The following is a 133070-nucleotide window of genomic DNA, read 5'->3' as shown; positions in this document are numbered from 1 at the left end:
ATACATATTGAAATTTTCACTGCGCTCCACCTCCTCCGTTCCATGCAGTTGGGTGAGCGTAAGTGTGTGTGTTTGAATATTGAGTGGCTACGTTAAATCATGCAGAGAATGCGAGCGCGTGTGTGACATGACTGTGCTTTTAAATTGCACACATAAACGAGTGCGGCCCTATGAGAACAGCAGCCTCGATTGCAGAAATGCCTGCCACGCATGGCTGCCGTTTGGAAAGGGTAATCCACTCATTGCCGTTTGCATTCAGTGCTGTGAACCGTGGGGCGCGCCCGCCCGGATGCCCGTGCATAAATTACTGCCATGGAACATAAAGTGCTCGGAGGATTTTCCTTAACGATCGCCCCGGACCGCTTTAAACGCTTCTGCTTGAGCAGTCGATACTGCGCAGCCCATTCAATTATGCAGACGGCAGTCCCTCATTAACAGAATCCCGACCTTGACATGTCTGCCCTATTTCTCTCCCCTGCCAGCCTGTGCTGTCTCCCCCGTTACACTCACACACGCACGCCCAACCGCTCTGTTTGCCTCTTCGCTGACCTGGAAATCCAGAATATCGATTAGTTGTTTGCAGTGTAATTGAAAATGTCAGTTATGAGGCCTGCACAGATAAAGATCAACACCAGCAGTGGGGGCTTGCTGTACTACTACCTGCTGCCTGTGTTTATGTGTGTGCTAGAGCGGGAGATGAGTTGTTACCTACTGAGGCGCCCTAAATAATGTGTTTCAATGACTTGGTGTAAGTGCACAAATGGAGATGTATGTCTTTGGTTTGTTTTCATTTTAATAGAGAGGTATGTATGGGAAATTATTCATTGAAATGCTGGAAACTTTTTAATTTTTTGCCCCCATTTCATAACCTTTGTATCATTTCATAACCTTTCTATCTTGCTGCTGGGTTTGATGAATTGACAGCATGTGACTTGATTTGAATTCAAAATCAGTTTCCGAAAGGTCAAAGGTTAGTTAGCATTCAGTTCACAGAGGGCTCACAAGTGGTTTAAGATTATGTTGGGCATGTAGATGCCTCGTGTTTTCATCTTCAGGCCACACAAGAGCAGGTACTTAATCTGATATTTACTTTTGTGTTGTAGTTCATGTTTGTTGGTTTTGAAGCTAATCTATATGCTAAAATTAGCATTAGCCATAAATGTGTACAAACTTCTATCTCTTCCATTAAACAGTGTTATTGTATTATCACTAAGATATATAGTTATGGTTATTGTCATTTTTAATAATTTTTATTTTTATATTTTCCAGTTTAATTTCAAAAGTTTGTAATTTTGTTGTTTTTGTCAGTTTTAGTAGTTTTTTATAGTTTTGCATTTTATAATTTCTTATATCAGTTTTAGTTATTTTAGTACATTAAACTGAATTAAAATGTAAAATGTTGTTTTGCCAAGTAGCAGAAAATAAAAGTTTCCCTCTTATATTTTATTTCATGAAATCATTATGAAAATGTTTTTATGTATTTAGTTTTAGTTTCAGTTTTAGCTGTTAAAAGGACAACAAAAACAAAATCTCTCTTAATAGAGATTACCCCACAATAAGTAACAAATAATGGTTCATCATAGTGATGTATTAAAGCCTTATATAAATTATATATTATTATATCATAAAAACCTGTTTTATATGTTTTGTATAATGAACATGTATTTTTTAAAGTAGTTCTAAGCTTCCTGTTTAGGGAATAAGTGAAAACAGGAAAGTTGTAATTTGAAATCTTGTTGTGTCAGCTAACTGTGCATCCTAATCTGCATTCCAGGAACACCACTCTTTGCTTAAAAGTGCTCGGCATTATTTTAGCATAAAGACTTTAACTTCAGTCCATCCCTTTTTTCAGACACACCCAGGCTTCCCAGGATGCCACTGCCTGCCTGCTGGTTCTCTAATCGATTGCTAATGGCTTCAGTTCCATCACTGCGGAGCAGCTTGGAATCTGGCCCTGGGACTGAATGGAGCGGAAAACACCATTTTCAGCTCTATGAGCCGTTATACTGCGTTGAGAAGCCCATTCTGCATGCTAAATAGCCCTGCTGATGACGAGTGCATGGCTGCTAGATGGCTTTTGACTCTGACTCGCTCTCTAATGCTCTCTTTTTCATTCTATCGATTTTTTTACAAGTCGTAATGCTGAGGGTGCGGAGCACTCCAACATACGGGAAAATAATCTCCGCTGATCTCCATCAATGCATCCGACGATTGCAAATGTCCTTGTTGTGTTTTCAATAATGTTGTCAATACTCATAACTGCATTACACAGGCTTTTTTAGATTGCCTTTTTTACTACATCCTCAATGTGTTCGGTCCTTTTGGATGACGTGGTTGTGTTGGGGCTGTCTTACAGATTGTCAGTGTTTACACACATCATTTGGCTCAGTGTAAGGTCATGCTGGCATTAGAGCTGCAGGCTCTATAGGATGTTATTCAGCAGAGTGTGTCAGTAACCCAGGCCTGTGTTAATCTGGGATTTCTGCAATCTGGGCTCGCCGTTAATGAGCACCTGTGGATTATGGCTGCAGGCGCCCCTGTGGACCATTAACTGGCCTCCAACCACAACACCACATGCTGCTGATCTTCTCTGCTCTGCATGCATTTTAAGTTGGTTTTGTGGTTTGACACGGCCTAAAGCAACTTGTGATTGTGTTCTCTTACTTTGACAATGTTTTTACCGGTCAAAAAATAAAAAAATAAATTACAAGTGCAAGGGCAATGCATGTTTGTTTATTATCTTCTTGTATATAATAATAATAATAATAATAAAAATAATTGTTGTTGTTTTTGTTGTGATTTCTTATTTTTGTATAAAAAATTTATTACATTTAATAGTTATTTCATTAATTGTAGTAATTCTGAAACAAGTAATATTAATAATGTTGTGTACTAATTTAGAGTCAATATGAAAATCAGTATTTAGCTATTTTACTTTCACGTTACTAGTGTTATTGTGAATAAATAAACTGTGTACTTTATTAAAAATAAAAAAATATTCTTTGAAATATTAAAATAAAAATTACTAGTCACTTAAAGGCTATTTCTTAATGTTTACCAATAGTCAAATCACTATTTAGACCTTGTTTTAGGATACTCAACATGTCCTGTCTCCTTTCGTTATGGAATTCCCACTTTTTACCATTGAATTTAATTTAGTCAATTCAGTTAACAAAGTCCCTCCCCACTTTTTTTCTCTCTGAATATCTTGTTCTGGTTGGAAATATATTAGATGTCTAATGCAAAGTAAAACGGGTTATGAACAGCAGTTGATGTTAATTTTAAAGTGTGTTAAGAGAAACTACAAACAAACAAGCTCATGCAAATTATGATAAACAGGCTTATCCCTTTATTGACAAATGATGCTAGCACCTGCTTTCAAGACATTTCCATCTGCTGTTAAACCATGCAGCATTTCCTGATCATGTTATACGTGCCTTTAGATTTTCCCTCCGAGCCGCAGGGTGGCCGCAGGCTTGCTTTTCCCTCTTAAAAAACCCGTTTGTACTTACAGTACCTTGTGGGGGAAAACACATTAACATCCCAGACTTCCTCTTGGGATGCAGCCAAGGAGTGCTGAGGGTTCAGAAAAGAGAGAGTCATGCTGGGAGAGAGAGCAGTGTGTGTGGCACCATGACGTTTCAGAAGACATTCAAACAAGATGGACTGCCTTGAAAAAATCAACTGTTTGTAGAGAGCATCTGACACAAAGGATTTGTGCTTATGCGTATTGTCTGTCAGGACATGGGATGGGATTGTAATCGAATGCATGTTTGTTGTGCTTATGGCTGTAGATATTGGAGCTTTCTGTTGTCTTGCATTTATTTGCTTTGATATCTGATGGGGTTCTTGTGTACCTTTTTATCCCATGATTTGAATTCATTTTTACGTGCATGTTTATATATCCTTTCCTTGCAGTGTATGAACCATGCAAAGTGCATTATAAATTCATGCTACATATTACTTCAAGTGGAAATCAATGTTGAGTCACAAGTAACATCAATATATAGTACCAACATCTAGTATGAGCTCAGTCTCTGCTTTAATTTATACTTTTTAAACCTATACCAATAAAAACCAGATTTATTATAGTTTTGAATTATTTTTAGTTTGTATTTTCAGATTGGTTTAGTTGTTGGTAGTTTTAATTTCTTTCATTTGTCTTTTATTAATGTAGCTTTAGTTTTTTTTCAGTTAAATTAAAAGTTTTCTTTTGTATTTTTTTTTTTTTTACATTTGATTATTTAATAACAAGTGAGTGGGTGACCACATGACACATGAAACAAATTTTATTTAAAATCCACATCGAGGTAGCATGATAGTTATGTTTGGAAAAACATCTTTTTTACAAATTCATCCTCATTCAAAGCACTGTGTACACAACTGCTCACCTACACCTGTGAAGCCATAAATCATAAGAAGCCTAGAGGAGGAGTCCTGGAGCACAGATAGAAAATAAGAGGCAAGAAAAGCAAAAAGAGCATCATGTTATATGAGCAATTCTGGAAATAGCCACATAAGAAAGCATACATTAATATATTGCACTGCAGCGTATGTGTGTGCCAGAGAGAAAGCAAGCTCATCCTCTTAGAGCACTGGTTACATGGGCCTGTATGCTCGACGAGAGATCTGCATGGGGCTCAGAACCAGGAGCTTTGTTGAAATGCAAAGCTAAGCAGTCAACACTGCTCTACATTTCTGAAGCATTCCCAACAGACTTTGCAGTCTTTGAAGCATTTCTGGGCCAGGGATACAGCCTTGTTTATTCAGTGCATCTGGAAAAAAAGGAAAACAGCATGAGAGAGAGAGAGAGCGAGAAGAAAAACGCAGGCTATTTTTTGTTCCCTCGATACAGTGAAGTGTAACTCTCTTTGACGTCTCAACAGAAGGCCTTGTACTACAGCACTTACTGCCAGATGCCTTGATAGAAACACCCTTGTCAAACAGGAAAATAAATAAATGCTTCATTGAACTAAAGCCTGGTTGGAGGGGGTGCCCGGGTGTTAGTTCCCACCTTGTGTGTTTTCTCCACCACGTCGTGTGTGTGTGTGAGAGAGAGAGAGAGAGAAAGTGTTGGACTGCATCTCTAAATTTTTCATTAACAGTTTGTAGTTTTTAAGACTGATGCTAAACATTTAATTCAGTTGGTCCTTTTCTACTTTATTTTTAACTTTTGTCACTATTTCGAAAGCAGATGTTTGTGTTTGTTCTTTCAGGCACATCCTCTGCAGCGCCAAGTCGAGTATGAGAGGATTTACATTCGGGCTTCTTAATCTGTGTAAGCGAACCTGTTTTCAGGATGTAATTCACATGGTATGTCTTTTGATTCGGATTAGTTTGGGGGCAATCCTCTTACCCGCTGGCTCAGTATAACTTATCACTGACAGGGCTGTCTCGTGGAACACAGCAAATCCACATATCCATCCCGCCCAGACTTCCAGCCCCTAATTCTAATCTGTCTAAATCTGATCGGAGACTTTAACTTCCAAATACCTCTTGAAAGCCACTGCTCGCTGAGTAGTTCATGTGAGGGCTTTATTTTGATGCGAAACTGTGGTCGAGGAACGCAGTGTTCTTTTTGAGCTTTTGTCATTTTAATGATATTAATCGTGACTGTAATCATTTAATGTTCTATGGGATTGTCAAACCCTCTAGTGAGTGTGTGTGTGTGTGTGTGTGTTATAATAATAAAACTGTTTTCGATGAATAATTACGACCGCCCTTCCATAAGTGCCGTCGCTCCTGACCGTAAAGCATCGGTTATGAGCATGAAGTCATGCATTAGTCTCTTTTACACTGACATGGTCGGCAATGACACCTAAATTGCAGTCTTAAGGCCAGCGGCCCACTCATATCCATGTTACTTCTGTGTGCTTCCTTTATCTTTGCTGGTCATACATTGCTGAGATAGATTTAAAATCAGGGCATGGCTTAAAAAGCTGGTAGGGAACATTCTCCGTCACTGGCCATTTCTCTATTTTCTTTTTTTTTTGCTCTTCACTTTTTTCCTTAGTGCTTTGACTTAGAAATACCATGAAATATTTAAATCCTTGAGTCATATTCTTTATCCTTTAAGGTTCTTTATAATTCAATAAACAGGATTAAAGGCAGAGCAGGCATGCTCCACTTTTCTGTGTCAGCCGCCAGGCCACAAAACAGGCTCTTATTAAACGTTGTAAGATTACGCCTTAATCTCGCTGAACACATGTTGGGAGGAATAAAACCAATTTTATTTCAGAAACGGGAGTCCACGGCTCTCTCTGTAATCTCATCGTCATGCCGTCAAAAGGAAAAGACGCTGTTATGTGTCAAAGGCAATGTGAGGGTGTCGAAGGAGGGTGGAAGACAAAAGATGTGACATGCAGGGTGATTCTCAATCTCTCTCTCTCACCTCCCACACACACACACACACACACAAACACACACACACCTGTTTTCCAGTCAGGCCTCCTCCCTTTCCCTTCGCATGAGCCTGCTTACTTTAATTTGCTTCCCAATCATGCAGGATTTGGTGCTGTGGTCCCTGCGCCCAGTGCGAGGCTGGTGTGAAGATGACGATAAGCTAAAGCCGTAAATCCCTGCCTCAGCTGTCTTATCAGGAGCTGCTGGGGCGAGTGGCATGCTTTAATGGAGGCGGCTCTCTGTCTGGGATTTAACTCCAATCGCATTAAGACTCGCCTTCACCACTGTGCCTGATTTCTTTTTTTTTCTCCCCCCACCTCCTTTTCGTCGTCGTCATCATCATCATCTCCTTTTTTTCTCTTCTCTCCTTTTTTTTTTTCAAGAAATTCAAGTTGCAGCGTGGATGTAGGGAAATTCAACTCATAAGCTCCCGCAGTTAATTCTCCGCGTAGTCATTTGTCTTCCTGGCGTTTTTCTGGCTGCTGTTCGGCAATGATCGTGAAGAGGCGATTTAATAGCAAATTACTTTGCTTGCTTTTGTGCTGATATTGTTCCTTAATGGACTGAAAGGGAATTTGGAACAGCCATTACAACGAGATTGTTAAAACTGACACTGTAAAAGATATTGGACTTGTCATAGTGCTTTTAAGACATTGTTAAATTGCATTTTAATGTCTATACTCCTTTGCCACTGCATCTATAGATTAAAATCCCTTTCATCTGAAAGTTTAGTACCATATGCTACATTTACACTGTCGTGATTGACAACCGTATTTAGTTAGAGTTGTGAGTCTGGAAATGTCCTGTTCACACAGCAGCTAACAATAAATCATTTCACAATACTCATTGTTTTAAAGCAGCTGATGTGAATATTTATAGTTCCAAATGACAAATAAAAACATAAATATTATGTACAGAAAAGTCAACAATTAAAGGGATAGTTCACCCAAAAATGAAAATTCAAAAATAATTCATTAATTACTCACCATCATGTCGTTCTAAACCTGATAGACCTTCACTCATGTTCAGAACACAAATTAAGATATTTTTGATGAAATCCATAGCTTTCTGTCCCCTTCATAGACAGCAACGCAACTACCATGTTCAAGGCCCAGAAGGGTAGTAAAGACATCATTAAAATAGTCCATGTGACATCAGTGGATCAACTTTAATTTTATGAAGCTACAAAGCTACTTTTTGTGTGCAAAGAGAGCAAAAATAATGACTTTATTTAACACTCTTCTCTTTCATGTCAGAATTCGATGTGCGTTCATGACAGTACCATGACGCATGTGCATGCATTCCTCTCTTTGGAAACAAGCCACAGTGCATCCGGGTTCTACGTCAGAACAGAAAGTTGGTAACATATCCAACTTTATATATACTGTAGATCTGTGCGATAAAACATATTACATTTTTGTGATGATATAAACAATCACAAAGCTACAATTTGCTATATAGTATATATTGCTTTCTGTAAGGCAATAACTAAAGTACTATCAAACTGTATATAAAACCTTCAGAAGACAACTTGTTGTCTAGTTGGACTCTGTTCACACTGCCAAAAATGCGGTTGTGAGTCCTGAAAATCTACAGGTGTGAGTTCAGTTCTAGAATGTGCTTGTCAACCCCCATAAATAACCGAACAGTGTGAACATAACTGTATGACGAGGATTGCCAGCTGTTTTCTACTGCAGTGTGAATGTGGCCTTAGATGTGCATGTCTGTGGCTATTTTTGACTGCTAGTTCTCTGTTAGCGAAGCATCTAGTGCAAAGCTCTGTTTAGTTCCAATTCTGAAACGCTGTGGTATCAGCCTTGTCTCATCAGGTAATTAGCTTGGAGGCCTAGCTTACGTTACCCTTGACCTGACATAGCAGGCTTACCTTGTGCTGAAGGCTTAGCACAGCTCTAGCATCCTTGGCCTGACACTAATAAGGTCCCGTAGCTCAGTCACACAACAACAACCTGGCCCATGTGGCGCTCCAATGCCCAAGGTTGCGTGTAGCTGATGGAAGCCTGGCCAAAATGACAGCGAGGGCTCTGGGGAGAGGGAGACTGCTTTCGGTGTTATCTCCCGTCACACACGCTGTGACTGTCTCTGTGTTGATTCAGGTGCACCGCACTCCGCAGCTCAGCTCTAAACTCCTGGGCCAACTCGAACTCTCCGCTGCCTCTCAGGCAAATGCCAAAACAAATCTTATCATAATTAGCAGTAATCCAGCTCATTACCGTCTGCCTAATTATCCTATTAATAGCACTTCCTGGGAGAGCTTGTTTGCCACGCAGGCAAATGTTTGTTCCCAAATTAGCAGACAAGAAGACAGCTCCATTGTTCAAACACAGGGCTTTGACAATGCAGAGCAGGCTAGATTAGTGACACGGGGAGGGAGGAGTTCTCCATATCACTCTCTCTGGTTCTGAGGTACAAGAGCTCTGTGCTGCTAAAAACCAGCTGCACTGGTGTGATGCTGAATCTGCGCTATCACAAGCATCATCTCGTAAACATGAAATCAAAACTTTGACTCATGTACTTTCTTAATGCATGTTTCTAGCCTTATTGTTATTCTAAATAGACAGTGTTCTTCATTGTAAACTTTTATAGTAATATTCTATTTCAAATATCTTTTAACTTCCCAGCTTTTACTCTTGAACTACCTGACTACGTTTTGGGATGTAACGCCCACTTTTCATCTCAATACATAAATCTTGGCCTACACTTTATCTTGTTAAATTTCCTGTTTGACTCTGAAAACAAATGGTGAACTATATCTTAACTTACTCAGAAAATATCTGGGCCTACATGTATATAACATTTCCATCTCTTTGTATTACACATTAGTTTTAACATTAAGTAATAAATTAATTTAATGCATACTTGTTAGTCGGTCGCTGTGATTTTGCCAAGTGAGACATGTTCCTGGATCAACACCTTTTGATGATCCTGGATCAACATTATTGTCCAAAATTATTGATTTAACCCAATCCCTACCCCTAAACCTAACCCTACCCATAATTTATTCCTAATATCAGTGGAAAATGATAGATGATTAACAAGGGTGTAGAAGCACCTATCCCTGACTGTAAGCCTAAAACAGATATTTCCTGAAAAGTTATATCTCAGTTCTGATTGGTTGATTGGAATGTTGTTCCAGGATCAACAAGGATGTTGATCCAGGAGCATGTTGTACTTGGTGAAATCACGCTCACTCTTGTCGGTCACACATAAATGTAAAAGGTAATATTTATGTAATATTACACTGAATGTGTATTAAACACAATAACCCGGTTTTCATATTTATCATAAATCCAATCTGTTGCAGTCTCTTACATTTTAACCAACTGAATATTGATTGTTTCATAGCCAGCCATATTTGAACCATTTTCATAATTTTTAACTGAATAAATTTAATTTCCACAACATACACATTTATGCTGATTCTAAGAAATCTGAATAAATGCATTTTGAATTTGCATTTTGAATGCTGCAGTTTTCAATATTAATTCAAAGTACGTAATCTTACCCATTTCATTTTTATTTGAATTTATTTATTAGTTAGTTAAAACTCTGTAATACAAATGGATGGGAATTTGATATGCAATGTAAATACATAACAATTGTGTATCAAATAAAGTATTTTGACATGCATATCTTCCTTTTATACTTATCCTTTTTTCCACAGAGGAAAATAATATAAACAGGTTTGGAACAACATGAGGGTGAATTAATCATGACTTCAAGAGTATATTTTTGGTAGAACCATCCCTTTACTAATATAGAAGGTGTATTTAGAAAGGCAGCATCATTATTTTACTCTAGCTGTACCACTTGTGGTGGTGAGTCAGACACATTTCACTGAGATAAGTCCATTTAGGTTAGTTAACTCAGCAGCCATCTTGGAAATCTTAATACTCCAATTATACTTTTATGTCCATCTACTGTGAGTGTTTTAGAACAAAATCTCTATCAAAAACACAGGATTTCTGTTACAAAAGCCATCATATTGAATATTATGATTTTCTATGAATGGTCTGTCTCCCATGATTTTTTTTGAGTGGAGCTAATTCATTCATCACATCACTTTCTATTTCTGTTTATCCATCGATTTAATTATGATTGTTATCATGTAATATTAGAATATATTTTCTATAGTTCAGTTATATTTTGAGTATTAGAGTATATTTACATTGGATATGCTGGCAAAAATACAGAGTGCTCATATGCTGAAATTTTCATGCACTGCACTGCAGCCCATAGGGTAAAGATTCTTGTGATTCTTTAATAAGAGAATGTTCCTTGTATATTAGCTGTGTAAAATTAGTGTTTTCCTTAGAATATAAAAAGTGAGTGAATTTTAGAGCCTGAAAGCAATTACTTGACCAACTCTTTCCGCTCTCCAGACCTTCGAGTTTTTTTATGAGTTTACTGAAAACCACTCTTTGTAAACTAACAATCACATTGCAGACCACAAACATGCTCCACCAGCTCTATATATAATAAATGACTCTCTTTCCTCACACACCCTACCCCCCAACCCACACACACACACTCAAACCCCGTCACGGTATGAATAAGCAGTTCTTGGCCCATGGAGCCAGCAGTGCTGTCAAGCCATTGATGTACAACACTCTGGCCTTTGTTCCCCTGTACACAAACACGGCTGCCACATTAATATTTCACAGGAAATGTACTCTCTGCTCCTGATTTAAAACCCTTTCTTGTTAACAGCGCTGTTTGCCTCATTCGGCCGCTCTGACGTATGCGGCTTACAGGCCCACATTTGTCCCTGCCTGCGAGTCTGTCGTTTAGGATCATACTATATTTATTTTTCATAGCAAAGTGTTTTGGGTAAGAGATTTAAGAATGAAGTCTCTTTATGGCCATGTCCCTTAAGTACCCTAATTTGATTGTAATTAGAAATCATTATGCTCATCTGCGGTTTGCTGGTAAGATTCATAATTTGCAATCACTCGTAAATGGCCTGTTTTTCTTTTTGGCCATGTGTCTGTGCTTGTGTTGTGATAAAGTCAGTGTAGTGTGATCATTTGTTATAAAGGGAACGGAAGCACTGTAGAGCCCAATAAAAAAAACAAGGGATCAATAGATTCTCCCCGCAAGAGTGAAACATAACAGAAGCAACTAAAGCCTTTTATGAGAGAAACAATACATTATTCATGGCAAACTCTCTTTTGTTCTGCTTTGTTGTGTCTTATACAGATGGGATTACAGAAGGCTAGATCTTGGAAACATATGAAAGATTAATACGTGAACGGGGACATGGTTTGCTTACGAACGGACTAAATAATTATTCTTTCACAGTGAGCGGTGGAAGAGCTCCAGAGATGGAGAACCGGGAGCGCACTTTGACTGCAGAATGAGTCGGTGAAGTCAGAGTCAGCCCCAGCCGAGAGTGACCTTGATCTGGCAGACACCGCTGAGTCTATATCTGGAACTTAAGACTTTTTTAGGTACGTGTAGATGTGGAAGGTAATCTCAGATTGATGGTCTTCTTAAAGAAACCACGTTAAGTGAATTTTTATTGCGTCTTTCAATGGTGTGTTTCTGTTTACTAGGTCTGGGCTGCAACCGGAGCTGACTGTAATGTAAGATGATCAGCGACAGGGTCACATGAGGACTGTTATCTCTTGAGTTCGTCCAAACAGGTCAACTGTTTCCACCCAGTCTAGCCTTTTATAATCACACTGCGATATTCTGTGCACCATAGGCCTGCTCTATGAATAAATAACAATGGGAGATGCGAAACATTCATTTTAAAAGCTTATTGCGGTTCGCTCTCGCTGGTCGCCGGGCATTTGTAAACAGATTGATATCCCATCGACTTCATTAAGGGGCTCTGCTGGAGCGTAATTGGCGTGTCCCGAGGAGCAAGGTTAACAAATCTTTCCGCTGTCCTTGTCCATCATCAGACTGGCACATTAATTGATATGAATGCGCAGGCACAGTCCCATATGCCGCAGAGATGGGCTGATGAGGCGTTGAGTGAACAAAAAAACACAGGCGAACTGGGATAAATACAGTCGTTAAGGAATCCCGGCGTAAATGAAAATGAATTGATTTATTTTAATTGATTGAATAAAACACAACACGTCCGTAATCTTTGCCGAGACGTTCGGAGGAGGACTAAACATTTGTCAGTCTTTATCTATTTTCAATTAGCTGGCTATAATGATTAATTGAGTGCTCAGAGTTATGGATGAGTTAATTAGTGTAGAGAGCTCATCTCATTAGAGCAGAGTGGCATACTCACCACATGCTGCAAATGCTGCTCAGGGTGGCACTCTTTCTATCTGCACGTGTCCACTTTCTTGAAACTTGCTCATTAATGACACACCGCTGTTTGCCTTCATCATCATCACTACCAAGGGCACTGGGTGCAACGGCTCAAGTTGAGTTCAATTCATAGAGAAAAATATAGATAATGATGATCATTGCTCGATGCTTATTTACATGTTTACATTATAGTACGTTCCAGCTCATGGCTACCTGCGTGACCTTGAAATGCATGTTGCTTCAAAGGGCTTTATATGTTTGTTCCAAGGTTATAAATTTAGCTTTTACTTCTATTAGATTTTAAATTTGTCAATTTGTTTTTGTTCATTTTTCACTTAGGCATCATTGATTTTATTTAGTTTTTTGCTTATTTTTTATTAGGTTTTATTTTTGAGGGGTGCCCAAGTTAATGTGCCAACTGCTATAATTTAACAGTCTAGTGTTCCAGGTTAAATATACATTATCAAATGTTTGGGGTCTGTAAGATTTTCTTCTTCTGAAGTCATTTATGTTCAACAAGGTACAAAATACAGTAAAAGCTGTAATTTTGTTAAATATTATTGCAATTTAAAATAACTTTTCTAATTTAATATATTGCAAAATGCAATTTATTTATTTATTTTTTTATGGCAAAACTGATGGCATCAGCCATCACTCCAGGCTTCAGTGTCATGTGATCCTTCAAAAATAAATCTAATATGCCAATTTGGTGCTGAAAACTGTGATACATTTAAAAAATTGGAATAGAACATTATAAATGTCTTTACTGTCACTTTTGATTAAATTTATGTGTCCTTGCTGAATAAAAGTATTAATTTTTATTTATTTTTTTTAAGTCTCAAGGACTCTTGAACAGTATTATAAGTGAGACAGGTCAAATTAATTTGCGGCCATTGTTAATTTATTTTAGCTCGTTTTTGAGTTTAATAGTGTTTTAATTTAGTTTCAGTTATATTAGTTTTTATTAAGGTTTTCATTAGTAATGACTGTTTTCCCCTCCCTTTCTAGGGTCCTATTATTCCCAGTGCTATGAATGCCTCTGTCCTGGCGACTGCAGTAGTTTTAGAAGCATATGCCCTTTAAATCTGAGACTGGTTTTGCAATTTCTCTTAAAATTATTAAACGGTACCCGCACAATGCTCTCAGCTACCCCAAACCATAAATAACAACACCTATGCGTTTCTGAGGGTTTCATATCTCTCAGGACTGAGTTGGCATTTAATGCACTCACTCCTTTATTAACAGCTGGCCGTGTGCCATTAGCTTTTCTTCTCATTCTGTACCTCATTCACCTCCTCGCTCGCATTCTAGCGACTTTTATGCTCGAGTGATTAGATATTTGTAAGCAAGCACGTTGCTTCACTTTAACTGTAATTAAGCTCAATGAGAATGATCCGACTGTGATGATAAGGAGTGTGAATCGCTGTTCTTTGTCTCCTTCTCCCTGCCCGTCTCGACTCACCTTTGCGTAATTCCTTCCAACTACATTGAGCGCGCCCACCACTTCTTAACCCTTTGCTAAGTGTTAATTAAGCACACAAGAGCTCAATAATTGAGATAACATGGCAATTGGATGGCAGATTCCTTTTTATTTTTTAATTATCTAGCCCTCAGGGTGTTACTCCATCTTAATGAAATATGGACAATTTGACAAATCAGTCTCTCCTAACGGCGTTAATGCCTGCTGCATATTCATGGCTTTTTAGAAGTCTAATCAAAGTCGTTGTTGGGCCTCCCATGTGAGCACGGCATGGATGTGTGAGCATGTGTGTGTGTTTACGTCTCTCGCCTATGAATGATTCATGCTGTTTAGCTCGCAGTTGCTTGGGTGCATCTGGCTCGGGGAGGTGTGAGTCTGGCCAAATGGAGGGGCCACATGGCAGCTCCAGATGTTCAGCTTTTGTATATGCACAGCTCATCAAAAACAACAACCCGTGCCACCTCTGGGTCTCTGCCATCTGGGGGAGAACCTAACTACAGCTTCCCACCAGCCTGCCGGTGCATTGTGGGGGAAGTTTGCAGCGGCGCCATTGGAGGAAAAGCGACGAATCTCCAAACTCTACTTTTTCATCTTCTCGAAATCGCGGGTCACGCTGCACAGCTGACTGGTATCCATAGATACGCATATCCATGTAAAATCCCAAAGCACTCAGGGAGGGTATTTCATGGCCTGCCTCTCTTATCTTCCCTTTGATACATTTTTTATCCACCTCGATTGAAGATTCAGCTCTTTCATTTCCTGTGATATGTGTCCTGGCTTTTCCCTCTCAGCAGTGAGGAACAGATAAAGCCCCCAATAACCAATTCAAAACTACAGAGCTCCTCAGATGCCCTTCTCCCCACCTTAACCCTGATAATGAATTCATTAGACTTTACAATAGCATCTGCTTGGGGACCAAATGGAGCAACCTCTAATAAATACTTTATGGATTGATGTTGCTTTTGTAGTGGAGTTTTGGTAATGTGAACGGCTGGCAATAACTTGGTGCATTAAATGCGTTATGACACGATGGGGTGCGCGTTCAAGAGGTGGATGGTGCAGACATAGTGAGCTGTGTGACTGGTGAGCATTCATCAGTCTGTTGCTACAGAAGTTTTGTGTCATAATCTGTCTAATTCTAATTTGATCTAATCTAATTTTGCAGCTTGGTGGTATACTCCTTTATTAATTTATTATCTAATTATAAATCAGACATTTAGCAGAAAGCAGAGAACGGTATGGTCACATCTCTAGAGAGTTAGCTAAGTAGCATCAGTTTACCTGAATAATTTTACCTTTGGAAACATTTATTGAACAGATTTTAAGGCTGATGAAGTAATTAATAAGTTATATATATATATATATATATATATATATATATATTATAATTTTTTTTTTTTTTTTAATTATGCATTTACATGCTTAGTTATTTTTTGGAACAAAATGTTATAAATATATGCATGCATCTCTTTAATATGATCCAGTCAGACTTCCCTGACCTCATTGCTGACTCTCTTTCGGTCCATTCTGATCTGTTGACAAATTGCAAAATCTCACACTTTAATGGTTGTGGTTACAATGTGAGATAGACTGGCAATAATACAATAAGCATTCATTATATTTAGATATCTAGGTATATATGTTGATAAATGGGAACAGTTGCAAAGTTTACATTTTTATGCTACCTGCATTCTGAAGGGAAGCCTCTTTAAATGTAACGTGTGTATATGAAACACCTGTTAAAGGGGTCCTATTATGCTCTTTTACAAAGTCTTGATTTTGTTTTGGGGGTGTACTAGAACAGGCTCTCATACTAAGTTGTTGAAAAACACATGCTCTTTCACATATTTTACAATATTACAACACCTCTCTCACTCGGCGCCTGGTCGGGAAATGTCATGCCCCTTACCATAGCCACCTGTGAGCTTCAGTGTAAATATTGCCTCAAAATCAAATCAATCTGAGCATGATATAAACCCAGATGATTGTAACCACTCTAAGTTCGTCTGCCTTGGGAAAGCTAGCATATCTCCGACATAGTGATAACACTCGTTGCCTTCTCTAGTGCAGCTCAACCAGATCTCGTCTCATTCGTGGATATTTGTGATATCACAAATCCCGGAAAATATGCATTGTAGTCCAAACGAGTCGTTCGTTGTAGTTTTTTAAAAATGATTTCTGTTAAATAAAATATCTCCTTTTGAATTGGACTTTGAGCTTTATAACTTTGCAGATCTTTTTTATGCTCTAACAACAACATTACAGACTAAGTAAAGTTGAAGAAGTGAAAAAGCATAATAGCACGCCTTTAAATTGAAAAGTAAACACCTATTAAATTGCTTAAGTAAATAGAAAATATGCTTAAATTTCCAAAAAAAAAAAAATTTGTTATATTTATACAGTAATAAAACATTTTAAAATGTACCCCTTGTAAGTAAGTACTTGGTACATTTCCACAGTAGCAATTCCCAAATTTAATAATTGAAGGCATGAAATGTCAGCATGGCAATGGCACGAAAATGAAAAAGTGAGCATATGACCTACAGTATATGTGAGAATCTTGTGAATGTGAAAATTATGTGAGTTTTAAATTATTTATATAATTTTCATGCAAATCCACCTGTAGAAGAATATGGTGCTGTAATATAATGCAGTAGAATACTACAAGTACAAATACTTGTAAGGCATTTGTTGTATATAAATACATTGTGTTATCCACCTAATAAGAATAGTACTAGACTGCTACCATCAGCTATAGCCTTTCTTTTATGTTGTTCAGTATATGTTTGTCACACTAACATATTCCATCGACAATAGGTTTCACACGGCCCTGCTGTTGCCCTGTTTTGCATCCAGGCTCAGAGCCACCCGACACAGAGAGAGGATTACAGGCAGTTCTATGAGTGATTCATCACTTTAAACTACAGATGGAATTTACAGTTCAAAAGAGATTATGAATATTAAAGAGGAATTTTTAATGATTGGGTTTTGTTCTAGCAGGCAGAACAGTAAAAGAGCACACACAAACTCAAAGGATTAGATAAACACAGAGCTTCAAGGTCTTTGCCTGGGAGAGAACTGTATTTATTAAATCGCCTCTTTGTAATTTCCTTTAAATAATGTATTATTGCAGAGACTAACAGCTCATCACTGAAACAGTGAAAGCTCTGAGGAATCAGACGGGAGAGATGTGTTCTGGGTTTTGATTGGCATGGGGCCGCACAGATTCTGCTGATCTTTGTTAGCAAGTGTGTATCAGTGTGTGCGTGTGTATTTGTGCATATATTTTCCCTCGCGTTTGCGTTGGAAGGACTGGAGCGTTGAATTTTACATTATCCAAATGCTTTTGATGATAATCCCCTACTTGTTTTGTGAATAATTCACTTTATATTAAAGAGAAGGGCTTTGAAATTCAAACACACACTTTTATAAAGCACTCTAGGGTGGAATAAATGGGTGTCAAAATGCAGCCTTACTTTGGTTTAAGTGCTGCCAGAATGAAGTACATATTTTAGGCAGTCAGAAATCAAGAAATTTAAGGTTTTGAGCCATCCAGATGAGATCACGTATGGCGTTAAACAGAAAACTGTTTAAAAGATCTTTTTTAATCATTACCGCCACTGTCACGAGAGAATCAGATGCACTTGTACCTTGTAGCAGTGATGAGAGGATCAGTATGAGCTCATATATCGTCTCTGCTGTAATCATGTTTCTCAGTGAGTCTCACTGGTGGTAATTAATGTGCATTGCCTGCTGAGTAAGACAGTAATAATAGTAGAGAGCCATTATTGTAGCACACTCCCATACTTCACATATGTTTGGAAGCAAATTACTGACCCGGTCGATACCCAGTGGGCACAGGCGTAGATCAATACCTGCTCTCCCAGGGAACAATCTTCAGCTTTAATGACAATACATTGATTTTTAAATAACTGCTCATGTTTCAGAAACGCTAATCACTCCACTTTCTCAGGGGACTGAGAGTCTGCCCTTTTCATTTCTCTTTTTCATCTCTGCTTCTTTCTCCCTCTCTCTCTTATATCTGAGGAAGAATTTGTAAGTGCCTTGAATTAAATTTTTTAGTAGTTTAGTTTTATAGATTTTTTTCATAACTTTTGCACAAAAAGTTTCCCCAAACTGCAAACTTTGTGTATTTTGACCATGGTAAACGTATTACTGTGATAAACTATTGCAAAAACATATTCTTTTACTACTCAATGTTGTATTTAGTCATTGGTGCATACTTAAATGAACTACAAAGCCTTGTGACACCCCAAACTTACAATGGCATGTAAAAAAAAAAAGTTATGACATTGAATCACTATATAATGCAACTAAATTAAATAACAGTAATCTTGAAAATAATGCACCATGAAAATTACAGTATGAATGCAAAGCAGTTGCTAATACAATTTTTTAAGCTTGTTTTAGAAAAAGGGTAATTATGACTTTTTATTTCACAGTTTTGACTTTTTTCCACTCATACAGTAGTTCTGATTTTATATCCTGCTTTTCTGACCATTTAAACTTCAGTTAACTTACAATTTGGAGAGATAAATTTGCAATTTTCAGAAGAAAAGTCAGAAGCTAACACTTCAGAGGTAAAATGTATAGTTTTTATTTAATTATTATTATTTTTTTAATATAAATGGAAATTGAAATTACAACATGTATGTGATAATGATAATGTGCAATATTTCTCACAATAGGTGTTATTTCACTTTCTGGGCTGTTTTGAATGTGCAGTAAAAAATGTGGATATTGGCAAAGACACATTCCAGAAAACAAGGATGTCTGGTCAACCGACTCAAAGTTCATGTGGACTGTATTTGTCGTGAGCATAAACTCTATGCTAACACATCACCCTGACCCAGGTCACAGCAGTAGCATTGAGGCCAGCTGGCACATCTTTACAGGTAAAGATGTTGTGTTACCGTCTTGACTGACTGAACTGAGTGACTGCACAACATGAATAAATGATTAGAGAGTAGAGGTGAGGCGGGCGACAGCAGGTTAGGCTGGATGGGGTATGACAGACACGATCTCACGTCTTTTTTTTTTCCCTCTCTAAGGGGACTGACTCACCAGCAAACAAGACCCGCTGTCGGAAAAAGCCAGACAGCAGTGTTAATTAGAGGAGCAGGGAGATAGAAGTGGCAGGCGCAGGTACAAAAGACATACACACAGATAGGATTTCTTGGAGGAATGTGATAGGCAGGTAGTCATGCCTTTTTTTCAGACAGGGGATAAATAATTCTGAACTATTACCAATTAGTAAAGTGGGTGTTTTGTTTTGTTTGTGGAGTAGTTTTTGCAGCATTTTTTGGACAGATGATTGAGAATGAAAATATTATGGCTAAATTTTACAACAAGTTTTTACATTAAACTCTTAAAGATAAAGGTTCCAAAAAAGGGTTTTTCACATTTATTTAGGGTTTCCCAAAGAACTTTTCAGTGAACAGTTCTTATCTGTAAACCTATAGATAGATAGATAGATAGATAGATAGACAGACAGACAGACAGACAGACAGACAGACAGACAGACAGAGATTCTTCATGGAACCAGTGATACAAATTAAGAACCTTTCATTTTTGTGTTGTAGCATTATATTAACAACTAAGTATAATTTTATAGCATTTATTTATATTTTTATGTTAATTTCAACATATATGAATGCATTGTAGCATTAAAAAATGGTATAAATTAAATAAATATTCCAGGTTCAGTATAAGTTCAGCTAAACTGACAGCATTTGTGGAACAATGATTATTAGCACAAAAAATGGACTCATCTTCTTAAAAAAAAATAAAAAATTACAGTAAGGCACTTCAATGAAAGTAAAAGGAACCACTTTCTAGTGAATTTTATAAGTTATAATTTTATATAAGCACCTACTTACAGTTCTGTTGTATATTGTTGGAGCTGGACAACATGTTCTGCTCAACACATTCTTTTATCACACTGAATGCATTAACCAATGTCATCGGATTGAACCTTTCTGGAAAGTGTCACTATGTAAGGCAGTTTAAAATGGCAGACAGGCATTTTGAGCCATGTGTCTGGGCCGCAGTCTAAACTTTCTCTGACAGGTATGACAATGCAGCCGAACACTGATGTGGGCAGATGGCACCAAAGCCCAGCAAAGCCTCTGCTATTTCTGATGCCACAGATTCACTGACAAATGCACCCACAGACTGAATAACAAATCCCCCTCTCACAGCCTGGTCTAGACAGAGAGAGAGAGAGGTGTGAGAGAATGAGGGGTGGTGTTAAGTGTCTTATTAAAGGAGGATGATTGCAGCAGCGGCTATGGAGCCGGACCTGCCACATGGCAGTCATCATTAGAATGATCACAAGAACCTCTTGTCGTGGATGGAATAGTATTTTAATCCACAACACATTATTACCGCAGCAAAGGGCAGGTCAGCTCTCAGACACATTTAAGTAGTTACTAAACTCTCCAGAGAGCTTATAATATTCCTCTACCCTACCTCATACCAACCTCTGGTGAAAAAATTGGTCATATTTTACATTAAAGCAGTTTTTCCGTATTATACAGCCACAGTAATGAAGAGTCTAATGTAATGCAGCTGCCGAACCCTCCGTGGGGATGATGAATAATGCAAACCTACTTGTTCTTCGGGTTCGGCTGATCTCTGGAGGTTTTTCTCTCTGTATTGTCCACTATGACAGCCTATTATCTGGCCTTCAGACTGCTATCTCTCATACGTTGTGCCTGGTCCATTTGTTACCCCCTTGCCCCTGTAACCTTCAGCCAACTGAGGAGAATGATTGAGACAGTATTGTTATATAAACATAAGAGCCACAAGCGAAGAGAAATGGGGAGGTGTCACATATAACCCTTCCATCCCACAATGCATTGGTGCACAGTACATTGCTCCCTTCTCTCACTCTCTCACTCAATGCACTTTTTCATTAAGAGCCATTTAGGTTTTACTGCTTTCTTTGTCATGCTAAAGCCGTGCATCAACTACTGCTCTCAGTGGTGATTAAAGATTCTTAAGAGGTAAAATCAAATTTAAAATTAGGGGATGGATGAACATGAGCAGATAAAATAAGTTGCTGTGTTGTTATATACTTACGGAGAATAAATACGTGATGGTGTGTTACTAAATGTTTATCTGACCCATCGAACCTCTGCCACACTGTGTTTGAACGCACTTGTATCATGTACACGGACTGATTAAGACTGTAGCTTGACTATGTAAAACCCCTATATATTTCAAAAATAACTCTGAATTTTAGTATATTTATTGCACAGTACTGAAAAAAAATATGCATTGGCAAAAAAAATATATATATATCAATTTAATTTCAAACCTGTATGTTTTATGGTACAGCAACCATTTTTTTATCAGTTCATCAACTGATATTCTTTCTTACGTTTAACTCAAAAGGAGATGTTCCAAAGAATGTTGATGCAGCTGTTTTTCCATACATTGACAGTAGATGAGGACCATAGGCTCTCTAGTAATAAAAAAAATCATAAAAGTAGCCAATGTAGCTCTCATGACACTATTCCAAGTCTCCTGAAGCCATATGGTTGCTTTGTGTGACACATATTTTATTATTTATTCCAAATCTACTTTTGTTGTATGGAAAAGAACAGCTTGGATGCTGTAAATATTGTCTTTTGTGTTCCACTGAAGAAATAAATTAATGTAGGTTTTGAAAGACATGAAGGTGAGTAAATTTATGACAGAATATTTATTTTATTTTTTTTTGGTAGAAAGGTCCCATTCAGATAAAATTAAGTCATCTTATATCAACACCTGCACTGACAATGTGTGTAAAAAGCTGTATATCCAAGGTGAAGTATCTGAGATGTACAAGTGATATGTGTACAGAGGGGCTTTGATAGGTCATTGCTCCCTGTGTGTGTGTGTGTATGAGTGTGTGTGTGTGTGTCATTTGGTGAGCAGAACGGTTCTCCCTTGGTGTGACACCTCAGCCATCTTGGATCAATGCCTGTGGCGGTTGTTAAATCAATGTAGCTTTAGCATTGCAAGGATTTATCTAGATTCAACCTGAGACCAGAGAGAGAGAGAGAGCCTTATCTACTGACCTCAGTAATTACCCTGTCCTGCAGCTCTAATTCAAATGTGTTCTGAGATAATTGCCTATTGGAAAGCCCAGTTGAATCTCACAATAATCACCAGCATCCCCCGCAGTTATGTGTGTATACATGTGTCTGTCCAGACGTGTTGAGTTAACACATGCATGTAGCACAACTGACACTACTATGCTTCCCAAGACTTTCTAGTCTGGTTAGTGCCCTACTGTTTTACATGACAAAAATAATCCAAAGTGCCGTTTGTGTTGTGCATGCTGCCTGGATGGTAACCCTGCCACGGTCCTGCAGGGCTGAGGCCGGCTAATCAAAGCACTGATAATATCAAGACCGAAACAGATAATGAGAATAAGAAGGGGAGGTGAAGGGATGGATATATTTATCTAGTTAATGAGAGGCCAAACATGGCCGTGCTCCACAGGGAGAGGGTAGGGCTGAGGAGCCATGATGGGATGATGGTCTGCACGCTGGACAGAGCCGCTTCTGCGCCGGCACGGTCCCTGCGCCGCTCATTATATCAGCATCATCCTGGCCACCCGGTACTCACAAACACACGCATCCGCTGATTAATTCATGACAACTGGGAAAGAGTGTGCCTGCAGAGACCAGCATCACACGAAACCTCCCCCCCTTCAAAAAAAAAGACGTCCCACCACCCCCCCGCTAAATCTATTTGGCAATGAGATGGGGCGAAAAAAATATCAGCGATACAGATGTGTTGTGAAACATTAATGGCTACTGCGGCATTTCCCCTACAGTAGAAAAGAAGCCCAGCCAATTCCACGTGTGTGTGTGTGTATGTGTTCACTTTTATTTAATGTGGCGCTTTTCATTGTTGTCTAGATGAAGCGACGTAAACACACTAGGCAGTCTCGCATGCTCGTTGGTGCGATGCCCACGCGTGTGCGCCTTTATCGAGATGCCGCAGACGGGCTCTCTGGCACAACCAAACAGGAAATGGGCGTGAATATGGATTGCTCCAATTGAATTATAAACATTAGCTCTAGAACGATGGGGGTTCCTCGGGAAAATGTGGGGAATTAATTTGATTGCAGGAGCATGGAGAACTGGCTCTAATGGAGCATTGGGAGGTAGAGACAGACGGGATGCAGGAAAGAGACAAAGGAAGAAGCAGCGAGCGAGAGACAGACAGACAGAGACAGACAGACAGACAGGCAGGAGAGGGGAAGCAGGGGGCATGCGGAGTAGCCAGATAGTTTCAAATTAACTGTCATCATGGGCAGCTCCATATATGATTACCCATGAGAGCTTGGAGTGTGGAGCTCATTTCCAGAGAGAGGTCAGATGAGAGCGACTGTGTGTGTTTGTGTGGTAGGCTGACTCTGCTTATCCCATGCCCCATCATGCACTTCATTCCCCAAGTCTCATTATCCCTGATCTCTGGGCACGGGGGGTTGGATGCACAATCCTAATGATCGCACACAAACAAGCAACCAATGATTTTTCAATTAAGACAAATCGTTTAATTGCAAACAATTAATCTATTAATTTACTTGAATGGCATGCTCGCTCTCTCTGTCTCATCTCATCTCCTGTCTGGTTTGTTTACACAGGCAGCGCCTCCTCCCTCTAACATGTGTGTGTTGTAGCTTAACAGGATGCTCGGGAGCGCAGGAGGTAAAAAAATCACACCCCCTCTCTTTTCACACACACACATTATATCTCTTTTCACAGCTCTGAGAGGGTGTGAAAAACACACCAAGAACGCCGATGAAAATAGATCAAGCTTGTGTCCCCTGCCTCTTTCTCTCGCTCGGTGAGTGAGTGTGTGTGTGTGTGTGTGTGTGTGTGTGTGTGTGTGTATACTGGGGGCCATCAGTGCCACATAGTTACAGTCCACCAGGCATGGCCAGCCATGCGTAAAGAGAGGGGGGGGGGGCCTGACAGCTTCCAACAAAAGCAGCATGACAACTGAATGCTATGTTTGCCAGTGATTGTAATGACTTCTTATAATTGGTCTGCTTATCTTATATAATACACAATTGTGCATGATTGGAATGATTCCAGATTTTTTTTCTTTCACATTCCTCCCCTCACCCTTTTTTTTTTTTTTTTTTTGTGGCGTGAATTAGGATGGCAGTGTGTAATTGATGTGACAAGCCAGAAACGCTTTCACCATCCTCTTTTTGAAAGCGGAGGGATGTGTTCGGCACTGTTTTGTAATATTATTCGTTCGGAATGCATTCTGCCTCATTATCGTAGAGGTGGAAAATTTAACTATAAATGAATCATTAAATTATTCTACTGTCATGAAGCAAGCGATTCTAATTGGCAAGGCTTTAAATGTTATCTGTCTTTCTTTTTTTCCCTCAAGAGCTGATGAATGCCTGCTTGGTTTGACTTTGGTGGGAAGTAAGGCAAGCTTTACAGTTAAAAGAGGCTAAACGGATGACAAGCGTTCGTTTGTGTGGTAAGCTCGCATTATGATGCTTAGGCATGAATGAGGATGTGAAGCTGCACCAGATCGACTCACTGCACAGGCACCATGTGATGATAAGATGCTCGGGCCTGGTTTCGCGACTGATGTCTGTGATAAAGAGGGGCTTTTGGAGGGGACATCACTAACAGCAGTCATCTGACACCTGTTAAAAATGATTTTTACATGTTTTTCATGCCTGAAAGACACCAGTTAAACACCTAGATTATATATATATATATATACACATATATATATATATATATATATATATATATATACATACATACATACAGACATATATATATATATATATATATATATATATATATATATATATATATATATATATATATATATATATATATATATATACCACATACATACATACATACATATATACATGTGCACATTGCATAATAGTATTTCCAGAAGCATCTTAAGCAGCACAACTGTTTTTGACATTGATAGATAATAATAAATGTTTCTTGAGCAGCAAATCAACATTAGAATGACTTCTGAAGGATCATGTGACACGGAAGACTGGAGTAATGGCTGCTGAATATTCAGCTTTGCCATCACAATAATAAATTACATTTTAATACATAATATACAGAAGTTATTTTAAATTGTAATAATATTAAACTATATTCCTGGTTTTACTGCCTTGGTGAGCATAAAATACATTATTATTGTTGTTATTATTGCTATTATTGCTCATCATTTCATCTCTTGTGCATCTAGGCCTTGTTACCCACTGACACAACTTACCCCACACACCCCCACATTTCGGTTTAAAAAACATTATCCTTTGAAATGATTAATAGAAATGTACAGTACATACAAGTCAGCCACAACTAGAACTAAATTTAAAATCTATTTGTGATTTTGTGCTTCATAAGGCATGTCCCAGCACAATCCCGCTTAATGCAAAACCACACAATGCAGGACAAAGGATCTGCAATCAACCACTATTATCCAACATCAGTGCACTGTAATGACTCTCAAACAATGATAGAAACAGTTAGGGGTCTGTTTCAAGTGTACACACACTCACACACGAGCACTCTCTAATGGACGCCAATTGCAGCAGATCTGGACCGCTCTGCACATCTAATGGTGGCTATGTGCTTTGATCAGCAGTGTGGCACAAACTGAAAATCCTGCACAGCGAATGACCAACAACAGACCCATTTAGGATGAAATATTGGTCTAGACTGTCCAAGACTTGGCTCACAGAGATGAATTGTGGTGGATAGATATTTTTATGTGTCTTCTGCTGATCAGAATTTGTTTCCTGTATTTATAGGGTATGAGCAGTACCATTCTCAGCGGTGGTTTGTGGATTTGGTGTGCGGTGGCTCTCTGTGTCATTTGAGTGATTTGCAGTGAGATTTGTAGTGATAGCCATCAGATCAGTTCAGCCTCCCCTGCAGATTATGGGCCGCTATAACTGACGATTATGATGGCAGGTTGCTGTTGGGGAGAGATAAGAGATTACACATGAGGCACAAAACTTGATAAAAGATTCTGTGTGTGTGTGTGTGTGTGTGTGAGAGAGAGAGAGAGAGAGAGAGAGAGAGAGAGAGAGAGAGAGAGAGAGAGAGAGAGAGAGTTAGTAGGTGGTTGAATGCCCTTGAAGTTTTATTGGATGGTGCCAGTGATTCACGTCTTATTCTCCATCAAACCTGCAGGGTCTGACTAAAGACCAACTACAAGATCGGTCGCCGAACAACCTCTTAGGACTTGTATTCTGTGGTTTAACTACTACACAATATGCATGTGAGTTCTAAGCAGTAGACTTTTTTATACCTGTGAATGGCTTAGCTATAGTGCTAACTGCTCTGAAATGCAAAAAGTGCTGCAAAAAAAAGATTTAAAAGCCTACAAATGAATTAGCAATTAACTTCATTTATAAAATATACGTGTAATACGCAAGATGCTGCAAAAGTTTTGAGACTTTAGTCTAATTTATGTTTACTTAGGAAAAACAATGGAAAAGCAGTGCAGTGGAATGCAAAAACGTGTTATGTGTGAATGGCCCCTAGAATGTTTAATAGCCAGCTACATTTGATGTGTTAGAATTTATAAATCAAATGTTACAGCCATGGATTCCATGAATCCACATATAAATTTAAAATTGACTAGTTGCAGTATATAGCAAATGAGTCCAAACAAAGGTTTTCTCAGTTAAAAAAATATTTCAACTTTTATTGTAATGTTTTACACAATTGTAAAGGTAAAATGGCCATTAGATCCTACAGTATTCTAAGGAATATGATATTGTTGCATATAGTGTCACTCTTTTCCTCTTGTATATAATATATTATGACCTTTTTATTGTTATTTTGTTGTACTCTGGCACTGGTTTATTATTTATTGTTTTTCTTTCCTCTGAATTAATATTTTTCATTGTTCTATTATACTTGTATATGGCAAGTTTATAGCATTAATTCCTCTTGCTGAAAATTGTATATTTGCCATACATTAACAGTCAATGTGGTTCCAGAGATGAAAGAATGTAATGCAGGTTTGGAATGAGATTTGAGGGTGATTGATAAAAATGATATTGGTGTGTGCCATCCTATAGTCAGTATAGTTATGTGGTCAGCAAAAAGCTATAGTTTGAATTGCATGAGATAATGGATTAGCTTTGTAGTCAGATATGTACATTTATCCATGTTGTATTTTTTTGGCACAGTAGCATAGGTTAAGACTTTAGGTTTGTAAACAATGACCTGGATCCATGTCTGATGATCAGTTGTCCCTTGAGCCCCACACAGAAAGTATCTCTCATACATACAGGGGCATCATTAGAGTAGAAACGATTGCAGAGCAGTGGAGGACAGTGTCACCTTTCCAGCAACCATATTATTTTACCTCAGGCGGAAAGTTGCCCAGCAGACAGACTACCTGCCAGGCCCCCTGGGGAGCCCACTCTCCTTGTTTCCACTCTCTCTTTCTTTGCTGTCTTCTCGTGTCTCCCCCGAGAGTGCTTTCTTGCCTAACCTCCTGAGTGAGACTCACATTAGCTGACATTTCCAGCAGCTCTGAGCCGAGGCTGCTCCCTGCCACAGAAGAGCAGATTTATCACACCCAAATGTGCGCCACCTGTCTGCCTCCCTCCCCCGTGCCACCTCGCCACTGCCACCAGTCACCATTATGGCACGTCGCTCAGTGGGAAGCGGTAATACCCTCTCCGTCTCTCTTATCATAAACAGCCAATGTGTCATTTTTATTAAGGCTGAGACATGAGACTGTGGCTTACAGATCATCCTGCCTTGGCAGATTTCATGGTTGACATATGCGCATACACCGCAAAGTCAGAATGAAACCTGACATATCAGAAGGTATCATTTTAAATCTATTACTTGAACAGATTCGGGACTAAAGAGCTTTGCCGCATGTAATATCATGCCATGAAGGTGGCCGTACATGTAATAAAAAGCAAAGCACGATATTAAACACTCACGTCTGCCTTGCATTAATAAAAGCAGGTTGGAATAAGTAATTGAATTTGCTTTGACGTCCCCAGCACCTCGACAGCGAATCCCTTAGGTGTGAAAACCTTCATACTTTCTTGTGGTTTTCTCCTATTGCACCTGCGTAAACCCCCGGCTCAAGGTTTCTACCGCCATTGATTCATATTTGAGATATAAGAGAGGGTGACGCCTTCGAAGCAGCGTCCGTTCGAGCGCAGGTTAGGAGCATGTGCAGAACGTGTGCACACAGGGAGACAGATGGCCTGGCACTCAAACAAAAAGGTCACGGAGGCAACAGTGTCCATGCTGGCTGTGCACATTCATTAGGAGGGCAAGAGAGCTGCGGGAACCTCCAGAGCACAAATTAATCAGCTCTGCATGGGATATATGGGGCCTTTAATCCATCACACTCTGCATTCCAATGATATATTAAGGTTATTAATAAAGACAAATTTGGATTGCGTTTCAAACCGTGATATATGCACCCGTGAGTAATGTGCCACAATTGGGAGCTATTTATAAGTTAATGAAAACTGAGATATGTGGGGAAAGATGTAATATTCACATTACTTCAAGAGTAAGTGCTAGCTATGTGAACATGTTCTGAAACATTGCTAAAGATTTGTGTTGGGGCTGACAAATGAATAAAAATTCAAATGTGCATGATATGCTGATTAATCAAATGAATTGCAATTACTGTCAATAAGTGAAAATATATATGTCAGTATTTATTTATTTATTATATGCATATATAAGTGTATATGTGTGTGTATATTTAATGTTACACATATCTTTGTTATTATACAAGTATTATTATAAAATATTAAAATTAGTATTTTTAGACATTAACTCTAAGCAAGACTAATAAATGTGTTAAAATTATTCTATTTCAAGTTATTTATTGCATTAACTAATGATAAAGTACATAAAGTGCCTATTGAAAAGTGATATTGATTTAAAAGGCAGTATATAATTTTTTATATTTCAATAATTACAGAACCTTTTTCTAAATTGTTGCAAATTGAGGCTCCTTTAATAGTATTTTTAAGCATAAGCCTATCACTGTCTTACAGTACAAAATACATTCCATTTTGCATCTTGACAGTCTGTCAGAGGATAAATTTATTGACAAGTTTTTATTAAATATTTGGTCTATGAAAATGTCACTGTCACGTCTTGCTGCTTTTTGGCTCTTCGCACCATAAACTATACATATTCAAGACATTCTGTCAATTTAAAATAATTTTTCAAGATTTTTCATTCCGTTGCACTCCATCCAGCTGTTTTTGAATGAGAAAACACATCCAACTGGCAAGTGACAGCCCTAATTTGTATATCATTTGCATATTACACATCACTACACATTATTAATTGTGTGGTTGTATATAATTTTTTTTTCCATATAAATGTGAAATTTCATAAAAAAAGACCTCAAAACAAGGTTGTAAGCCTGGAAGAGCAAAAAAAATAAATAAATAAATAAATAAAAATGGAAAAAAGGTCTTTCAAGAATTCATATTAAAAAATAGGAGGGAGGGTAATATCGTAGCTTATTCTCACTTTTTTCCTCATCTCTTTCTATATCCTTTGTGAGTGTGTCTGCAGGTTGTGGCTGGTGAGAATTGGGGGTGAGGGTTCTAAGAATTCATTATAGACAAATGATTACAAATCTCTCTCCAATGAGCTTTTTTAATCAGAGGTGGCAGTGGAGGGTGTTAATTCATTCTGTGGGAGGGAAGGAAGGAAGAGGAGGAAAAATGATTGGAAGGGTAGTCTCTGTTCTCATGGGCTCCTCTTCTATAATTTAACCACCGTGTGCAGGAAGAGAGAAATGGCGCTCATCTCTTTCCCGCAGCCCACCGCACTTAAGTCCATTGCGAAGAGGAGAGTGTTTTTAGGCTGATTATGTTTTTGGATCAGAGGGAGAAACTAATTAGATTTGCTATAGACTTTTCAAGGCCTGATTTGATCTCAGGTTGGAAGATCACCAGAGACTAAAGTGCATTTGTAAATCAGGATTTTGCTGATTTGTTGTGTAAGAAACTCAATCTCGTCACGCATCCTGTCGCAAAGCCCTTACACTAAGTCCACATCTTATTTGTTGTTGCAAATGTAAATGTAAGATGTTAATGACACTCAAGCTGTTTACTTAAGCCGAAAATAAGCCCAAAAGACTTGTTCTCCCCCTTTTTCGTCCCCCCATTCCCTTTATTTCTCGGCAAAATCTGGGCTTTGGAGCTCAGTGCTGGAATGAGCGGCTCCCAGATGCCATCCCTGCTTAATAGTGTCTCTGAGCTCCCCTCACCACCCAGGTTGGCACCCACTACAAAGATTGAGGTTGGCAGTAGCTGTGAGAGACTGGAGGAGATTACCACACATGCTGCTTCAATTCAGTCCATACTGCATTCATTGAGGATTAGTCCTCATCACAACCTACAGTCCTGGTTCATGGCCCGCAGCGGCGCTCTATAAAAGCCCGCTGCCTACCTGGTGCCATCCGTCTGCCTGGTCCATTTATCTGACTTTATCTGATACCCATAGCCCACTGTTTAAGCCCCAGGGGTGGAAGACACATTAGCAGATAAAAGACGAAGGGTATTGCTTTCATATACGGCTATGGGAGGAGCTGGCCTGTTTAGTGGAAATGGAATCCGAGTGGACGTATATTATTTTATTTTCTCTCATCTGCTTGGGCGCAAAGCATGACCGGGTTATAAATGAGAGCGACTTTATGGTCAATCTCTTGCATTAAGTTGTTATAACGTGTCCATCTGCAATGCAGATCACATTGGCATTATGATTCTGTGTTGTTATACACCACGGATTCAATGAAAAGCCATTTAGTTTGAAGGCCAAGAATGCTAACTATGATAGTAACTATTTTTGCGTTCACACTGCTGCATGATAATGTTCTGTTTATTATAAGCATGCACAGCAGTTATGGGATCTACTGATGGATTTTGATTGGCTGTCAATGTTTTTATCAATCATCAGATGGGAAAAAAATCATTTGGAATGTGATTCCAACATTATTGTTCCAATGTGCCATTTATCTTATAATTGTGGAGTGGACTCTGCGATTCTTTTATGGTTAGAAACTATTTGTTTGTCATAGTACTGTAGTTATTATTCTTGGTTTGAATGGGCCTTAAAGGAATAGTTCACCCAAAAATGAAAATTCTGTAATTAATTACTCACCCTCATGTCATTCCAAACCCGCAAGACCTTCTTTCATTTTCCGAACACAAATTAAGATATTTTAACAATACAAAAAAAATAATTAAAACATAAAAAAAGTCAACAAAACAAAATAATAAAAAAAACTTAGAAGGCAGTAAGCATACCAATAAAATAGTCATGAGATAAACATGAGATGATCTAATGACAGAATTAAATTTTTTGCATGAACTAGCCCTTTAAATGATAGTTTACACAAAATAGAAAATTCTGTTAATTATTTACATATGACTGTATCTTAAAACAAAATAAACTAACATTTCCTTCGACTCTAAAACACTACACAATGCAATACGTTATTCAAAATATATTTTATTAATATGAAAAATACCTTCATATTAACATTATAAAACGGGTCACATTTTCACAGATTTTTTACAGTGTACAGACAAAAACAGCTGAAACATCCATCAAAATGACTTACAGAGAAAAAAAATTTTTGACAGTGACATTAGTGTGAGTAAATGATGAAAGAAATTTAATTTTTTGTGTGAACAATTCATTTATTTGGTCGAACCTATCCCTTTAATACCACAGAAACAAGTGCGCCCTGATTCATTTTCTCTGTCATTTCGGGCTGAGTGTATTTTAAACCTCCATTTGAGAACAGAGTGCATTCTAGCAAAACTTTCCAGTGCATCATTGTAATGTACCCCTCCTCTCTGTAAATAGCTTGCTTTAGACAGATTATTACGAGTGTTTAATGCCACGTGAATGGAGAGTTAAAAAAAAAACAGAGAAAAGCGAGCCAGATGAAATGGTCCGGCGCGTGAATTGGCAGCCGTCCACGTTGTCAGTGTAAATATAAACAGCATTAAACTAGGGTTGCAAATATTGAGTCCCTTGATACTAATGAGAGTGCTTTGCAGAGAGTGGGCCAGGATTACTGAGAGGCCTTTCACTGGTCCGCTCACTAAATGCCGTGTATTGTAACGGGAATCTTGTTTTCATACTGGATGCTTACACAGTTCGCCGCCCCTCCAGCTGCCTTTCATTCTGACAGATGCAAGCAGATTTTTGCTGAAACTGGATCTCTGTGCAGGAGCATCTCAGTGTGTTATTTTTCCTGTCATTTAGGAGCAAGGCCAGCCTCCTGTGGAGAGGGGTCCTGCACTCACACACTCAGGTCTGTTATTTCGGTCTGTTGCGGTCTGTTTTAATGACCCCGCCCACTCAATCTCACGCTCGGGAGGGCAGCATGACCGTAAATGTGTTGATGTGAAATCATCATAGCGTGTCAGTATGTGGGCTGCGGTTCTGTCAGAGTACTCGGCTTCTAAAAGAACCGGAGTTCACTAATTAATGGACTATACTTTCCAATGATATTGCACAACTTTCCTGGCAATGGCTATATTTGCATCTGCTACGTGGGCTAAGGAGGGTATTTATGGGTAAAAATATTAACCGAGGTGTCATGCAACTGATCTTGATATCCAGTTACCTAAGTGTTAAGAGAAGGTCAGGGAACTCTGAACTCTATTAGTACAAATGCAGTGCATGCTGATTTTCTTAGGTTACCAGGGAGGGCAAATGCATAGAGAACTTTTCTGATTATGAATGATGTTTTCTTAGTTTCAGGTAAGAAATTATTAGCAGTTTAGGCCCATTCACACCAATAATGGTAACTAAGGTAAAATGGTAAGTAGTGTCCACACCAAGGCATGTAACCATTCTGTTTTTTATATAAGCATGAACTGCCGTTTTGTCATCTGCCGTTTTAAATGCTCCAGCATTTAAAGTTGGGTAGATTCTGATTGGCTATCAGTGTTTTATCTTTCATCAACTGGAAAAAATCATTCGGAAAATGACTTCTAACCAGGGTTTTTATAGTTAACCAAAAGCTAAAACCATAAAAACAACACTTACTTTGCTTGAACCTGAAATAATATATTACAGTAAGCTATACGCCACTATTTGTTGGCCTATCTGGAGACAGTTCTAAGTTCTATCTGCTCATCTCTGTCTGCCATGGCATGAGTAATGGAGTCCTGCTGAGCTGTAGAGGGTGGCATGAGGATGAAGGGGCACGGCTTGAGGGTGCTGAAAACCAAGCTCTCAGGATACATGGGAGCCCTTGTCTTTCACAGCAGGGCACTGTTGTCACCTCTTCTTCTCTCTCTCTCGTTCCCTCCTCTCCCTCGCGCTCTGTGTGTGATAGCAGAGGGCTCTGAGCAGCTGAGGTCAGTGCTGGTCGTCAGCGAGGAGATTGTGTGTCAGCTCTGCCTGCCTGTGTGAGCTGTAAGAGAAGCCTGCTTTGGCAGGAACAGCCTTCACACTTTATATGGGTAGCTGACGCAATGAGCCCACAGACCTTTTTTGTCAGTGTCAACAAGATTTTAGGTTCAATTCAAATAATGTACAAGGAAAAGTGTATTTTAGGTGCTGCTTTTAGAACATGTATTAATCTCCATTAATGTTCATTTATATATACGCTACCATTTAAAAGCTTCATCAAAAAAATCAATTATGTATTCTGGTTTTCACAAAAATATTAAGCAGCACAACTGTATTTGATTGATAATAAGAAATATTCTTGAGAACTAAATCAGTATATTAGAATGATTTAGGATCATATGACACTGAAGACTGGAGTACTGACTGCTTAGAATTCAGCTTGGCCATCACAGGAATAAAACATTTAAAACTGTAAAAAATATTAAACAATATTAAAATTGTAATAATATTTTGCAGACTTGGTGAGCATAAGAGCCTTAAAAATTCTTTACAAATGTAGTGACCTTCAATTTTGATGTGCAATGATACCATTTCAAAGTTTATAATTAAGTATATAAATTAAAACACTTAGTTAAGTATAAATTAATAAAAAAGTATAAATTAACATTAAAAATGAACAATCCTGAATTAACAATGAACAGTAGTGTATATATATATATATATATATATATATATATATATATATATATATATATATATATATATATATATGTAACATAAGCCTAGATATAAAAAAAAAAAAGCATTGGTTCACGAGACCTAATATGTTAACTAATGTTAACAACAAACCTTTATGTTAAGTGTTTTTAAATTTTTTTTAAAAGTATATACTTTTACATATAAATTTAAGCAGATTTTTAAAGTTTATTTAAAGTTTTTTTAATCCAGACACTCTACATTGTCTCTCACTTAAATAAGATAATGAAAACATCATAATAATTGTAAGAGAATTATCAAAAATTTGTTTTAAATACTTTTAGATGGAGCATGGCAGGTCACACTGGATATTTCAACACCATTTTTGGAATGCAGCTCTCCTTTGCCCTTACTCCAAATTCAGTTTCACAATGATTCCATTTCACTTTGACATGCAACCATACTTCAAAAAGACAACAATCAATATTACACACTGCTCGGAAAAGCCACCATGCGAATATGTGAGTAGCTTCAGAGCTAAACGTTTTTTTGCCCCACTCCCCTGTGGTCCAGAGCAATGTTTGTGTATTTTAAGTGCCTCTGAGGGTATAAAACTAGCAGCAGTTCTAGCAGGCAAGGGTAGACTGTGGGTGTCTGGTATCATGTTGAATTAAAGCACTGTCAACACATTGAGAATGGCAAGGGGTCACATTTTGTCTCGCTCCCAGCCTGCAGTTATGTGGGCAGATGAACATAGCTGCCTACTGCACATTAGACACACACAATTAGAATCCTGTGATCTGCAATGGGATTGCTCTAGTTTTTGTACTTGTCGTTCGCTTTTGTGCAGTTTTGTAAGGTTCGGTTCAATACACGACAACCGGTGATGATTTTCGATCCAAATTCCCCTCGTCACCGACTGTCAAGCTTTGTTTACTGAATATTCCCCGTAAAAACGCTAAGTGGGATTGAATGCCATTTCTTATTGATGACATCAGATGAGAAAGGATGACATCTTTTGTCCCACTGCATTACCGTCAGTAAATTATTAAGGATCTGGAGGGGTGGTTGGCGGTTGTTGCTCTGCCGTGCCGTGTTTGAGTACTGATGTGTTACGACACCGCGTCATGTGCTTCGAGGTTGAGAAGCACAGCCCTCCCCTTTCTCTCTCTCTTTGTCTTCCACTTTTTATATATCTCACTCTCGACCACTCCGGGTACCAATCCTTCTCTCTTCCTCTTTATCACTTTACTGCAGGGCCAAGCTTAGAGGAGCTACAGCTTGAGAGTTAGTGAAAATCACTTCCAAAGCCCATCCGCCCCCCTTCTCCTGTATGGATAAATAAAGTTCAGCCTTCATCTTATTAAGCCTGACAGCTCTACCACTGTCTCCGGTCACTCATACATTATAAACAGCAAACTCTCTCACAGGAGAGAAAACTGCTAGCCTTAAAGCATGCATGTGTGTTTATCAGAGCCTTACAGGCACAATCAAGCTGAATTATACGTGGGTTGATTTAGTTCTCACGTTCTGCTTTGTTTGTACGATCTGCAGTTCGCTGGTGAGCTGTGTATGTGCACACATTGTATTTTTCCCCTGGAGATTGTTGCTTGAAGGTGACATCTGTCTGCGGCTCTGTCAGTGCACTATAAATATGCCTGTGCAGTAGGTGTGTGTGCACACGTGTTTGTGTATGTGTTTGACAGAAAGCAGTTGATCAGATGCTTTGGGCCGAGTTCAACTGCATACCTGCTACCCATTCTGTCACCTCCATAGAACTCTTAATTATTCGGCTGTGGCGGCTCACTCCCGTATGCAGGTCCAGACATGGCTGAGCCCTAGGCAAAGCACAATCTACACATAAGAACACAGGCACACACAGGGGAACAAACAAACTTTGGCCTGTGTAGGCAAATAAAGTGACTGTCTATGGTAGGCTGGATGTGGAACAAATAGTACAGTAATAAATAGTAAGTGATTAAAAAGTGTACAGGTAAGGTAAATTACTCCACGTTGTACCTAAACAGCACACACTATTATAATGGCATAGAAATATTTTCTAGTATAGTTTTTATTTTTATTTATTTATTTATTTGTCACACTTCATTTAAAGCTGAAATTCTTGCCATTAACAAATCATCTACGACTTTTGCTTCAATAAACTCTTAATTTGTTGCTTATTAATAGGTAGTAAGGTAGTTGTTAAGTTTAGGTATTGGGTAGTATTAGGTATGTAGAATATGGACATGCAGAATATGTGCTTTATAAGTACTAATAAACAGCCAATATGTTAATAATAAGCATGCTAATAAGCAACTAGTTAATGGTGAGAATTGGTCCCTTATACTTAAGTGTAAAATCCCTACACCTTTTTTTTATATTATTTTAATTTTATTTTTTGGATCATGGGGTCACATAAGAACAGTGAACAAGTAACATTATCGCCAGCAGCCATATCACCCTGTAGCCCAAGACTTGTTGCCCACTGAAGCTAAGCAGGGTTGAGCCTGGTCATTACCTGGATGGGAGACCTCCTGGGAAAACCAGGAGCGGCTGGAAGAGGTGTTAGTGAGGCCAGCAGGGGTGCTCACCCTGTGGTCTGTGTGGGTCCTAGCGCCCAAGTATAGTGATGGGGATACTATACTGTCAAAAAGCACATTATATTTCGGATGAGATGTTAAACCGACGTCCTGACTCTCTGTGGTCATTAAAAATCCCAAGATGTCCTTCGAAAAAGAGTAGGGGTATAACTTCATCATCATGAATACATTCCTTACTGCATCATTTGGCTTCCCTTTCAAGCCTTCATCCCAGACGCCTTTACTGGCTCTGAGGTATGTAAGTACAACCACAATGGCTGTTTTGTCTGTCAGAAAGCCCCATTTGGGGTTAAGATGTGGTCTGTTAGGTCTTGTTGACTGGGTAATGTTTGTATTATCTGAAATGAGGCTGTTTTAGTATGTTCAGCATATGTATTTGCATGTGTGTGGTGGAGTGAAAAGACAGAGAGACAAATTGCATGTTTCCATTTAGTTCAAGAGTGTGAGTGGAGGTTCTCTGCTGAAGAGGGCCACATTTTCAGTCTACAGCATGTTTGTTAGCAGGTTGCTATACTTATGACCCTCACAATGTGTGTCAGTGTGGCTTTTGCCCCAGCTCAACTTTATACAGAAGAAAAAGAGGGCTTTCTTCATGTAAACATTTTCATTGGAAAGATTTCTCCAACCACCTAAGGCCTGCTGTGGTTTTTGGCATAAGAGCTGGGCTCTTGGCATTTTTAGGATATGAGAGGTTTGTCTTGGCTAACTCGACTGGGCTTATGTCTACAAATGTTCTTTCTGTCTCATTGAGAGAAAGATTAATGTTGATGTTTCGGTCCAGCATCGAGGGGAAAAGGTAAATTTACTATACGTCTCCAGGGAGTACACATGTTTATACTGCCATCTCTACATAAACAAAATAGGCACATGCGTCACAGGTGTCAAGCACTCATGGAGATCACAGCAGGCCTGGCTCTGTTTGATGGGCAGCACCGTGCAATTTCCATCCAGATTTCTTTTTTTATTTGCACTTCAACTGATTTTTATGTCATGTTTCTGGTGGATTTTTTAACACATAATAGCTTTAATTCAGAGGAACTGTGTAAAAGTTGTTTAAAGTATTGCTGTTTGTTTATGAATAACTGTTTATAGTGTCTACTTACTTCTGGGTTGGCCTTATGAAAATATTGCTTGTAAAAATATTGCACATGCATGGAAACATTGCTTAATCTTAAAGAAGAGGGGCATATAGTAAGATTTAATCGATTATATAACCCTGGGTCTGCCTTTTATCAGATAACCTTATTTATTTAAAAATAAAATCCTAGTAAGGGTTGGAGGAAATGAAAACATTCCGGTTTAAAAAGATAAAAAAAATAATGCATTTGAACATCTTGAGTTTCTAAAGGCCCTTCTAAAGAGAATAAATGTCCCATTTTAGATATTTTTGATTCCCTTGGTCATTGAAGAGAGAGCATGAGGTAATTTTGAGGGCAGGCATTGCATTTTTGCACTTGCAGGCAAATAAATCTGAAATTGTGTGGCCCTTCCTCCCTCTATCCCAGTTCCCCAGCTGCCACGTGGATGTGGGCATGAAATTTATCACCAGCATCAACGCAGAGTAGCTGAATACCAGTCAGTAAAATAGAGGAACAATTTCCTGTCTAATCCCTGTCTTCAAATTCTTCATCATTTTCAACCTTGACACATCATGCTCACAGAGAACCATTGAGCAGTCAAACATTTTTTTTTTCCACATTCACGGTTTTTCCCGCTCTCTAAGAGTCCTTTGATACTTCTGTGGCAGTGCAATATCTTTTATGTTTATAAATTAGATTCAGAAGGTCACCGTGCCTCATGTCTCTGTCAGTGAGACTGCGTGGAAAATGGCGAACCTTTCTTTAATCTCTTTTATCTGGAGTCATTTCATGTTGTATGTTGGCTTCTTTAAACTGATGCTTAGATATGGATGAAGGCCTTTGGCACTTTGGCATATACAAAGATGTCCCTAATGGCTCCCACTCCAGGGTGAAAGAGAACTGATGTCACACTGGATTTATATGCAAGCCTTTGTTTTAATGTTTCTACAGCAGTAAATACAACTTCCCCATTGAAAATCTGGAGTTTTTCAATGTTTTCTGGTTTGGTATTTCTATATTATGTTATATAAGCTGTAATGTTTCACACTGCAAAGATTTGAACCTCTGGAAGTCATGTGTGTCAGTGAAGTGTTGTAATGTTGGTCTGTACACAGGTGTAATATTTATGTTTGTGTTTTTCTCATTTGTGACATGCAGACCCAGCTCAAGACTCGCTGATTAGATGGCGTGCTCCAGACACTTGGAAGACCTATTTTGTTTACAGACGAAGATTTTGTTTACTTTTGTTTAGTTTTATTTGCATGCTATACTGTATGTTTAAGCAGTCTGACTAAAATATTGCACAGGGGAAAAAAATTTAAAAGTGAGCACAGAAAAGACATGTTAATAAATGTAAATAAAACATCATTAGTCATAGTGTTAACATCGTGCCCTTTCAAATTACCCTCAGTTTTTAAATTCAACTTCAGAATGCAAAATATAAAATGGTTGCACTTTACTTGTTACAATGTAATTATACAGGTACTGAGTAATATTAATTGACAACATGTACTTACTATAGGGTTGGGATTAGATTTAGGGTTAGTTGCATGTAATTATGCATAAGTACATCTAAATGTCACAGATAACCTATGAAAATTAAGTTATAATAGGTAAAAAAGGTGTGTCTGAAATGCTATGGCAAATGTCACACACAAACACACACAAAAAAAGCATGATGATCAACGTCAACGACACTTTCACTGTTTATGAGGGCAGATTGTTTTAACTAGCAGTTGCCAGCAGTTGTCTGACTGTGAGCCCAAAGGAGAATAACATGGCCATCATGCTCACTGTCAGCTCTGGCAGATGCCCAGCAAACCATAGCGATGACTGCATGTGTGTGTGTGTGTGTGCAAGAAAGAACGAGGGCACATGAAAAATAGAGTGAGTGACAGCGATGGCATTGGATAGATGGCCAAATATGGCTTGACCATGTGATTAGACCCCAGGGTCGCTGGCTAAGTCACTTCAAGTTCTGCGTCTGGGATTTTAATTATTCATCAAGGTATTGCTTGGGATGTAACCTCATTTAGAGCAGGCTCCAGGGCCAGGCCATGTGTTGTTAACACTGCACTGTGATCAGATTAACCACAGAGATGACTGCCAAGGGGAAGCGATACTGCGTGGCCTGGCGCAGGTCTGGAGACTTCAATTGGCTCGCATTAGCAGGGCTTCAAGTGTGCTTTGGATGTCTATTTGATGTTGAGGCTGCTGGGGCTTAGGGCCATTTTAACTGCGCTTCACTATTCGCTCCTGTCATCGGGCCGAGCTAAGCACAGGTATTTGGAAGAGAGAAAGCATTTTTATAGATTTTTAAGGGTCTGCAGTAGATGTGTGGGGAAAGAGAGTAACAGGCGAGCGCTTTAATGAGCTTAAAGAAAGAATGGAGCACAGTGTACTCGCCTGGTACGGATTGGCCGCACTCCCACTTACTCTGACCTCTGAGGTGGTGGCAGTAGATAACAGGTGAGCTGTCATTGAAACAGATCCAAGATCAGGAGGGCACTATAATTTCCTCCCTCATCAACCGAGTCAAAAACAGTAACAACAACAACAATGGAGATTTCAAAATGGCACAAGGCGGCACGAAACGGAATACAGCTACATGCTAATTTGTGACAAACGATTTTATGGTGGAAGGAAAAGGGGGAGATAAAAGCAGATAAATTCTCACAAGGTCATTATGCCGCTCTGCCTCGCTGCCAAAGTCACCTGCTGGGAGTACATTCACCGGTGGGCTAACATGAACTCAGACTAATTAAAGCTGACTGACACTAACGTGACACCAGCAGAAGGTGCTCTAGCAAGAAGCAGCGCCTCCCTGCTAGTATTTGTTCAACATGGACTGTTGAGCTGATGCCCCTGCGTGTGAACTCCTGCGAGGTGGTGGATGTTGCTATTTTTTGGTAATCTAGCGTCGCTCTCTTCTGCCCCCATCTGACACATTAATTATTGATTTGATAAGATCAACCTGCAAGGGATAGTTTAACCAAAAATGCAGTCATTATTTATTAATCCTCGTGGCGCGCCAAAAAAGTTTGTTTTGTTTATTTTATTTATTTATTTATTTATTTTGGAACACACAAATTTTGAGAATTTCTGAGTCTTTATGCAGCTGATTTGATGTTAAGCTAAAAAAATTACTGTTTAAAAAGTTTGGGGGTCATAAACTTTTTTATGTTTTGGAAAAAAGCCCCTTGCACTCATTAAGGCTGCATTTATTTGATCAAAAATACAGTAAAACAGTAATATGGGATATATAAAATTTAAAATAACAGTTTTCTATTAATATATTTTACATTTTTATTTATTTCTGTAATGGCAAAAATGAATTTTCAGCATCATTACTCCAGTCTTCAATGTCACATGATCCTTCAGAAATCATTTTAATGCTGATTTGGTGCTCAAGAAATATTTCTTATTATTATAAATGTTGAAAACAGTTGTACTGCTTCTTGTTTTTGTGGAAAGAGTTATTTTATGAATATAAAGTTACAAAAATCTTTTTAAAACAAAAAACCAAACTTTTTTAATGATACTGTATATGGGTATTAAGTTTTGAACATCCTGAGGGTAAATAATACCTTTGAATTATTAATGTTGTTTAGAATGATTTTTGAGCAAACTATCTCTGTTCAGTTTTCTGACAGACAGAAGGGTTTGGTGTTTGAGTGATTCTGTTAACAATAGTGTTGTAGTGGGATATTGTGGTCTGTGATCAGTGTGAGAAGAAAACACATTCAATCTCAAAGCACGTAGACAGGATGTTTACCTTTCACTTCTTTGTCCAGCTTATCTCAACACTTCTTGTTCTTTATCCTTATCTCAGTGTGTGTGTGTGTGTGTGTGTGTGTTAGTACATTCCTGCAAAATCTTGTTTTTACCACCTTCAGATGGATGATGTTTGTCATGGTTGGACTAACCAAAGCATAAGTAGAATTCTAAAAACTGAGTGCATCTTCTCATAATACTGGCCTTATAATATAAAATGACACAATATCCTCCCCCCGTCTATCACTTGGTATGTCCCGATGACGCATAAACGTCCCCTGTTCCCTGTTCACCCATCAACCCCTATCATGCATATCCAGGTAATGCTAATGAGCGGTGCTGCCATGGAAATGTGTGACGAATGGCGCTTTCACGCTGCCTTAGATCTGGCCATCGGCCGTGCCATTTCCTGTTCCCTGAGCTACTCTCCACTCAAAGCCTGACACTGATATCCACCATCTGCTCCACAACGACGGGACAAATCACACACAGAGCCCTTCAATTTCCCCCTGCTGCCATTAAAGACAACTGATTCAATAGAGACCGAGAGTGCACGCATGTGGGACTAATCTGCGAGGCAGTGCAGGAAAAACAACTCCTGCCCTGTAATTGACAAATGTCAGCTTCCAGCACTCCTGCGCATTCATTAAAGAAGAAAACATTGTGATCCAGAATTTCGTCGTGGCCATTGAATGAATTGTGTCTGCTGATGGAGCAGTTTATTTGCACACGCTGTCTGTGATGTGTTAGCACCCAATTTACTAAAAGAAAGAAGCACCATGTATCATCATATACATACTGGATTATAATGCTCTTCCGTCATTTAATCAATTACTACATAATCAATCTCTTTTTTTAACCTTCTGTGCATTTTTCCTGTTTTCTGCTTTTTCTGAAAAAATTGTAAATATGTAGTTATAATTGTTAGCAAACTGGCATTTAAAAGGTTAAAATCCTCAAGATGAATACATTTTTGGTAGTTAAGATCAGGACTGATGCTGGTAAAACAAATAAATTTAATAAATAAATAAAAATATCTGTGAAAAAAATAATATATAATATTTTATGACAATTTTTTGACACTGACTTTTTTGTTCTTTAAGGACCTCTGTGTAACTTTTATGTAAACTGACGGGAAAAAAAATACAGTTATGTAAAATGAAATTGTAAAATAAAATAAAAAAAATAATCATTTTAGTAACAGAAGTCAGACAGCATTTTACAAAACTGTATACTTTTATTTTTGCAATAATATTTTATATAATTTGTACTTTTTATGCATTTGCGAGATGCTTTTCTCATATTTTACTGGACCAAAACAGAACCTGAACTTTATTCTGACTATAGGAGTCTTTGATTACACACCTCACTAAGACAAAACAGCAGGGAGAGGCAAATGTAAACCTAAACAGACAATTACCGTGTTATGGAAAGCTATCACGTAGCGGGTGGTGGGGGGGGTGTGTGTGCGAAATGACCGTAAACAGACTCTCCAGCATGTACATATAATGGGAAAAGCAGAAGCCCCTTTGAGCACAGGGAGAGGTTCCGTATTACACCCAGAAGTGCCTTACAGATGTCCCAGAGAAGTGTAAGCAGATCCAGGGAGCACATCCTGAAAGAGCCCTCAGACAGGAAACACGGCCAGATGGAACATCCTGTGTCATAAATAGTGAGTGAACTGTGAGCACAATAAAGCTCCACATACACCAAGTCACATGACTTGCAAACAAACTGGTGTTTTTTTTTTAATTCATTAAAAACAATAATTAGAGCAATAACAAAAAAAATAGCAACATCCTGCTCATGACTTTTTTTTTGGAGATGAGCTGTGTAGACAGAAATGTCTTTCTGGGAAACTGCAGGATTTATTATATCGAACACATCAATTATGGAAGGCCAAGAAATAAAGGGGCATAGATATATATGGAAAATATAATAATAAGATATCTTAAGATTTACTCTCCTACAGTCAAACAGTGCATTTGAAGGGTCATAACTAGGCCCTGCATTCTGTACTGCTTTTTACCAAAGAATTGGAATGCCAGTCATTCATACAACTCCATACATACCTTGTCCCATGTTTCAACTAATTTTATAATGCTTATGTTATCGAATACTGGTTCATATTACCAATATCTAATTTATTGATTAGATGAGTGGATTTTATTGAAGATTCAATTATATTTTAAATTATATATGACCAAACTGTTGATATAAGTAATTACAAGTTATTGTTCTCTGTGTTGCATCATCACAGTATATAAATGCATTGTACGCTACTGTTTAAAGATTTGGCATAAAATGGATTGATTGATTGATTGATTGATTGATTGATTGATTTATAATGCTACAAATGGTTTCTATTTCAAACAAAAACTTTCTGTACATTAAAGAATCCTGAAAAATATGTCATAGTATCCACAAAACTGTTAAATAGCTGTTTTGAACAGATAATAATAAGAAAGGTTTCTTTTGAACCAAATCAGCATATTAGAAAGATTTCTGAATTATCTTGTGAAGACTGGAGTAATGGAGTAATCACACGAAAGCATTACATTTTTAAATGTACTAAAATAGCAAATGCTTTTTTGAATTACCCTTTTACTGTATTTATGTTCAAATAAATGCAGATTGGTAAACATAAGAGTCTTTATTCAAATAAGGTTTCCAGCCCCAAACTTTTGAATGTTGGTGTATAAAGCATATTGTGGCCTTTAGGTACATTTTAAATTGTGCAAGACATTTTAGACAGTAGTTTGACCCCATGAATGTAAAAAAATAAAAAGCTATCTATTTGTGCCTGGATATTTGAATGTGTGTTTAATTGCTTACAGAGAGTATTTGGTGTTCTACAGCAGTGGAGTTTGGCATGGATGTGCAGTGCTCGGTGGTTGGTTCAAACATTGGCCTCCTTTCCAAAGGAGAACTAATTTAGTGCAGGCAGGCTTCACAGCCAGCAGTGCTTCACTTCTAACAAGAGCAAGGTGCCTGCAGTGCTCTGATACAACCATGTGCTTAGCTAAAACAGGAATGGCCATGAAGGTCTTTCAGACTGCAGCAGACAGTCAGAGTTGCATTGAAAATGCATTACAGGAAATGAAGCCATTGTAACAGCACACTCAACTTTATATGTAGCAAAGTATTTCAGTACTGTGGAAGCAGATGCTATGTAGTGAATTACGCAAAACTGAATTATACTAAATATTATCCACTGATGTCATTAAAATGCAAGTATATCACTCACAAAAATGATATAGTGCATGTTCTAGACACATTAAACTGTGGTGCTTATGCAGAAGACTTGAATTTGCACCATGTCTTGGTTTCAAACCCATGCTTTATCATAGTTAATTAAGTAGCTTCGGGTTCAGTTATCTATCCACATCCCGGCACAGCGGCTGCTTGTCTTTGTATGGGCATATTTTATCTCCTCCACTGCCACGCTGTAATATTCCCTTTATTGAGTGCATATCGCCTTTGTTCAGAAATATGAAGGAAAGTCGTGCCTTTGTCTGCGAGAGCCGATGATGAATAACTCCCATGGCCCATTTGGGGCCTGGCTCGTGTTAACGGCTTGTACGCCTAGATTTTCAGGGCGGCGCTGCTCTTTTCAATTGACGCTCGCTGCAATAAAAGAGCGAACATTATAATAACCCAGCTGAAAGAGACGTCGGGTTAGCCGTGCGACAGCACTGGCAGCTATGCACGGGCAGAGTGCCGTGATCCGGCAGGATTATCTGCGGCGGTGGTGTGGCAGGCGCTAAGGGAGAGGGGCTTTTATTATGGAGTGTTTTATTGCTGACGGGGGTAAGACTGGCAGGGGAGGAGATGCAATAAAAGGGAGCTGTAAAATATTGCGCCCTGAGCTTCCAGTTGTCCTGTCGCTTGGTGGAAGAATTACAGTGCAGTTGTTGGGGGGGGTTGAAGGAGGGCATGTGTATCTTGTCTATGAGTTTAATGTGCATATACAAACAAGTGGGGCTATATATGTGTGTGTGCATGTGTGCTGGGTGTCAGGCAGAAAGCCGAAGTAGGTGTTAATATTGGAGTTAGGCCTCTGGAATATAATAACAATCCTGAAATAGCTTTACCTGTGGCGTTGCGAGATATGTTGCAATGACCTAAACCTCATTTCAGTTTCACCTTAGACACACACACACACAATATTCTGCATTGTATGTGTGTAAGAAACTGAGCCCTGCTGAAAAATAGCTACATGGTGTTTTAGTACATGGTGGCATGTTTGTAGCTGGTTGACCAGCTGAAGACCTGCTTAGACCACCTAGAAACCAGCTGCCATGTTCCAAAACACAGCTACCACCCTAAGCTGGGTTTTCCAGCAGGGCGAGCTGGCTGGCATTTTAACACCCTGTCACCTCTGTTTTAGGACTTAAAAAGGCCTGGCTAAAATTAAGTGACCCAAATATCTTGCATCAATCTGCAGTGTAGGGGCGTTAGTGGACCCATGCGTGAAATGTAAGAGAGCAATAAATCAGTTTAATGCTTGTTACATTGAGTATATATTGAAGCACTGTGACTGAGTAAATCAAAATAATAGTGACACATTTGCTTGCTGGTTAGTTCAGGCTCATCACTGCCCGTCACACTATTGTTTGTGTGTGTGTGTGTGTGTGTGTGTGTGAGCATGGAACTTGGAACTTCATGAATATTAATTAGGTAAGGTGATTGAGCAATCTAGAGCAATCTGGAAGGTTATCTAATAGAGTGCAACAGTGGGATTCTGGAAGTAAAAATTAGCAAATTTGTTTTGATTGTCATTGTTTCACTCATTAAAGCCGTTAAGTACAGAGTAACTTTTTTGTCTGATTTACAAATGTTTATTTGCTTTAAATCAATATTTTTAATGGTTAATCTCATAGCTGGTTGGTTTAGTTCATGGCTTATAATTTGTAAACAACAATTTTTTTTAAATAAATGGGAAAAATACCTCCAGAAGCAATGCCACTGTAAAAGTTGGTGGGCATTGTTGAACTCTATAACGTCACTGTAAGAAAATTAATATTAAGTCCATCTTTGCTGGCCTTGTTCTCACCTTACACTAACCAACAAATGTATAATACAGTATTCCTTCTGTCACGAGTGCATAGAAATTAATAGGTTGCCGCTATTCTGTCTGTGTGTGTGGCATGGTGTGTGATAGAGAGTTTGCGAGAGAGGGCATGTTTGCCGCTCTCTCTCTCTGCATCTCTTATTACTGCTGTTTTGGCAGCTCACTGCGGGTAATGGACGCCGAGCTGTCAGGGAAATTTGTAGCTGTCTGCTTTACAGGGGCTCTCCATTCCAATCAGCAGCTGTCAGCCCGGGCCCGGGTGGATATTAATGACGGCCACTAACTGCCTCGCAAATTCTCCACACTATTTGGGAGCTGGCATGAAATAGGGTTGTGCTTTCTCAGTGCGCTGCGGTAGACTAATGGAGAGGGCTCAGATATCTCACTGCACCATAGACACAAGCTCTAAAAACTCTAGCCAGCCACAGTCTCGCTCTTTCTGAAGGATTAGCACTGCCACTGAAGGCTAAGGTGCCTCTTTAGCGGGTATTTACAGGTGAGGCCTGTTGCCCCCATAATTCTGCCCTCATTAATTGTCATGTACGACACAGTATGTAATAGCTATAATTGGGTAATGATCATAAATAAAGCTCAGCTGACTGGGACGTAGGAGGATGAACTAATAGAAATGTTCAGCTGATGCAATAAACGTGTGCCAGATGAAGAGAGCATGTGTGGGCTGACTGGAAAACATGGAGTGCATTTGCTTTTAAAGAGACTTTCGGGAGCAGCTGACCAATAAATCCTTCAGGCCAGAAGGGCAAGGATGGGCAGAGGCCGCAGCTTTCACGTGGTTGGCCCCTGCGTGTGGGAAAAAATGGCTAGGAGATGGATTGCTCATGTGATAGGACACCTGAGAATCTACTGATGACGACCAGATATCCCCTGTCTGTCGCAGTCACTTCCTGTTTGGAACTGGCTTGTCACAATTACAAGGAACTACTGAGTTAAGCGATGTCATTTCAGTCATCGGTAATGTCAAGGTGAAACCCCACATTATCCCTTGGGGCCACAAAGGAATATTAAAGGTCACATCAAAATGCAAACCTGTATTATCATGCCGTAGAATCTCTGTTTTGATTTCACACAATCTCTTTTTAACTCTGTTTTCAAAAGAGATTTCAGTTCTGTTTTATCGACTGATCTGCTGCATGCCGTTCAGCTTTGTTCTGCTTTATCTTTCATCTCTAGTCTGTCAGTCGTCACTCATCCGAGGCCTTGCGGTGCAATTAAGACTAATGCCAGTGGCCATTACACATTCCTGACCTGTGACAGCCACTTATTATACACTTACGAGGTCTATCAAACCGTTGTCTTAAGATTTATTTCCCAGTCTCACTCTGGGGGAAATGCCAGATGATGTCTTTCACTTTCCTCAGACTGAAAGCAAGCCAAATTGTAAAATTTAAGCTGTACTTGTAGGTAATATTAGCTGTTAGTGTCTGTTTAAGCAATAGGACAAAAACAAGAGCTCTTGTACGGAACATGGCTGTGATTTGGCCAAAAGTAATTCAGCATTGCAGTGTGCGGTCACACTTTATTGTAATGTCCAATTCTCGCTAGTAACAAACCATTAACTATGACTTTTGCCTCCTAATTTGCTGCTTATTAATAGTTAGTAAGGTAGTTGTTAAGTTTAGGCATTGGGTAGGATTAGGGATGTAGAATATGGTCATGCAAAATATAAATACTAATAAACAGCGTATATGTTAATAATAAGCATGCTAATAAACAAGAAGTTTATAGTGGGAATTGGTCCCTATAATAAAGTGTTAACCTGCATGCTTGCTTTTATACATTTTTTTATACAGGAAAAAATCTGTGATTAATGTTTTTATAAAACTTTTTATATAACTGTTTTTAAGCAAGCATCCTGTAGAGTATTGACAAGCTGTCAGTTTAGTCACTTTCTGCAGTCAACAATAATACATTATAAGTGAGTCATTGAATCATTCAACTATTTTTTTTTTTTCAAAAACACTGATTTGTTCAGAAAATAAGCGGCTTCATGGCTACATCCAAAATAACATATTCTGTGAGTGGGTACTTTTTTTGAATAAGTAATTACTTTGTGACTGTTATGAAAATATGTTCTATATGGCATAAATGTGTGTAGTATGAATATAATCTGGAGGACATACTACATTCATCATGTCATTGTCATGTGATTTTCACTGGTTTCACTGCTATTCACAAAACCTTTCCCCTGGGCTAATGGGAGTGTCCATCAGATGAGCACTACAGAATTTCTCCAGAAGTAGTAGGTCATCTGGGTACTTACTGTTTTGTGAATACTGTGAATTTGGACATAAAACTATTTTCACATTCTGTTTTTGCTTACTATATGATAGATAAGTATGCATATTCAGATGCAGTCACCATCTTTTTGAGTGAGATATTGAAACATTAGCTTAACTGATTCATTCAAAAACACTGATGAAACAAGTGACAGTCTTTATGAGTGAGTCCCTGAATTCTTCGCTCAACCAGTTTGTTCAAAAACACAAATTAGTTCAGAATTGAAACAAGGGATGGTCTTTATGGATGAGTCATTGAATTATTCACTCAAACAATTTGTTCAAGAGATTAATTAAATAGTGCCCTGTTTTTTGTTGCCTGGTAAATTGTGAAACAAGTGTAAATTGTGCTGTACCTTAGTATGAAACTATTTTCGTTGGTGGAGTGAAAAAAACAAACAAAGTTTTAATATTGTTTCTAAAATGTAAGTTGCTCACTATTACCTTCTTGTCAATTGAACTTGCATTAAAATCAGTATCAATATCACATGTTACAATGGGAACAACAGCACTTTTGCTCATGTGATTTTGCTAAACAGATACACAGACATGAGTTATCCTGAGACAGTGAATAGTAAATCAGGTTAAACTTTTACCAGGAAAAACAACAGGTTAATAAGGCTTGTAATATGATAGACAAAACAGCCCCCAGCAAATATCTCCATAGATCTGCTTCCCAGTACGTCTAAGGGCTGATAAACACACATGACGCATGTCAGTATTTGCATGCCCAGTAATAGGAGATATAGAAGAAACTTTTTCTTGGCACAGATATAGAGATGGGGTGAAAGATATAAACAGGTGTTTACGAGAGCTACTGAAATGTTGTAAAGCAGGTGAAGTGAATTACTTGTGTTTTTACACCAGGTTTAAATGAAGGGTAGAGAGCCAGTCAGCCTGGAGGCTTCCTACGCCCTCTCGCTACAACACAAGAGTACACACACCCAACCCTGTCAGACAAGCACTTCATGTAACTGCACATTCACACGCACACACACACAAAGACACACAGAATGTTGGCCTGGACAGATCTCTCATCATAGACTTGTTGGTTGTTTTGGCAACAGCCAGATAAGAAACGCAAAGACAACACACTTGATAACAGACAACAGCTCACAAAGAGACTTGTCATAATGATAAATCTTAGCATAGTGATTTGGCATCTGCTTCCGACAGCCTCTTCTGTTTGTGTGTGTATCTGTCTGTCTGTCTGAAACGGTTCATTAAGAACTAGCCCACATATGAGATGGTGCTGAGATGCATTCCATCACACCTGGAGATGGGCAGCACTGAGTTATACTGTCTGAGTATTCAGGCGGTCAAAAAAGAGAGTGCTGACTGCCCTTGCCTCAGGTTGGCTTCCTTCAAGAGTTCACTGGAGCATGTCCGAACCCATCCCTGGCACTATATTTAGCAAACTTTGACTACTTATTGTGGAGCATGCATTCGTTTATAAAAGGTCTATGTGTAGCATTGATTGTGCAAGGGGAGCTATGAGCCATAGTGTTGTTGCGAAGGTATTTATTACTCACCTGAGGCAGCATCAGGGGTGTTAGAGCGCTTGTAGCCTCTGTACTGAGGTTGAGTCAAAGGTCTACTGTGGAATTGCATGCAGAATATTAAATTACTTTTTTAAATAAAGAATTTGTTACAATGGTATATACTTTTTTTGGTCCTGTCTGCTATTTTTTATTATATATATATATATATATATATATATATATATATATATATATATATATATATATCTATATATATATATAATATATATATATAGATATATATATATATATATATATATATAGTAAAGAGTGACTTTCATAGTTTTTTTTTTTTTTTAGGGAGATTTTTTTTATTTTTTAATGGAGAACCATTCTGGGTATAGGCATAGTTTTTTATTCTTGTTTCTTAAACATGATTTAAAATGTATATATCTTCATCATGGACAGTCGTATTTATCATTGTCTTGCTAGACAAAAGCAAATATCTTTGAAGCTAATGGATGCAGACATGTTAAAAAGACCTCAGTAGGTTTACTGGAAAAAGATGTGCACTATTTGGGTCAGAAGCCCTTGGGTGTATAACCATCCTGTAATACAGAGGAATAATAGGGCCGGAGGAACAGAGAACAGACCTAATGGGCGGGCGTTGATCTGTTGGCCCCAAGAAACCTGTATTTAGTGACGTGTGAGCTACGTGACTAAACAGAACACAGCAACCCAGCTGTGCCACCGCATCATTAGTGAGGTATGTAATCTTAGATTTCATCGGATCGCATTATCTATCTCTCCAAAACTTTATGCCTCTCACACCTGTTTTCCCAGTACACTTTGTGTGAGCAGGCCTGTAAATCACTTTCTAAAGGCTCTCATTTGTTGAGGACTTTAAATGTTGTTGTTTGCTTCTGGCTAAGCCAGTGGCTGTCATAATGAAGTTAGTATACACACATTTCAGCATGACTTGATGGTTATGTTGTCCTTCAGCTATGGAAGAGATATATGGCAATTGTTTGGATGGAAGTGTGGCAGTGATTGTCAGGTGAGAAGGTTGTTCCTCCACCAGATATGTTTTCACAGTGCTGTGGGATTTTTCATGCTTGAGTGGTGGAGCAGTGATTTAATCTAATCCCCATTCCAGAGCGCAGTCGTTTTATTGTTTGGAAACTATGCAGAACCATCCTGAGTTCCTGTTAGTTCAGTGAAATTAATGCTCTGTGTCATCCTGCTTTACGCTTTTAAGTTTGCAAGTTACAACCAAAGTGGTTTGGTTTATTCTAGGCCACAAGCACTAATTCTTATTTGGAAGAAATAAATGTGTCACTTCCTATTTTTTTATAGTCATTTATCATCCATCTGTGGTGAGGATGATGATGCACACATACACAAATCCAACCAGAATGCTGTTATTTCACACACACATTTCACAAGAATCATATTTCATTGGAGGAGACAGTTTTCACACTTGTTTATAGCCAACAGATTTAATTTCATAAACATTTTTGCCAAATCGTATATCGCTTTGCACAGGTAAAGTGTTTTTTTTTTTTTATCACAACGCCTCTTTATTTCACAATGGCTCTTTAAATAAACCACCTTTCACAATGATAACATAGTTTCGATTATTCACCAGGACAGATTAAATTACATGAACAAGGACGCAATGTGGCCTTCAAATTCTGTAGCATGCTGTTGATTACCACAGAAAATGATTAAACTCAAATAAACAACATCAAAAAGTTACACACTTACAGTGGAAGTCTATAGAGCAAGAAAAACTTGTTTTCCCATTGACTTCTATTGATAAGTTCAAGTTATTTAAAAAATATATATATATTTAACCTGGAATATTCTTTTAATTGGGTGTCCTAGTGAAATTTGAGAACAGAAATAATGATCTTGGCATCTTTCAAAAACATTTAATTCCAGAGCCAAAATCATTTGATATGTCCATTCAAAGATCAAAAGTATAACAGCTTGACTGATTTAAATTTTCAAATGAAACATGAACATTGGCTCTTTCATTTCTCACACCACGGCACTTAGGAATCAGGTGGCACTGTAATTATTGTATCTTGGTGAGATGTACAGGCTTTTCCAATTAAACACATCAAACTTTGAAACCAGCAGGCGTGAGAGAACAGGGTAGTAGGCGTTGAAGAATGTGTTGAAGATTAGATTAAAAAACACTTAAACTCTGTCATCAATAGTTTGACACTGGAGAATAAGTTGGCTTGTTGGCTTGTTGGCTCATGGTCAGCATAAATCCAACCCTGTTTTTCATTTTTAGTGAAGTTCCATGGCTTTGAAGAGGTAGAGAAGCATATTATTCATAGGTTTGTCAACCACTCCATCTGCGAGCCCACATCCTGAATATTATACCTCTCCATGGAGCAAATCAGTTTGCTTACCCCACTACAGTCTCCTCGCACTTAAATTAGTCCTTTGAACGTTATTGTACTGTCATAATTCATTGTAATAATTTGTTGAGTTGGCGCGTGCGAAAGCGTAGCTCAATTTGTTATTCAGATGCTTCACCACCTGTTTGCGAGCCTGTGATTCTTGGTGCGCTGCCATGCAAGAAAGGCATTTTAGAACACAAAGGGACCTTTCGTCTATCACAGAGAGCTAGTTATTAGCGTCTCAGGATGGGAACAGTCTGAGAGAGGTCTGAGAAGAGGCCAAAGCCAACCGGTTTACCAGGCTGGAAAATACTATAAACATCAGACACCCGCAGCCAAAAACTGTGGTGGCTATTACTGTACGTGGGTGAGTAATTGACTCAAAATAGCACCCATCCACTGACAAAACAAGGGGAGGTATAATATGAATCAAATTATTTAGGATGAATTTAAAAAACAAAAGGGCATTTCATTAAACACTTTCTCAATTAGTTGAATTATTGTATTTATACCCTTCTAAAAATTTGAGGTTAGTAAGAACTGTTGAAAGTAATTAATACTGTTTGAAAAAGTAATTAACACTTTTATTCAGCAAAGATGGATTAAATTGATTAGAAGTGACAGTAAAGACTATACATTGGTACAAAAAGATTGTTTCAGATAAATGCTGTTTTTCTTTTTACTTTTTTATTCATTAAAGAATTCTGAAAAAAAAAAAAAAAAATCAATAATTTCACAAAAATGTATAAATATTACCAGCCCCAAACTCTTGTTGGTTTTTAGTTAGTTAGTTAGTTGACTATAATGCTCTTTGATCATTCTCAAATTATTCTGTGTGATATGATCGCCAGGTTTGTGCATTTCGATTGCTGCTGTCATTAAAGCAAAAAAGAAATTGTAATGTTTATTATAATTTTTCAGTTGAACTTTCACCTTAAATTGTTATGGTGATAATAACAGTCCATTTTTAATGGGGGAAAAAATATATTAAAAGAATGCAAAACAGAAGATTGTATATGAATTAATACCTGTAATTTCTCAGGATCAGAAGTCATCCTGCCCGTACAAGCCTTTGGGGAGCCTCAAACATTCAGTCTCGTTTTGAGACGAGCCTGTACGTCTGAGGAAGTGGAGCTGATCTATCCGTCCCATCAAAACAAAACACTCAGTCGAAAAGCCCTTAGGCATCCGAGCCAGGTATGGCATGGAATTCAAGTTCAACCACAATGCCACCCACTCGCTTTACCAGCGCAATGCGCAGGAAATGCGCAGTTTTGTGGCTGAGCTATTAGTGGCTTTCGGAGCTGGCAGTTGTGGAAATAGATGGATTAGCTGACTTTAATAGCTGGCCCAGCAGCATTAGAGCCGAGCTGAAGCAGGAGAAGAGGAACAATACGGCACATTAGAGAGGCAGCCAGCAAACATGAAGCTAGTTCTAATTAGCATTCATTAACTGTAGGGGAAAGAGCGATTATGGTCTTTAAGAAGTGCATTAGCTAATGTTGCTTTTTCACATGACAGCAGATCTGAATTGGGACCGTGTTGCTACATCAAAAGGTATTTGCGTTACGCTCATAAGTGCACCTGGGGGTGGGGTGGTTCGCGGTTATCTCAAACAATGCCCGGACTTCGTTTGTTTGGTTTTAAAGCTTTGTATGCAACTCAAGCTTAACTGGAGGTCAACTTAAACGTTACACCTGCTTATCCGTATCAAATGACCCAAACCAAACACACAAGCAGTGAGACTGTGGAATACCTGTAATATTCCACACTTCGCACAGCCAGACCCATTATTTGCTCAAATTAACCCAGGTCTGACTTATGCATATCAGCGCAAATTGTTTGCAGTTTGCCCCACGGCAAGAAAAATTTATTCTTTTGCCGCCATGTTGACAGTTTCCTAGAGCCTTGAGGAAATTGCTTTGGGTGTATGTATTGCTGAGTGAGGACTATTCCCAGACGGTCAATATTTGTCTGTTTGTTTGCCAGCGAGGCCCATAGATTAAATGGGACAGGTAAGCAAGCCTCATCTAAATAGTGAGACACTGTCATTTGAGAAGTTAATCTTTTCTCCTTATTCGCATTCTCTAATGAGACGCAAGTCAAACATTAGTCAGCCGCTTGTTGTTATTAGCGCTTTCACCTGCACAATCACTTCTATGTTAGATTATGATTCATGCGGAAAGCTTTAGGGTCACATGACAGCCACTGTTGATTCTACCAAACCAACTGTTTGCACAGCTCTCAGGGCATAAAAGTGTCTGTGATTACCAAGCAGACGTGTTGATACGGCCGTAGGTGCGGTGGGCGTGGAGCCAATAATTCAGTTACCTTTGTAAAGACAGACAAAGAGCTGACCTTGGGCCTGTTGTTTGTGTCCTTTGACAAATTGACCTTCCGCTGCAACCCTGAGAAGACACAGCCCTCATTAATCCCACAGCGCGCTTATAATAGGCTGTAAATAAGTGTGATGTAGAAGGAACGACGGGAATCTTTGACCGATCTTTGTTGGATCACCGGCTCCTTCAGCAAGAGCCAGGAGCAAAAGAAGGAGAAGAATGCGTTGCTAAATTCCTGTCATCTCTTTATCCCATGCTTTGTTGCCTCTGTTGCGAACGGTCAAGGTTCACCAAGAGCGCACACTAGGCCCCCCTCATACACACTCACACACTGCAGACGGTGCGCTCCCCTCCCCCACCTTCCTCCCGCCCTGTGTGCTCAGCTAATATTGACTCTCCTGGCTAACACTGCCTCTATTGAGCTGAGCCATTCACAATAATGTTTGACCAGCATTAGAACATCATTGAGATAACAGGGGAGGCGAGGACCAGGCCTCACTAAGGTTACACAGCTAATGAAAACCAGAAGGGGAATAAATGACAGGGGAACTGGGAAAAACCACCTCAAGATGAATATGGCTTCGAAACCGTTCTGTATTTGCAGTGTTACGCACTGTTTTTTTTTCATTGAGCAATGATGATGACAAAGTTTTATATTGGCTTTTCCATCTTTTTTCTTGTCATTTGTAGTCTTATATTCACATTTCAGCATTAAAACTCTCTTTAAAACAGGTCTCAGTATGCTTCCATTGCTCTCTTGGACATATTTCAAAGCACTTGTTATCTACAATCTTGGATCATTGTGTTTTATGCTAAGAATTCCTAAATAGGACAACTGATTTGGTACTGTAAAGGCCAGTTGGTTCACGTGACAGATATCTTGGTAACGTATACAGGCAGTTGATTTTTTATATAGTAAATGATAGAATAAACCAATATCATTTTAGTATTATTTGTATATTAGTATGCATATATTAATATTTTTAATTAGCTTTTAATTTTATATTTTCAGTTTTCATTTTAATTTCAGTTTTAGTCATTTCACTGGACTTTTGTCATTTGTATTATTTTTAATACATTTATTTAGCTTTATTTTATTTCAGTTTTAGGAATTTTAGTACTTCATGGTATTTAAGGCAACATTGCTAATTTCATTTAATATTTCAATTAACATGATTTTAAATATTTTTAGTTTTAGCCTCACTTCCTCACATTTTTAACCTTTTAAATCGAATCCCCAATTATTAATATTATTATTGTTTTTTCAGGTGGGTCAAGTTGATGCTAAAACAAAGTCTTTGAAAAAAATGAAAAATTTTCTGTTGAAAAAGATTTCTGTTGGCTTTTTTATTTGTATTTTATTTCAATTAACGAACATTAAAAACAATTAGCATTATAATTTCCCTGGCTGGAATTCAGAATAGCATATGAGCATACTAGCTCTATAATAGCATACTCTTACTATTTCTGCAATATGGTAGTATGCTATTCTGAATGCCTCCCATTCATTTTTATACAAGTGGTCCATCTCCTCCCCCTTTCAATGTTTCTACCCAGCAGAGCGGAAATGAGGAGAGGAGCTGGAGGAGACACGGTGAGACCAGAGGAGAGTGTTGCCATCTCATGGCCGCATGCAGTCCTGATCCTGACTGCTGCTGGGCCCCGGTTCATGCCTTGTTTGAAAGGCTTCAGGTTATATTTCCACTCAGCCATGTAAGCTAAATGAAGCATATATAATGCAAATGAGTGACTGATTGAGGGAGAGAGAGAGAGAGGGAAAGAAGGGAGGTGTGGAGGAGAGTGATAGCAGAACAGCTGTGTGTAGTGTTGCTAGTTGAGGCAACAGAGGGAGATGTCAGCATCTTTTTGCGTGAAAATCTGTCATTGCTTAGGGGAAGAAAAGAGACCTTTTAGGATCATTTATTAAAAATAGATCAATTATATTTTTTAATAATATAGTCAGTTTAATATGGCATTAATAAGACCATAGAAAATGTATGTCTGTAACCTAGATGCTACATGGCATAGGGAGTTTTATATCTGAACAGAGAGCATGAAAACATGGGAGAAATCTGGAATGGCTGCGTGTCAGCTCAGGTGATTGTTATTTAACTTGACTTGGCAAGGCTGCCTCTGTGATATTTAGAATTAATTATTCTAAATGTCTGTCAGCAGCGTTGGCAGACCATATGCATGTATTGGACCGGTATCTTGCATAACAATGCAGATTTGGCCTTGTCAACAACCAAGTTTGTCAGTTTCTGAGATTAAAGAACTGACTGTAAGATTCTAACATGGTCCTGTGTGCACCAGGCAACAATACAAAATAAATACAGAAAATTATTTATATAATATATTTTATAATAAATAGCCTAAATAAAACCAAATGGAAAACAAAAATACACTAAGCAATAATTATGAACTTTGTGTATTATGAATTATGTATTTAAATTTTTTTATTGCTGGTATTTTTGGTTATATGCATAATATTATTTTGAATTTTTTTAATGTTTTTTAAGTTTTTAATTTGTTTATGCTCACTAAGTCTGCATTTATTTTCTTATTATTATTATCATTATTATTATTATTATTAAAAATATATTAAATTGTGAAATATTATTACAGGATAAAATACCTCTAAATATATTTTAAAATATTATTTATCCCTGTGATGGCAAAGATGAATTATTAACAGCCATTTCTCCAGTCTTCGGTGTGATACTTTAGAAAACATTCTAATATTCTGATATGGTGCTCAAGAAATATTATTTTCTTACTATTATCAGTGTTTTTCAAACAGTTTTTGCTGCTTAATATTTTATAAGTAAGATTAAAAAATAAGAAGAAATTTAAACTTTTATTCAGCAAGGATGCATTAACTTGTTTAAAACAGATCAATCACAATATTACTGTTTTTGTGATCAAAAAAATACAGCCTTAGTGAACGTAAGAGACTTTCAAAAAAAATGTAAAATTGTAATTATTCCAAACGTTTTGGCCAGTGAGTGTATACTGTATATATTTTTTTCAAGCCTACATTCAAGCCTACATACATACAACTGATTTTATATATATATATATATATATATATAGTATATATAGGAATACATGTTGAATAGCTTATACTAGCTGTTTGAAATGTGTCCAGTGGACAAAAAATATATAAATAAATAAATAAAAATCTGCCAGTGCCCCTGTATTGGCTCTGACAGAGACAAGAGATAACAGAGAGACATTGGCTGTTCTTCATTAGATTCTCCTCTGCCCCTCAGCAAACAGAAGTAGCTCCGGCCAAACAAGCTCAATCAAAAGGTGGCTTCACTGGACGATGTTAGCTCAGCAAATCCCAGCTCTACACACACGGCTTCAAAGAATAGGCCCATCTCCTCCTAACCTTTGATGTATTGTGTATTGATCACGAAGAGAGCCTGGGAGAGAGTGATGCGATGGATGCCCTAAGAGGGATTAGTGGAGGCCAGGCCAGGCTCAAATACAAATGTTCCTAAAGAGCAGCTTGGTCTCTGGGGCTTGGCCAGCTGCCCTGTCCTCTGACCAGCTCTATAGGAGCATGCTTTAAAAATGCCGGATTAAAAAAAAATTAAAATGTACATGTTGGTGGATAAGAACTAATTCTTTTTAAGTCGTTTGGTCTGAAGTAACTTCACTTGAGTGTGATTATTGTAAAGGTATTACTCCATATATCACACTATTTTGCGGGTCCACTCCAAAGGGCTTTATATTTTCGGAGACTATCATGAATAAAGAGCTCTTGAAATGTAAAGGCCCAGTGATGTAACTTTTCTGGTGCCATGCAGTCATGCTTGGACAGCGCAGCACTCGTCTCCCTGCCGCAGATGTCTTTATACCTCGTTTCCTGTCTCTCGTCAGCTAAGTTAAGGTAGAATGACATTGTGATTGCTGTTTCTTTGCCACCACAGACAATTGGAACGGCCCATCTTGGAACCGTCTGCTCGCACCTGTAGCCGACAGCCAGCGTGACAGGTCTCTTCAAAGTCTATGTTTACAGAATAGCTCCTCGTGACTACATGAAAGAAAAGAAAAGAAAAAAATCCTCTAAAAAAAAAACAAGCTTATCAAATAAGCAGCAGCTTACGACATTTCATGGAAATAATATTTTTATTGATAAATGCTCCCGGGGTGAATACACAGTGCATGCTGCAGCTCGTCAGCACAAAGATTTTTTTTTATTATTCTGTATAATTTCAGTGAAATCAAACCGATTTCAACAGGTATTAAAGCACAGCATGCAATAAAAAAGCATGCCAGATGCTAACAGCCTAATTTTGATTAATTAAATACCTCACATTACTACTTAGTGTACACAGTGCATACTAGAGGTAGTGCATATAAAATTTGCCGTACATTATCCACCTAATTTTGTTTTGCCCCAATTGTGTGGGACTTCCGATCCACTAAACGTACATATCTAGAGGAATAACAAAAATAACATTAAAACTATTTGTGATAGAAACCAGTGTGTCTATGATGACAATATATTAAAATAATGTGGATATCAAGCAGCAGTGTAGTGAGCTGTATTGTACAGCCTTGTACATTCAAATTACAAATATCTGCATCCGGTCTTATGTTAAAAATAAAGTGAGAAGAATCTTTATGATTTCTCAAGAAACTCAAGGGATTTTTAGACTAGTTCATTTGACTAGTTCGTTTCGATGAACCAGTTAAAACCAGGATTCATTTATTAGTCATCACTCAGAAGTAAAGTAAAGAAAGAAAAGAAACTTTGTATGGATAAATCATTCACAGCACAGTAAGATCAACATTATGCATTAACAAAAGAGATAAGATACATTTTTATTTCATGCTGATTTAAAAAAAAACAAAACAAAAAAAAACTTTTTTGTATTGATACATTCCATTTTGTTGCTATCACTTTACTTGAGATTCTGATTAAGATTTAGCCAGATAGAGATTTTAATCTAATAGTAGCTTTGTATATGCATTGTAGGTAGCGTGCATGCAGACAAGACTCTTGCTCAACTGCACAACAGTAACTGGATGAAACCAACAAGCCATGTAACCGTGCAGCTCTCTGAAGGACTCGCAGTGGTCACAGCAAAAGTGAGTCCATGGAAATCAGTTCTGGCAGACTGTCACCGTTGCGAGGTCACAGCCTGTTAAGAGTGTGGGAAGCACAAGCACTAGACTTCAAGAACGAAAACAACTGACAGCTGCAGAGAGTTAAAGCACAGTCAGAAACAAAGACCCTGAGGGGAAAATAATGAACAGTTCATTCATCCTCATATTGTGATACACATGAAAGGATATTTGTTCTGCGAAAACTTCTTGTTTCGTATGTTGCTTATGCTGGAAGACATCCATGTTTTTATTATGAGTTTTTGGCATTTGGACCAGATCTGTTGATTGTAACATTCCACTTTTTGGACAAATATCCTTCACAGTAAAAGAATCATTGTCTCATCTTCACAAATATAATTACATTCCAAAATATAATGAAAGGTTCCAAACAGATGTCTGGCAGGCATCCATTAACTCCAATAAATAATATTTATCAGTATCTGTTAAAGGGAGAGTTCACCCAAAAATGAAAATTCTGTTATCATTTATTTACCCTCATGTCATGAGTTATTTAAAGCAGAATATTCAAGCTGCTTTTTTTATACAGTGAAAGTGAATTGTGACCACAGCTATCAGGCGAGATTAATTTTATCCTGTTTCTCATACAAAACTATCATATGACTTCCAAATACTTGTAATATAATGCATATAGACCTGTTTTAGGGTGTTTTTATTGGAGCTTGACAGCCTCCTAGTTTCCACAATCGAAAAAAAAGAAATGTAGAAACAGTTTTCACTAAGAAATTTCTAGAAAATTTTACAAATAATTGAGTATAAGTACAAATACTGAAATAGTATTTAATTTATTTAAAAAAAAAAACACAAAAACTTAAAAAAAAAACAATAAAAAACAACAAAAAAATAATTGATATTAAAAACCACAAATAATTACAAAGAATCAACAAGTAACATTGAATTATAGTGAATTTTTGAAGTAAATACTGAAATAGTATATTTTTTGTAAAACGTAGGCCTACTTCAATTACTGGCAAAATATACAAGAATGAGCAATTTACTAGAAACTTAGTAAATTTCACAAATAATTACAAAGAATCAACAAGTAACACTGAATTATAGTGAGATTTTGAAGTAGAAATACTGAAATAGTATTTTTTTTTTTTTTGTAAAACTCCAGTTACTGGCACAATATACAATAAAAAGCAATTTACAAGAAATTGATAGTAATTTCACAAATAATTACAAATAATCAACAAGTAACACATTGAATTGTAGTGAATTTTGAAGTAAATACTGAAATAGTATATTTTTTTGTAAAACCTACTTCAATTACTGGCGCAATATAAAAGAATGAGCAATTTACAAGAAACTGAGTAAATTTAGCAAATAATTACAAAGAATCAACTAGTAACACTGAATTATAGTGAGATTAATACTAAAATAGTATTTTTTTGTAAAACATACTCCAACTATTGGTGTAATATACAAAAACGAGTAATTAACAAAAAATTTATAGTTAATTTTGCAAATAATTACAAAGAATCTGCAAGTAACACATTAAACTAAATGTAAAATTTTGAAGGAGAAAGACTGAAATAGTATTTTCTTGCAAAACATACTCCAATAATAGTTTTATTCACTGTAATGATGAAAACATTTAGAATGCCAACATTCGGCTAAACTTGTTCCACGGAAGAAAGCTAGCACTGTATTACGGGTTTGGAATGAAGAGTTTAATAAATAATAGCCACTTTTAATTCTGGACTAATCATCCATTTAATAATCAGTAAAAAGAGTGGTGAAACGTGTTGAACTTACACCCTTTTTGTTACATGAGAAACTAGAAATTAAAATAGAGCATTTTAGATGGCCACATGCAGCAGAGGCAGTTCAGGCAATACAACGCATTTTCAGTCAGCGCACTTAATGCGCCTCAGGACAAGGCAAAATAGACTGACCATATTAAAATGCAGCTCATATCTCCATTTACCCTGCGTATTGGTATGCGTGATGATGAGCAGGAGCCAAAGAGGAGTGAAGCACCACAGTAAAGCGAGATGAGACCCCGGGGAGGGCACGAGACGTGCTGAATGACAATTGCACCCGACTGTCAACACTCATCTGCATTTTAACCTCCCTTTGGACTGACACGCTGGCTCGCAGGCAGCCACGGTCCTGACATATCAAGATGTAAAGCGGGAACCCTGCTCTGGGCCTTCATTAGCAAAGCGTCGGGCTCATGCAGTATTTACAGAGTCGTCCACTAATTGAGTTTTAATGTCAGTGACTGCTCCCCAGGACACATCTAGATAGGTATATGGGCCTTTAAAGGGCAGACTCATCTGCGGTTCAACCGCCACCAACCACAACATGCCCTTCTAAACCTCATCGCCCCTGAGGGGAAGCTGCCATCATGATATGAGAGAGGAAAAACCGGCCCCCCTCATCTAATTCAGCTAAAAGGCTGCTAGAAAGCCTCCTCAGCTGACCACCATAACCAGCCTTTGTCCCGGTGGTTAAATGATTAATAGAGTCGACATGGCAGCCTTGTTTACAGCATGTGAAGAAAGGTTTCCACTGCATAATGCCAGACACTAAGTGTTGACAGTCCACTCCCTGAGTGTCTACATAATACATAACATCAGCCAAACATGGGAAAACAGCAACAGCCTGTGCGCCGGAGACGACTGCACTGACATGACCTGACAGGCCGTGAAGCTCAAGGACACCTGGTTTACAAGTCACATCAAACGCCAATCAAGACAACAGGCCATGAGGAAAATCTTCCATTTTACCTGCATCTGTGGTGTCGGTTGAAATGGGAGAGGAATAATTAAGGGCAAACTGAATATTTAAATCGCATTAATGAGAAAATGACCGTAGAGTACACAAGCCGATTACATACGCATGGAATAAACATGAAGAAATCTGCATCTGTAATGGTTCGGTGTGGTGGGGAAACGCAGTGAGAATCTCATTAGACAGTTTGCCTTACTCCAAATTATTTTGTGTCCGTTTCTCCTGCGGCAAGCGATAGACTCACAGAGGACAGAAAAAGACTCTTTGCAGGAATTAATCATCCAAATAGCAGATAAACCATGCAATCATTTATTTTGAAAAGCCAAGCTGACTAATTAGTGTGAATTCAAGCAGGCAGTTCTCCAGTATTTTCTCTCCAGCATGTTTTTAATTCTTTATTGTGTATTCTGCAGGTTAAGCACTTAAATATAGAATTACTTTCACTTTGCTAAAAAAAACTTCCTTCCTTAAAAATGAGCCAAATGACTACTGTTGTATTCTGGTTAGTTCTCCCCTGGCATGATCCAATTTGTTTTATCATAGAGAATGTATTTGCTCAAGGACTTTCATTTCTTTTTTCTTTTCTCTCTTTTTTTTAAGTCGACACAAAATCTTTTTACATTCTATTTTGATTCATTTGTGCACATTATTGCTAACAAACTGATTTGTCTTTGCAATCAATGCTGTTTACTATCTATTTTCTATTGTGATTCATTTGTGAACATTATTGCAAACAACTTTTAGCCCTTGTAATCTTTAATCAAAATATAATAACTTGCTCTTTTTTTAATACATTTTTCCAAAACATTAACAAAAAGTTTCAAACAATAACTTGCACTTCTGATGAAATGATTTTCCTTCTCCTGGCTAAAAAGTTATTTCTGCATTGTTTTAGGAACTGCAGGTTCATGCAGTTTTGGAGCATTTTTATTGTTTATTATACCTGTTTAAACAGTGGAACTCCATCCCATTCATTATTAAAATTCTTTTTACAGTGAGAAATCTGTCAGACAAATAAACTATCAACAAGGTTAAATTTGAAACATTTTGAGTATCAAAGAGACTCAGTACTTAATTTTATATTTTTTAATTTAATTTTTTTAATTTTTATTTTACTTCAATGACTGATATGAAAGTTGTCTTTATACTGGCAAAAGTTTTAACAGTATCATTGTAAATGCTCTTTATTTGCCAGCAACCATTAATTTATCCCACAAATGACAGTATGTAGTAACAGGGGGATACTAATATAAAGTGAGTAGTATTTGACTCATCATGTGATCTCAACACATTGTTTCCCAATGTATACATTTTAATGACTGAAACTAAAATTCCTAAAATTGCTTTTCTAATATCTTACAACATACATAAATAAGCTCAATAAGCTTTCTACAGTGCCAATTCACACCAGAGCATAAGTGAGCAATCTGCGCTTATGTTTGAAAACTGCTACATTTTCGAGCAAGGTGCTCTCTGAGTGGTAGTTTTCAAGTCTTGATCATGCGTCTCTCTTATTCTTTCTCTCACTACATTGGATCATAATCCTAATGCAGTAATCTAAAACTCTATCATAGCATAACGTTCACGCTAACTCCTGAGCCAATGCCAGCTGAGCCAAATGATTATATTGTAGTGTGGCTCATCAAACTGCGTATGGTCAAAAAGCAGAGCACTTGATGGCTTGCACAAGTGAGTTTAATGTCTGCTCGTTGCTTGGAGCCCTTGACCCTCTCTTGGAGGCGCTCCATGTTAGTCACTCTCTAGTGCCTCCAAATTGAAATTGAGTCAGAGGAGCAGATGAGATATCCACCATCAGGACTTGGCTGAGGAGCTAATAGAGAGAGAGCGAGGGAGAGAGGGAGGGTTGAGCTTTACAGAAGTGAGACTGAGATGTGTCACAAAGGACAATTATTGTACAATCCATGGTCAGATAGTTTAATCTTCTGAAATAAACAAGACTATGATTTTATTCTCAGCTGAAAAGAAATCCCAAACACTGCAGACAGCCATAGGAGTGGACTTTAGGAGTTACAAAAACATACCCTTGAGTCAGAGCAGAAAAACCTTGGCATAATCTCCACAAGCTTGCTGGGGGAATGAATGGTAGAAATCGAAATTCCTTCAAAATTAAATTTGCAATCCGGGCCTTGTAAGCAATCTTTTTTATCAAAAGGTAAATCCAGGAAGGAAGCTGAAATATTGGGGAAATATTTTGGAGGAAGTTTGCCTCATTTGAAATGGAATGTCTGCGCTTCGAACTCTTTAGACATGGTCCTCTTCAGGTACTCTAGGGGAATTGCTGCCGCTCCAAATTCCCTTGACCTTTTATCCTGATACAACATTGCTTCTGCTCAAAACAGCAAACACTCAATCACCCTCCAACATCTTAATCCTAACCAAACCCTAACCCACCAAAAAACACAATCACATACATGCAGGATGACTGAAGGCTCAAATTTTGGAAAGGAAAGCTTGATGGAAGGAAACCGTTGCCAGAACCAATGTCCATTTTTAATAACCGTCAACAACCTAAATAAATAGATGTTATGCTAAGCACAAAGTCAGCAGTCTAATTCAACAATCATTCTTATTGTGTGAAGTAATGTTGAACTCTGTTGAAAAAAAACCCCAAAGCTTATGTTTCCTCAGAACTTCTGTTTATTCTGCAACTGAATAACTTCATAAAGACGTTCATACATCTTTGTACTCATACCATATGTGGGAGATGTGTGAACATTTTCAGGTTATATGAAGTTAATTCTTATTTTGATCCAATATCTTTGAAACTGTATTGAATCTTTCATCAAAATCGGAAGACACCTTCCAAACAAAGAGCTCAATGACTTAAATTCCTACAAAGAAAACGGTTCCATTGTTTTTTCTTTTTTTAGTGCCAAAGGGACGAAAATGGCCAAATCAAGCATTTCAACACAGCTTGTGAGCAGAATTGCAAGCTAATAACACTGGTAACACTTTATTTTGGGGTCTCATAACTAGTTACTTAGCATGCATATTACTAGAATATTAGCCATTCATTATTACAAATTAAGCACAAATGAATGCTTTATTCTTCATCCCTAATCCTACCCAATACCTAAACTTAACTACCTTACTAACTATTAATAAGCAGCAAATTAGGAATTTATTGAGGGAAAAGTCGCAGTTAATAGTGAATGTGTTCCCTTTTCTAAAGTGTTACCATAACAACTAAACATGATGTTTGCACCACATCTCAGATTATGGATATTTTATGAAAATATTTTGTAATGGAAATAACATTTAAACAAAGAAAAGACTAACATTGCTACAGCTAATTTCTTGGCCAATATTTTTTTTGCATGAGTCACACTTTAAATTAGTGTACTCTCTCTTAAGAAATGAAGTCACATTTTACATACTCAATTACAGCTCAATGACAAAACACTCCATTCTGATATCTTCCTTTATTTTTCAGTTTACTTTACAAGTTTCATACTTCATCCTAAAGTATCCATTGTCAGCATGAAACAATATGACCCATGGCCATCTTGGTGTAAGAATAAAAACACCTGACTTCTATATCTTAAGCACTGCTGCCATCTACTGCTTCCTTTTAGAACCATATCAAGTGCTTGGAGAACTACATTACAAGTGAACCAAAGAAAAAAAATTGAGATGAGCAAAATAACTCACTATATGAACCAAACAAGTATATCAAATGCTGTTTATTAACAGTTTTGTCTGCAGCAAATGTCATACAAGTGAAACTACATGGAAAGAGTGCTGTTCCAAGGAGATGCATAATAAAGTCATGAAAATGACTTTTACTAAAGGATTTTTAAAGAAACATTAGCAAATGCTTCGACTGTCCCAACTGTCCAAATGCAAGAGAGCACACATCAATATATATATATAAACAAATACCTAATGTGCTTGAGACAGTTAGAAAACAACATTTGTAACACTTTTGTTTTGAAACCCACCCAGACCCACACTTACACCAAATGTGAATTTTACTTGGCAACACAGACAGAAAATGCAGTACAAAAACACCTTTGGTGAACTTGTGTAGTCTTCTATAAAAAGTGTTTTTCCATAAAAGCATTTAAAAAAAAAAAAGTTAAATATTATAAAGTGAATTTGCTATTGCACACAGTGATAAGAGGCTTCGAAAGGAAAGGACCCTGCTGTGATGGCAATACTAGAGCAGTCTCAAGGCTTTCTGCGTCTACAAAACAAAATTGAGGCAATTAAAAAAAAAAAAATAATAATAATAATAATGCTGTTTTCACCAGTGTGACTACAAACAAGTGAAATTATGCAAACAAAGAGCTTACTTTGGATATCCGTGATGCTGGTATCCAGGTCCCAGGTTTGAGCCAGCTCTCATCTCCACTGCCACAGAGCACTAGAGAATAAAGACGAGATGGGTTAGGAAACAAATATTTTCATTTAAAACGTACAAATATGCACACACCCCCATTTAAACATTTGGGGTCAGCAAGTTTATTTTTATAGAAATTCAGCAAGAATGCATTCAACTAGGGACGGACGATAGGATTTTTTGGGGCCGATACTGATGCCGATTTTAACAAACACTTATTGGCCGATTCCGATACCAATATTTGTCACTTCCTGTCTTATTTGAAATTCTGCCATCAAAATAGTATTCTGATCATGTTTTAAATCAGCAATGTCCAAAAACACCTGCATTAAATTATACTAGCAGTTTTATTGCTGCATCAAATAATTTCTAATGAACATGGATTGGATCCATTTAACATTCAGCAGGCCTACATAAATACAGAACAAAGATACATATTTAATAAATGGTGCTTTTTAGGTAGGTTTAACAGTTTTCAGGTACATAAAGTAAACAAATGTACAAACTTTACTGTGTAAATTAAATACATATTCCTATATTTATTCTAATTTGTTTTTTGTATACATTAATATTTTTTGTAAGTTTAAATATGTATGAGATCTCCTTTACTAAGGCAGAACTCTTATTTTGATGGGTTTTCTAGTCTACGGAGCTATATGGATAATGAAAGCATGCAGTTCTTTGGATTTAAAGTTTGTCAGTTTATTAAGTACCCGCTGAAAAGGCATGAGATCTGTATATTTGTTTACTGTTAGTTGTAATAAGTGTTTTGTGTAATTCGCTGTGTTTAGAGTTTAATGTGCACTTCTCGTGCGGTTTTGTCAAGCTCTTATGATTATTTTTTTTTTTTTGAGCGAAAAAGGACACAAACTTAAAACCTCAGTAAAGTTTTGGTCATCATTCAGATGAGGTCCGCTACACTTATGAAAGTTATAAAAGTTTAGTCAAGAAAAGTGTGCAATCTTCTGTCTTTTGTTATTTGATTTGCATTACAGTACAGACAGCAGCACTAGGATTATGCAACAGACATTATACAGCTCAGTGCATTCACGCAGTTAACTAATAAACCATCGGTTTGTTATATCAGCCTTTTTCCTTATATAGACGATATGCCGATGGTTGTAAATTGAAAAAAGTAGTCCGATTAATATCGGCGGCCAATACATCAGTGAATCCCTACATTAAACTGACCAAAAGTGACAGTAAAAAAAAAAAAATTCAAAATAACAAAATCAATTTCAAATACTGCATTTTGAACTTTGTTCCAAGAATTTAAGAGCACAACTGCTTTCAAAATTTGCGTTTTTTACACTACATGACTTCTAAAGGATCATGTGACACTGAAAACTGGAGTAATGGCTTCTGAAAATGGCATTGCAATCACAGGAATAAATTACATTAAAATATTAAAAAAAGAAAACTAATTTTAAATTGCAATACTGTTTTACAATATCACTTTCACTGAATTTGATGAGAGACAGTTTTTAAATATACCAAAAAAGTCAGTGTTGATATCAGTATTTTACCCTCGTCTCCACATCAGTCCAGTCTCCTTCCTTAGGCTCACCATCTGGGCCAGTCTCTGATGATCGTCTCTTACGGCTACAATCAAAAAGCACAACAATACAGAGCATTTACTATGAGACCTAGAAATTATACATGCTGCCAAGATGGAATTGCACTGGGAGGTCATTACCTGGCCGCAACGGGGTTTTCCTGCTTGAGCGTTTCGATATCTGTGAACTGAACAGCCTGTCCTCCACCTCTAGTTTTGAACACTTCACCCTGATAAAGAGCAAAAGATTTGAGTTTCAGCTGACAACCAAAACCCATCAGACTGAGCAAGACCACCAGAAAAAAAAGCTACCTTGATTAGCTTGGTCTGAATCTCTCCATCTGATGCAACTTCCTGGTGCGTCAGAACGTACTTGTCACATTTGGACAGAGCTTTCTCACTGGGAGCATTCACTTTGATGGCATTGGGGAGGTTTGGCTGCAGAACTGTGTCCAGGTCAACGTTAGTGTTGGGTTTATGATCAACCCACCTCTCCCCACCTGCGGAGTGCGAGCGTCTGTGTAGAGGCCGAACCGGCGGCCCAGTCTATTCAATTAAAACACAAACACAGTAAGACAAACAGAAGACGGTCCTTAAGCATGCTCAAGCGTTAGTGTGTTAGTCAATCTCTACAGAAGCACAAACTAAACGCACCAAGCAGGCGGGTAAGAGGAAAGAAAAAAAGCTTAAGATATGTTCCCATTCAAACAAGCTCAAAGATAAATATGCTTTATTAAAGCTGTAAATGCTGACATCATTCAATTGCTTTTCATACACTTTAGACAAGTTAAATTATGTGCAGGAGTAACAGATGACAATGAGAAGATGACAACTCAAATTTATTTGTCTAAAAGTGCAAAACAAAGTCATTACATGGTTAAAATAAGCAGCACATAATACCTTTTTACATATATATCTTCTGGGTAATGAAATGAGAGAAACCGATCAAAAGGTCTACATTAGTGTCTTGTTGAAGCTCTACCTACAACTACAGCAAGATACTCCACTGACCCAGTGACCCGTTTCCTCTAGGTCTACCTCTGCTGGCTGGACAGGCACCTCTCTGGCCCAACACCTGCCTCTTCTCCTGCTAAGACTGTCGGGAAGGCCCTGAGCTCTCTTCCTACGGTCTGGAGGAGACTGGCTACCCTGCCTGCGAGACTGCGGGACACCCTGCTCCCACTCGGAGATGCAGGAGGCCACAGACACACTGCCTGGTCTGAGGAAGTGAGGATCTGGCCTGACCGTCTGAGAGAAGTTATATATAGGCTCCAGGGAGGAGAGGGATGACTGAGAGGCATGGTAGGGAGACTGCAAGCGACATGAGATTAGTACACACATTGTTTGCATGCAGCACACACCAGTACATTAAAAACAGCATTAAAAACAGGTTGGAATCTATAAAAATAAAAAAAAAAAAAAAAAAAAAAAAAAGAAAAGAAAAAAAGTGCACAGGGTAATTATACACACACTGCATAGCAGACCATGCATGGACATATAGAGGAGGTTTGTGGATTAGGTTAGGCATAAATCTCAGGGGCAGGCGGTCTAGAAACGCATGTCAGTTAAACGTACAGGAACAGGTGACGGGGAAGCGGATCTCTTGGCAGGCACTTTGTCCTTTTCTCTGGAAGGCCGCTGTGGCTGCCGGTTCTCCGTCTTTCCCTCAGTCACGATGGCTTTGAGCTGTTTGAGTTTCTCATCCTTCACCCACAGCTTATTCTGCATTTCCAGCTGCTTGGCATTTACCCGCCTCTCCTGTAGAGAACAAACAAAAGCTGCATGTATCACACCACTATTAAATTCAATTCTACACACACAAAAAAAAAAATTCTAACTGTCTCTCATATATATATATATATATATATATATATATATATATATATATATATATATATATATATATATATATATATATATATATATATATATATATATATATATATATATATTAGTTTCGCATATGGTCTATGGGAAGACACTCACACACTCCTTCTCCCACTTAAGCTTGGAGTCAGTGACAATGCCTTGCATGCGTGCTTCCATGCGTCTCTTTTCAGACATTTCCCTTTGCAGCCTCTGTTCTCTGCTCTCCAGTTCGTGCTGTAGAGATCGCTTGTCCTCTTCATAGATGTTGGTAGTTTTCTGTAGAATGTCAATCTGTAACAGAAACATTTTGCAGATGTATGAGGAAATTCAGAACTTTTGTTAGTATGACACTTAAAATAGCTGTCATTCCAACCATAATTATTGTAGCTTAGTTTGTGTTGTAAATGCCAGATATAAAGCTATCAGGCAGACATACACTCATACACTACTGATCAAAAGTTTTAATCTTTAAAGAGACTAATGCTCATCAAGGCTACAACTGATCCAAAATACAAGTAAAATAACTTTACATTTTCTAATTTAATATTTTAAAATGTAATACACTCCCATGATGGCAAAGCGGAGTTCACAGCAGTCATTAAAAAAAATTGAGAAATTAAGCAGAAATAGATATACGGATCTGGTGCTTAAGAAACATTTTTACTATCAATGTTGAAAACAGTTGTGCCGTTTACTTAAAAGAATTTTAACATTACACATGTAATTCTAACACTTTTGCTCAATACAATATCCTTGCAAAATACAAATATTAATTTCTTTAACAAATAAATGAATAAAAAACACCTTTTGAAAATTATTGTACTTAATTCCATTTTTTTTTAATCCTGACTCAGTGGTTACATTTACATGCAACCAAATCTGTTTGTAATCAGATTGACGGCTCAATCAGACTGAAGAGCCTTAATGCAAACACCTTAATCTATCCTACTGAGCTCGAACGGAATGAAATTTCGATCGGATTGAAGGAGGTGGTTTATTCCTTTTCTAATAGGATTGAGAGTGCCTGTTAACTCTCAATCGGATTGAACCACGAAACTGAAAGGACTGTGCATGTGCAATGACACAGAAATCGCATAATGACATGACGCACAGAACAAACAGCTCTTCCTTTTGAATAAAGTGTTAAAAACTTTGTTAAAAACTACTTCCACTCTGCAACTGAAGTGGAGCAGGACAACCTCCCACCAGTCCTTGTTTTGGATACTCATCCACAGGGAACCCGTTTTGGGCATGGGGAGGGGTATTTTTTTGCATGATTTGAGCAGCACGGCACAACAGTTTATATGTATATTTGTCCATAAATGATAAATATTAATTCTGCTGTTAAAAACAAAAACAAAGAAACCATGTAGGAGAGTGGTTATGTGCAAACAGGGAGAAATTCTATATTTGTGCAGTGTGCACAAGTCAGATTTGAAGCTTGACATAAATGCGCTCATCAACCCGATAGCTTTTAGTGTTCACGTAAACACTACAACGAGATTCATCAATCAGAATGAATTCAGTCCGATTGAACCAAAAATTGTCCATGTAAACGTAGCCACTGATGGTACAAATACCTTGTATTCCAGCATCTTGGATTTCTTTTCCAGACGATCAATCTCATTCTTCTGGTTTTGGAGCATTTTGTCCTTTTCACCAAGCTTGCCACGTTGCTCTTGGATAAAGTTCTCCTTGGAGAGCAGGTTGCTGTCCTGCTCTTGAAGCACAGACTTCAGCATGTTGGCTGAAACAAAATCATGGGCAGAAATTTGGAAAAACATTGCGCTTGAAAGAGCATTTAAACAGCTCTGAATAAAGTGATGATTTTACCAGTTTTATTGTACTCCTCGATCATCATCTGTCGAATCTTGTGTCTCTTCTCCAGGGCCTCAATGAGTCTGGGCAGTGTAACATCATCGTTAGGCCCAGAGATCTCACAGGGAGGAAGAGGAGGGAAGGACTGAAGCAGCTGGTTCAATACTGTTGGAGACTCTGTAACAGAATACATCACATAATTGACATTAGCAAAAAAAAAACCTTTAGTATGGAACCAACTCTGCATGTTAAAGAAACTGCACATTTTGTGTGAATGTAACATGAAAGTTCTCTCACACACACACCTCCATCTAGAGGACCACCACGTTCCTCCAGCCTGCGGGTAAGCTCCTCTTTGAAGGCCTGGTTTCTCTGTCGGCGACCAGCAGCGAAACCACATATGGGCCTGTCAACGGGCCGGGCCACTTCAACCTCCTGAGTCATCTCAGCAAAGCGCATCACCAGCTATATTACAGATGAGAAACCCAAATGTCACAGTGGAACCAGAATAAATCTGAGGAAGACTCCATCTTTTGACTGGTTATCTTACCAAGGTCTCCTCATAATCATCAGCTTTTGGATTTACACACACAACCATCCTCACTTTGCCTTCTCCATCAAAGTAGTTCTTGAATAGATGGGTCACTTTGGAGTCTCTGTACGGAACCATCTGAAGACAGAAGTCAAGAGTGCCTTTGATGTTTCTAAACTGTTTAACCAATCACATGGTCAGTTAATGTATCATATACCTTGTTTGTGCCACACATCTGATTCTCCCTTAGCACTTCAATACATGTGCGCAGAGTCATTAAAGACTGATTGATGTTGCCTATGAGAGAAAGAAACCCATATGGTCTTCATAAAACATAACCCTGAAATCCTGAAGGTAATAAAAGTAGTTATTTGTGCTGCTGCCTGACCTGCTTCACGAAGACGGCTGCCCTCTGCTCGGGTTCTGCTAGTGCGTTCACTGCCAGCCAGATCCACCAAACACAACTGGCTCACATTCACCTGATTCTTATCCTGAAAAAGGGAACAAAACATTAAGTGTTTGGTCAGTGGTTCTACTGTCACAATTCAGTGCGCAACATCTCAGAATGTAGGGCCAAAGTGTCACATTTAAAGGTGTAGTTCTTACATAAATGAAAATTGCCATCAATTACTCACCATTACATTGTTCCAAACTCATAAGATTTCTATCCGTGTTTTAAACACAATGAAGATTTTTAAATGAAACTTTAGATTTCTGTCCCTCCATTCCAACAAAACTTTGTTTGACAAATTTAACAAAACTTTGAAAGAGTTTGTTAAAGATATTACAAAAGAAATCCATATGATTAAAGCGGTTTAATTCAAGTTTTCAAAGTCACACTTCATATGAAAGATTTTATTTAAGCATCTATTTACATATGAGCATTAATCAATGCACAAAGCACAAATATGGCAAATGGGAGCAAATCTTGTACATCGCACAAAAACAGGTTTGAGCTTCTGCAAGAACCAATGATGATGCTGCCGAAGCGTCAGTTTTGGTGAAATGGACTTTAAGTGGAGAGACAGAAACCACTCCGGTTTCATTAAAAATATCTTCTTTTAAGCTTCGAATCTTCTGGGTCTGGAACAAGGGTGCCTAGATCATTTGAATCTTTGTGTGAACTACTCCTTTAAAAAAAAATCTCATGATTAATTTAAAACACTTTAAAATGAATCAAACACATGATTCATCCAAACGCTTTATCTAACTTAGCATTTACAAACTGAAATTACCCATAAACTGTAGATTCATAAGGACAGACGCTCTTATTACAGTGTATAAATTTAAGGTGAAATTTTTGAATCATTTTATCACTAGGGGGTGCCAAATCCCTACAAACATCATAAAAAAACCCAGCAACAGACCAGAAGCAGGAACACTGCATGTTTTTCTTTTTTGCATTAGTACTATTATATTTTTAGTTAGCCATATATTCACAAAAAGATCTTGTAATATTTTCCCAAAGAACAGTCTTGAAGGCATTAGAATTAGCACTGACCTGAAGCACATTGTCTCCATCTGCATCCAGAGGTGCTTGTGCCAATTTAATAATGAACACACTGTGAGAGCGGCTGGACTCACGGTTCAGTTGCGTGTTTGCAATCCTGCGCTTCTTCTGACCTGATTTCAGAAAACAATAGATCTTATACAATAGCTCTGTGTGCTAATTACAAACAAACCCCCTATTTAAAAAAAATAAATAAATTTGAGTGAACATCTACATCAGCTTACCTCTCCAAAAGACTTCAAAAGCTTCCTCTGTTGACTTGACCTCAACCTCAGTGCACCCAGCCACATACATGTTGTGATTTTGATCTTCACGCAGTATTTTAGATTGGGGTGGTCTGAAATGTGAAACAGTATGATAACATTTCTGTATCTACAGAGTAGGGAAAACAAGTTGTTCAGTCACACTGCAACAAAGCTCAATCTCTGCATGGGCGCGTACCAGCAAGTAAAACAAAAGCACAAGACAGACAGCCAAAACAAAAGCGGACACAGACACCCTAGAAGCACTTGAAAGCATTAGACAGGATGCGTAGTACAGCTACACAAAGGAAGGAATCTTATTATCAAAATGCAACAAGTCCATCTCTGAATGGATTTCACTGGCCACGTACATGAACTCAGTGTTGTTTCTCAGAGGTGTGCCTGCAACATTCCACCTAATGAAAAAACAAAATACATTTATCTATAAACTAAGTTCATATATTACTTAATGGATTAAATATTAATGGAACTAAACCTAAATTAAAAACCAAAATTAAACTAGCTTTGTGTGAGCTGTGAAAGTAAAATTTCAATTGAGAAAAAAAAAAGAAAAAGAAAAAAAAAAAAGTATTAGTTACCCAAAAAATTGGTACTACTGATACACCCTATTAAAGTAGAAAAGATTTTTTACATAGACTTATGCTTTGGAGTTGATACGGTTTTTGAAAGAAGGCTCTTATGTATTTATTGGATCACAAAACACAGCAAAACAGCCAACTTACTTGGGTTTTATTGGGTCAATGGGAGTCTCTTCCAAAAGATCATAGATGTAGTTGTTGTAAATCTCAATGTAAGAGACAAAGACACTGTAGCTGCTGTCTTCATCCACTCCATCTGCCTTACAAGCCTCCTCTGGGCTGATCATGTCAGCAAACTCAGGGTCAATTCGCCTACAAAACAAGAACAGCATATAAAAAAAAAACTCACTACATTTAATTTAAAACAGATTAGGCACTTTGTAACCTTAATTACTTGAATTAACCTTGTTGTTGGGGTCTTTGGTACAGTTGTCTGGCTGTCTCGCTTCTGTCGGTCCAAGAGCGCATCCACCTGATTCTGCACCTCCATGCCATTTTTATCATCAGGCTTGAAAACCTGATGAGGGAAAGATCGAGCTCAAGGATGGAAAATTAAGTTTACATAACGGAATTAGTGTACTTGATGAATTTGCTTACATATCTCTTGGCCTGGTAGGGGCCGATGCTGTTGAAGATCATGTCGAGTGAACGCGGAAGCAGCCCACCTTGACCAGGTGAGCCAGTCATTGTATGAGTTTTACCACTGCCAGTGACACCATAGGTGAACAACAGACCTAGTTTAAAAAAAGAAAACTGTAGTCAGTCGGGTTGTTTTTAAATAATAATAATAATCAACAAGTGTACAGAAAAGTATATTTACCATTTTTACAGTGAATGATGTCTTCTACCAGAGGTTTGGCAACATCTTCAAATAATTCCCCCTGTGTCGTTTTAATTCCAAACACTTTTTTGAAGGAATATTGTGTCTAAAAGAAATTATTATAGTTAATTTCAGTACTCCAACAAAGCCTAACTGGTTTCATACTATTCTGCACATTTTTTGAATACCTCTGTTCCCTCACGTCGTCCCAAACCCTTAAGACTTGTGTTCGATTATGGAACAGAAATTAAGATTTTCGATGAAATCCGAGAGCTTTCTGACCCTGCATAGACAGCAAATCAACTAAAATGATCCCAGACCCAGAAATGTAGTAATGACATCGGAAAAACAATCCATGTGAGATGCAAAATAATGACGTTAGTAAACAATTCTTCTCCAAACCACATCTTCTGCCATTATAGAGAGTACCTCTGCATGTAAACAACGCAATGCATCATGGTACTCTCCATAATGGCACCCTAGAGTGACACGAAGGAGAACAAATGCTGAATGAAGTTGTTATTTTTGTTTTCTTAGTCTACAAAAAGTACTCTCGTAACTTCATAAAATTCTGGTTGAATCAATGATGTCACATGGACATTTTTACCAAAGTCCTTACTACATTTCCAAGTCCAAGGGAACATTTCAGTTGCATTGCGGTCTATGCAGGGTCAGAAAGCTCTCAGATTTCATCAAAAATATCTTTCATTTTTGGGTGAACTATCCCTTTAAATTCTCCTTATGTTCTATTTTTCTTTTAGAAAACAAAAAAAGTGAAGTGACATGACATACAGCCAAGTATGGTGACCCATACTCAGAATTCATGCTCTGCATTTAACCCATCCAAAGGCCACACCAGGAGCAGTAGGCAGCCATTTATACTTCGGCACCCGGAGAGCAGTTGGGGGTTCGGTGCCTTGCTCAGGGCCACTTCAGTTGTTGTATTGCCAGCCCGAGACTGAACCCACAACCTTAGGGTTAGGAGTCAAACTCTCTAACCACTAGGCCACGACTCTCCCAAGGCTTCATATATTTATTTTGCATCTCACATAAATGTAACCTGATTTAAGGTTATTTGGATGTTTATAGTGAATAACAAGACAAAAACACTGAGAAAGATACTTATTTTCTGCAGTGCATGCAAATTTTAATGCCACAAATTTATGAATTTAAAGTGCCCCAATTATGCCATTTTAACAGTTCCTAATATTGTTTTGGGAGTCTCCTACAATAGGATTACATGCATGCAAAAAACGCATTAGTTTTCTCAAAATGTGCATTTAATATCACCTCATTTTCCAGCGATTCTCAAACGATTCGTTCGAAGCAGTTCTAAGATTCAGTCTCTCTAAACCCCTCCTTTCCATGAGCCTACTCTGCTCTGATTGGTCAGATGGCCCAGTCTGTTGTGATTGGTTTACAGCATACAGCGGTGTCGGAAACGATACGCCTATTTTAATAGTTCTGTATTTTGAACTCTATAGAAAATATAAACCTCTATTATTTATCATACTTGTGATTCAGTGGAGCCAGCTGGTCCAAATAAACTGAGCTAGGGTACTGAGCTATCTTTCAACAGCAAGCGTTTTGTGAATCCCACGTTGAACTCCCCGAGATTAGAGAAGCAGTCGTCAGTAGAATGACGTGTTTGTGGGCGGGATCAGGTTGTTCACGGCCAGCCAATGTAGAACATAGGTGCGCATTATGCAAATGTGTTACCCCGTGACATGTATCAGTCATGGAAATGGGATTCGAATTACTAAGGACTCGTTTAGGCTGTACAGAGTCAATTCTTTATTTTGGGAGACAATACCTTTATTTATCGTGCACTTCCAGCTTTACAACTTTGCCAATCATTTACATTCACATACAGCTATATTACACACTGCATGTAAGACAATATTGGAAATGGCATAATGGGGGCACTTTAAGACTTTCTGTTCCAAGACCTATTTAAAGCCTTAATTTGTGAAAGGGCAAATTAACACCAAGGCCCACATAAACCCTGAATAAGCTTCAAAAGAACGGTTTTGTTTCCATGTTGTTCTAGAACTTGACCTTTCCCAGCAGCACAAAATGATACAACACAGTTTTGCAAATTGTATTAAGCAGTTAATTGTAAAGATAAGACTCAAAAGTGCGAACCCGTCATACTGACCACTGACAGTCCAACTAATACTCAAACTTTTATTACGTAGAAAAGTGCAACTAGTACAAAATTCACCTTTGTGTTGCACAGAAGAAAAATTTACAGGATTGTTGAGGCATGACAAAGAAGAAAATCTTGTTTTAAATTATCATAATTGGCAAAATGAGAGCAGAGAGGCACTCACCTCTTTGAATTCACCATTTCTGTTGGCTTTGAGCCCATCAGGGGCATGTAGCTGAATGGTGGTGTTGCTTATAACCTCAATACAGCATTCCTCATCTTCTGCACCCAGTGGCCGCACGCGACAGTACACCTGCCATACATCTCAAATTAATACACTGGTCAGGATTTTCATTTTCCTAATGTGAGCGAAAAAAAAATTACAACATACTCCAACAGGGTCCTTCTGACTGTTGGAAGCCTTTTTTGGAGGAAGGCGGCGGGGGGTCTTGCCCTTCCTGTTACAAAAGCAAAAAAATAGACATCGGGCAACAAATATATAACGTTATATAATTCAAGTAAAGCGAGTATGATTATGGTTGAAAGAGAATTCTAACTATGTTTCAGGAGTTACAACAGGAAAACGCGAACAGCTTATTACTTAACTAAGTTAATATTTGAATTAAAATGCTGACATTCAGGAAACCAAGCGCTTGGTGCACATCATTTTTAATAATAGTTGACAAACAAATAACTAAACTACCGATATAAACAGAGAACTTAAGACATAAAGCGGGATTAAAGTACAAACAATGGATCTGTGAGGTTAGGTAAACGCGACGGGCGGCGAGTAAGTTAAGAAATGTCTGCTACAACCACTCAAAAGACTTTCATATGAAAACAAACTCGCTTATGAGTTAATAAAAATACGTTTAATAACTCGTTATCGTTCTAATATATCAACAGTACAAAACAGGTATAAAATACTTACGCTTGCCTAATCATGTTGAGCTGTTTTAGTTTAATTCCGAGACACCGTCGCCTTCTTGTCCGTATACAAATTCCGAAGTACAAACGTTCCCTCCGCTGCGTCAGGAAACTGATTTTTCAAATGTGACCAATCAGCGCGTTCAGCCACGCTTTAGATGACCGGATGTCCCGCCCTAAGCTCCGCCTGATATGCTGTTGACAATTTCCGGTTATATTCCAGAATCGACATACTAAGATAAATAAGGAAAAATAGTATGCAAAGCTTTTCTGCCGACAAGCAACTAATGTCAAGTTTTGTCTAACGGTTAATATATAAAAGTATTAATATAAAAATAGCATATATTGTATTAACGGTTAATCTATATATATATATATATATATATATATATATATATATATATATATATATATATATATATATATATAGAGAGAGAGAGAGAGAGAGAGAGAGAGAGAGAGAGAGAGAGAGTATATTGTATAAAACAAAATAATCTACGTTATATTCTATAAAATATATAAAAGCTATCAAATAGCTTTCATTGCATTGTTTTTAGTAAAAATAACAAAACTTTACATATTAACAAGATTTATTTATAAGAAAGAAAGATTGTACACATAAAGTTTTACAGTTTTCAAAAAGGCACTTGTAAAAACGACGATAATATAGTTTGATTCATGTGCTTCAAAAACATGGAAATATGCTTTGAAATTGTGCAAATGTTAAGCATGTGATTAGAAGTAGAGAAAACAAATGACACACTCATTACAAAAACAAATCAAACATACAAAATAATCATAAATTATACAGTCTTATACTCTTCCAATTTACATAAAATCTTCAAGAAATTGTTGCCATTGAACACATGGCTACAATATATACAAAATACTCAGTTTTAAGGGAAACTAACTTAGCTGTCCTGAGTAACCTAATCAAATGTCACAATTCAAATTAATTTGTCCTTTACACCTCTAGTGGAGAAAAGTGCCAGACTGAAGCCATATACTATACAAAGGCCGCAGACCACACTAAAGAATGCAGCTCCCAGAGTGTCTGAAAGGGTGACTGCTGGAAAATGAGCATGAAGCCACTGCTTTCGTGCAGCCATGTCAAGTTCAATGGCAGTCATCTGGAAATACGTGCCAATAATAGCGAACACATGGAAGAGCTGATGACTGTGACCTGTGAAGGATGCATAAATGAACCACAGTTAAGAATTAATAGATTTTACTGAGCTTCAAAAGCATCCCACTAGCGAATTCATGATACTTAGTTTAAAGTTTAAAGAGAATGCAGGGATCTGCAGATGTACCTATGTAGTCAAAACTGCCAGGAGCCAAGCGTTCAGGCAGGTGTGTGGCAAAAAGAAAGCCAGTGAGGACAGCCAATGACGTGTGCTGATAGTGAACAGTATTGGCTTCATTAACAGTGCAACCCTCACCAGTGCACACAAAGATCTATAAATGAAGGCAGAAAGTACTTTAAATTAATTAACTTTGCTCAGTTTCACATTCAATACAAACACAGCCAAAACAAAGAGTTAATTTTTTTTGCAAAATAACCCAAAACACTCACTCTATAAAAGAGAGGGATGTTGTCAAAGAGATATGGATAGACAAAGGCGATTATCCGTAGACATTTACTGAGTTTCTGATCTAATTTTCCAGAACAACTAAAAGAGAATACAGTTAATTTACTGAAAATGTACCGTTTTTCAATGTCAAGATTAAAAATGCAAAAGAGACATTACCTTTTAATGCTGTGATGATTATACTGAAAAAATGGTAAACCAAGTCTAAAAACGAAGAAATACAAGTATTTCAATGTTAATACCATGCACTCAGGTCAAAATCCACAAAGCAGGTTAGAAATATTACTAACTTTTGATTTATTGATTACTTATCCTACCTTGAGTAGCAAACCAATTCAATATAAAAAACATAACAAAAAACATATAAAACAAAATATTATTTAAAAAATCTACTAATCGACCCATTTATCTGGAAATGAATAAGAAGAGTAGGTGATGGCAGAACCTGTGGTCGATCAAATACACAAATAAACAAAAAGTTAGGATAATTCAGTCACAAAAACATTACATAAGTATATAAATATAGTTTACTCATTAGATGAGTTATATTCTCTCCATACCAAGGCTGTAGAAGCTGAGTGCTCCATAATCAAAGAAGAAGCAGATGTGCCTAGCCCTCTCTGACATGGTACTGAAGGTATGAGCACAGCTGGAAGCGAGTGGGTACACGCAGCATGACAAAAGGAACACCACCAAGGGCCAGGTGAAAGGATCCTGCCAGTCATCCTGCACTAGTACTACTGTCAGTTTCCATAAGAAAAACCTTGCAAAAAACAACATTACTTTACATTCTAAAACTGCAAGCATGCATCAAAAGCTGCAGTGTAACAGAGGCATTAATGCTCTTGCAATAAAAAGCATTTTAGATTTTTTATATTTGTAAATATAAGTTTTCAGCACCCTATAAATAGTATAAGTTAATGTGGCAACAATTAAGTTGACCTTGAAAAAGGCTCTATGACATATTGACATTCTCAGCAATGTCTAATGTTTTACTGTACATGAGTAACCTGGAGTTCAGTCTTCAATGCAAAGAGTTAAAAAATAATTTAATGTGGTATTAAGTTAATCTTGTAGGAAGCTTAAATTAAATGCTCAAATTTGTCATAATTTTAACATTAGCTAATGTAACTGTATCAAAATAATTTACCATGTAGGCAGAAAATTAGTCCAAATATTGAGGGTTTCATTCGTTAGCTGGAAAAGACTAAGCACACAGTCTTTGGCAGAGCTGCATGGGTGGCGATACCCTGAAATGATGCCATCCTCATGGAAGACCTACAATGAAACAACTATTTATTAGAAAATCATATTTATTTATCAATTATGTATCTAATGTATAATGTATCTGCTTTAAAAATTCATGACTGACATGATAAGTATACAACCATTATACAACACATTCAACAGTGCAAAACAATGACATTTCTTGCAAATTAACATCAGCATTAAAAAAATACAAACAAAAAAACTTACTTTTGGAACTTGGTTGATGGTGAACACTTGAGGTAGCTTGATGAGATTGAGCATAGTAGAGGAGGGTCCAGCGATTACAAGGTGGAGAGACCATCAGCCATCTACAGAGTTTCTTGACTCCCTTTTTTTTCTTTAGTGTTCTTCTTTATTATAATGTCTCACAGTCCAGTCACCAACTCAGGAAGGGTGCCTATGGGAGTTAACAAATTATGTATTCAATTATGTAATTTACAATATGTTGTTTTAAATCAAAGAATCTTAAACATGAAGCTGTTCATGTGGAAAAACACATGAAAACTAATTAAAATGTAAGAATGTGTTGCTGTTTAGCAAACCACTGGAGATGGAGAAACTAAAATGTATACAACAGCCTTTCAAAAGCTGTTATGAGCAGCAGTGCAATAGACAGGGTTATCTAACCCTATAAACCTTGTGGCTGCAATTTTACCTGCCTGAACAAACACAAATTTAATCATTAAACCCTATTATTCTCATATTTATTCTGACTGAAGAACAGCTACCTGAAAATCACCATCTCTACCTCAAGTTCACAAGTGTTAGTGGAACATTAACTTAGACTGAGAAGGGGGGAAATCACATATATCTTTACCAGTTTGATATACAGTAACTTGACACTTTTTGTTGTTAGGTAGTAAAAGCTTCAATAGATTAATCATTGTCCAATAGACAATAGAGGGGTGTGTTAAATACTAAAGATAACATGACTGGTGTATCAGAGCTCATATTGTGGGAAAAAAATAAATAAATAAATAAAAAAAATAAAAAATAAATATATATATATATATATATATATATATATATATATATATATATATATATATATATATATATATATATATATATATATATATATATATATAATTATTATTATTCCATAGAATAGCTGACTATAAATACACCTCATATTGGGTTCTAATTGTTGTTATGTGCAAAAAAACACAAAAATACTTAAGATGACAAGTAAATTTAACGTATAACTGGGCAATATCTTTAAATAGTGAACAATAAGGTACAGTGAACTAGAACACACTGAACTTGACACAAAAAGTTAAAGCATACAGGTTTATGTGAGGAAGAAAATTAACTAGTGAATCCAACCAAATATACTTCAGTACATTACTCAAAGCAGTGATTGTTTTCAGCATACGCGTTTCAAATACTGATAGTGATTATTGGTTTAGTGTACAGCAAAAATGTGGGAACGCTTTAAGCCCATCACACGCACCAAAGCACAAAAACAGTTTCAAGTGAAGCTCATCACTCATGACGAACAACAAGTGGATCAAGTTTGCATTGAAAATACCAGGCAAAATTCTTGAATTAATTATTTGTCCTACACAACGGACTGCAAATCAATGATATACCTCATAAAATGCCTAAATACCTTCCTATTTCTCAAAAGACAGCCGCTTTTATTCATATAGCTATGTATCTCAAGTCTGTTCGCTGACACACTTACCTTCAGATGTATGTGCTTTCGACGTTTAGTGTGTGAACTGAATAAACAACATACAGTGAATGTTTGATTTTTCCCTAAATAGAGAGTGGGAGGGAAACCATGCCTTTCTTTGTTTTCGTTGTCAGCTGTAGGTCCCTGGGCTTCTGTGATTGGCCAGCATACTCTCATGAACGCGCCGTATCCAAGACGCTGAATTCTCCCACTACAAGCAGAACCCATCAGAGAAGTGGTATAGTTTTACAGATGTTGGTAGTAATTTTTGTTGTTGTTGTTGTATTAATATATATTTTATTGTAAACTATTATATCTAAAGATTTTGTTTGTTTTAATATTTTCATGACCCCAAACTCGTCTAAAATGAATGCAATTCTAAATATTATATCTCAATTATAATTACATAGTAATATATTATGCTCATATTATTAGTTTGAACTTAGGCTGTAATTAACATTTATGAAAGTAAGCAATGCAATTGAGTTTTCAGGCAATATTTTTGTACACTAAACAGGAATTTATGAATATTTCTAGTGCAGTTTATTTTCATGTCTTTAAAAAAAAATGAAAATACTTAAATCAGAAATAATATCACAGTCATAATTTATTTGAAATAAAAACCGTACCCGATTTGCTCAAAGTATGTGGATACTTGACAGCATTTAGTGGCATCTAGTGGACACATTCTGTATTGCGCGTAACGTTACAAAACATTCGGTTTCTTACGTCACTGATGTCGTCAAAATGCATGTCTGTGTAGCGGTGTTGTTGATCTGTGACCATCTGATGGTGAATGTAATGTAGATCGTTTTACGTCTGCAGGTAAGAAAGTAAGTGCACGATTCTAGTCGATCGGTTTGTATCTACAATTTCAACAGTGATATATTTGACATGCAATGTGTTTGTCAACCTCTTTCAAAGAGAAAGTAAAACTTTTAATGGCGCGAGGAACGGCTCAGACAGATTCCTCTGCATCGAAGCAGACGAAGAATGTCAATTCAAAGAAAAGACCGAATGAAGAACAAACTCAAACACTCTCCAAGAAGCAGAAAGCCAAAAATGAAGGCAAAACAGCGCAAAAAACTGGTAAGCAAAGCTGCGAATAATATGCAAAGAGTTTAATTTATGAATGAAAAACCAACTTGTTTACAGGACTAAACAGACATTAATTTATATTTTCTAATGAGCTGAACTGTATTTGTGTAATGTAACAGAAACCTACATACAAGCAAGTGTCAAATGGATTGGAGGTCAGAAAAAAGTGGGACAAACAAGTATCCTTCACTACATTTACAAAAGCTCCTTGGGACAGAGCATCCATGCTCAACTGCGCCAGGTGATGACAAGCACATAATGCATATATATATATATATATATATATATTCTTAAAGCATCTTAGATATGTTGCCACAGTTCTTCTGGGTTTAGTCTGTCTCAGTTTGTTCTCATTCTTCATGTCATTCCAGACAGACTGGATGATGATGATGATGAGATCAGATCTCTAGGTGGAGCACTGGCTGTTGTCAAACTCCTTGTTCAAACAAAAATCTCACTGGAATAATACAATTAATGGCAAAATGAATGTTAGGAACTGTAAACTGATATTTCCTACTGACACACCACAGCAAAAGATAGAAATAACTGAAATAAAACAATTTTTAGCTGGTGAAAATACTAGTGTTCTAAAAAAAATTTGGCCACCACTGTATATAATGTACTTGTGAACTTTATAGAAAACTGGTGTAAGTTTTCTACAAATATTACAGTATAATGTAACACTCCCCATTGCTTTATAGTGTCTGCAAGAGCCTTTTATACGCTCACTTAGAGCCTACAAACTTCACCGCACAGCCAGCCCCTTCGATCGGAGGGTCACTTGTCTGGAATGGCATCCCACCCATCCCACCACTGTTGCAGTGGGCTCCAAGGGAGGAGACATCATCCTGTGGGATTATGATATGCTGAATAAGAGAACCTTCATACAGGGGGTGAGATAAAGCCCGATTAAGTGAAGAATATAATGTTCAAAATGAAGATAAAAAATATTTGGACACTTTGTAGTTTCTAGAAATTTGGACACTTTCACTTTTAGAAATTGTAAACATGACTCAAGTGAAGTTACTTCTGAGAAATGTTAAGAATCTTTTGTTTGCAGATGCATCTTGGTTTGAAATGTATCTAATTATGCAATGACATACATTTTAAGTGTCCAAATACTTTTGGGGTTTCCTTAAAATCTAATTATTGTGAAATTTATACTGTGTTCCTCTGCAGGGTAGTTTACTGATATAAATGGTTAACTCACTTGAAATAAAAAATTCAATATAAATGCATAAATAGCTAATAAATAGTCTATTATATACCATTAAATGTAGTACTATATACACTCTCAGAAAAAAGTACAAGACTGTCACTGGGGACCTTTCAAACGGTACAAATATGTACACTTCGGGCACTAATATGTACTATTTAGGGGTAAGTAAGGTACATAGATGTACTGTCACTGTGACATATTTGTACCTTTTTTCTGAGAGTGTAAAAGTACATTTTAGCATTTGCTCAGATTACAATAGATCAAAGGTGCAGTTTTAGCAACTGCTGAGATTTTCTTCTCTGTTCTTGCAGATGGGTCCTGGAGATGCCATAACAGGCATGAAGTTTAACCAATTCAATACCAATCAGCTGTTTGTCTCATCTATTTGGGGTGCTACCACCCTTCGGGATTTCACTGGATCGGTTGTACAAGTCTTTGCCAAAACAGATTCATGGGAGTAAGCGAGTTCCTTTATTAGCAGTTATGGTAGTTCTCCCATTTGCTCTCAAAGAAGCATAGACCACACCGAGATTTAAAATACTTTTAAATTGAACTTGAAGTTGATCTGATACTTCTGTCCTGTTGTAGGGCATTTCTGTTCATTCAGCTGAATTATAGTATAATAAGTTTGCGAGTTCAACATAAGTTATCAGTGTTTGATTCCGTTGGCTCTTAAAAATGAAAAAACTTGCCTTTGTTTGAAGTTTAACATAGTTTCAGTGTTAACAAAGTTTAAAAATTCAGTTCCATGTCATAGATAAAGTGGCCATTGAATGGTAAATAAATTAGATATTATGTTAAGATATGTTTGTATATATCGTTTTAATGCCACAAATGTTACTCTCCCAGTTACTGGTACTGCTGTGTGGACGTGTCTGTTAGTCGTCAGATGCTTGTGACTGGAGACAGTACTGGACGACTACATCTGCTTGGCCTTGATGGACATGAGGTAAGGGAGGGAATATCTAAATCAATTCTCATTGCCAAAATCAAGAATAAAGCTGTCTGATAGTCGTATTTTCAAAAACATTTAGATTTTCAAAGAGAAGCTGCACAAAGCCAAAGTGACCCATGCAGAATTCAACCCTCGTTGTGATTGGCTGATGGCTACATCCTCTGTTGATGCTACAGTAAAGCTGTGGGACCTCAGAAATATTAAAGACAAAAGCAGTTATATCACTGAATTGCTTCATGAAAAACCAGTCAATTCTGGTAAGAGAGTGTATATGATTAGTAAAGTGAGGAGGGGAAGAAGGAATAAAAGTCTCTCAACTGTACAGTGCAAATTAATTGAAATGAATGTTCTTTTACTTTCAGCGTACTTTAATCCAACAGACAGCACCAAGCTCCTGACTACAGACCAGAGGAACCAGATCAGGGTATATTGTTCTTATGACTGGTCTAAACCTTATCAAATAATTGTTCATCCTCATCGACAGTTCCAGCACTTAACACCCATCAAGGTAAGAGGTCCTTTAGCCTAAACTGCAAGTTTCACTAGCTTGGCTTTTTTTTTTAACACATGTTGTTTATGTTGTAATCAAGTTTACAGGCATCTCAGAGATCCAGGATTATTGATGTCCTAGAGTTTAGTTTTGCTAATTTTTTTCCATCAGGCAACCTGGCATTCCATGTATGACCTCATCGTGGCTGGCCGTTACCCAGATGATCAAGTTTTAGTCAATGACAAGAGAACTATTGACATTTATGATGCCAACAGTGGTGGGATTGTGCATCAGCTGAGAGACCCCAATGCAGCTGGGATCATATCTGTAAGAATGTTTTTTTCTTTTAAATATATATTTTTTAATGTTAATGATTAGAATTCCTAAAATTGTATACACTACCACTCAAAAGTTTGAGTCAGTAAGATTTTTTTAAAAGAAATTAATACTTTGATTCAGTGAGGCTGCAGTAAGTTGACCAAAAATGAGAGTGAAGACAAAACATTAGAAAAGATTTCTATGTAAAATAAATGGTGTTCTTTTGAATTTTCTGTTCATCAAATAATGAAGAAAAATTTATTATGATTTCCACAAAAATATTAAGGCACATTTTTAAGTATTGATAAAATGGTTCTTGAGCTCCAAATCAGCTTATGTTTTCAGAAGGATCATGTGACACTTGACATTTTAAAATATATTAAAAAGATTTAGTCAAATTGTAAAAATATTTCACAATATTAGTTTTTTTATGTATTTTTAATAATATTATTATAGATTTGGCGACCATAAGAGACTTCTTTTAAAAATGTTTTTAACGGTAGTCTATATATATAATCGTAGATGGACTTCATATCTGATGGCAGGCACCACTATAATATTACATGTTTTTTTTATTTCAGCTCAACAAGTTTAGTCCAGCTGGAGATGTGCTGGCTTCTGGAATGGGTAAAATATAATTTACTGTTTATAATCATAGTAGTCACGAGTGATAGAAGATATAATTAATTTGAAAAGTTGTACACTTTAATTACAGGCTATAACATTTTGATCTGGAACCGAGAGGACAAACTGAACAGTGTTAATGGGAAACAGACAATGGAGACAGTGGAGGACAGTGGAGGCAGACCTGGAACCTCCAGATCCCAGCGTAGCACTCAGCAGCGCACAAATAGAGACAGAAGAGCGGCTGCTGATGATGCCAAGCTCAAGAAAAAGCTGTCATCATCAACAGAGGCCAAGTCCAAGACCAAGAGCAAGACAGAATGCAAGACATCAAAAGCAAAGAAAAAGTGAGAGAGAATACACTGAACTTTAAAACTACTCAGGCTCATGTCAATATATAAATCCTGGAACAACAAAAAAATTAAATACAGACTTGTTTTGTTACATTTTATAGGGCCTAAAATATGTATATTCTGTTCAAAATAAACTTTTGTACTTTTTTTTTTACATCAAAAACTTCGTCATGTGTCTTTATTAGTGTAATAAGAGGTTCATATTCTTTGAGTCATATAAACTAGGCACAAATAATCACGATGTTACTCTAAATGATGTTTATTTAAGAAAGTTTGGGAGGAACATGTTCAGATAATCTACCCAATCAGCACCTCTGTCCCTCAACAGTTTCCAGCATCCCTTCACCACCCCAACTCCTCCCTCTTAACTTTTCCTATCCCAGTCTAGGATATGGGTGAGTACTCTGAGTTCAGGCCAAATTCCGAACTCAGAGCCCTCCCCTCGGACAGCACACAAAATATGCACACTCTTTATCTGATTTTCTGTACGTGTGAACTTGTGAATCACTGGTATGTTTATTGTTAGTTAAGACTTGCGTAGCTGAACGAAAGTAACATTTGCAAAACGACCAAGAATATCCATCCAGGCCTGCTGCTCTGACTCTAGCCTCTGGTTTCGTGCCTGGTAGGCTGAATAGATAGTCCCAAGGAGGAGGGTCTCAAAACGGGCCTGAGTGAAAGAGTTGTCTTGCTCTTCCAGCATAGCCAGTAACTTCTCCACTGCAGAGACAGTCTTTGGGATACTGTCATTTATGAGAGATAAGAAAGCTCGCCCTTGTCGCATCGATGCAATTTCTTGATCCCGCATGACAACATTATTGTCAGCATCAATCTCCAGTCCAATCCATAAGAACTAGGATTAAACAAAAAAAAATTGTAAGCTGATATGTATTGTATGGAGCCCATTAGGGGATGGGGGAAAAATTAGCTTATGTTTGCTTGCAAAAAGATTGTTTAAATGTGCCTTTGCTAACAAAAGCACTGAAATGTAAAAATTTCTTGAGGGAATGTCTTGAATGGAAATGTTTTTTGGAAAACCACATTCTTGTGAGCGAATGCAAAGTTTCTTGAGGAACAAACATTTTGCTTGCAAATTCAGAAAATATAATCATATGATTATTATTAAAAATATATTTGTTTAATCTCATGTTTTCCATCACCATGTGCCCTTTGGGATTTAATAGTTGTTTAGGAGTTGTTTCTTCAGCAATTGTCTATATTTGTAGTTTAGTTAGATCATAAGATTATAATCATAGTATTTATTTTGCATTTTGCTTAAACAGTCCAAAAGTGTGAGAACTGATTAAATATTCCATGTAGTCTCTCAATACATAGTTATAAAAACTGCATGCATAGTACTTATGGAGCAATTAGAAATGTTTAAAATATTTTAGATGAAATGTAGAGTGAATTTCTGCGTAACATTTTATGTACAATAAAGGCTATTAAGCTTATATTGAAAATGGTCATAAAAAAGCACCTCAAAGTGTATTTAAGATAAATTTTATCATTCCAGTTACACACTGTTATAGTATTAGTTTTTAACTGATCTCTGAAATGAATGTGTTCACTACAATAATTAATTTAATTAATAATAATAATAATAATATAATTACTGTACATCAATATATGTGACCCTGGACCACAAAACCAGTCATAAGTAGCACGGTATATTTGTAGCATAGTATGGGTCGAAATTATTTATTTTTCTTTCATGCCAAAAATCATTCAAATATTAAGTAAAGATCATGTTCCATGAAGATATATTGTACATTTCCTACCGCAAATATATCAAAACGAAATTTTTTATTAGTAATATGCATTGCTAAGAACTTAATCAGGACAATTTAAAAGGCAATTTTCTCTATTTTTTTTTTTTTTTTTTTTGCACCCTCAAATTCCAGATTTTCAAATAGTTGTATCTCGGCCAAATATTGTCCAATCCTAACAAAGCTTATTTATTCAGCTTTCATGTGATGTATAAATCTCAATTTGTTTGTTTTGTGGTCCAGGGTCACATAGGGTAAAATAAATTGTGGCTTGTATTGCTTTGTGGAATGTATTTCAGTTATACCTTCTTACCTCAAACATCAGGTTAGCATCATTTACAGATCTGATAAAACCTTGATGTCCGAGTCCTCCGTGCAGAACCGCTGTAACATCTGCATGATAGCACAGACTCATGAGTTACATGAAAAACATTAAACTTGAGCTATTCAGAGCAATGTGAGCAATGCCATGATAAACTGAGTATGAGTAATACAAAACCAAAGTTTTAAGCATCAAATAGTGCTTGTAGAAAATAAAGGGGGAAAATATGCGACTCTGACGTCACGGTTGGCAGAACTCATGTCCAACATGCCACAGAAGTGCCAGTGCTAATAAAATCAAGCACTACTATTATGATTACAAGGAAACCAAGCCTGCAAATATATGATTAATCTACATAAAAGTGTATAACAACAAAGATTTAAGTGTTTAAACAGAAGAACTGCACACATCTTCTCTTGAAGTTGAAAAGTCTTTACCTGAGTTATTCCAGGGCTCCCTGAAGCCAATGAGGCACAGGACAACACATACCACTTTAATCTGAGTCAACAACATTGCCACAAAAATAAAACTGCACTTGATTCACGCAGCTTTCAGTCGTCAGCCGTTTTAGCCCCACAAAAACGGGATTCCTGAGTTAGGCAGTCTTTAGTGCGTTGCATTTTTTTACCTGCGGAAAAACACAATTTGAGCCAAACTGGGAGAAAAAAAATTCGACTACTAGAGATGGTGACTTATATCTATTTATTTTTTATTGTAAATAATTGTAAGACGATATTGTATAACAGAGATGAATAAAAAGCTAAGTTACTTGAAAATACGTTTAAAAATGTATATATTTTTCGATACGCAATGCAATGACAGGCCTCCAACACACGGGCGCAGCAGAGAGTCACGTAAACACGCGGTGACGTCAATACGAAGAATGTGCTGTTTACTTCCTGAAGCTCCCTTCTTTACTCTTTGGTATGGCATAGTTTTAACCCATGCGAACATTTATAAATGATAACGCGCGTGTGCTGTCTACAGTTTGACATCTGACACACCGTTTTCTCGATTGTGGACTCATTAGGATGGTGAAACTGTGAAACAGACCTTAATCTAAATGGCTTAAGTTAGCATTAGCTACATAGCTGGCCAGTTTACCATAGATGGACATAATTCGACTGAGCGAACTGCGCTGATTGAATACCAAAGCGAGCAGTTCTGATGGAACCGTATAAATGCAATACCATCTATAAATATCTTATTAAACTGTCTGGAATACTTTTTGTGTAGATAGCAAGCAGCATTTATTTTTTATTCATAAAGAATTCTACATATGGCTTTAAATCAATCTGAAACCAATTTTAAAGCCTACTGAGTGTTACATCCCAAAGGCAAATCCCAGCCTGCCAGTCAACAATTAAAACTACATGAATGAATCCTTCTGAGGGACAGCTGATCCAGTAAGTCATTCATCTAGTATCCAGGTGAAGCTGCTTTAGATTTTATAGGTGCCATGGAGTCCAGTGAAGACGGGGGTTGCAGTGTCGGAGGTCCATCAGGGGATGAAAACTACTTCCAGGGCTACACCTTCACAGATCGCTCGCATTCCAGCCGTGTTGTGAAGAGCATCATGGACTTGTGTCTGGAGGATGGTTTGTTTGCAGATGTCACCATCACCGTGGACAGCAAAGAGTTCCAGCTTCACCGCCTGGTACTCTCTGCACAAAGCTGCTTCTTCAGGTCCATGTTCACCTCTAACCTCAGAGAAGCTTATGATCGTAATATTGAGCTTAAGGATGTCAGTGCACCAGTCTTTCAGTCGCTGGTGGACTACATCTACCATGGGACAATCAAACTTAGGGTTGAAGACCTGCAGGACACTTATGAGATGGCTGATATGTATCAGCTCACTGCCCTGTTTGAGGAGTGCTCTCGCTTCCTGTCACGAACTGTGGACATCAAGAACTGCCTCCAGGTGAAACCTTTGTAATATACACACACACACACACACACACAAAAAAAAAGTTTTGATAAAGGTCAGCTGAATTTGTAGAAAACTGTCGTTTACTTTTTATTTCAGGTGATGTGGTTGGCAGATAGACACAGTGACCAGGAGTTGTACACGGCTGCCAAGCACTGTGCGAAGATTCACCTGGTTCAGCTGCACCAGACAGAGGAGTTCCTGAACTTGCCGTTGTGCCTTCTCATGGATATCATTAAAGGTGAATAAATGGCATTAACAGCAAATTGGTTTCACTTCAGATGAGAGACTTTAGTCAGAGATCGTGTTAACTTTAAGTTTGTAATTTGCATTTGCTTTTTCAGATGGTGTGCCAAGCTCACAAAATCCAACTGCAGCTATTAAATCTTGGATAAATCACAACAAAGTCGAACGAGAGGAGTATTCTGATATGCTTCTAGACAGCCTAAAGGTTATTGATGGATTAAATATATATTAAACAGTATCTTAAGCAGTAATTTACCTTTAATGCTGTACTGATATTCTGTATTCTTTAGATGAAAACATATTCTAGGCTCAACAGTTTTATTTATTTACAAATGTATTTTTGTAAATAATGTAATGTATTTATTTATTTATTTTCCCACTGGCCCAGTCAGGTCTGCAATTAAAGGAGTCATTCACCCAAAAATGTCACAAGTTACTCACCCTCATGTCATTACAAACCCATAAAATAATCCATGTGACATCTTTTGGGTGAACTATCCCTTTAATATTTCTACACACCTGCCCAAAATTTTCACTGGTCCTAACATAAAAAATTATAAATTTAATTGAATTTGAAATTAATTATTTATTTTATATTTACATATAATTGTAAATATATAATATTTGCATTTTTAATAAATATTTAATTTAAAATAATGTATAATATTTTGATTTATATTATTTTTTAATTGTTATTTTTTCTTTGCAAAGACAATTCACAATTATAGCTGCAAATTATGGAATTTATGGGGTTTCTTGTATAATTATAATACGTATATAGTATATATACTGTATGTATGTGTGTATATATATATATAGTATAGTTTTATAATTATACAAGAAACCCCATAAATTCCTAAACACTTTACGTGAAGATGTCTTACTACACTACACTATAAGAAATCATCATTCAAAAAACTTCCAGAATATCTCATCTATGTTAACCAGCTAGATCATTTTACGTTAGGGTGACCAAATGTGCCATTTTCCCAGGACATTTCCTGGCCAGGATTTCTATATTTTAGGCAATATAGAAATCCTGGCCAGGACATGTCCTGGGAAATTGGCACATTTGGTCACCCTATTTCACGTATACTGATCACTTCAAAAAAATTGACAAGCAGAATGCACAACCTTTGTTTATTGCTGTTATATTGTTCACATGCTCATTGTTGACTTTGTTCTGTTTTAGGAGATTGGTGAAAAAGTGCACATATACTTAATTGGGAAGGAAGACACACGCACACATTCATTGGCAGTGTCTCTTCATTGTGATGAGGATGACGCCATCAGTGTAAGTGGCCAGAACAGCTTGTGTCACCAGATCACAGCTGCCTGCAAGCATGGGGCTGATCTATATGTTGTAGGGGGCTCCATACCGCGACGCATGTGGAAATGCAACATGCACACTATGGACTGGGAGCGCTGTGCCCCTCTCCCCCGGGACCGTCTGCACCACACGTTAGTGTCTGTGTCCACAGAGGATGCCATATACTCACTGGGAGGCAAGACCCTCCAGGACACTCTCTCCAATGCTGTCATTTACTACACAGTACAGGACAATATATGGAAAGAGACCACTCAACTAGACACAGCCGTGTCAGGTGCAGCTGGAGTCAATTTGGGAGGCACCATTTACCTTTTGGGTGGGGAGGAAAATGATATGGACTTCTTTACCAAACCATCTCGCCTTATCCAGTGCTTTGACACGGCTACACAGAGGTGTCATACCAAGCCCTACATGCTGCCTTTTGCCGGATGCATGCATGCCACCGCCCATAAGGACCTCATCTTTGTGGTGGCAGAGGGTGACTCTCTGGTGTGCTATAACCCACTGCTGGACAGCTTCACTCGGCTGCGCTTCCCTGAAGTATGGAGCTGCGTGCCATCTCTATGGAAAGTGGCCAGTTGCAATGGATGCATCTATGTTTTTAGGGACAAATGCAAGAAAGGTGATGCAAACACTTTGAAATTGAATCCTGCCACGTCGGTTGTCTCGGTAATCAAGGGAATCAAAATCCTCCTCACAAACTGGCAGTTTGTTTTGGCCTGAGATGTTCAAATAATGCATGGGACCATGATAAATGTACTGTGGTGATATCAGTTATGGTCTGTCATATTGATTCATTAGACAGCAGTAATGTAAAAGTTGTTCCTGTGAAACAGTGGTACAAGCTTTATAATGTCATGTGAAGTGTTTCACACTAGGACACCATAAAGTGTTAATGAAGGCCAAATATAATGTGTGATTTTGTCATTTGCAGTTTACTTGACCATTGAAGTTTGTCAAGTTTTGGTGAAACCTTCCACAAGTGGTTTATTTGGATTTCAAAAGGGATTTAATATTTATTAATATTAAAATATTTTAGTACTATTGTCAAAGGCCATTTAAGTAACATTCATAATGAAAGTTTGCAAGAAATGTGTTCATATTGCAACTTGTCTATCTTGCTTTATGGCAAGATGGCGTTTACCTCCGATCTCTGTTTCTCAGTGGTTTTTGACTCGATAGGAACTATATGCCACCTCAAGCTGGTATAAAAACTGTTTACATTTTACTTCACCATCCGGTGTATGAAAAAGCTGTCCATTTTTATGTCCGCCAGAAACACAAGCTTAATTTTGTTGATTTTTGTGGCTGGTTCAGATTATTGTTAGTTACGGTGATTTGACTTTTTGAAGTTTTTTAAATAAATGTCTGTGTTGTTCTACTCTGTAATTTTGGTCAACATTCTCTTGAATTAAAAGCTAAAAATAAGTTAGGTATTTCATGTTTTCCCCTTTTCCTAACAGTTATGATGATGTCATCCTCTCCTTCTTGTCGTTCTGAACCTGAATGACTGTCTTTCTTCTGCAGACAGCAAAAGAAGATATGTTTTATTTTTGTCCATACAATGAAAGTAAGTGATGTCCAATGCTGCTTTTTTGTGTTTCGCAGAAGAAAGTCATACTGGTTTGGTACAACATGAGGGTGAGTAAATGATGGCATTTTCTTTTTTGTGGGAACAAAAACACAATAAAAGATTTGTAAGCGGTTTTTCTTTTTTCTTACTCTGTTTTAAAATAGACTTGAAAGCTAGAAGCTACACAAGTATTTATTTCAAGGAATATATTTCGGTTTCCCCAAAATGTGCTGAGGCAGTGTTTTAGCAGTTCAGGAATTGTGTTATAACAAAGACGTGACTTACAACCACCAGATGTTTATCTTTGGAAAGACGAGCCATCTTGTGAATGGCAAGGCGGTAAATACTCCCTATTTGTATCCATGAAGTTGGGTGTAAAGGGGGCAGGAAGGGCCGAAGAAAGCCAGGTTCAGTTGAGAACCCGACAATTCGATCCCATTGATGTGTTTCAAGAAGCAGCGGTACTGTAACTCAAGACAAATACCATGTCAGAGTTTGTGAACTATTCTAAGCATCAGTTGCTGACACCAAGGCTGGGGGGCTGGGAGGTGGCACACAGAGCAGCTTAACAAGGCCCACCCACAGGAACTGCCACCCTCTATGTGGACCATTGACTCGCTATGCTTCACCGTTGTGAAATATCTGGCTGTTTTTAGACTTGTTCACATGATGTCCAAACCTCGGGACTGAGTATTTCCTAAAGTTGTTCTTTCTTAAGGGTCTTTCACAGTTGTGGTGCTTGAGCCTCTTGACGGTGTGTGGATGTGGAAGTGAACAGCACTACTCTTGGTATGAAGATCAACAGATAAGCGTCTTTTGTGACCTTGGATCTTTTCAGAGGCTGAAGCTGGATTCCAGCAGAGACACATGGTCCAGAGTGACAAGGCCATCTGCTGTAGCGCCAGCACTGCAGTGGGAGGGAAGAGAAAGATGAAGGGGTGGTTTGTGGGGGGGATGAGTGTACAGAGAATTCCTCCCCCTCGGGTGTGGAGGAGTAGATATTCTGGGAGATCATTGCCAGCACCTTGGATTGAGGCTTATTACTTTAGTGTCACATTTTTTTTCCTTCAACTTTCTTTCCAGGCTTTCTGGAGTGACTGAAGTTGAGTCTTTAATGTCAAGATATCCTGATTTTGTGATTCTTCAAAGTGATGAGCAATGGAGATTTGGACTCTGAAGACTGTGCAACCTGTGGATCCAGTTTCTTCAACATCTCTTTGCACCCAAAGCTGAGAGTTGTGGATCAGTGACGCAATTGGGTACAGATCTCCGGGGTGGATTTTCACTAACACGTCTTTTGTTTTGGTGCGGTGACGGTGAAAGACAAAAAACTGTACACTTGCGCTTCTCCAGTGGGCCGAAGAGCCAAACGGATGGTTATTTTTATGAGGGACTTTGTAGCAGAAATGGGTCAGGACCAAACCAAACAGCAGATTGAGAAGGGACTGAAGCTTTATCAGTCAAATGACACAGAAAAGGCTTTATATGTCTGGATGAAAGTGTTAAGGAAGACATCTGATCCTGGGGGGAAGTTTCGAGTTTTAGGTTGTCTGATCACAGCACATTCGGAAATGGGGAAATACAAGGAGATGCTACAGGTAATAGCCACTTAAGCAGTCATCCTCCTGCTCCTTTACACTGATATTTTTTCACTGTTTGTCAAAAATGTTGATACATATGTATACCGTCAACTGACATGTGGAGTGAACTGTTAAAGGATCATTTTTATGTTGTTCCAAACTTGTATGACTTGATTTCCTCTTTGGAAAACAAAAATGGAGACAATTTTGAAAACTGAGAAACTTTTGTTTTATCCATATATAAACATTGGACCCCACTGACATTTTTGTGTTCCACAATCCACACAAGAAAGTCAGTCATACAGGTTTGAAACAAAATGAGGTTGAATAAATAAACTATCCCTTTTAAATTTGATATCTTTTATATATGATATGCATATGATTTGCACTAATTTGTCTGTAACCTCAGTGACGAAGGTTTCTGACTTACTGAAATATATACCAATTTGAATAATGCGGAACATGCATATAATATGTAACTTCCATAATTACATGGATGGTAAGGAGAGCCGCATGCAATTTGATCCTCAGCACCGAGCATCTTGTTGACACAAACCTCCTTGCAGAGGGACCTGCTTTCCGGAGTTCAGCTAAGACTTAATTTGCACTATGATGTGTTTAAACAACTGTAGTTCTCACATGATAATAATAAAGTATGCTTGATATCTATTGTGGTATGAAGACAATTTTAACAGTAGTCTTTTGCCTTGTATAGCATTATATCAGGTTGCAACAGGATGGGGAACACCACTTGAATGCTAACTATATGTAGTTTTAGATTTCTCTGAAATAGTTTTATCAATGAATTCATTTCTATTGTTCTCTGTCCCTATGTATATGCAACCATCCATTAGTACTCTCTAGCTCAGATAAACACAGCCAGAGAGATGGAGGATCCGGACTACCTGACAGAGGGCTACCTGAACCTGGCACGCAGCAATGAGAAGCTTTGTGAATTCCAGAAGACGGTCTCATATTGTGAGACCTGCTTAAACATGCAGGGCACCACTGTAAGCCTACAGCTCAATGGGCAAGTGTGTTTGAGCATGGGCAATGCCTATCTGGGCCTTAGCGTTTTCCAAAAGGCCTTAGTGAGTTATGAGAAGGCCCTGCGATATGCTCACAACAATGATGACAAGATGCTGGAGTGCCGGGTCTGTTGTAGTTTGGGCAACTTCTACATTCAGCTTAAGGTATGACTATTAAAACCTACTTAAGGTTTGAGAAACAATACATACACATGTAATTTGGGCTTGTTTTTTTTTTTGTTTTTTTGCATGCGGCACACTTACTCAAGTCATCACACCAAAGAAATAACATTAAAATTCTTATACTTAAGCTTCTTTAAAAGCTGTCACAACTCTGTCTGGATTACATCTCTGTACACATTCTCTTAACCAAATTCATTAGGTGTGTTTTAGGATGCTTTTTAAACAGTATTAAAGGAGATCACAAGTATGCTGGGCACTTGTTGGCTACTTTTCCTTCACTATCAACTCATCGATTAAAACTCAATTCATATTAAAAAAATCATAAATAGTTTAAAAGTTTTTTATATCTGTTTTTTAAGATCATGAGATCTAGCAGTATGCTGGTACTACCGTTCAAAAGTCTGGGGTCAGTAAGATTTTTTCATGTTTTAGAAAGAAGTCTTTTTCTAAAGTGTCATGACTGCATTTATTTGATCAAAAGGTTTCTCGTCAACTGCTTTCTGTTTCAATATATTTTAAAATGTTATTTATTCCTGTGATGGCAAAGCTGATTTTTCAGCAGCCATTACTCCAGTCTTCAGTGTCACGTGATCCTTCAGAAATCATTCTGATATTCTGATTTAGTGATCACTGTTAAAAATAGTTTTGCTGGTTAATATTTTTGTGGAATCCATGATTATTGTAGGATTATTTGGAGATTTTGATTAACAAAGTTAATAAGAACAGCATTTATTTGAAATAGAAATAATCTGAAACAATGTAAAAGCCTTACTGTGACTTTTGATCAATTTAATGCACCCTTGCTAAATAAAAGTATTTGTTTAAAAAAGGTTTCTGACCCCAAACTTTTGAACTGTAGTGTATATATTAACTGAAATAAAGTATGTGTCAGAGTCATTGTATACTGTATACAAAGTATTTGTTTAATGTCCCTTTGGCCTGCAGTCATTTTAAATTCTATTTAAGTGACAGAGTAACACAGTTTTTACATTACTAACAAACTGCCTACATGTTATGTACAATGTATTCAATGGCTAGATATAGGCATTTGTACTCACCTTGACACCAGAGATTTGAAGAGAGCAAATCCCCTGGATTCCCAGGAAGGCCTGCTGTAATAAGTATGTGATGGAGAGGCATGGGAAGAATGTTAGCACTACTAGGGGCAATAATAAGACAGCCTCTTTTAGCTGTAGCAGAGCTGTATCTCCCTGCCACAGGGGAAATGATCAGCTTTGAGTGGTTGGTTTCTTTGAGCATTCTCATTTACATACTCTTTCATATTCATATGTATAATTGTTTAAATGACGCATTTATGCTTTGACTTGAAATATCATACCAGTAAATGCATCAGTCAGACTTTGTCGAGTAATTTGTGGAAATATTTGCTTGCTGTTTTGTATAAACATTCTTTAAAGACCATATCCTATGCTTTATGTGCAGCTTGTTTTATGCTTCTAATAAGTGTCCATATCTGCATATTTTGCTCTGTTGCAGGATTATGAGAAAGCACTCTTCTTTCCTTGCAAAGCAGCTGAACTGGTGAATGACTATGGTAAGGGTTGGAGTCTCAAGTACCGTGCCATGAGCCAGTACCATATGTCGGTGGCCTACAGGAAGCTGATGCGCTTAGCAGATGCAATGGAATGCTGTGAGGTACAAACATCTAATTATGATACATCAACCATTTTTAAATGACTAATGTAGATGCACCAAAAACAAATAAGGCAATCTTTATGTGGAAACAGCTTGTGTCAATGGTCACCTGGATAAATTTAAGGCAGCATCACCTTAATCCCCCAGGATGCCGCATGTTGATCATATTTATCAGTCCCCTTGGTGTAACCCTGGCCTCTGTCTGCTGCTCGGGCCGTGGCACAACTGACAGGTGCAGTTATTTGTAGGACTATTTGTGCCAGCCCCCTCAACCAGCCCCCTTTACTATGGCTGATAAAAATACGCCAGTCCGGAGTCCATCCTGCTGAGGTGCCGTCTGAGAGGAGTGTTAATGAAGAGCAGAGCTTACCCTTAGCTCCTCGCTAATGACAAGGAGAGAAATATCACAGCCAGTCATTGCTTTGGATTGTGTGCGTCACAATGTACTGTCTGCAAGCGGGGATTAATGCAGGCCATGTTCCAGCTGTTGCGCAACTTCTCAGTTTTGTATATTGGATGAATGGGGGTTGTTGGTTCATACACTACCAGTCAAAAGTTTGGAATAATTTTGATTTCTTTTTTTAAGAACCCTCTTATTCTCATCAAGGCTGCATTTATTTGATCAAAAATACAGTAATATTGTAAAATATTATTACAATTTAAAAGAAATGTTTGCTGTGGAGGACAGGACAACACGTATATAATATTGATCTTATGTCTCTCAGGAATCAATGAAGATTGCACTGCAGCATGGAGATCGGCCCCTTCAGGCATTGTGTCTGCTTAACTTTGCCGATATTCATCGCTGTCAGAAAGATGTTGATGTAAGTTCTAGTGCTTTTTTCCAGTTTATTGCTATTACTAGTGCATTTAGCACATAACTGTTGTACAGTTTCACTTACACAGTATTGCAGAATAGTGCTTCACATGTTATGACCGAACTCATAATTGTCAATTATTTTTTATTACACATTTGAAATAAGCTGTCTGTAATTAGCTACAATATTCAATGGTGCAAAAACAAAATATGCATTTTATTTTAAATATGCATTATTACACTTCAAAATTAATTGCAACAGCCATAACCAAGATTCTTTTTATGATTTATTAGAGTTCTATTGCAAAATAGTCAGCCAAGCATGTCATATGTGTTGCTTATATCAATAATGCTTGTCTTTGTGTGCTCACCTTTAATACAGAAAGCCTTCCCTCGCTACGAGTCCTCCATGTGCATAATGTCAGAAATCGGCAACCGCCTTGGACAAGCATCCATCTACGTAGGTGTGGGGAAGTGCTGGATTCTGCAGAAGGAATACGATAAGGTCAGGAAACTGATTTGATTGTGTAGTTTCCCTAAAAATAAAGATTATTTATTGGCATCTATCATTCAATGAATAAGCTTTAACACCCACTGAACGTTTCTATTAAACAATAAAAATATTCTTCACACTAAGAAAAGGAAAATGGCTGTTTTAAGAACTATTCACAGAAATGTTCTTTGGGGAACCCACAATGGTTCTTCTATTGCATCGCAATGAAAGCCCCTTTTGGAAACTTTATTTCCTTTATTGTCTAGATGTACATTTGTGATCGACACATTTTATATATATTAAATGGCATTGGTTTATTTATTATTTCTTTTTAATTTGAATACTGTCACAGGCTTTGGACTCATTGCAAAGAGCGCATGATCTGGCCAAGGCGATTGGAAACAAGGTGATGGATCTGTTTTAGAATAAGAGACAAACATCTCCTTTTCAACACTGCTTCTGAAGTAGTGGAGCTTTAATGACATCAGAAGATGTTCTCTAATAGTATTAGCATTAGCGTTGTATTTGAATATCTTCTGGACTTCTCTTCCAGCTGTGTATCCTGAAGGTGCACAGTCTGTGTGAAGGCATCTACCGCTGTAAGGAGCAGCAGGAGGAGTTGAGAGAGCAGGTGGTGAAGTTCCTGCAGTGTGTGGAAGAGCTAGAGCTCTACTGTGGCATGTGTGGGGAGTCTATCGGAGAGAGGAACCAGCAGCTGCAGGCTTTGCCCTGCTCTCACATTTTCCACCTCAAGTATGTATTTGTGTGTTTATTACTCTCTGTAGCCACCAACTATCTATGTTGCTCACTATGTTCTTTTCACGCATGCAGGTGTCTGCAGACAAACGGCACAAAGGGTTGCCCAAAATGCCATCGTTCTTCAATGAAGCTGGGTTTTGTATGAGATTGCACTCCTGCCTTGGACAAAATGGTTGAATCCCATCACAGTGACCCGTCTGGGAGCAGAAGTTCCAGGGCCTTCTTTCAGGAAGCTTTCTAACTGGACAAAAGGAGGGCTTCCGGTATTTCCATCCTGTCTTTATGGCAACTGGGAATAATGTGGAAATGACAGGACATGGAGTAATAGTTCAACACAGAGACGTCATGAAAGACAACAGATATTACACTGAACTGACCTTATAATACTGCATTGGTTTAAGACAGAAAAACAGCCTTTGATTGGACCATGCAGCATTGCTATCCTGTCAGTGAGGATATTCATCAACAAGGTGAGAGCTTTACATAGCACATGGTTTCCTAATGGACATTATTGTTCTATTATCACAGCTGAACAGAACAAAGCATGTATATTTAAATCATTTATAACTTTCTAAGTGATTTTCAATCAAGTTTCAAGCTCTAATCAATTTCTTTAGATTGTGTAAATAATTCATGAATGCTACAATCAATGTAATTTTAAAAAGATAAAGTAGTTCTCTGTCAGCTGTATAAGATATGCTGGGAGATGCTGTTCTGTTTGAATTTGTTTGAGGTTTGTTTTGAGCTTGTAGTAAACTCAAATGTCTCTAACTGCCTCCTGTTAGTGAACTGTAATATTCTGAAGTAACAGGGGCATGTGTTCAACTTATTAACTTGACCAATTATGCATTTTGTTAATTATATATGACAATTATTTATGTATTTTAATAAGAACCTTATACAGTACACACAACATTACTACGTTTCTGATAACAGCTAATTTCATTTATTTTTATGTTGAATCTACAAAATGTGAAAAATCATTTATTTTTTCATTTATAGTATGTGCAGTTTGAAGTATAGTTTGCTGATATCAGCTTTAAAACCTTATGATTAATCTCCTTAATCATAAGGTTTATTTTTTATTTATTTATTTTTTTAAATATTCAGAGATTTACAAATGAGCATTTGCAACAAAAATAACTTTTTCCAGCATGTATAGCACTAAAGTATTTGAGTATGTTCAATCAGAATAGCCCAAATGTTTTATCCTTATTTCTTTGTGGGCACTTTCATTTCATTTTTCAGTCAAAAATACATATAATCAAATTGCCATATGTATGATCAATTGATGATTGATTTTCATATATTTTTTTAATCATCATCTTTGATTATTTGATGAATATTCATATTTTGTTAATGACTAACTAGCAATTCTCTAAACTTTTAAAAACTGCTAAATTGATTTCTCATTTTACTTTGTAAGGACTTCAGATATAATCTGATGTCTTGTGCATGTTCCTTCTGACTCCTACTTTTATAAGTGGATCTTCTTTTTGCCACTTTAACTATTCCATAACTAAATAATAAAATACAAATTAAACACATCCAAAGACATTTTATAAAATATAATACATTTTGTTAGCTCTCGCCACAAGCATAATAAGCATTTGCAATTTAAAAGAGTTTGCAACGTTTAATGCTGGATGTGATCAGGCTTATTCTTAGAAATAAATAAAACAACATGACATGGAGATCTCTAATTGTTGAACTTATTAATATATGGGAGCAATATGTAAAAATGCTGCTTATTTATTTCTCTTTTACCTCACTTTCATTTTTATAGTAACTTTGTCCTTCTATTCTAAGCTGATCTCCCTGTTTACTAACTGCATGCTGTATAAAGCTGCTTCACATCCTGGTTGACAGCAGGTCATAACTACCTCTCCACATTTGTCCCTCTCAATACTTACATGTTTATGCAGCAGAATCTCCTGGAAATGAGACTGAACACATTGTTTAATTAAGAGAAGTCCTGTATATAAATATATATTCAATCGACTTTTTCTTGTAAATATTCAATAAAAGCCATTTTTGCAGCTTGTTTTCTGATGAAGAATGTCTTTTTAATTAAACCACGGCATGACTCATCATGAACAAAAGTCCCAAGCTATAATTATGAAAATACATGTCCTCCTCAGAGTAACACAGTGACATTTCTGTCAAGTTTTCTGTAAAGTTTCGAAATCAGGTCAAACCGGTCTATCCCAGTCACACTGCATTTTAGTTTTAGCTTGCAAGTATTCCAAACACCTGTGAAAGACTTTTGGATCTGCGAATTCAGCACCGATGGCTCAAGAATCTTCTTTCTCGATGGAGGATCTACAGTGTTCTGTGTGCTGTGAGGTTTTTGACACCCCCATCATACTGAGTTGCAAGCATAGCTTCTGCAAAACCTGCATTCAGACACACTGGGACCATATGGGAACACGGCAATGTCCTCTGTGCCGCCGTACAGAGCACTCAACCAGGCCTCCAATCAATATGGCTCTAAAGTTAGCCTCGGATGTCTTCAAAAAGAACCCGGAGCAGTTCATGGCAAAATCGGTGGAACGTTGCTCAATACACAATGAGCAATTGAAGCTTTTTTGTCGGAAAGATGCAGAACTTATCTGCATTGCTTGCACTTCATCAAGGAGTCACAAAAATCATGAGTACTGCCCGATAGCTGATGCGGCATCAGACATAATGGTAAGGAAACATGTTAACCTGTATAAAAATGAGTCTTATGTGATTTGTAGTTAGATATGAACAGATATAAACTAGAGTGTGAATCTGTACAACTTGTCAAAGTTCTCTGGGATTTGTATATAAATGCCTTTTACATACACATACCCCACAGAAAGAGCTCACAAATAGGTACAATCCTTTGAAAAAACAACTAACCACCTTTGAAAAGTTACAGGAGAGCTTGGTGGAACTGGAAACATATATACAGGTGAACTACATGCCCATACAGTTCCTCAACTTAAACTTGAATCCTTTTAGGATTATCAAATCCAATTCATTTTTATTCTAATTTACAGAAACAAGCTGCCGAAATTGCTGCAGAAGTAAAACAAGAGTATGAAAAGTTACATATAATCCTGAGGGAGGAGGAGGCAGCTCGACTCTTTGTACTTAAAAATGAGAGAGAGAAGAAGACCGCGATGGTGAGAGAGAAACTGCAGGAGGTCAATAAGAGCATTGAAGAGCTCTCTGACATCATCAGATACATAGAGCCCATCAAAATAGCGGATAGTCTCACATTTTTAAAGGTCAATGTGCATTTAAAACATTATTTTTACGTAAAGGTATGCCATGTTAGCCGTTGGTAACTTTTTACCTCAGCTCACTGCGTTGATGAAAACTCATTGTTCTTCTTATTTTCCTCTCTTCGTATTTCTTTATCATGTTTGGCTGTGTAACAGCTGGTTTACACATAAAGCGTTTTAATTGTGCTGGTTTTAAACTGTTTTTCGATGTAAACCATACGTCGCGTCTTGCTGTTTTTTATGTCTCGCGCACGAGCGCCTGCAGTCTCGAGGTAAACGGAGATGTTCATTTTCATTAGCGCTGTCTCTCACTTTTTTTAAAAAAAGCCGTTGTTGATGTAAGAAATCCCGAATAGCCTATATTGCATCCTACAATATCATAAATGCAATGTGTACGCACAAAATAATTGACAGGTAAAGCATTAAATTAATTTTTCTTTGTGACTAAACATACAGTTCAGTGATTAGGATAAATAGAATAATTTTGTGCATAGTATTTCATTAAAAAAAACTTTTACAAAACCTTTAAGGTTTCCTATTTGGCCTTATCCGAAATAAATAAATAAAGAGTGTTTCAAATGATTACAATTAAGCCTTTACCTTTACATTTTCTCTACCTACAGGAATGTAAGGAGGCAATAAAACGGTACTGTACACAGTGGTTTTTAATTTAAAGTTTTAATTTACGCAGTCTGTCAGTTTTTTCTTTTCACACAAAAATAATTAAACAAATCATGATTTTATTGCAGGACTAGCTACACTGCTCCTGAAACAGAATTTCCAAAAAAGGCACTTATAGATGCGCTTCAGTACCTTGGTTCATTAAAGCATGGGGCCTGGAAAAGAATGGAAAATGATGTACACCACTGTAAGTACACAACTGTACATCAAGTCCTTTATAACACTTTTTAAGTCTGTCATCATTTTCTCATGATGTACTCAGTATGACTTTTTATTTATCACATGTAGCATAAAATGAGGTAATTTGCGTAATTGTCCCCAAACTACCCCTTCCTTTACAAAAGTAAGCTATAGGGACCAGGGGCTAGTCCATGCGACTTTTGCACTATATTTCAAGTATTTTGAATATAATATCTTTGTGTCATAGCTCTCAAATCTCATTAGCATTTCCCTGTATTCAAACTTGAGATCTTAATATGTGTTTTAGTGTTAAAATGTGTAAATATCATTTATAATTTACAACAGATTCTTTACAGTTCCTTCTGTAAAATAATTACAGTTCCATCTAAAATAATTAGTAATCAATACCTTGCTAGGTCTATGCAAAATCATGAGTTAGGTTTTGCTTTCTGTTATCATTCCAGCCTCTGTCAATTTCAATCCAAACACGGCACACCCAAACTTGATCATCAGTGATGAACTCACCAGCATCAGTTATGGGAAAAAACAGCAGCTTCCTGATAACCCTGAACGCTGCACAAGCCGCATGGCAGTACTCGCTGCTAACAGCTTCGATTCAGGAAAGCAGCGCTGGTTTGTAGAGGTGGCATACAGCAAAGAATGGTACATTGGGGTGGCACGAGAATCAATAAAGAGGAAGACTGCAGTTTTTCTCAACCCCAAAGAGGGTTTCTGGGTAATTTCAAACAATGAGGAATCCTACTGGGCTCAAACCTCTCCCCGCACACGACTAACCCTGAAAAAAACCCCACAGATAATCACAGTTGAACTGGACTATGATAAAGGAAAGGTTTCCTTTTCTGATTCTGCAGATGGTGGCAGTATTTACACATTTAAAGATAAGTTTACTGAGAGAATCTTTCCTTATTTTGCAACTGGGATAAAGGAGGGGAACACACTTAGAATCTGTGCATTTTAATACACAGATAATGGGGCACAAAAACACTACATTAATTTGAACATGCAACAACTACAAAACATTAATTGATCTGCGAATTTCTAAAAAAACAACAACAAAAAAGTCACATTTCACCCAAAATAAAAACAAAATTAATTTATTAATTAATACAAAGTAAGTTTGCATCTAGAATTTTAATTTACAATTATTTTTTAAAGGTGATCATCATAAATTTCCTATTGCTGTAATACAGTATTTTTGTACTATCTGCTTAAATCAGCATAAACTATGTTAGTATGTATATTATTATGTTTGAGTTTTGGAAGCTTACCTGTTTTTGCTAGTATTTAAAATTGTGATTACATCTTTTGAAACAGATTTGTTGTCTCACTCACTTTTTTTTTACTATACTCATATTTGTTATTTTCACTCAGACCATAAAATGATTTATGCTGTGTTCATGCATCACTGCACACACAAAAAAGTTTACACTTTAGTTGAAATTTAGCTGAGCCCTTCTTGTGAAATGAGAAAACCAATGCAAACCCACAGCATGTTTCATATTCCTTTAAGGATATTTCCATTTTGTAACTATTTACTTCAGCTAAACGTTTATTCCTGATTCAGAACATTGCAGAGCTATTTTTAGGGCTAAGCATTTCAAGCACAGAGTATCATCTACCTGAGTCATCTGGAAGTCACACAGGACAGCCAAAGAGAACTACTACTGTACTTACAGTATTACAAATACTGCAATTCTGTTAACTCAAATGTTTCAATCAGACCATGCTCTTAAACTAATAAATGAATTCTTCCATTATAAGCAGATAACATTTTAAAAGTCTTTTTCTGACACAACCTTAAAATGTGCATTGTACAAGGAAAGCTGATCAAACCGGACCACAACCAACCAACACAAAAATAACATTTATGTTTTTAATTTAATATTCAGTGACACATTCTGCAAGAAATTCTGAAACATTTTAATAGCTCAAAGTGCCTTGAAGGTAAAATTTAAAAGCATTTCATAAAGACCAAACTGTCAAAATTTGTTACACATAATTTTTTTGTCTTATGACTTGTGGCTATTAGAAACATTGTCACCTGAAGTACTCCTGATGTGTTCACTGTGCAAATCCTCCACTAACTGCATCCATGGAGCTCACAATGCCACCTTAGTCTCTTATGTGCCTTTGTGGACAGATATATCAAGCTACATGAGCATATGCTGTATGTAGACTAAATATATTAAATCCAGCATTAAATGGACCCAAGCCAAAACTCTGCTCTGCCTGTGCTCTTCAGAGCTTTATGAGATAACAGGGAGATTACATATGACAAAATAATCAATGCACAAATCACTAAGAGACACAGTGGAGGAACTACTTAAGCTCCCAACAACAATTCTGCAAGACATAAATCGTGTACAGGGATTTCAGACTAGCATTAGGGTGGGTATTTTAAGCACAACCAGAGTCATTCAGAAACCCACTTTTCAGTCACAGTGCCAGTATGGCTGGTATTTGTGATTTGCTTGCCATTTAACCATGCCAGTGTGGATCTATAATAAACAGCAGCTGTTCCCAGCCTTGTTCAGGATCTCATAATAACCAAAATGTTGGTGAAGCCCACATTTAAAGCATAGAAATCTTTCTATACATATTTTTCAAGTAAATAACCATCAGATTTAAATTAAACAACATCAGATTGATCTAGTGTCTCCTAGAATGTCAGTTCTCTTCGTCTTTGGCTTTAGTTTTTGTTTGAGATGCCATATCTTTGAGTTTAGAGTCTAGTTTTCTCTGCAGATATGCTTTTTTATTTGGATCTATTGATTTGTCCTTCTGTCCACTTCCTGCATAAAGCACACCTTCTTTACTTATCCTCCAGAGCTTTTGCCTTGTCTCCACATCTGTGCACCTAAAAAAAAAAATACAATACTTTATTTCATCATCAATACTTTATGTCATATCATACATTTTTTATTTTATTTTATAATATATTTTAATGACTATTTAATGACTTAAATATATTTTAATTTTTTGTTAGCATGCCTTTAAAAAGCCGATGTCAACACCCTTTTCACTCGTGAAATGAGAACTTGAAATGGTCAGGAACATTGTTAAGAAGAACTTGAGCCACTTAATTCTAACACTGAGTGTTTTTATGAATAATAGCATCTAACCAGCTTGCTCTGTATTACATCACGACTGTAAAAGTCATTGAAAACTACAGTCTACTTTCATATTAAAATGAACACTTATTTAAAAAATATAAAGCAAAATTTTGGTCTTCATGATATGACCCCTGTAATATAAAATAAAAAGCAAGTTACCTCAGGTATATGGTGACTCGGACAGTATTGTCTGTTAAAGTAAAGGCATAGCTGCCCTAGTGTCAGGATACTGGCTTTGCACTTCACAAAACCACAAAAGCTGTCAGCTTTAACCACAGCATCAATAAGAACATCAAAATCGTCATCTGGCATAGCACCTGCAGCTATATCTGTGGCTTCTGCTTTTATCTTAATGTTTCCTATGAAAGAAACACGTATCGACTATGCAGTGTAACAGAATGAAAGAAATTGGGATATAAAACACAAACCTTTAGAAGTTCCTTTTGGTTTCTTAACAGACTGGCTTTTACTTGCATTGGGATCCGGTTCCTGTCGTTTCTCCTGCTCCCGGTGCATTCGCACCAAATGCAGGCTTTTGTTGTTTGCACTTTTCTTCTGTTCTTGTTCTGTTATCTTGTCATGGTTCTTGGGCTTCTGTTTTGTAGATGCAGCGTCTTTGCTGTTGATCTGTTTGTTCTTTTCGTCACAGATGTAATTCTGCACCACACAGTCTTCCAGGTACTCAAAGGCAATACGAACCTCTCCATGTTAAGACACTAGGGATTTGAGGAAGTCATGGTTTCGAACAGTCTGAGAATCACACAAGCTGGTGTCTGGCACGAGTCACAGCCACATCGATCCTTCTGTCTTCAGCAAGAAATCCAACCTCACCTTTGGAGTATATGTGAGATAATTCCTTATGTTCACATACAGGTTTGGAATAACAAGAGGGTGTATAAATGATGAAAAAAATTATATTTAAGTCAGCCAAGCTGAATTTACTAAAAGCACAAACTCTGGCATACCCTTCCTGTTGGACCTGACTAATGACAACACCACTGCTTCCTTCTTTCTGCCCTGGAAGCCATCAACAGACTTGATTTACAGCTCTGTATGTTTATGAGAAAGTTTCTGTCTCAAAAGATCCACCTTAAACAGACAAAATCACATTATTTTTAATGCATGACTAATATTTATACTGAAACAGCAGGGAAGTCATTGCTTTGCAGGCATGTATATAAAAACGTGCTCTTTTACATTTTTAGATTAAAGGGTGCAATAATCACAATGTCCTTGACTTGAACTCCAGCCTCAGTAAGAGGTTTTATATGAAGAGCCACAATGTTTTCCTCTCCTGTGGAGCATTAGAGAATAAAAATCATTCAGAAGACATCTCATAGCTTAATTAAGCACTAATATTGTGTTTGGAGCTGATATCAACCTTGATTTCCTTTGGACTGCTCATCTGTGTCCTCCATTTCATTCAGGCCACAGCTTGCAGTTTCAATGAGCAGAAGAGGAATTCTGATTTCCTCAACATCAGCAACACCTGCCAGGTTTTCTGTTAAAGATGCAATCAGTTATCTTCAAATTGATCTTTCTCTCTATATAGAGGTTGCTAGCAGACTTAAAATGTACGCTACCATTCAAAAGTTTGGGGAAGGTTTGAAAGAAGTCTCTTATGCTAACCTAGGATGCATCTTGCTGCTCAAGAAACTTTTCTTATTATTATCATAGCAACTCACCCCAAAACTTTGGACTGGTACTGTAAAATAAAATAAAAAATATCAGTTGAAAAAACTTTATAGAATCCCCCTCAAACAATGTACTTGGCCAACATTGCAAAATTAAAATGTTTTTCACATATTTTATATTACATACCTAAGCAAGCATTTCTCCACTGTAGTGTGTGTGATTAGTTTGCCCTCATACATCTGCTCTGAAGCCTAGCCCACTGCATGATGGCACTATTCATACGGTACTGAGTGGTCAACATTCAAACAACTGAGTCTCCATATTTCTTTATCAGCCTCTCCATTAAGCTGACAGACAGGCCTTTAGATGCAGCACTGTGAAAGATATAAATAACATTTATTACATTAGATAACATATTATTATTATTATTATTATTATTATTATTATTATTATTATTATGAGAGTACATTTCAACTAAACATTCATGCAATTCATGTAAGTGAAAAACGTTAATAATCTGAAATACTGACCAAACATATCATGTATATTGATAGTTATATCATGAAAAGAAAACTTTAAGAGGTCATCAAGTATAGATACCATAAACCAAATATTTCACAACCGTAGGATATATTCCTTTTCCTTCATACCTCTGTGATTTGATGGTTGGTGGCAGCTGTTTGTAATCCCCAGCCAGTATGCACTTGCGTGCTTTGAGCAGAGCGATCCAACAGCTGCTCTCTAGAGCCTGAGCACACTCATCTATCACCACCAGCTCAAAATGATCATTAGGAACATTTTTGAGAGGACCATCATCAGAGGCTCCTATATTACGCAAATCAATCATATCTGAGTTTAAATCAGGCATAAACAAACAAACATATCGCATAATAAAACTGATGACTGCTAAGAAAGGTTTACTTACCAGTGTAAGTTGCTAGAATAACATGGGCTCTCTTCAGGATCTGAGTGATAGCTGTTTCCTCCCTGTTCTTTAGCTCTCGCCGCAGTTCCCCAATTTCCCGTCTCAGATTGCTCCGTTGGCCTTTGTCTCGAACCCTTCTTCATTTCATTCTGTTATTGCATTTATTTATTTTTTACATTTTGACTATTACAACAAGGCCCCAACACATATGTAAATACTATAGAATTCCGTGTCATATTGGATATGAAAGTTTATATGGTCTCTAAATTATCAACATGTCAAAAACTTTCCTCAAAAACCTGTTGAACACAGTTTTCCACACGTGCCTTCTCTCGAACTGATAGTTCATACTTTTTAGCAAGTAAAAGGTCCATTTCTGGTTGTGGTACACATGTATTTTTGCTGTGAAATTACTGATTTCATATTATATTAATATTTAAGATGAACACTTACTGAACTGAAGCAACTTAACTTGATTATCCATATATCACTTTTAGAAAAATCATTTTAAATGTGAGTATCAAATCTCTCAATCATTTCTGTATTGCATGTTTTGCTCCCTACAATTAAACCAACTACAGAGCTTTGATCTTAAAACGTTAAAAAGCAACGTTTCATTACAGAAAATTTCGGACTCAGTGTGCAAGGACCTTAAGACATTATTGGCAGCTATAGAGTGGCAACTGATATGTAAACACATCTTAAGTAAATAAGTCATATATATAATACATTTAATATTATATACTGTATATTATATTTATTTTGTTATAACAATATATTTATTAATATTAATTTAAATAGACATTTTTGTGAAACGTTTTATTTTAAAAAAAGTGCTTCTGATATTGTTCTTTGAAATAAATAGCGTAGCTGAAACACTTTTTGTTCCACCTAAATGTACTACTTGAACGAGCAGCTCAAAACAATTATGATAAAACAAAATCTTACAGAAGCTTTGTCCATGTCCTTGCGAAATATCAGAAATGATGTTGGTGTTGTCACTGTGTGCAAGGACTGCATCCAGCGAGTGCTTCTGAATCGACTCGAGAAGACAGGCTGGGTGACCCAATCTTAAGATCTTGACCTTGCTCTTTGCCAGGCGCTCCACCAAGTTATCAACAGCCACATTGGAAGGAGCACAGCAAAGGACCTGTTAACATTTACTTAGATGTTCACTACAATACTGCATCTATACTACATCAAATAATTTATACCTTAATTAACCAAATTAAGAGTTTGATATCTTGCTTACCTTTTGTTCCTGTTTTATTGCCTGCAGGATTACTTCAACAACTGTAGTGGTTTTGCCAGTTCCTGGTCGTTCATGTATGATTGCAACATCTTTTTGAGATATCGCAAAGGACACAGCCTCTTTCTGAGAATTATCTAACCCAGTGTTGCTAAATTCCAGTGCATCTGCAGTAAAAGAAATACAAACAGACTTAAGACCCCATTGTACGAGGGTTTTGTACAATGCTGTATTTTAGATTTCTTTCACATGCCACTCCGTGTATATGCTTACGCTGATGTGATAATATCCCTGGTTCTGAGTAACCAAAGAGGACACCGATCAGGTGAGATGCAGGACCATTGCCATACCCATTTAAAGACTTCAAGGCACTGCAAGTAAGAAATACGTCATGAATGCAACAACAATTTCATTCACATAATTACATGTATAAAACAATAACTGAATGAATAAACCTGTGCATGTAGAGCATATTTCATCAAGCTAATTTTTTAAAATCCTAAAAAGTAGAGACAAAATTTTTTAGAGAAAAAAACTAATATTTAATGATACTAGCTGTATGGACTGATAAACGCACATACCTTGAGAGTCTCCTGTAGGTCACATCATTTGCCAGCTTCATTAGATTATAAAGTCCATCTCTGTCCAAGTTCATACAATCTTGCATGTCATCAAAAGCCACCGTCAGTGATGCTTGAATAACACGCGTCACCACACCTGAACCTGAGATGGCTGACCCTGATCCTCTGCAAAAGATAGTAAATAATATTTGAGTTCAAATGTGTGAAGTGGCTCCATTGGTCAGTATTGTATGAAATCAAGTACTTCAGTAGATAAGAATGTCTCACCGGGTACAAAGGTGTTGCTGGGCAGAACTGAGCTTCCTATACTTTTCCTGGGTTCAGAAACTACCAGGAGTCTGCCATAGATGCCAGTATGCTGGCTTGCGATCTGAAGTTTCAGCAGGTACACTCCACTGTGCTGTAGATTCTTGGGAGATAAATTCTCCTACCATTTTCTGACAATACAAAGAATATTTAAACAAGACGTTCCTCATAGCTGAATACATTTGGGTAGTGGAAATAAATAGCTATCTAGATACAAGTGTAGGACAGAGATATATATGTATCATTCACCGTGTTTTTTCTAATTCAGCTTCTCTCTCTTCTTGCAGGAGCTCAAGAGTCTTGAAAACCTTTCAACCTCCATAGCTGTCAAATCAGCTCGATGGATAACTAAAATGATATGCTTGACTCTTCCTCTGGTTATTTTCAACTTAATAATAAACATTCAAATGTTTATAATGTAAAAAATAATAATTGTGCTTACTGACAAAAGTGTATGGCGGATTGGTTGTCATGTCTGTTTATATATTACAGAGCATGCACTGGAATCGGTCCGTCTCTAAATTCAGTCCCACTCTGTACAGAAGAGCCAGTCACTTTGAATTCGTAACGAACAGAAATAGTATTGAACTATTAAAATATAGAACGACTACATAATTATTTGAGATATATATAATAACTTTTATTGCAAAGGTAAAGTACAAAATATTCACATTTTACGACAAAATTGATTCGGAACGTATAGTGCCCTTGAGGAGGATTATAGTTGTTGCACCGGTCATGCTTTGAGAGAACGGTGGAATGTCAACGGTGAAGAGCTACACTCAATTTTTGTTGCGTTTCGACATGCAATAGTGTACCTTCACTGGGATATCTAAAAAGACAGTTGATATACAGTAATTCAGAATAATGGCTCGAGTAGTGAAAGTGTTTCGGACATTAAGAAATCACTGGAAAAAATCCACATTTGCTGTGTGTGTGCTGTCATATGGAGGACACTGGCTGTATGGAAAGCACTGGTTTGTGTTATTGTTACATATTTGACTGATTTCTATCTATCTGTCTTGTCTGTCTGTCTGCCAACTCCTTTGCTGTACTTATTAATTCTCGTACTTTTTTCACAGTGACAATGTCCTGCGACGAGAAGCGTGTATAGAGGCCAGGGTAAGGAATATGTAGTTTGAAAACAACGTGCTCATGAATGTTATTTTAATATTTGTTTTAGTTTTTTTTTTTTTTTTTTTTTTTTTTTATTTCAGTTTAGTTATTTTAGTACATCAGGTTAAACTAAATGAAAATGAGAACTGTTGCTTTGGCAGCTAGTTGAAATGAAGTAAGTTAAATAAATAAATAAAAATCCAGTTTATATATATATATATATATATATATATATATATATATTAGTTATAGTTTTAGTTAACTGTAATGACCCTGATACTCAATACTCGAAGGTTCATTACAGGTAAATATATTGTATGTGATTTCCAGGCATTTGGTCATGAGTTAATTGGACCTCAGGAGCATCTGAAGAAAGCCATAGTCATTCTAAATCCTGCTGCCTGTAATGGGTATGATTATACACATGGTCCTCACTGTGCCATAAATTTTGTTTGTTTTAGCTGTGTGAGTTTGTTTGTGTTATAGTTATATTTTCTCTGCAGAAAAGCTAATAGGTTGTTTGAGAAGAATGCAGCTCCCATTTTACACTTAGCTGGTGTGGAGGTCAAAATTGTGAAGGTAACATTCTTTATTTATTTAAGTGCTAGGGTCCTTTTTTACAGGTTCTTTTTGTATGTATTTTAGTGTATTAATAATTTGTGATTTGTTGCTCAATTGCCTGTAACAGACTGATTATGAAGGCCAGGCAAAAAAGCTCATGGAATTGATGGATCAAACAGATATGCTGATCATTGCTGGAGGTGATGGGACATTACAGGAGGTACAATAGTATCTTTATAAAGTGGGATTCTTTAAGAAAATATATATTTCTGACAATTTTACCATATTTAAATGTTTGCATGTGTTAATATTTTTACACAGGTGATAACTGGCCTACTGCGCAGAGCTGATGAGGTATTTACTAGTAATAAAACTGTTTGGTTTAAGTTATGAAGCTATATTAAGTTATTGCACATTCCAGAGTTTTCTGAATTTGAACTACTGTAACCACAGGAGACCTTCAGTAAAATTCCAATCGGTTTCATTCCTCTGGGTTCCAGTAACTCTTTGAGTCAGAGTCTACATCTGGTTTCTGACAACAAAGTACAGTAAGTTTGAGGACTTCACTTTTCAAATTTTTTTTTGCCAAAATGTAGAAAAGTGTATTATGATCCGATGTCATCTATTTCTGGTTTTTCAGGCACATTACCTCTGCAACCCTGTCAATACTGAAAGGAGAAACGGTTCCACTAGATGTTCTGCAGATAAAAGTAAATTTGATAGGCATTTTGAAAAAGAACTCATTAAGGATTGTCAGCTTTTTTTCACACAGAGTTGATTGTGTAATTTCTGTTTTTAGAGTGAGAAGGAGCAGCCAGTGTTTGCTCTGTTTGGCTTACGTTGGGGTGCATTCAGAGACGTCGCTTCTTCTATCAGCAAGTATGCTTATCATTTTTTTTTTATTATTCACAGCATAAATACAAAATGCAAATGTGTATTTCTAATGTGAATTTTTCCTTTAAGATATTGGTACCTTGGCCCCTTGAAAACAAGAGCAGCACATTGGTTTAGTAGCCTTAAGGTGAGTGCTTTACATTGTTTTTAAAGGAGTACTTCAATGTCATTGATAGCTCAGTTTCATCAACTATTAAGGCCTTCATGTGAGTTAGTATTGGATTGATCACAATATCTTCTCTCTTACAGCAGTGGCCCCAGACTCACCAGGCCTCCCTCTCCTATCTGGCTCCTGTACCTCGTCCACCTGACCTTCCCACTGAAATACCACCCCGGCCGAACCTCCTCTACCGCATCTACCGCAGACTCAACAACTACTGGAACCCTCCTATAGAAGGTGTTTTATCACTTTTATAGACATTTCATCATATAGAATATAGTTTATGGATATTAGCATTCTAATATTGTCTCAAAGCACGTTCAAAACATAAATCATTTATAAAACATAAAGAGCAATGTCTTTAGTCCTCAATAGTCTATGCTTTGAACTTCAATCCAGCATTTAGCTGATCCTGATAAGTGCTTGTTGTTACAATTGTAAACACGGTGACTTTTCCATTTTGTGTGTTTTATGAATCATACGTTCAGCCAGCAGTCCACTGGGTGTGACTAAAGGATGTCTAATATTTAATTCATGTTTAATACCTTTTCTGTTGGTAGAGCTAGCAAAAGAGCCTGAGCCAGAGCGATGGGAGAGTAAAGACATTTCCACATTGGAGCTCACAGTTAGCACACACAATAAGAACCCTGTCAAGAGAGTGAGTGCTGACATAATAGATGCTCTTCATGAGAATGCATGTAATATAAATTCAATAGAATTTGTCCTGACTTGTATCGTTTACTGTCTTCAGCGTGAGGACGATTCTATGGTGATAACGCTGGACTCAGACTCCCTCACAGTTGGTCAGTTCATCACTGAAGGGTGAGTGTCATTCACAAAACTGCTTGTGAAAGGAGAAATGGAAAATTTACCTCATGCTGATTAATCAGTTGCACTTTTTTGTCTGCTGAACTTCAGTGAACTTAAATAAATTTGCCATTAGAACCTTTCTAGATTTTTGGGTATGAATGAATATTACTTTATATCATTCAGAACTAAGAAAGTATTGAACCCGATGGAGAACATAGAAGATGCTTCGCAGATAGAGGCCAGTGCTGCTAGTCTCAATCTCCCAGAGGTCAGTATATTATTTGAAAAAGTTATTTGTAATCATCCATTAATCTAAACTGTGATGCAGCCATTATGATCTATTACTTTTCTTCTCCTGTCCACAGGAGGGTGCCGGCTTTTATGACATTGACAATGAGGAATATGAGGCAATGTCTGTGGAAGTGAGACTGTTGCCACGGAAACTGAGGTTCTTTTGCAGTGCAGAGCGCAGAGAGCAGCTTGCACAGGCTCAGTGATGATGGTTGTGTTAAAATGTGTAGAGGAGCCTGAGTGACTGCTGATGAAACTGGAAAAAATACACCAAAAAGAGGAGTCAAATGAACTTCTGAGTTCTCTTAAAGGTCACCATACTCCAACTGAACAATCTGTAGTCTATGGATTTCAAGAAACAGCAGTTAAATTTTCATTTTGTTGGTTTTTAACAGCATGGATGATGTTATTAACTTAATACAGGCAGGTTTACTTTGAATGGCTCAAGAACTTGCTTAAGAAACTCAAAGCAATACATGATACTGTAAGTGTCTGACCAGATGAGGACCAAGAATAAAAATCATTATTAATCTCTTATTTTGCTTATTTTAAGACTTCCCCATGCATTTGTGATAATCTTGTAGCTTCCTTCAGATAAACCAGTATTTTGTTTTTCTCAAAACAACCCCCAAATACTGCACAAACAAAGAATGTGATAGAAAAGAAGGAACCGTTTATTTAAAAATGGCAGTGAATAAGAATCACTGGCTTTAAAACAACAGACACATGCTGTTAGTTTGTATCACTGTATAGGTATAGTGTGTAAGAAAGAGGCATTACACTAGTGCTTTGTGATACCAGGAGAGTAAAACCCAACATTATTTTAGCTTGTTATTGTGACAAAGACTTGTGTAATACTTAGATAACTCACAAAAACTATCACACATACACAATACCAGACAACCTGTACAATAATATACATTTCCATTAATTTACAGTAGCACACTAAATAACCAACCAACATCCTACAAGAGGATGGTTTCAAAGATTTATAATACAGAAAGTTCTCCTAAGTTCTCTGATAGATAAGAAATGTAAAAACAATATTCACATTTAATCAAATCTAGGTTATAAGCAACAGTAGTATTTATTGTTAATTTAAATATTTTATTTAATTTTATGTAATTTAAAGAACTTTATCCATCAAACTGTGACAAACCTGAGTGCCTGCACTCATTCTCAAGAAATCAATTATCATTATTTTATAAGAAAGTTGAAAATTAGAATGGAAACTGCAAACTCATAAGGTCAAGTAAATACTTTTCCATTTAAATTTTCTTTTAAACTTCACCAGCTTTATGAATAATTTGAATAATTAAGCGTCCAGTTAGGGTTTTCACAGGATGAAAATATAAACACACAAAACCACAATCAATCAGCCTTGTGAGGCCAGTTTGCTGGTGTTATCCAGAAATGATCGATCCAAATACATTTAAATAATAATACATATTCAAAGTCTTTAACACGTAATAATCAGGAGCATTCACTGATGACAGACAGGAATAGAATCACATTCATTTCTTTAGAGCAGATTAAGGGACTCAAAAAGCTGTATGTCACATTTCTGTGTCTGTTTCAATCATATGTGCATCAGACTGTGCATTAAATGTACAATTTACATTCAATACCAAGAGTGACAGTGATTAAAGCCCTGTCCAGAATGAACAAATACACATTTTATGCTTCAATTCATTAGTTTTCAGTCCGTTTAGTAAGTGTGAGAGAATGGTGTAGACAGCATTGAAATGACAGCCACATTCATCAGATAACATTTACGTAGTGAACCTTCTACACTGTTGTTCACTCCCATTCATATACGTCAATAAGTGCTGTGCCAAACTACAGTAGCAAACAGATTGTGTCTATTTGTCCATGCACAATAAAAATCCACAAGTAAAACAACAAACACAGTGACTGATGTCTGTTTTTTCCCAAAATGAAATGACCGTTTACATGTACATAATTAAGTTCAAAAAATGTGGCAAAGACTGTGAAAATCTTCACCATCACAGAATTGTGTGTAATATGCAATATCCATAAAAGTTTTAGAAATACAGATATGACATTCAAAGCAGACTTTACCAAACCGCTGTTACCAGCATAAATACGTAGATCTGGGAAGTGAGAGTTGCCCCGTTGATGGACCGTTTTTCCAATTCTCTTGTGTGCAAGTGAAGCAGATTTATATTCACTTCAGTTCCCCCAGACAGCACTGGCTAGAAGAACAAAGTCACAAGTGAAGACCACACAATAAAAAGCAGTAGACAGAGGCACAGAGATCATCATGTTTTGGAAACAAGTCGAGTAGAAATCCAAGATGGCTGGTAGGATACTAAGCACATAAGATAGACAGACAAGCAGAAAGACGTCACTGGATTGACTGGCTGCAGACGGCACAAAAAGCCTGCAGACAGATTACACCTTTTGGTGTTGGCAGTATCAGTGCAGTCCAGAGGAGTCAGGAATGGCTCCTGAGATAGCCAAGCCAGAGAAAGAAAGAAAAGAAAGCAGGTAATCAGTAGGCAGTGTGTTGTAGCCCTAAAAGAAAATGGGCTTCAGAGAGAGTGGCAGAGACTGAGAGCCTTACGGGCAGCAGGGGTTGTCGATAACCAGCATGACGTCAATGCCGTAGATTTCCAGCAGGTCGACGAGAAAACCGCGGTCACCCTGAGGATCCAGCCCCATGGCTCTCATGTGTTCAGCAGTCAGGGTAGGATCGGCACTCCCTGCCACCTCAGACAGGGTCTGGAAGATTCTGTTGTTTTGCTCCATGAAGAACCTGGAACACAAACAGAAGGAAATTCCATACAGATTAATCACAGCAACATAAACAGTCATTTTCCAATGGTTTGCACAACAAAACCCAAAAATAAATAAATGAAATGAAAAACAGAGGGCTTCCATAGATATATTTATATTAGAAAATAAAAAAAAAATTGGATTTTTAAGTGTCAAATAACATACTGTATGCAATCATATAAATGTACAACAAATACACTACCACTGAAACGTCTTGGGCCTGTAAAAAACATTTTAAAGGTCTTTTTTCCAGCAAGGGTGCATTACATTAACCAGAATTGACAGTAAAGACATTTTCAATAAATTGTTACAAAATGCTTCTATTTAAATAAATGATGTTCTTTTGTACTTTCTATTCATTGAAAAAAAATCAAATTAATCAGGAGAACTCTTTTTTTAACATTGATAATAAATGAGCAGCAAATCAGAATATTAGAATGATTTCTGAAGGATCACAGTATTACTGTTTTTATTGTATTTTTATCAAATAAATGCACTTTTGGTACGCATGAGAGCTTTAAAAAAAAAAAATCTTACTAACCCCAAACTTTTGAACTGTAATAATGACAATTATTATCTATTATTACTATACTATTCACAATTTAAAGTATGAAAATATAGTATTGCATTTCCATTGCGTTTCCCAATATTATCGCTTAATCAAGGTTCAAGAAAGCTAAACTATTTTCACAAAAAGTGTATTATGCTCTTTCAAATACTGCTTCTGTCTCATTAAAATCTGCTGATGTGATAAACTTCCATCATTGTGCCATCACGTACAAAATGAAGAGGTCTTCCTCGTTAGATGCGCAGTCTCCATCCACCTCCTGAGAGTACAGCAGCAACTGCCTACAAAGATATCAACATCATCATATGCCTGTGGAACAATATGTTTTCTGATTTTTTCCTCAAAAGCTTTTGAGGTTTTAAAAGGCTGACATACCTTTGCTCACAGAGCTTGCGATACTTCTCTCGGTCCGCACTGTTGAGTCTAAGCAGAGGCTGGAGGCTCTCTCTGTGTGTCTTTACATTCTGATTGTCAATGTAGACATCATACAGCTCCTTCTTTTCCTCAAAGATCTTCTCTGTTGTACCTGAGAACCCATATAAAAATTACTCTACTGATTTATTCTTACAGAGTAACATTCTTACTAATTTACCAACTACTACTTATGTTGGATGTAAAGGTTCTTATTTCCTAAACTTGCAACTAAGAGCTAAACTCATTCTGAACGAATGTTTACAACCGTTAAACCTTTTTGTGCCTGTGGAATTATGAATTTTGCCTCCAGCTTTAGTCCTTTTCTTGACTGAGACACTTACAGGCCACGTAAGACATCTCAGTCTCAAGAGCGGAGATGTCAGCGACATTGATGTAGAAGAAAGGGCGGAACTCCGGAACAGAAATGCCCATCCCAGGAATGGATACATTAGCAAGGCAGCAGCAACAGTATACTAAGAGATGCAAGTCAAAAAACATAAAGCTTCAAAATATAACTATAAAAATACACAAATCAGTGACAATGACAATGTGCAAGAGCATGTACATGATCTTTATCAATGGATTCTCAAGTTATCTTTAATTTGTTATGGAAAATATGCATAGACATGTGCGTGTAAATGGGTTTCCACTCTCACCCCGATAGCAGACCACACCGACAGGGGGAGGAGAGAAAATGAGGATGCGTTTCCTGAGCAAAGCAAACTTCCACAGCACCATGATCTGCTCTCCAAAGAAGCGGATGAACTGGGACATGCAGCCAGCTGGGTGTGTGATCTGAACAGAAAAGAGACATGATTTGGTCTTCTGATCTCTTATTAAATGATAGACACATCACATGTATTAAACAGGCTCTCAAAGTTTATAAGAAAACATGGCAGCTTTAACATCATAAAAAAATTAAATAATTATTATAATAATAGTTAGAGATCATTCAGTGAGAGACCATTCAGCCAATAATCACAGACGTTTGGCTGATTAATAGAAGTGGTCATTCAATCTAGTCTTATTTTTTTAAATCCTCTGACAGGCTAGTAAATTCATAATGCAATTATTCAAAGTTCAAAGAGCAATTTAATTTTCAAAAATATATTTTTTTAAATGTTTGTGTACTTAATATCACTAATAAAATCATTAATTTTGTAATTATATTTACCACCAATTTTATGTCACTGTTACTATAAAAACCTGGATATATAAACATGGATTTAGAAAGTGCATTTTCAAGACTAAACAAGGCTTTATTTAACAAACAGCATAACCAAATCTAGTTCTGAGTGAAAGTATACCTCAGCATATTTTTCAACAAGAGTATGGAATTCTTCTTTAACAATAGAGGATCTTGTGGTTTGTGGACAGAGAAATTTGTCTCACAATAGTTTTTTTCACGAAATTGAACTCTCGCATGCGTATAATGCTGCTAGGAGGTGCAGAAGAATTGCACCCTGGTTAATCAGTAACATGAAATTCCCTGAGGGGCCTGGCCTAGATTTCATCAGAAACTAGAAAAACACACATCGGGAAAAAAAAAATCTAATTATCTAATACTACTGTCATTAAAATACATTTAACTGAACTGGAATTTAATGGAAGCTGATGCTTTGATTGCTGACAGATAATGTTGGGTTTATATCTTCAAACCTTCATCTCTGGATGCATGCAGCGGTTGACTTTGGGCCCAAGAGCACTGGTCGGGCAGGCTGTGACCAAACCGTTTCCTCCCAGAGGCAACACAGCCTTTTTATCCTCATAGAAAGCTTCCAGTGGAGAGTATTGACCTGGACACTGCAATTGGTGCTTCAAGAAAGCATGTGCAGACTTTTGGTGTAGTCATAAAATGCATTGCACTTAACAGGAAGTTGCTTTATTTAGATGCAGACATTGAGCAACACACCTATTTAACGCAGTTGATCAACTTTATATTACAATTTTACATACTGCATATTACAACCTTAACTGACTGAAGAAGAGATGTAGTGAAGTGAGTCCAAATTAAATAAATTCCATGTCACATCGCATGCAACTCAGAGCTTATGTTTAAAACATAACATCTTAAAATAGAAATGATGCGTGCAGAAGAGTAAGAGAAAGAGACATAACAAGGTACAATGTGAAGCAAGCATACACTTACCGGACTTGATTTTCCAGGAAGTGCATGTAACGGTATAGCAGTGTGTAAGAAGGAGACAAAATCCCTACAGATTTCATCCGAGCTCCTCGTTCCAGCTCACTCTCCACGGGCATGTTGGCAAAGCACGCTAGTCCAAAGTAACAGCCTTTACGAAAATATCTACAAAATAAGACAAGCATTTCATCTTGATTAATCCATATACATACACACAAAATTAACTTGTTTGGATGAAGACTTGCAACTAATAACCAAACAGTTTCCCTCATGATTACAAAACATCTTGAATGAATTACTCATTAGAAAACAAAACTATATATATATAGTAGGCCTGTGACATAGATATGCATTATTAAGCAAAATGTTACAAATGTCCTCTGTCTCTTATATTATGCAGTGGCATTTATGAAAGAGATTCTCACATGAAGTCACTTGAGATCCGATGAGAGCCACTTGCCATAGACTTGAACTCTACCCCCTCCAGATTCACATCTTGAGGTAGGCACCATTCTATCATGTTCCCTGTAAAAGACAATGTGGGCCTATGTAAATAATTGTGAAGCTGTTGGACCAGGTTTTAATCAAACAGTGTTTGGAGAGGAACACAAAACTCTCTAAATGACTTTTTCCGCTGAACTCCCTATGAAAAAAAAGAGGAAGTCTTAAAAACAGTACAGTAGTCAGCTGTATGACTTATACAACTCTCACTTCATAGTATATTCATTCCCTTACATGTGTTATGACAGCTACTATACACTTCTATGACGAACATGCTTTAAGTTTCAGAATTAAGAGTTATTATTGATGTTTTGTGTAACAAAAGTTTAACTGTTTAAATATTGTCTCATAAAAAGTGAAAAATGAGCAGACGGCATAATCTTTAATTATTATTTCATAAAAAGAATAAACAGCAAAGAGACATTATAACTACTAACAACATTATTAATAAGATTTACAATTTTTTAAATATATAAACAATTTTTATAGTGCTAATGTTTTATGTCATTTAAATATTTACAGTATTTTACAACTCTCAGTGTAACTTATATACAGGAAGACATTTTATAGCCATATGACAATAAATCATAAAACAGAGGACCCCTTCGGACCCTTATGGATGATTTTCAAGATCACTAGGATGTTAGAAATATAGTACCTTTTACTAATTTAAACATTTGTAGATAATCGCTTTCAACACTGTGTGAAAGCATCATGATTATAATTATATTTCTGAGAACTCAGCATGTTTTTTAACTAGATTTTTCAAATCTCTTCACAATCATCATCTCGGACATTGTTTTACAATTTTAGAGTATTTCAAAGTTAACCTCACCAGATCTCGTGTCGAAAGTCACAACAAACACTGCAACAATTTGGTCTTTTTCTTCCCATCCAGTGATCCTCCGATCCCTGACTGTCAGTCCATGAAAGGCGCAGTCTCCCTCTTCATCAGTGGCGGAAGCATCTCCTCCCGGGCCGCTGTGTTTCTGGGGAGAGTGTGCACTTTCCCCTGAAACAGCTGTTACACTATTCGGTCTCGCCGGGCTTGCGTTCAGAGCGATATCTGCCCGTACACCGCCCTCGGTCGGGTAGCTAGACAGACCGGAATGTCCTGAACCCTCAATCTCCGGTGATGGAGCCGCTGGGGCAAGTTCGGCCGGGGGAACCTCCTCCCAGTCCAGCAGCGGAGCGCGATCCGACTGCTCCACCATAGTGCTTTCGATATGTCTATCGAGAGGAAATAAACAAAGCTGTCGCACTCGAAACCGAGCGGTCAGTCAAAGCGACAAACGGTACGAATGAAATGAAACATAGCGTTTGCAATTCAAACGATCCCTAAATGTAGTAATCCAGACAGGGTAACAGACGCTACCCAGGCGTAACGTTACACTGTTTTGATGATGTCACTTACTTCCGCTCACGTGGTGCAAAAGGGTTCTTGTTATCAATCAACTCCCACCCGAAAAATAAATACACAGTATGATGTTGTCTGTGTGCGCAGTACACTAAAATAAACATGCTGACGACCATAATTAGCTTTCCTTGACAGTCACAATTCATGCACAAATGTAGCTATTTTGATGTTTAATAATACATTGAAATGAAATTTTAAACAAATAAATAAATAATATATCTAAAAACTATTTATTTGTCGTTTATACAGGTTTGATGATCAGTGGTGTTTCAAGCTGGATCTTTTCTGAACCGCGCGACCACTTTACTGCATTCAAAGACTGACTATACTACGAACCAATAGTGTTTGACTGTGAGCCGTGAACTAGCATTTCATTGGTTGAAACTAGTAAACGTATACGCCCCCTTAACTAAAAGAGTCGTCTTCTGAACTAAAGTGACGTCTAGTTCATTAACGTCAGGCTCACTTCAAAACAGGGAGAGAAAAGGGAATAAAAACACCATGATTTTGTAAAGGTGACTGATGACCACAAAATGGTGTAAAGGCGATATTAAAACTCATAATTTATTTGGGCTATTATTATATTTTATGTACTTAGTCCAGTTATACTCAGAATTTTAAATATGGAGAGAAAAGTGATAACGATTGATCACAAATAAACCGTCACGCCTTCATACTGACTGGTATGCAGAAAAAGGGTTAATGAACTAAAGTTGTTAACGGATGTTTTACGTGGATGTTTTTTAGTGAACAGATTCAATACGAGTCATGAATTAAAATATTTGAAGCTAGTTAGCGGAGTTAATTAACGGTCGAGCCACTCCTCCCATCGTTAAAGGACCTCATTAACGTTGTCGCGCCAAGTTCAAACGTGGTGCCCATGAGCTCATCTCAGGGTAAGTTGAAATTGCTTTTATGCGGTTCAAAACAGAATAGTAAGACCATGTGAGTGACCTAAGATATATTTTGAGAGAATCTGTAAATGTTTTGATCTTTTCACAACAAACATATGTGATCCTTGAAATATTGAGGCTTAACTTTACCTAAGGAGACTACTCTCATAACTTGTGATTATGTTTACCTTACATTGTGTGTGTGTGTGTGTGTGTGTGTAAATTTTAAGTACATATAATGTCAAATAAATAAATAAATACAATTAAACAGCAGCTCACAATTGCTAAGATCGAATTTATTGAACATCGTAAATAATTGTATAGGCCATCTATCATCCCACTCTCCAGTTATCCATCTTGATTGATCGTTTGTTTATCAAGTTGGTTTAATTTACATGTTAGTTGCCATACTAACCCCCTTTTTTTCTTAAATCTTTTACGTTTTTCTGACTGCAGTGGTCTGAAATGGCCTCTGTGAATGCAGCACAGCAGCATCTTAACTTCTCCAGCAGTGGGGAGGAGGACAGCAGTGACAATAGCTTTGATGAATGGGCGCACAGGAGTGTTCCAGTCAGAAGCCCCTGTCGGACACCTCGGGTACAGCGCCACCGCACCAGGAGTATCACGGTTTCCCCCTCCATCCCTACCTCTCCCATTCCGTATGCTGCTTGGAAAAAACTCCGGCTTTGTGACTCACCCAGTACACCAAAGGTGACCTTGCAGTGCCTCAGTTTCATGTAAACTTTAATGTGTGGACCATCTGCTGTATGCTTATGCAGTAGCAATAAATTTGACCCTGTAAAGAATTGCTTACTGTTTATATCATCAATTTTCCTCTTCCCACAGAGTTTGCTGTCTAAATCAACTCTCCCTTGCTCTAGCAGCAAGCCATGTCGCAGTCAAAGATTTCTTCGTTTGTCTACTGCTTTTGATCGTGTGCCCTCCGTAAACGTTAACCCTTTCACACCAGAGACGGTGCGCAGGAGCAGTGAACACCACAAGAGGAAGAGCCAAAGGAGTGATGATGATGAGGACGATGCACATAGGTAACAGCTCTTTCCTTCAAGCAACACCTGTTGAGGAACTAGATTCACACTGAAATGCCATTACCTTACAGATCTAAGGAAACTCAGAACTCGTCAGAGGATGAAAATTTCTTCCTCCCCTCAAAGGTATGGTTTCAAAGACCATTGCTTGTCCTTGTTTTTTTTATGTAGTAGGTTTATGTCTTTGTAATCCCACCAAAAGCTCTGGCAAATCTCTGTGTTCTCTCACATGATCTCCCATCTGTTGGCCTTCAGAGGCCAGCAGTGTCAGCCCGCATGCTGTCGCGTTATGAGAGTGAGTTTCTAGAGCTGAGCTGCATCGGCGTGGGCGAGTTTGGTTCCGTGTATCGATGTGTGAAGAGGTTGGATGGTTGCATGTACGCCATCAAGCGCTCACGCAGGCCTATTGCAGGCTCCGCCAATGAGTGAGTCAGCACTGCCAGCCACATCCAAATTTAAAACCTCTAATGACAATTCTAAATATGGTTAGATTCTGTATATGGTTTTTGTGTGCTTCCTCAATGAATCTTAGACTATTAGAATTATTTTTTTTTTTTTCTCCTCTTCAGGCAGCTGGCCTTGAAGGAAGTGTACGCCCATGCAGTGTTGGGCCATCACCCTCATGTTGTGCGATACTACTCCGCATGGGCTGAGGATGACCATATGATCATACAAAATGAGTACTGTGATGGTAGGTCAGAAGCTCACAAAACTACATTGACGGTCATGTGTTTGGTAATTGGGGTTGAGACTTTTTACTTTAACTAGGTTAACTCGTAGGGTTTTTTGGTCTTATAGGTGGTAGCCTCCATGATGCTATAACTGAAAAAGGAGAGCAAGGAGAGTTCTTCAGTGTTCCTGAGCTGAGGGATCTGCTCCTTCAGGTCTCCATGGGGCTCAAATACATCCACAGCCTAGGCCTAGTGCATCTTGACATTAAACCCAGTGAGCTTTGTGTCTCATTCATTGTTTCTCGCATGCCTGTACCACTCGATGAAAACTGGATTTGCACGTTTAATTTCCATTCTTTTTAGGTAATATTTTCATCTGCCGTCGACCTAGCTCAAGTGCAGGTGGAGAGGGAGATAGCGAAGAAGAGGATGAAAGCCCCTCCTATGGGGTTGTATATAAAATTGGTATCTACCTACCTGTCCATGTTTAACTGTTAAATGCATTAATGATTTGCCAGTCTTGATTACATATTTGGCTCTTTAGTGACCTGAAACACATTTCGAACATTGCTCTTAACTGCCCCAAAAGTAAACTCCCTTGATATTATTAGTTAGGCACCAAAATGACTTTAAATCAAAAGCAAAATTAAAGTTTAAATCTACCTGAAACAAACAAATTTTGGTAACAACTCTATATGCTGTTCAGGGTGTTGTGTAACCAGGTAAAAAATGACACAAGTATAGTAAAGTTGTTTGGCAACAAGCAACCTTGTCATATTTCAGACAAAAAGTCACTATTTCAGTCCAATTATTTCTGCTTTCCAAAACCATTTTTGCCAGAATAAAAAATTTAGGGGGTTTTGTTGTTTTAACCAAATATTTTCAGATGCCAAAAATGTCTGTGCATCACTAAATCTAATAATAACAATTACAAAAACATGTAATTAATTGACGTTTTATTTGTAATGGGTTTTGATGTGCATTGCTAAATTGATGCAATACACAATAGCTGTATATAATAATGTTTAATTTATATAGTGCCTTTCCCAGGCTCAAGGACACTTAAGGTACACCAATACAACAAATACTCATTACAAAGAAACAATTTAAGTGGACATTGGACATTTGCCCAATTCAGGAACAAAAAAATGTATATGTGTGATATCATGAATATATTGTTCTTTAGGTGACTTGGGTCATGTAACATCCATCTCAAGTCCTCGGGTAGAGGAAGGGGATAGCCGCTTCTTGGCCTATGAGGTCCTGCGAGAGGTATGGTATCAGTTTGAATTTTATTGGTGTTCTGTTTGTTACAGAGTTTAAACTATAGCTATCTTATCTAGAGAACTGCACTGATCTTATACAGTGGGTATGAATAGCAAAACAAGCTAATGGGGAAAAAAAAATTATTATTTTTTTTTTTTCTTTTTTCTCCGTTACAGGACTATACACATCTTCCTAAAGCAGATATTTTTGCACTGGGCCTGACAGTGTTTTTAGCTGCCGGAGCGCCACCACTTCCTCAGAATGGAGATGACTGGCACAGCCTCAGGCAGGGTGAGCTACCCAGCCTGCCCCAGGAGTTACCAGCACCCTTTAAAGACCTTCTAAAGGTGCATTTTAGGAAGCAGCACACATGCATGGTTCATTGCACTTTCTGTAAACCTTTTTTTTTTTTTTTAATATATAGTTCCTTAACTCAGAGTTTATACTTTAAAAAACAAAAAATTACAAAAGCCTTCACTGGAGCAGTGCCTTTCAAAAGGTGCAGCTTTGTACCTTATTTGTCCCTAAATGGTGCATATTAGTACCTAAATGATACATATTAGTACATTTTGAAAGGGTACCACAGCTTTATAGAGTATAGAAAGGTCTTCAAAATAGTTGTGCCACTAACATTAAAGTCCAAAAATAAAAAGTACAGGGTGTTTGTTAATGCGCATTTCAGAATTCATATTTACCATATATTGTATTAGTCAGTCTACGGCAGTGTTGCCTAAATAAACAAATACATTTGTGAAATTGTGACCCTGGACCACAAAACCAATCATAAGGGTACATTTTTGGAGATGTGTATACTGTATCATCTGAAAGCTGAATAAATAAGCTTTCCACTGATGTATGGTTTGTTAGGATAGGAGAACATTTGGCCGAGATTAAACTATTTGAAAATCTGGAATCTGAGGGTGAAAAAAAATAATCTAAATATTGAGGAAAATTCTTTTAAAGTTGTCCAAATGAAGTCCTTAACAATGCAAATTACTATCCTAATGATTTTTTTGGCATAAAAGAATAATTTATAATCCTGACCCATACAATGTGGTGTTGGCTACTGCTACAAATATACCTATGCAACTTAAAGTCTGCATGAAATAAAAATTGACTATTTGCGCACATTGCTAGTCTTGATGTGAACAATTAATCTGTGCAAATTAATTTGCTGGGGAAAAAAATTGTTTCGGTAATCTTTAATCGAAATCTAAACATTTGCTTCCGCTCTGGAATGGCATTCCTTCTCTGATGTCAGTTTGACAGCTTGGGCAGAATATCCTTAAACACACCCCTCCAACCATTAGGTTGCTATGAGTGTGAGGAAGAGGGGAGGACAGCAAAAAAACAATGCCCTCTATTCAATATTCCGTTTCAGCTGGAAATACCTCACTACACTGAAATGGAGTCGGCAGCAACTTTCGGTTCATGCAGAGTTTAAGACTGGTTTTGTGGTGCATTAAATTGCTGATCAGTGTAGTTTCCCTACATTCAAGAACATTTCTTTAGAATGTACTGGTGGTTTTGAAGTTGATTTACATTGTATCAGTCTCTAATATGGACAATACATTTGTATATGATAGACACTGTTGGATCCTGATCCTACTACTAGGCCATCTGCTTCTGCATTGTGTCGTCATGATGTACTGCGCAAGGAGAGGGCCGGCAAACTGGCTGCACAACTTCGTAAGGAATTAAATGTGGAGAAGTTCAGAACAGCTACGCTGGAAAGGTGAGATGAGTTCTCCTGCGTTTGTACTATTCTCTAGTACTCAATTTCATGAGGTAGCATCTATTTACTTCTTTGGATTAATCACTTCTGCTTATAGAGGTCTTGATTTGCCATGCCTTTTATTTCTATTTAGAGAACTCAAGGAGGCCCGACTGGCTGCTACCTCACCGCAACAGTCATCACAACCAGGGTCTCTTCCAAGAGCTGGGAGGAAGCTTGTGGGCAGAAGTGCTGCCCGTTCCATGAGCTTTGGTTTCCCTGGATACTAGCACTGAATTCGTCATGTACTGCATGTCATCAGATCTAAATACTGTATTTCTGGAATGCAATAGTCAGATGCTTTTGCATTAATCTGCATTTGTAAATGGTGAAACTTCAGATGCTCTTTTTGTCATCTCTTAACATCGCCATTTGCTCATAGTTTTATTTTTGGCATGAATCGGTGCATATTTATGGTTTGATGTTGAATGGCACATTTATCTTTTCAAATAACTGGTGCTTTTTAATTGTAAATAAAGTTTTTAAATGTTATGCTGTTTTACCAATTCAATCAGGGCCTGTCCAAATACCCACATTTGCACTCTTGGCCACTTGAAAGTGTGTGCATGCAACAGGAAGTGTGCAAGACTGCAAGAAGGTCTTCAAACACCAAAATGCATAGTCCTTAACACCAAATCTATACTATCTTGAATACCACTTTGGAGCAGTGTTATAGTGAGCAGTGTCTAAGCTAAGCACATCCCATCATGCTATCAATTTTTGTTTTTCCCCTAGAAGTTTTGAGAATCAAAAAGCTCTGCAAACACATGCATTTTTACAACACTGTAAGTGTGTCCCGTTGGGTAATGAAAAGTTCTGCACACTTGTGGTCTTCAAATAAGGAAATACGTCAAGTCCAAAGACCACAACCTGTCTGCGATGGTGAATCAGCAGCAACCTCTTCAG

At 37.4% G+C, this 133070-nt stretch overlaps 10 protein-coding genes and 1 pseudogene across 17 annotated transcripts; 6 read left to right on the top strand and 5 right to left on the bottom strand.

Annotated features, from left to right (window-relative positions):
• Window positions 1-66921: 66921 nt before the first annotated feature.
• On the bottom strand, window positions 66922-79771 carry LOC109099360 (kinesin-like protein KIF23). Of its 2 annotated transcripts, XM_042744074.1 has the most exons (23): window positions 79621-79771; window positions 79081-79147; window positions 78874-79002; window positions 76541-76646; window positions 76318-76454; window positions 76125-76237; window positions 75865-76032; window positions 75104-75216; window positions 74871-74992; window positions 73758-73860; window positions 73587-73666; window positions 73388-73507; window positions 73143-73302; window positions 72853-73014; window positions 72600-72766; window positions 71137-71310; window positions 70726-70908; window positions 70162-70461; window positions 69463-69696; window positions 69292-69380; window positions 69122-69197; window positions 67549-67619; window positions 66922-67439 (listed from the first exon to the last, which is right to left on the bottom strand). In XM_042744074.1, the coding sequence occupies exons 1-23, from the start codon at window positions 79632-79634 to the stop codon at window positions 67424-67426; spliced, it is 2904 nt and encodes a 967-aa protein (XP_042600008.1). In that variant the 5' UTR covers window positions 79635-79771; the 3' UTR covers window positions 66922-67423. The 2 variants fall into 2 exon arrangements, with proteins under 2 accessions (XP_042600008.1, XP_042600009.1); XM_042744075.1 differs by lacking the exon at window positions 70162-70461 and having other exon boundaries at window positions 79621-79770.
• Window positions 79772-80194: 423 nt separating this feature from the next.
• Window positions 80195-84405, bottom strand: paqr5a (progestin and adipoQ receptor family member Va). Its single transcript, XM_019123018.2, is given in 10 exon segments — window positions 80195-80799; window positions 80930-81074; window positions 81193-81289; window positions 81368-81412; window positions 81526-81602; window positions 81604-81653; window positions 81769-81971; window positions 82359-82486; window positions 82685-82874; window positions 84165-84405. Coding segments are annotated over 9 exon segments (1035 nt in total). The 5' UTR covers window positions 82739-82874; window positions 84165-84405; the 3' UTR covers window positions 80195-80563.
• A 428-nt stretch (window positions 84406-84833) lies between these two features.
• Window positions 84834-89375, top strand: LOC109110490 (DNA damage-binding protein 2). Of its 2 annotated transcripts, none has more exons than XM_042744086.1 (11): window positions 84834-84980; window positions 85080-85244; window positions 85373-85494; window positions 85955-86146; window positions 86784-86929; window positions 87322-87421; window positions 87507-87684; window positions 87790-87935; window positions 88089-88244; window positions 88817-88862; window positions 88951-89375. In XM_042744086.1, exons 2-11 carry the CDS (start codon window positions 85097-85099, stop codon window positions 89208-89210), a joined length of 1494 nt encoding a protein of 497 aa, XP_042600020.1. In that variant the 5' UTR covers window positions 84834-84980; window positions 85080-85096; the 3' UTR covers window positions 89211-89375. The 2 variants fall into 2 exon arrangements, with proteins under 2 accessions (XP_042600020.1, XP_042600019.1); XM_042744085.1 differs by having other exon boundaries at window positions 84842-84988.
• Window positions 89376-89528: 153 nt separating this feature from the next.
• Window positions 89529-91965, bottom strand: LOC109109979 (protein FAM180A-like). Its single transcript, XM_019123022.2, has 3 exons — window positions 91741-91965; window positions 91295-91374; window positions 89529-90065 (listed from the first exon to the last, which is right to left on the bottom strand). Exons 1-3 carry the CDS (start codon window positions 91814-91816, stop codon window positions 89739-89741), a joined length of 483 nt encoding a protein of 160 aa, XP_018978567.1. The 5' UTR covers window positions 91817-91965; the 3' UTR covers window positions 89529-89738.
• Window positions 91966-92153: 188 nt separating this feature from the next.
• Window positions 92154-96195, top strand: LOC109109983 (kelch repeat and BTB domain-containing protein 4-like). The gene is made up of 4 exons (XM_042744079.1): window positions 92154-93224; window positions 93330-93471; window positions 93575-93681; window positions 94669-96195. Exons 1-4 carry the CDS (start codon window positions 92763-92765, stop codon window positions 95527-95529), a joined length of 1572 nt encoding a protein of 523 aa, XP_042600013.1. The 5' UTR covers window positions 92154-92762; the 3' UTR covers window positions 95530-96195.
• Window positions 96196-96336: 141 nt separating this feature from the next.
• LOC109109988 (43 kDa receptor-associated protein of the synapse-like) lies at window positions 96337-104934 on the top strand. The gene is made up of 8 exons (XM_042744088.1): window positions 96337-97977; window positions 98814-99152; window positions 100668-100826; window positions 101552-101650; window positions 102026-102148; window positions 102489-102542; window positions 102690-102889; window positions 102968-104934. The coding sequence occupies exons 1-8, from the start codon at window positions 97753-97755 to the stop codon at window positions 103038-103040; spliced, it is 1272 nt and encodes a 423-aa protein (XP_042600022.1). The 5' UTR covers window positions 96337-97752; the 3' UTR covers window positions 103041-104934.
• Window positions 104935-105055: 121 nt separating this feature from the next.
• Window positions 105056-108878, top strand: LOC109109971 (zinc-binding protein A33-like). Its single transcript, XM_042744087.1, has 6 exons — window positions 105056-105586; window positions 105738-105833; window positions 105922-106152; window positions 106773-106795; window positions 106899-107017; window positions 107475-108878. Exons 1-6 carry the CDS (start codon window positions 105185-105187, stop codon window positions 107987-107989), a joined length of 1386 nt encoding a protein of 461 aa, XP_042600021.1. The 5' UTR covers window positions 105056-105184; the 3' UTR covers window positions 107990-108878.
• A 12-nt stretch (window positions 108879-108890) lies between these two features.
• Window positions 108891-115151, bottom strand: LOC109110489 (annotated as a pseudogene).
• A 403-nt stretch (window positions 115152-115554) lies between these two features.
• On the top strand, window positions 115555-119209 carry LOC109109972 (acylglycerol kinase, mitochondrial). Its single transcript, XM_019123011.2, has 15 exons — window positions 115555-115817; window positions 115923-115962; window positions 116287-116366; window positions 116460-116535; window positions 116645-116737; window positions 116839-116871; window positions 116971-117065; window positions 117158-117227; window positions 117317-117396; window positions 117481-117538; window positions 117661-117808; window positions 118132-118229; window positions 118323-118393; window positions 118565-118649; window positions 118747-119209. The coding sequence occupies exons 1-15, from the start codon at window positions 115708-115710 to the stop codon at window positions 118876-118878; spliced, it is 1269 nt and encodes a 422-aa protein (XP_018978556.1). The 5' UTR covers window positions 115555-115707; the 3' UTR covers window positions 118879-119209.
• A 116-nt stretch (window positions 119210-119325) lies between these two features.
• On the bottom strand, window positions 119326-126531 carry LOC109109106 (DENN domain-containing protein 11-like). Of its 4 annotated transcripts, none has more exons than XM_042744083.1 (10): window positions 125933-126531; window positions 125022-125121; window positions 124603-124761; window positions 124113-124269; window positions 123110-123248; window positions 122795-122926; window positions 122415-122565; window positions 122252-122320; window positions 121260-121451; window positions 119326-121143 (listed from the first exon to the last, which is right to left on the bottom strand). In XM_042744083.1, the coding sequence occupies exons 1-10, from the start codon at window positions 126309-126311 to the stop codon at window positions 121131-121133; spliced, it is 1491 nt and encodes a 496-aa protein (XP_042600017.1). In that variant the 5' UTR covers window positions 126312-126531; the 3' UTR covers window positions 119326-121130. The 4 variants fall into 4 exon arrangements, with proteins under 4 accessions (XP_042600017.1, XP_042600014.1, XP_042600015.1 ...); XM_042744080.1 differs by having other exon boundaries at window positions 119326-120888; XM_042744081.1 differs by having other exon boundaries at window positions 119326-120884.
• Window positions 126532-127014: 483 nt separating this feature from the next.
• On the top strand, window positions 127015-132656 carry wee2 (WEE2 oocyte meiosis inhibiting kinase). Of its 3 annotated transcripts, none has more exons than XM_042744076.1 (12): window positions 127015-127410; window positions 127864-128118; window positions 128254-128453; window positions 128525-128579; window positions 128709-128878; window positions 129023-129144; window positions 129252-129398; window positions 129488-129589; window positions 130311-130396; window positions 130567-130737; window positions 131977-132125; window positions 132259-132656. In XM_042744076.1, the coding sequence occupies exons 2-12, from the start codon at window positions 127873-127875 to the stop codon at window positions 132392-132394; spliced, it is 1584 nt and encodes a 527-aa protein (XP_042600010.1). In that variant the 5' UTR covers window positions 127015-127410; window positions 127864-127872; the 3' UTR covers window positions 132395-132656. The 3 variants fall into 3 exon arrangements, with proteins under 3 accessions (XP_042600010.1, XP_042600011.1, XP_042600012.1); XM_042744077.1 differs by having other exon boundaries at window positions 127371-127459; XM_042744078.1 differs by lacking the exon at window positions 127015-127410 and adding an exon at window positions 127443-127581.
• Window positions 132657-133070: the final 414 nt, after the last annotated feature.

This window comes from Cyprinus carpio, chromosome B18, assembly GCF_018340385.1.
Source record: "Cyprinus carpio isolate SPL01 chromosome B18, ASM1834038v1, whole genome shotgun sequence".
NCBI lineage: Eukaryota > Metazoa > Chordata > Actinopteri > Cypriniformes > Cyprinidae > Cyprinus > Cyprinus carpio.
Note: the sequence above shows the minus strand (reverse complement) of the source record. Positions and strands in the feature narration are given on the sequence as shown.

Bases quoted from the DNA above. Each gene is read 5' to 3' on its own strand.
- wee2 (XM_042744076.1), top strand. From the start codon at position 127,873: ATGGCCTCTGTGAATGCAGCACAGCAGCATCTTAACTTCTCCAGCAGT. The intron at 128,454-128,524 runs GTAACAGCTCTT...ATTACCTTACAG, and splicing joins GATGAGGACGATGCACATAG to ATCTAAGGAAACTCAGAACT. The intron at 128,879-129,022 runs GTGAGTCAGCAC...TCTCCTCTTCAG, and splicing joins ATTGCAGGCTCCGCCAATGA to GCAGCTGGCCTTGAAGGAAG.
- LOC109109971 (XM_042744087.1), top strand. From the start codon at position 105,185: ATGGCTCAAGAATCTTCTTTCTCGATGGAGGATCTACAGTGTTCTGTG. The intron at 105,587-105,737 runs GTAAGGAAACAT...CATACCCCACAG, and splicing joins ATGCGGCATCAGACATAATG to AAAGAGCTCACAAATAGGTA. The intron at 105,834-105,921 runs GTGAACTACATG...TCTAATTTACAG, and splicing joins AACTGGAAACATATATACAG to AAACAAGCTGCCGAAATTGC.
- LOC109109106 (XM_042744080.1), bottom strand. From the start codon at position 126,311: ATGGTGGAGCAGTCGGATCGCGCTCCGCTGCTGGACTGGGAGGAGGTT. The intron at 125,122-125,932 runs GTGAGGTTAACT...TGTCTTTTACAG, and splicing joins GACTTTCGACACGAGATCTG to GGAACATGATAGAATGGTGC. The intron at 121,452-122,251 runs GTACGTGATGGC...TTTGTGTTCCAG, and splicing joins GAGGAAGACCTCTTCATTTT to GTTCTTCATGGAGCAAAACA.
- LOC109110490 (XM_042744086.1), top strand. From the start codon at position 85,097: ATGGCGCGAGGAACGGCTCAGACAGATTCCTCTGCATCGAAGCAGACG. The intron at 86,147-86,783 runs GTGAGATAAAGC...CTGTTCTTGCAG, and splicing joins AGAGAACCTTCATACAGGGG to ATGGGTCCTGGAGATGCCAT. The intron at 87,685-87,789 runs GTAAGAGAGTGT...TTTTACTTTCAG, and splicing joins TGAAAAACCAGTCAATTCTG to CGTACTTTAATCCAACAGAC.
- LOC109109979 (XM_019123022.2), bottom strand. From the start codon at position 91,816: ATGTTGTTGACTCAGATTAAAGTGGTATGTGTTGTCCTGTGCCTCATT. The intron at 91,375-91,740 runs GTAAAGACTTTT...GCTATCATGCAG, and splicing joins GGAGCCCTGGAATAACTCAG to ATGTTACAGCGGTTCTGCAC. The intron at 90,066-91,294 runs GTAAGAAGGTAT...GTTTAATCCTAG, and splicing joins ATGCTAACCTGATGTTTGAG to TTCTTATGGATTGGACTGGA.
- LOC109109972 (XM_019123011.2), top strand. From the start codon at position 115,708: ATGGCTCGAGTAGTGAAAGTGTTTCGGACATTAAGAAATCACTGGAAA. The intron at 117,228-117,316 runs GTAAATTTGATA...TTCTGTTTTTAG, and splicing joins TAGATGTTCTGCAGATAAAA to AGTGAGAAGGAGCAGCCAGT. The intron at 118,394-118,564 runs GTGAGTGTCATT...TATATCATTCAG, and splicing joins GGTCAGTTCATCACTGAAGG to AACTAAGAAAGTATTGAACC.
- LOC109109988 (XM_042744088.1), top strand. From the start codon at position 97,753: ATGGTTATTTTTATGAGGGACTTTGTAGCAGAAATGGGTCAGGACCAA. The intron at 97,978-98,813 runs GTAATAGCCACT...ACCATCCATTAG, and splicing joins AATACAAGGAGATGCTACAG to TACTCTCTAGCTCAGATAAA. The intron at 100,827-101,551 runs GTACAAACATCT...TATGTCTCTCAG, and splicing joins ATGCAATGGAATGCTGTGAG to GAATCAATGAAGATTGCACT.
- LOC109109983 (XM_042744079.1), top strand. From the start codon at position 92,763: ATGGAGTCCAGTGAAGACGGGGGTTGCAGTGTCGGAGGTCCATCAGGG. The intron at 93,225-93,329 runs GTGAAACCTTTG...TTTTTATTTCAG, and splicing joins ACATCAAGAACTGCCTCCAG to GTGATGTGGTTGGCAGATAG. The intron at 93,472-93,574 runs GTGAATAAATGG...TTGCTTTTTCAG, and splicing joins TCTCATGGATATCATTAAAG to ATGGTGTGCCAAGCTCACAA.
- LOC109099360 (XM_042744074.1), bottom strand. The intron at 76,647-78,873 runs GTGAGTGCCTCT...AATTTCTTTTAG, and splicing joins GAAATGGTGAATTCAAAGAG to ACACAATATTCCTTCAAAAA. The intron at 73,861-74,870 runs GTCAGTGCTAAT...TCCCTTTTTCAG, and splicing joins ATGGAGACAATGTGCTTCAG to GATAAGAATCAGGTGAATGT.